Source organism: Pleurodeles waltl, chromosome 3_1, assembly GCF_031143425.1.
Source record: "Pleurodeles waltl isolate 20211129_DDA chromosome 3_1, aPleWal1.hap1.20221129, whole genome shotgun sequence".
Lineage (NCBI taxonomy): Eukaryota > Metazoa > Chordata > Amphibia > Caudata > Salamandridae > Pleurodeles > Pleurodeles waltl.
Genome location: NC_090440.1, coordinates 705,867,906 through 705,987,537, shown reverse-complemented (window position 1 = coordinate 705,987,537; position 119,632 = coordinate 705,867,906). Strand labels below are relative to the sequence as shown.

General features: G+C 45.7%; 1 protein-coding gene and 1 long non-coding RNA gene across 2 annotated transcripts; one reads left to right on the top strand and one right to left on the bottom strand.

Moving 5' to 3' along the window:
* Window positions 1-12,547: 12,547 nt before the first annotated feature.
* On the bottom strand, window positions 12,548-93,931 carry LOC138284529 (uncharacterized). Its single transcript, XR_011201412.1, has 5 exons — window positions 93,858-93,931; window positions 52,468-52,838; window positions 46,184-46,445; window positions 14,295-14,437; window positions 12,548-12,605 (listed from the first exon to the last, which is right to left on the bottom strand). It is a non-coding gene; the product is annotated as an uncharacterized lncRNA (long non-coding RNA).
* LOC138284528 (uncharacterized) lies at window positions 81,674-87,062 on the top strand. The gene is made up of 2 exons (XM_069223405.1): window positions 81,674-83,676; window positions 86,654-87,062. The coding sequence occupies exons 1-2, from the start codon at window positions 82,338-82,340 to the stop codon at window positions 86,686-86,688; spliced, it is 1,374 nt and encodes a 457-aa protein (XP_069079506.1). The 5' UTR covers window positions 81,674-82,337; the 3' UTR covers window positions 86,689-87,062.
* Window positions 93,932-119,632: the final 25,701 nt, after the last annotated feature.

Below are 119,632 nucleotides of genomic sequence, written 5' to 3'. Positions count from 1 at the left end.
CTTAAAGTACTCTAGTGCGCGTCACTGTGCTTAGTGGGGAGAAGGGGTGGGGAATAGTGCAGTGAAAGTGCTCAGTCACCAACAGATGCCCTGTTGTAACCACTCGTGCCCGTTTGGACTCCAAGTCTCGTCCACCACCTTCAAAATCCCTGCGATAGTCCCAATACTTGCCTCAAGCCATGACTCTTCTGGGTCGTGGCACTGGGGCCCTCAGTGTCCTTTTGGCTACTTGGACTGCTGGGGTAACAGGCCGTAAGATGGTCTCACTGAGCTTCCCTTCTTTCTGTGTCTTCTCGTCCAGGTGATGCCTGTGCCTCCTCTCGCGGATCCTCACTCCTCCAGCTTCCTCTCGTCTTGCGCTTTCTAGATGGCTCATCCTATTCTGCAGTCGTTCAGCATCCTTTCTTCTCGTGCTCTTACAGCGTTCCTCTCCTCAATGTGCATTCCTCATTTTCTTTGGATAGCAGCAGCATCCCGTGCGTGATGTCCTCACAGCAGTCTAGAGCACTGAGGTGCTCGACAGTGGGGTCTGGGGTGGCGGCCTTAACAGGAAGCACAGAACCCAGAGAGTCACACTTACAGTGACATCAAAGGAGGAAGGCCTGGCTTGAGTTACACTTCTATTTCTGCTGTCTCCAGCCACGTCATAAGGTTCAGGCATAGTTGGCCATCTTGAATGTTGCAATCTTAAGACTATTTGCAACTTAGCCCGCACCAGTGTTTCTGTGTGTCGGCACTCAGAGCGTTAAGGTGGCCATTTTCAACTAGTGAAAACAGGAGTTTTCACTTCAATGCGGAGTCAATTACTAAACTGCAATATCCTCTTGTACAGTTTCCGTCAAAGCAGCGATCGGAGCAGTATTCTTGGCTACAACATCGTGGTGTTGTATGGCAAAACCAAAAATGTAAAGTTTTTGAGTGAAAAAGGCGGTAAACAAGGACAGCGTGTGGTGTTCACTTTGTCTAATTAGTACTCTTTGGGAATCTATAATTTCCTGAACTGTCATTTAATGTTCATTTGATGTGGCATTTATTTAGGCTTTAAGTAAGGTATTGTAAAGTATAATTTCAAAGTATTGATTGGTGTTATCTTATCTACGAATTAGAGGCTTCTGGAGGAGCTGTTCAACAACCACGTCCTTTTTTTTGCCTGTCCAGGAAAACCTGTCCAAAAATGGGCACATTGGTGCAGAGGTTTTGAAAATTATTTGGTGCCCATCGATGCCACTAATTATGCACCTGCAAGAAACACTGTACTATTGTTCAATTGTTTAAGAGGTGAAGGTCAAAAAACATTCGACCATTTACTTGTTTTGCAAGCTCCTAGTGGTGATGATTCTGGTGATGCAAAGGTGTGTGCTGTCCGTTGCTCAGTGGTGTCAATCTCTGGCAAGATGTTGGCCCTGACAACATGTGCCCTGGTACAATGGTAGAAATCTACGGAATATGGTTGACAAACATGGTATGATGCTGTCAAACCAGAAATGTAAATCATTTTGAATCCATTACAGTTTAGACAGACTCAGAGAAGGGAAGAACCAGTATAAGTGAACGTCTGGCTTTGGGAAAAGTGTTGGACAAGGCAATACCTATGTAATTATAAATGCCTGTTTAATTGTTTAAGACCCTATAAAATTTAAGAACCTCACTCTACATCAAGAATTGTATGCATTATGCAGCATCCAGTAAAAAAATGATTAGAAACAGGATTAGTGGGATGCCGCATTACACAGTCCAATTTGCCACTGTTACCTCTTTGTATAACCGTATTATGCCATCATATCTACTGACCCCATATAGGGTTAGAACATATGCCTGGCAATAAATTATACTTCTCCGAATAATGTGTTGCACTTACCCCATGGTGCTGCTGATTCACCTTCAGCTTCTCTGCTGATATATGGTAGATCATCACCAAAATTTGCCACACAAGGTGAGTTATTGAACACCACACATTCTTTTGTATGCTACATCCAGCTGTAGAGATCCTTAAAGTATTTGTGACTGCGGCAGTACCTGTAAACCCATTTGCATTTTGCACTGCCTTTCTAGATCATCTTCTTTGTATGTACAGGCGTAGCTTGGCCAATACATCAGGGGGTCAGCTTCAGGATTTCCAACAATCACGCTGGCACATGGGGATCTACTTATCAAACTGTCCAGGGGCTGCTCCTCCGTTATGGCCAAGGAGCATTGCCCCTTCCCCCCACTAGCAGCAGCAGCTGCTAAACCTTTAATATAAAACGATAATAAACTACGCTTGTTATTATTTTATAGTAAAAAGGGCGTGGCCATGGGGCTGTGACAACCACGAAGTGACCGTCTCGGGCCGGCCAAACACAAATGCGCACTTGGCTCCCTCCAACCCAATGCTGGGTTGGAGACAGCAGGCAGAGATTCTCACTCTGCCTCTGAGTGCCCTTATTTGGGCACTCCATCTGGCCATTACGCTGCTTTCATGCTGCCGACAGCAAAAAGCAGCATTAGGATTGGGCGCAGGGCAGGCTGGGAGCCTGTGCCTGCAGTGGAGGACCGAGTGGATCAGAGCGGTGCGCCGTGGTGAAAATGGTATATTTTAAAAATTAATATATATTTTTTTTTGTCCCATAGCCCCCGCCACGCCGCCCCTTTTCCCTCCCAAAAGCCTCCCCTGAAACTGTCATGCAGTGCAGCAGACAAAAAAGCTGCGCTGTGTGTGAAGGAGCGAACAGGAGAGCTCCATATTTACAGAGATATGGCACTCTCCTACCCTCTCCCTATCACCACACACACACCTTTGCACCATAGTGCATGGGTGTCTGCGAAAGTCTAGCATAGGTTTTGTACAGGAAAGGTACCAATATAAAATACAATGCTTAGACTAACTTTATCACTTCTCCCACTCTGTTTGTGTCCTGTACAGTGCAGCACACATGCAAAGTCGGAAAAGAAAGGAGAAATAATGCGGATTGGTAGCGTACTAAGTGAGAGAAAACACATTATTTTGTGAAATAACCAACATTTTGTTAATTCCCTTCCCAAACAAAGAGGGAAAGAGTGTGTGTGTTGTTTTCTGTGTGTAAGTAAAAACTCCTGGTGAAATCCGACAGACACTACACCGTACCTGACTGAAAGCACCTGTGCCCAACTATTTATCACAAAATACATTTATTAGGAGGGGTGTAACATCCACTCCACCTCTCTCTGAAGCTAAACCCCTGTTTGCATGAGTACTTTCCTATACATGAAAGCATGGCCTTGTTCTCATCCTAAAGCGTATTTTCTTAAACATCCTAGCCTGCGTGTCTTAAGGTATTATAAAGCCTGGGTTTAAAAGAACGCACATGATGGTTGAAGTATTTGGCTGTAGTGTTACTCCGCGAAGCCAATGTTATGTTCAGTGTTCTCTAACATCAACTTATTTCTTTATAAGCTATCATAAGGTGTGATTTTCTTAAGAATGTACGTTTCTAATGATTGGCACCTCCACAAACAAATGATTTATGTCTTGACTACCTCAAATACAGTGTCATTCAAAATAATGCACGAATATCATGGTGGATGCAACAGCCACATACTGATGGGTTGATGTTGCTATCATAGAAAGGTGATATAATTGTTATTTCTTTGCATAAGCATGTTATATAAATTACACAATTTCTAAATCCGAATTTTCTAAATATATTCTTAGCTACACACGGTACTTTGGATGGGACATCTCTGTGTTAATATAATATTTATTTTATACTTAAAAATTATAATAACCCACAGAATTCCATATCATGCAGGTGTTAAACTTTTTTGTATTTCCTACTTCTGCCTAATATGCTATTCCTGACCTCCGCAGCTTTGGTGGATGTTATTAACAACCAAAATAAAAAAATACCTAGTTCGCGTCAGTATAACAAACACTTTTGATAATATAGACCCACATGCTCAACATATAATAATAACTTGGGACTCTTTAGGAGGTCTCCTATGGTAGCAGGTGGCAAGGCAACTGACCTTTTACTGTCAGCAGGATTTAAAATGTATATATGATCGAAGAGCACCAGTTAACGGTGGAGGACTGACGGACCAACTTCAAACAATTCCCTTCACCAATGGCGGTGCATGTCTCCTAGATGAGGAACGACCTTCACTGAAGGCGACATCCATGGCAGACGAATATGTCATCCTCCAGTCATTGAAAGCAATCATTGTGATAATGTTGAATGCCTGACATCATGGCATACATGACATCTGACAGAGAGAGCACCAGCCGCAATCTGCAACCGAATATCAATCAGGGACAAAGGGCATGTCTGCCATGATAAACATTAGCCACAATGACACACTATGGGCCATATGTACGAAAACATTTTCCCATAGATACAAAATGGGTAAAACCCTTTGCTACATCTGGCCCTATGTTAGTAAAGGAAGATGCAACATGGTGGATAGTGGACCGCAAAACCATGAATGACGCACATTATATAACACTGTTTTTCAACAGAAACTGCCTACATGTACGCTGTCCTCCATGGCTAGTCTGCCGATGAAGATGGGTAAAAACACAAAATTTATATTTTGAGATCCACAAACAAAATGCATGGAGGGAAATGCAGTGTGCTGTTCATTTTAAGTTGCTCTTGTACTATTATATATGGTGTTTAAAATTAAATTACTGGAGATCATTGACTGTTATCTCATCTTTTAACATAAACACTCCTATAGTTTGTATACGGACAGTGTGATGCAACTTAACATCTGAATCATTCAGGGCCTGAATTAGATCTTGGTGGTAATGGTTCTGCTGTTGGTTTTCCATCGAAAAACTCATCAGCCGCTTTGGCGCTCTGCCCGCTCTATTTAGATATTGGCGGTCCCATAGATGAGAGCCCAACCCGAGTCCAGTAGAGTCTGCCAGAAATCTCCATCCGCGTTGATGGCGCCATTGGATATAGTAGCTGGCAGCGGGACTCCAGCCATTTTTCTCACCAAGCCAATCAGAAAGTGCCTTCCCGCCAAGGCAACTGTGGTGGTGGTAAATCCACACCTGAGTTGGTGGGTTGGAAGTGAAATCAGATAAAAACCCACCTTTTTACCCATTTCCACTTTCGTTTTCAACTGGTCCCAGCAGGACGGGACCGACCGTTGCTGTTGCTGCTGCCACTGGACCATGGAGGAAACACACCCACATCATCACTGGACTCGAAGATAAGAATCCCTGATTATTTGTGAACGATGTTTGGTCACTTTACATTAGCTATGAACCAGTGTAGCAATATACATGTTGCAATAATATTTTGCAATACAACATGTGACATACATATGTCTGTAAAATATCTGTGTCAGACATTATTGTAAGCATATCTGCATATTAAAGAATCAATGACATACACAATTTCCATTTTGGTGTAAGTATTCATTACCTCATGAATGCCTGAACCAAAATAGAAAGAAAATAACAATAGTACACTATGTCAATGTGTGCCCTGTGAAATGGGACATGTAAGTGGAATATAGTGCTCCCAATTGTGAATGTGAGTAGGTACATGTATATCACTGGAACAACAATACCATTCCAATGACACAATGACTTGTACTGCAATACACAATGTGGGGTACACTGTGTGAAAGTTGGACTCAAGTCATCAGACATGTTCCCCTACACTCGTGTATTTGATTTTGGCAGTGTTTCTTACATGTGACAGTGAGAAATGTATGTATTGTACAATTTTCCCTGCCTCTGTTGCCCTTCACTTGTCTCTCGCCTATAGTCCAGGGGTGTCCTCCTCATAAAAGGGCATCAGTTGGGCACAAATCTGACACCTCACAGCTTTTACATTGGAGGGGTGGGAGTGGATTGGCTAGTTGAGGTGGAGGGAGCTGGAGTAGGTGATGTGGTTGGGACTGTATTTTTTACACTTGTATGTGGGTCTGATGTTTGTTGTGTATGCTTGGTTGTGTGTTGTTTTGCTTTGTGCAACATTCAGGTGAGTGATGTTGTTTTGTTGTGGTCATTGTTGTGATGTGTGTAGTTGTGCTACAATGTGAATGTGTTTGTGTAGATGAGTGTATCTTTGTGTTGGTATTTGTGGTTCTGTGGTATGTGGGTGTAGTATCAATAGTGTGTGTATATTGTGTTTAGGATATATGGCATTGTCTGTTTTCTGCATGTATATGATGTGTTGTGGTGGAATGGCAAACAATCACAGTGTGTATGTAGTGTGTTGTGTAGTGTGTTATGCATGTGAACACATATCGCTAAAGTACATGTGTGTGTGTGTAACTTGCCTCTTTAACATAGCCACTGCTATTGACCAATGTACATTGGCTCCTGCAATGGGTTCCCCTATCAGCAATTCGGCGCCAGCACAAATCCTGCAGAAGTGTGACATTTAAATATGGTCAACAGGAACTCGCCAGCCTGATGGCCAGGGAGTGCACTCCCATCGAGGCGGTCAGCGGCTCACCTGAAATATATCTAAAAACATCGGTCGGAACTCCATCGACTTGACAGAGTACTTGGGTCCACCGCCACAGCGGGAAGGCGTTAATCCTTTCGAGATATAAATCAGGCCCTCAGTCTTGAATTCACCAATTGATATAAAGACTTGCATGTCATAATAGTTTTACACTCCATTGTCAATGTCAAAACATGCATGTAAATTACACTGGATGGAAGTTTGTTTCCTAATTTTGGCAAAGCATACAGTGTTGTACTCCTAATTTTCCTCACACTGAAAAGTTTTATTTTGTTATGCTTTTCCTAACTGACCTCAATATTTTTCACTGACACATTCAGCATCACGTACATCAAAGACTTTGTAGGATACGTAGCAACTGAGTATACAGGCCAAGTCCAGATCTCAACACCCAGCAGGAAAGACACAAAAGTTCGCAAATATAGATTGAACTGCAACTCAGAATTTCAAAGTGGCATTTGCATCACAACAGCCATCATACGAATTTCAAAAATCATATCAGTGTTGCAATTTTGTACAACCAGTTCTTTCCAGGAAGCTGTTGCATAATCAAATGGCATGTCACAATCAACATTTTCTGCTGTCCTCTCTCCTCAATGTTTTGTTACAGCATATGTAGATGCACGTTTCCTACCTGTAAATTTGCCATCACTTAACATCTAGTTGGACCTTTATGCTTTGAGAGGAATTTCACCTGTGATTGGTACCATTGATTGCAACAGTACAGCAGTGCGTCCATCACATGACCATGAGCAGGCGTACAGCAGCTGGACACATTGGAAACACTTTCATTCTATCAATCTGCAGGTGGCATTAGCTGTTTCTGCACAATGTTCTCTGGATCCTCCCATGATTCAGTAATGCTTTGCAACAGCAGTGCACCACAACAGATGATAGCCCTTGTACCAAGGTGAGCCTAGCTTATTGCTCAGTTGATATATACCAATGTTTTTGATACAAATAATGGACGTTTTAAGTTGTATTTCAGCTGTTTTTTCACATGTTTGTTGTGTTTCAATTTCTCAGTAGATCCTAGTTATTGACAGCAGTAAGCATCCTAGATAAAGCAGGCAAGGCCCAGTACAATGAGTAATATTTCTGCACCAGGGGACCTCTTGAACAGACTTTTCATTGCTTCAGATGCCTTGAAAAGACCGGTGGTGCTTAATTATACTTTTCTAAGACGTCTACAAGATTGTTGAACTCTTCTGTATGTTTCACAACATTACGGTTTGAAAGAACATTCCACTCATTGTAGATGATTATTACCATTCACAACTCAATGGTGATCTTAGAGGCGGATGGCAGGAAGACAACAGCGGTAAGTAGATGAAACAAATGAGGTGTGAACTAATTGAAAAACATATTTGTTTTTAAGGTAGGTATATGCATATGAAGGATATAATTGGCTTAGATGCTGTAGTAACAGAACAGGACCAAAACTCCAAGTCTTCAAGGAATGCTTTCTATGTGTCATAATAGCCTTCTATGTGTACATATGTGTGGTGTATGTCTAACAAATATATACACCAGATGAGTTTGGTAGTTATTTCACACTTGCAAATAGCTGATTAGATTTCTTAGATGTAATGGAAGGTAATGTTAGGAATATTTAATGTTTATGTAACATGTCAGTGTTTTAGTCTTGTGATGTTATTGTCCATTTATATGCCTATTCGTCCTGTCATGTTAAGCATCACTACTAAGTCATGTGTGGTTCACTGGAACTTTCGACAGACACTGGAATTTATGATGGCAGCACTGCAAGGTGCCTACACCTTGACTGATTGATTATCATTGTATATGGATGAGAGATGCCAACTCCAAGTCATGTGCTAAATCCAAAGCTAAAGGGGTGCTGTAATTTGTAACCAATACATATGCAATGTATCTCTATTCATGGAACAGTGTCTTGATGTTATTTATTAATACAACATCCACAGGAAATTTGAGGAGTTCCTCTCTCTTCGCACATTACTGGTTGGACCTGTGCGCGGATTGTAGGTTTTTCTCAAATACTGGTTGCAGAGGAATGTAACAGTGTCATGATGTCTATAATTGATATGTTACTATTTTGTTACACAACAGAGATCCAGCCTAGGTCAACAACTGCATCACTTTCCAGAAACGTGCCAAAACCTCTGCTCATCTGGACTCCTACTAGTGCACACCCCACGTATATGGAGAACCAGGGCTGGCAGGTGGGCTTTCTCCTACAACTCTCTTAAAACCTGAAATGGCCTGCCACTGCACATCAGAGCCCCCTCTTCTATTTTCAGATTCCACAAGAAGTTGAAGACATAGCTCTTCGAATAGGCTCCACCATGTCAGCCCTAGTCCTGGCCATGGTGCACTATTGTAAGAACCAGAATAACCCCAGATGATTGAGCGCTCCTTAGCTACAACATGGCAAAAATTCAATAAGGGTATTCAGAGATAGGAATTTCTAAATTCTTACGTGGTAATAGCACCAGGTAGCACAAAGTGCCAATGAAAGTCAATGGTCGTGGTAGAACTGGATCTTGGTGCAACTTGAGGCTGACTGTGATGGAGCCCAGGTTGAATACCAAACCAGGTTAAAGTTTTTACCTTCTGACTTTAGTCCTTTAAGTCACAGGCCACTACAGGAGTATACTTCCAACCCTCCCCCTAGAACCTCAGGAAAGGCACTGAGAGACTCAGAGGGTGTCAGGCAGAGGCCAACAGGAGAGTCCAGACAAGGTCTGTTTGCCACTGGTCTGCTGAGCAGTTGCAGGAGAATATATCTTTTAGCTTGTTGTGTTCCTACTGTTTAAAGAGTGGAGGAGGTCAGCCTTATAACCCCAGGAGTCCCCTTTTCTGTCCTGGATACAAAAGGAAAGGTCTCAGGCAGCAGGCTCAGTCTTCGTTTGATCTTCTACACATATAAGTCAAGCCTGTTACAGTGAAAATAACTTTGAGGGCATTTTTACTTTAAGAACATGTTTAATATTAAACATTTACATGTCATACTTTTAAATACCATGCACCCTGTCTTTATGAGCAAACAGCTTGTTTATAGGTTAGGTGGCTTATAAATATTTCAAAGGAAAGTTTAGTCCTGTCAAAAGGGGTTATTTTGATAGGCCGAATATATATTTAAAACCTGCACTGCCAGGCTACTAATGGTAGGCCTTCAGTCATGTTTACATAGTCACAGTAGCATATGGCACAATGAGTACAGCAGTTCATATGTGACATTTAACTTCTAGGCCCTGGTTACACATTTTCTTAAGTCCATTGGTAAATTGAGTATGTTAGTCTGGAGTATACCAATTTTACATGTTAAAAGGAACAACACAAGCACTTTAACATTGGTTCGAAGGGTTAAAGTGCACAGAGTTCTATAGTAAGCAAACATAAGGTCCATCAAAATGCAAATAAATCAGGGAAACCCTGCAAAAAGGGCAAATTTTCAATATTTTTTAACATCCGTTCCAGCACCCTTGATCTCTGTCTCCTCAGCATATCTTGTGACAGCAGATTATGTAGGTCCCCGAGAAGCAGGACAATTATATATTTCCTGTCCTGTTTCTACAGATGTTGTGATGTGGCTGGATATTGGTCGGGCAGAGCAGTGGCCAAAGTAGTGGTTGTGGGAGTCAGTTCATGGCTAGTTGTCATTGTGCCAATGCTTGTGGTGGGGGGATGAGACAAGAATATAATTGATGTTGCTGTACTATTGACATTTGGTGGAGGGAATGGATGTGGGCAAGAGCAACCTGACTGGTGCTTTATTATCTGTTTCACTTTAGACCAGAGCAGGCATCCAATGTTCCTTCTGATGGAGTACACAGCAGTGAGGAGTGTATGTTGTCTTGCTTTCACACCTGCAATGGTAGAGTACAATGTTACATGTGAGTTGTCATGAAAGTACATGATCCCTTAAGTCATTTTTCATTGACATTATGGCATGGTGGCAACCATGACTACACATTGCTAATGTTTCACATATCTTCACATTCAGTAATTTTTACTTCTACGAGCATGTCACTTCATTCAAATACATTCAAACATGTGGGATTTATTTATAAGTAGATTATGTTTGACGATTTTCCGGAGATCTATACTTGATATAAAGCCATTGTGATTCAGTCTTGTAGTTTTGATAGTTTGTGGATAGTGTATTGGCCTAATGTACACCACAGTTTTTCAAACTTTCTCTTTGCACTTCTTTGTCATCGCATCACAGGAAACTGCGTTGTTTACCTGTGACCAAGATTTATGTTTAAATCTTTGGGCTTTGTTTCCAAAGTTGTTCACAACATATGTCCTACTTACCTCACTGACGAGTTGACCTGCTATCAGCCTCCACGCTCCTTGTGCTCATCATAACTACATCTTCTTGCAATTCCCCGCTTTCACTGGAGCTGTACTATTGGTCACTTAGGCCCTCATTATGGTCACGGCAGTTCAGACTGCCATGCCGGCGGCGGTAAATACGGCCATCGTCATGGTGGTCTGAACCACCATATTATGAACAAGTAAGGGCCACCACAGGCGGCCCTCCGCCACCGCCAGGCTACCGCCGACAGGCAGCCTGACGATAGCGGATATCATTATCCAACAGGATAATGAACCCTGTTTCCTCCAGCCTTTCTCTGGTGGGTTGCCCCACCAGCAAAAGGCTGGCGGAAGGGGTGCTCTGGGGCACCCATGCAGTGCCCCAGCACGCAGGTCGCTGCACCCGCCACACTGAGGCATGGAGCTGTCGGCAATGTCCCGGCCCTGCATTCTGCTGGGCCAGCGGGCGGAAACACTGTTTCCACCCGCCGCCCAGCAGAATGTTTGTAATTCGGCCGGCGGGGTCTCAAGGGGGCTGGCTGTCTATGAAAAGACCGCCAGCATGAACACGGCGGGGTTTCCCGCCATGTTCATAATGAGCCCCTTAATTTCTTACACTACAGCAAAATCATTGGACACCGGGACTGCTCCTAACTATAATCTATTCAAGAAAACGTTGAAACCTTTTCTGTTTGTTCAGCCTAATGCGATTTCTACAAGTCCTTCTTACATCACAGGGATGCAGGCAACAGTCACACTTACAGAAAAGAGAAAAGTCTGTTGTGTTGTATTATGGCATTAGAATTTGAGTACCTTTGTGACAGATCTGAGGTGTGGTTGGACTTGGCCCTCCCTGCAGGGTCAGTCCAAACCTTTTTGTCTTCACCCCTCCTGTTTTCCGAATTTCTTTTTGTTGGCATTAGGACTCTTTGCACTTTACCTGTGCTAACCAGTGCTAAAGTGCTTGTGCTCTCTCCTTTAAACATGGTGAAATTGGCTCACACCCAATTGCCACATTTAATTTACCTATAAGACCCTAATAAAGTAGTACTCTAGGGTCTGTAACTTAAATGCTATGAGTGGGCTGTGGTCAGGCGTCTCTGACTCATATAAAGGAGCCCTTATCTTTGCAGGCTGGCCACTTTAAAAAGGACTCTTCAAGTTTGAAAGAGGCAGGATTGAAGGTGTGGTTTGAGGTTCAGGACCAAGTAAAAGCAGCACTGGGGAATAAACTATGCCTGTTATCCTGGCGAGAAGAGGAGCTACAGCAGATTGGCATGGAAAACACGAAAGACGCTGGTGACCCGAAGTCTCTGAGATTGCCCGAGGCTGAAGATGAAGACATGAACCGAGAAAGAAGAACGACCCAGCCCAGAATTGAGGCAGGAGCGGCCAAGATGTTTGCGAGAGACGCCACAGCGGGAGAGGATCCCCAGGAGGAGTATGGCTCACAAAGGTGTGTCCCTGGGTACGGGGCTGGTGAGGACGGGTGGGCAATAAAAAAGGGAACTGAACTAGTGTAACCTGAACTCCTCTGTTTCATATGGGTGCTAAAACAACTGCGAGGGGCTTTACTTTTCAGCCTATTTGTTTTCTTCTTTTTCTTCCTTTGTAATCATTCTATAATTTTGAGGCTTTGTGACAAATAATTTTAGAAGCATCTAGAAGCTAGACACTGTAAGAGAGCATTGTAACCAAAGAAACCTGTGTGGTATACATATCATTGTACACTATAAGAAAAGAGCACGGTGAAGGTGGCGGTGCAGTCCTTACATACAAAGCAACAAATACACTTTCCTGCATATGTTTCCTTCTCTCAGAGAGACCAGCAGTGAATTGTCCTTCCACTGGGAGCTGAAACAAGAAGGAGAAGAAGATGAGTTATTCCCCAAAAATCGATTTGTCTTCATGCTATTTATTATAACTAAAACCATCTACACGTACATCCCTCGATCCTGACTTTTTGCCATAGCGGTAAGCTTACATAGGGATACAGCATTTATTGTGCCACCCACTTAAGTAACCCTTTAAAACTTGTCTTGGGCCTCCCATTGCAGCCTGTGTGCAGTTTTAAACTACCAGTTGGTCCTGGCAAAATAAAACTTTTGCCAAGTCTAAGCCTCCCTTTTTAATACATATGAGTCACCCCTATGGTGGGGTCTAAACTGCCCATAGGGCAGGGAGCATTCTATTTAAAAAGTAAGGCATGTTATGGTAGTGAAAAGCTCTCAAGTGTGATTAATTGAATAAGTGCTAACCTTTGATTGGGCACAGGTAGAAATGTTATTTTTGGTCCAAAAAGAATTGTAATTTAAAATGCTCTTTAATGGTAAAGTCTGATTTTAAGTCACAGTTACGAAAATGCCACTTTTAGAAAGCTGGTATTTTTTCTTGCCCTAACCATTTGGTGTAAATGCAGCCTGTGTCCTGGGTCTCATAACTGTGAATAGCTGGCTGTTGTCCTTTGTGTATTCCTCCCAGACAGTGGGACTGAGGGGGGTAGGTTTTGGCAGGATGGGTGGGGAGCGGTTCCCTGCCCCAATTACATTTCAAAAGGGCTGCCTCCAGCACACCCACACTTTACACAAGTCTTTTGCCACCCTAGATCTCTTCAGTTTACTCCTGGAACTGCGGAGGGCCCCAAGGGTCTTGTACTTAAGAGGACTGCCCTGCTGCGTGAGGCCTGCTTTGTACCTCAGAGGACTGTCCTGCTGCTACCAGAGGACTGCCCTGCTGCTTAAAGCCTGCTTTGTACCATCCAAGGATTGCCCGGCTGCTTGAAGCCTGCCTTGCTGCTAGATCCCATGACTACCTGTTCTGAGCTACAGGAACACAAAATGTCCCAACAACCTTGAAAGCTTGTAGTCTTTACTTCTGGGGACAATTGCATGTGTTTTTAAATGTATCATGATAGGCTGTGCACTTTATATTAATCTTATCTCTTCACCAGTGAAATCCCACACTTCTTCTTAAACAGTATGCGTTGATCCAAAGGCAAATCATCTAACAGAAAGAATGGAATCAATTGACCTGTTGAATCATGTGATTTAATTTTAAACACCGAGTCCTCATCTTGGGTTTCGAGGGCAACACTATCCGGTGTGCAATAAATCACACAGTTCATCTTACAAAGCAAGTAGCTGCCTAACAGATTGACAAGACTCAAATCACATAATCCTTTTTTCAGTGGCAGCTGGTGGATTTGAAAAGTGTTGGGGCGCAAATTTAAGATCAAAGTTGTATCCCACCACAAGCTCCCCACCCCCAAACCCTCTAATTAAGTGCCCTGATACATTACACAGATTTTTGGAACTTGACGGCTTTCACCCCCTCCAGGGTTTGATAAAAATTCCACAAATTGTAACTGTGTGTTTTGAACTTGTTGCTAATTTTATTTTAATGATGTGAAGAATGTGCACAGTGTAAAAATCACAATGCCACCAGGGCCCTTTTCATAGGGACAGGAATAAAGTATTAAAGGCTGACGGTGCAAAAAAAAAAGAGAGAGAAATAAGAATAAGATTGCAGAAAACATATACAAGCCTTTTTAGTATCAAAATACATTTGATACTATTTTTTCAGCTACAACTATCGCCATTACTTCCAGGATCTTGCTGACGTTGCGGTACTTCACATATGGTAGAATTAGAGAGAATGCCCGTTTAAAATATCAACCATAGCATTTCCTAAAAAAGAACAAGTATTAAGGCATTAAAACATAGATGTTGAAGTCGCCAGATCTCCAAGGTGCAATTTAACCCCATTTGCTGCCACTTAAAAATAATACCTTAACGCAAGAGGCTACCGATTGGACTTGGCATTTGCCACCAAGACTTGCAGCAATAAGCAGGGTCTAATATCTATATCAATAGTACTTGTTTTTCTTAGCGTGAGAAAATAGTTCCAGTGCACATCTGGCAATGCATGCCCCGGTAGCGAGGCTTGTGCCGGCTCATGCAGGGTCTGAGGCACCTTTCATCCTCCATACAGGCCATCCACATCAATTTTGAGTGCCTGCACAGACCAAGGTCCCACATGCCACTTGCAAGGAGTGAAACGGGATGAGGCCACTTCCAAATTGTCATTACAAACTGCTGTCAAGCTTAGAAAGAATTGTCGACCTGCAGATGTAATTAAATGCAAGAGCAAACAAGGAGAGTGCAGTCCTCAGCAAGAAAAGACCTACACAAAGTTACCACTTCCACCTCTTGAGAGAGTGCGCATATAAATATGCAAATCCTAGAATGCGCAGAGAAAAATATGTTTCCTTGAGGGTGAAAAACTACTGGGCCTGGTAGCAGAAAACAGCTGACTGAGCAGAGGGTTGAAGGCCATGCCAGCCAGCCTCTCAGGGACTCACCATATCCCTAATCCCCGCCCCCCTCCTCACCTCACCTCCCCCGCCAGCCGCTGCATGTTACCATAATCTTGTTCAGGAAGGAGAATGCTGGCAGGGAAAAGGAGCAGACACAGGAACTACACACTCAAGTACCAATAGAAAAACACTCAGCTCATACACGCATTCACCCATGGGCACACTTTCAAACATAAACACGTGCAGTCACACGTAGGCATGCACGCATATACACACATGCAGTCACACTCAAGCATACTCATATTGACTTGCATACAGGCAAACTCAAGCAACCACACGCTCGAACATACAACACGATGAACACCAACAACATGCACACCCACTCACCAACTCACACGTTTTCCACACAATACACTTATCACAAAGTTTGTGTAAAGAAAAACAATATTCTGGTAACTTGTGATTTAACTCTTGTAACAATAATATGCACAGCCTTGTAGGTTTTCTCGTGTATACATTTTTGCTTAACATGACTTATAATTGGAAACACGAAAATACCAAGTTTATATTCTTTAATCCACGTTATTTCATCGTTTCAAACCCCCAATCAATAAAAAGTGTTTGATCTTCAATCTTGGTCGGCGACAGCCAGAGACTGCCAGCAGTTCCCGCTGTAGCAGAGAAGATGGTCTAAGACTGCACTCAGGGCGAGCTTGGGAACCTGGCTAGGGCTAGGCTGCAAATCTGAGATATCAGCAAGAGCTGGAGGAGAGAATAGTCTTGTTCTATGTGTGATGATAATTAGAGAGTGAAATATGCTGTGCAGGGAAAAATAAAGCCATAAACGGCCGCCATGGGACTCTGAAGGCAGCGGACATTGGATATGGCATCGTAAAATGAGACTACAAATCCCATGGCTGTTACTTGGGAGAGAGTGACAACACCACGACTCGTTCATTGTGTGTAAAAGGCCACTTTATTGGAACAGGTGCCTCTGAACCCACCCCACCTGGGCCTTTGCCTTACAAAACTAAAACCTCACTAGACATCGAGTAACCTGTCCCCTGCCCCTCCCTCTCCCCTCCCCCGCCTTCCCCCCCTACTCTCGTTCTGTCTTTTCCTTCTCCTCTCCTTAATTTCCCCCATCCTACCCGCTTCTTTTGAACCTGCCCGCTAATGAGCAGTTTCCTGCCTGTCCATGTCTAATTAATGCTCCTTCCCCCTCTAATACCTAAATTGCCCTGCCAACTCCGTCCTCCACCTGAGCTTTTAATAGCTGCCCTGCAGCTGTCCCCGCCACCAGAAAAAGGCCCTGACATTTTCTGACCCCCTCCCCCCCAGGGCTCCCTTAACAACGCTTTCATCTGTTCCCTCAACTTCAGCAGGTACAGCTCCATCCCCACAAAGGAGAGTTGCACCCCATCATCCCTAAAGAATTCCGCATCCTCAAACCGTAAATCCACGTGCTCCAAAAAGGTCAAACCCCGCTCCACGCAAAAACCTTTCATTTCCTTATTTAGTTTGCGTCTGGCCCTCTCTATAGCCCCCGGCTTCCTTGCTCCTCTCCAAACCCAACGCGGGACAAAGGCAGTAAATATCACATGGCAGCCCCTCCACTTGTCCACCAGGATCTGTAGATCCCTCTTCATAACCTTCAAAAGGTTTAGACCTGTGGTTACCACCAGAACATTCTCCCCCATGTGAATACACAATAAGTCCGGACAATGCCCCTGCCCCATCGTGCTCTGCAAGCGAGGCAAAAGCTCATGTCATCTCATCCCCCCTTTACCGAACCAGCGGACTCGATAACGCGCTGGGTCAAAGCCCAGGTTGTCCCCTATAGCAGTCCTCCGGGTTTGACGCTGAGCCCATTTGATAAATGAGTGGCCGATCACCCAAATGGCAAGATACTCCGCTTCTGGCCCCAGGACCACACCTGAAAGAGAAAAAAGAAATGAACACACTTATAACACTCCCAAAAAACCTACCGTCCCTCAAAATCAAAACCTTGCACATACCGCCTAAAGCAATCTGATCTCCACTTCCCCAAAGCCATTAGTTCCTCTCTACCCCAACCCTTGTTCCCTGCTTCTGTTGCCACCCTGATCCGAAATGAATGCATACCAAACCGGGCGGCATCAAACCCAAGGTAAGCCAAACCCTTACGCAAAACCGCTAATAGTTGTGAAGCTGAAACCTGTTTGCCATCTGCGTGATGAAAAACCGGACCGACCGCGGACACTGACTCTTTACGCAACTGGCCCTCCAAGAACCCAGGGCAAATGTTCCTGACCGGATAGCGACGGAGAAAAAACGTAGCCCCCACGCGCTTCTGATCCATCTTTGATCGCCTAACGAACAAAGCCACCCCTTCCGCAACCGGCTGCACATCGCACCACTGAATCCCCGAGCGCCCCGACAGGCCCAGTAATTCAGAAACCTGCAACGCCCTGAAAAATAACCAAGACATCAAGGTCCTGAAAATAAGCGCCTCCCGCGCATCATGGCAAATATTTCCCAGAACCGGGAGCAACCGTTTTAACAACGCCAGGGATATTGGACGCCTCACACGCCCTGTAGCCCCCAATGCTTTTGCCCATCCTTCGAGGATCCTGTGCCCCAATTCCCCCGCAGAGGGAGGGTAGCCCCACAAAAGCTTACCCATAAACCCCAGAGCCGCTAACTTACCCGATATCGTAACTCTGGTTTGACCTTTCTCGATCAAAACCATAATAAACTGTACTACATCCTCCACGACCTCCTCATGCCTCACTCGGCGCCGTGCCCCGGACCCCAGGAACTCTTCCCATGCTGTTGCATTTGCCCGCCGTGTAGACAGTGCCAAAGAATTCAGAACCAGTCGTAGCATCCGGAATTGCCTACTCTCCACAGCGTGACGGGCATGCGAATCCTCTGCAGAGCCACGACCGTGGCTTATCCATGGAACCTCTCCCACTGAGAACGAGACAAAGCATCAGCAATGTCATTATTAATGCCCGGGACGTGTCTCGCTCTAAAAAATATATCATTCCGCAAGCATTGCAGCACAAAAACGTGCATTAACTGTAAAACCCGGGCTTCTCGCGCTGACTGGCGATTGACCATCTGTACCATCGCCAAGTTGTCAACTCGAAAAAGCACCCGCGAGTGCCGAAGCTCATTGCCCCACATGCACACCGCCACTATCAACGGGAAACGTTCCAAAAACGCAATACTGCAACTTCCATTCATTCGGCCATTCTTCCTTACCCCAGCGCCCCTCCCAATAAATCCCAAACCCCGTAGATCCCGCAGCGTCGGAGAAAAGCTGCACATCCCATTCACAGTCGCGCCAAACCTTCAAAGGGATTCCGTTGAAGGATTCCAAAAACGGGGCCCACATCTGCAAATCCTCGCATACCTTCAGCCGCATGTGATGATGTGGGAGTGCCTGACCCGATAACACAAGAGCAAGTCGTCTGCAAAACGTCCGTCCAGCTCTCACCACTCTACAGGCAAAATTCAAATGCCCCAATAGCACCTGAACGTCCCGCACCGTGACCTTACGCCTGGCCAACATGTCAGTGATTCTGCGCACCATGTCCGTTTTCTTGTCTGCTGGCAACCTGGCCATACCCGCCACCGTATCCAGCTCAATCCCCAAAAATGACAGCGCCGTACATGGCCCCACTGTCTTGTCGGGAGCCAAGGGCACACCGAGGCCTCCCATGATTTCCACCAACTGGCCCAGCACCGCCACACAAAGCGGGCTGGCCGCCGGCACCGCAAAGAAAAAGTCATCCAAATAATGCGTTACCCATTGGTGACCCGTTATTCTCTCAAAGATCCACTGCAATGCCGTACTGAAAGATTCGAAGAGCGCGCAAGAACTGGAGCACCCCATGGGCAGTGCCTTGTCAACATACCAGAGCCCTTAAAACTGAATGCCCAATAGCTCAAAATCCTCGGGATGGACGGGAAGCAGCCGAAAAGCAGACTTAATGTCGGTTTTCGCCATCAGAGCCCCTGGACCCAGCTGCTCCACCATGTTAACTGCCACATCCACCGATGAGTATGACACCTTGGTGAATGCCTCTGGGATGAAATCATTGACCGACGACCCTTCTGGCCGGGACAAGTGATGTATCAACCTGAATTGCCCCCTCTCCTTCTTGGGTACAACCCCAATAGGCGACACAATGAGGTTCCGCAGCGGCCAAACCAAAAAAGGGCCAGCCATGCGACCCTCCTGTACTTCTTTCGCTAACTTCTGCCAAACTAAATCCTCCTTACCGCGCACGGACCACAGGTTCTCCGCCCACCGCTGCACCCGTGGGCCCTCATAACCCAACCGAAAACCGTCCCGAAAACCACGTATAAGCAAGTCTGCGTCCAAAGGTCTGTCATAATCTGCCAAATACGACTCGAGTCGATCTATGTCAACCGGCGTATGAGCCCTTTCCTGTAACCCGCTGCCGCTGCCCATCTCTGCCCCCCTAGCTATTGGCCTGCCCTCCACCCTGGGCACCCCCGAGCTAGAGGTACTCTGCTGCCCACTACAGCTCGTGACTGGATGACGTCCTGCGCACTTCGAGCATTCATGGTGGAACATACAATATTCCCTGGTACACAAACCTTTATTGTAGTCCCAGCAGGCCCCGGTGTGGCCCAACCCTGTAGTGTTGGATCTCCCCGGGCTGGAGGCCCCGGACCGCACCCCTTGGGTGGGGCGCTCCCAAAAGGGCCAATAAATTATGGGCAATCCGCTAGCCGTAAAGACTGTCTTCCCGAATTTGGCCGGGCCCATAGTGTGCTGCCAAAGATCTAAATCAATCTCACCCCACTGCACCTCGGGATCCGCAGCCATGCGTGCCCTGAACTCCTCGTCGTACTGTCTCCACGCGTAACCCCCGTAATTAAGGTGAGCCTTCCGAATGATGTCCATATACTTGAACAAAGCCACCGCCCTCTCCGGAAACCGCTCACAGTAAACACTAGCAAAAATCAAGAAGGCAGCCGTCCAGTTTTCAATGTTCACCGGCACCTTTGGCCTCTTAGAAAGCTCCCATTCCTCCTCCTTGGAGCCCTCCTTTGCCCTTACCTCCCGGTGCAGCAATTCCAGTACATCCACATATTCCCCTTTCCAAATTTTCTCCTTCGTGATTGGCATCAAATGAGCCCCTAAAGGCTTTGCCGTGCCCATATAGGGCAACTTAACCCGCTTTGAGGCTGGCTCCCCTTCCTTTTCCTCCTTCGCGCCCTTCGCTGCCTGCCCCGCTCGCTGATCGTCGCTAACCGCCAGCCCGTAGCGAAGTCCATCCTTTTTCTGCACATCCTTTTCCGCCTCCCCGCTTGCCCCAACTTCGGTGGCCACCCCCGTGTCCTGCACATATACAGGGAGTTCAGAATTATTAGGCAAGTTGTATTTTTGAGGATTAATTTTATTATTGAACAACAACCATGTTCTCAATGAACCCAAAAAACTCATTAATATCAAAACTGAATATTTTTGGAAGTAGTTTTTAGTTTGTTTTTAGTTTTAGCTATGTTAGGGGGATATCTGTGTGTGCAGGTGACTATCACTGTGCATAATTATTAGGCAACTTAACAAAAAAAAATATATACCCATTTCAATTATTTATCATTACCAGTGAAACCAATATAACATCTCAACATTCACAAATATACATTTCTGACATTCAAAAACAAAACAAAAACAAATCAGTGACCAATATAGCCACCTTTCTTTGCAAGGACACTCAAAAGCCTGCCATCCATGGATTCTGTCAGTGTTTTGATCTGTTCACCATCAACATTGCGTGCAGCAGCAACCACAGCCTCCCAGACACTGTTCAGAGAGGTGTACTGTTTTCCCTCCTTGTAAATCTCACATTTGATGATGGACCACAAGTTCTCAATGGGGTTCAGATCAGGTGAACAAGGAGGCCATGTCATTAGATTTCCTTCTTTTATACCCTTTCTTGCCAGCCACGCTGTGGAGTACTTGGACGCGTGTGATGGAGCATTGTCCTGCATGAAAACCATGTTTTTCTTGAAGGATGCAGACTTCTTCCTGTACCACTGCTTGAAGAAGGTGTCTTCCAGGAACTGGCAGTAGGACTGGGAGTTGAGCTTGACTCCATCCTCAACCCGAAAAGGCCCCACAAGCTCATCTTTGATGATACCAGCCCAAATCAGTACTCCACCTCCACCTTGCTGGCGTCTGAGTCGGACTGGAGCTCTCTGCCCTTTACCAATCCAGCCACGGGCCCATCCATCTGGCCCATCAAGACTCACTCTCATTTCATCAGTCCATAAAACCTTAGAAAAATCAGTCTTGAGATATTTCTTGGCCCAGTCTTGACGTTTCAGCTTGTGTGTCTTGTTCAGTGGTGGTCGTCTTTCAGCCTTTCTTACCTTGGCCATGTCTCTGAGTATTGCACACCTTGTGCTTTTGGGCACTCCAGTGATGTTGCAGCTCTGAAATATGGCCAAACTGGTGGCAAGTGGCATCGTGGCAGCTGCACGCTTGACTTTTCTCAGTTCATGGGCAGTTATTTTGCGCCTTGGTTTTTCCACACGCTTCTTGCGACCCTGTTGACTATTTTGAATGAAACGTTTGATTGTTCGATGATCACGCTTCAGAAGCTTTGCAATTTTAAGAGTGCTGCATCCCTCTGCAAGATATCTCACTATTTTTGACTTTTCTGAGCCTGTCAAGTCCTTCTTTTGACCCATTTTGCCAAAGGAAAGGAAGTTGCCTAATAATTATGCACACCTGATATAGGGTGTTGATGTCATTAGACCACACCCCTTCTCATTACAGAGATGCACATCACCTAATATGCTTAATTGGTAGTAGGCTTTCGAGCCTATACAGCTTGGAGTAAGACAACATGCATAAAGAGGATGATGTGGTCAAAATACTAATTTGCCTAATAATTCTGCACTCCCTGTACACCCTTAACCAAGCGCACCGAATCTTCTCTCGCTTCCGAAGCCACCGAAATCATAGAGCATGTCGATTCCTTACCTGGAGAGAGCAACGGGGGCCGCTCCTGAACCGTCCGCGCCTCCTCTCCTGCTCGTTCCTTCCTACGGCCCCCTGGCCGCCCCATTAACTGCTTCTCCACCTGTAATGACTTATGGACAGGGTTAGCGTCCCCCCACCCTTTCCCGCGCTCCCACCATTCGGCCTCACTGCTGCTATTTACCAATTCCCCTCGCGTCAGACTCCTCCTCGCGCCACGCAAACACACCCGCGGAGCCACCCGTACCGCAGCCACCACACACTAGGCAACCTGCAGCCGCAAATCTACTCTTCTCCTGTATACCTGACGGGCCCGGACATTGCTCCTCCCGAGCAGCGGCGTAGGGGGGTGCAAAACCCACACTGCCACACCACCCAGAAGGAGCGTCCGCAGCCTCCCACCGTCCTCCTCGCCGTCCTTCAGATGTCATCCGGCCGGCCGCCCCAGGCCCCACCTTCACTTCTTCCCAGGGTGACCGAGCCGCACCCTGCTCGCCTGGGTACTCCTCCTCGAAATCCAACGTATCCTGCCAAAGAAGGTCCGGTGTGCCAGGGGTTGAAATTGACTCTTCCACTCCCTGCTCGAAAAAGCCACCCTCCCCTGACGGATACTCCTCAACACCCCCTGACTTGCTTCTATCCCCTTTTTCCCGCTTTGTCTGGGCCCCGTAAAACCGCCTGGGGGCCCCATGGGCCCTAACAGTCAAGGGTTCCTCGCCTCCCAACCACCCACCCTCCTCTGCCCCCGTCCCCCCTTCTCTTCGCTGCTGCTCCACTGCAGCATGGTAGGCCATTTGGTAGAAATGGGGACCTTTGGGTCCCTGGAGCCAGACTGCCTCGATACAAGCCCCTGGCCCAGGGGCGATGGTGAAATGCAGTCCCCACTGCCCTCCCTTTCCTCCCCCTCCCTGCTCCCAGCCATACCTTTGCTGACTGGGCCCTCGAGCCCAGTCAGGCCAGAGATTGACGCCTTTCCCTGCTGCTGCTTAAAGGCCGCCCCCGGGGCCTCAATCCTCCTCTTTCCAACTCTCGCAACCGGGAGGCGCGCCTCTCCCGATGCGGCGGGCCGCTCCACTGCTCCTACCCGGAGCCCGAGGGCGCCCCTCCCCAAGGGAAGCCCTCGGCACCCCAGTGCCCGCCTTCCGCTTCCTGGCCCTCCCTCTCCCTGCCCGACTGCAACCCCACTCTCTGGCCCGCCCGCTCCCCGGCCTACGCCTCTCACCTGGACCCCATGACCAGCGCGCAGAGGCAAACACGCCATAACCGCCGCTGCAACACCAGCCGAGGTCCTGCGCGCCGGGCGCCCGGGCGCGAATGCTTCCTCCCTCACCAGATCCATGCGGCCGGCCTGCCTAAGCAGCGCCAAGGCCACCTGAACTTTGCTCTCCTCAGCCATCCGAAACAGCACCGCCGCCAAAGAAAACACCGCAAACGTCGTCGCAGGCGATAATGTAGGTACGGGAGTGCAGCGCGCACCACCAACTGCCTCCTCTCACAATATATATATGCCTTTCTCCTACTTTATCCCTCTTCTCTCTCTATATATATATTTTTTTTTTCAACCCACCGCTATGCCATGTGACAAAAGAACCAGACCGAGCTGCAAAGCCCTGGCCACCAGGTCAACTTCTGTAAACTGGTGACTGTGGACACAAAATGTCAGTTTTTATTGTCAGCCCACCCACCCAAATTGGCACCCCGGACGCCCAACCGCGTCGCTGGTCGTACCACCTCTCCCAAAAAACCCGGGGGAGGGGAACACCTCGTTCCTCCTCCTCCCCCCCCCAGGGCCCCATATTGGAAGCTGTGCTCACCGTGCGCTATGTTGGGACAGTAATGTGAGCACCTGCACGGGCGGCCCCTGGCCCAACAACACTTTCTGGGGAATGTGGGATATCTGTGAGTGGCTGACCCACTTGGAGCCACGGTCGCTGTATGGACTGCTATATTTCTCCTGGGTGACTCTCACTAACGCTATTCACCTCTGCATTTTACACTTACCGCCGTCCAGTCCGTGGGAGAGAACACTCAAGATTGTCTCCAGGCGTGCATGAGAGATCACTAGCTCGGCCCTCCAGTCCCACCCTGAAGCTCTTGAGCCAATCTAGATGCTGCTCCCTTGCTGTAAACAGCATGAGAGCAGCATGAGGATTGGCTCGTTCAGGGGCTGCCAGCGCTCCTTTGGAACCTTGGGGGCTGTGAATGCAATCCCCCGGGCTCCTAGCATTGCACATAGGCGAGAGTCCAAGTGCGCATGTCAGGCTGGACAGAGCAAGGCACCCGTCCAACTTGACATGCACATTTTTTTACCCCAAGGAGGCCCAGCTGTGTTACATTCAACAGCAATTAAAGCTCCACCCCTGCACCCCCACCCACATCCAACTCCGCCCACCCTCAACTGATTCCATTCATACAAAACGGGAAATTTTCCCGAGGCCATGCCGTGCAGTGCTGAAGCTGATGAACAATGTAATTCTTAAAACATTTTATTAATATGGGGGGTGGGGGCAACACCCCCACGACCTAAGAAAGAAACAGCCACTGCCTTTTTTAACAGAGATATCTGCTGTCTCCTGGTTTACAATCTGATAATTACTGATACCTACTTCTTTTCCTGAGAGGAGTAGGTTTGGAATCTCTACATAATGAACTATAGAACTGTCAGCCCCCATATTTATGAAGAAAGAAATAGGGTGGCCATTGATTTAATCATCAATGTGCGGGTCACTTTGGTCTACCTTCAGGACTGCTCCAAGTAAACTGTCCTCCTCCCTCTCAGGCACCATTATTTGGAACTATTTTGGGGAGAAAACTTTGGAAAATCATTACTCAGGATCAATGGTTTCTGTTTTTACCGTGTATTGTATTGCATTGTGGCTCTCATGTTTTTCTGCAACACTGGAGCTACAGGGCATATTCATGTGAAACTGTCCTTGATTTTTCATATCCTGCACAGGAGCTGGTTAGGCTGGGGCTTATGACTGTGTCTGCACCTGATTCACATTCCGCTGCATCTTCAGAACAAAATTATTCTGGATTCCATCTGGATTCTGTCTAAAGTCCAGATTCAGTGGTCGATTGTACTACAGAAATGTCAAGCAGTGCTTTTCTTTTGGACATCAAAATCTGTATTAAATCTGGAACTATTCACAATCCCTCTCCCACATCCTTGCATCTACACCATCTCATTTCCATTTTTTCATCTTTAATTGAAGCTATCACATTTGTTCAAGCATTGTCAGACCACACAAAACCAAAATTAGAACCCATCAACTGATTCTTGCCATTTTTCTGAAATTGCTCCGTCTGGTAATCATCAACTTCTCCTTGATTTTTTCCTGCTCCACATCAAACCAGTCACTACTATACTTAGCATATTTTAGGATCGCATTTACACCTTCAGTTTGCCAGCACTTCACACTCTGTTGTACATGTGAACTGAGCTGAGGACGCAAATCTGTAACAAATGCAGATATGAAACCGCTAGCACCATCTTTCTTTGAATATTCAACTTCACTGTGTTTCTTAAAAATCTGCATACACCTCTCAATATAAGTATGCTTTGTCTCTTTTGGCTCTTGGGTAGATCTCAAAATCTTTAACTAGTTAGTTTCTTACTCCAGCACCTTCTTTTTCAAATGTTCTACCATTTCCTTGTTCTTGTCAGCAACCACCTCAGACAGAGCATTACTAGGTGCAAATCTGTCTGGTTGCTCAGTCCGCTGAGCAACAACAACCTTGTACAAATAACTAGAAAACAATCTCAAACAAAGTATTTAAACCAGTCCAAAACATTTTCAAAATCATTCCCAATCTATGAACCTCTTTGTACTACTTCTCCGGTTGTTCTCACCATTTTGGATGTTGTCTCACAAAAGAATTAATATCACCTCTCATCCAAGACACATGCACTTAATTCTCTTCATGCACTGCTCTGAAGGGAAATTCTGAAACTGCTTCTAACTCTGAATCACTGGTCTTCTTTCCTGTCTCTGGAGGTTGCTTTTTAGTAGTAACCTTCTTTCTCCAGCATCCTCTGTATTTCTTCAAATCACTCTATGTCTTTGTCTTCTTAACTAGATCCTTAATATGAGCTCTTAAGGTTATTAAATCTAATTCATCTGTTTCATAATTAGTTAAATCCAGTTTCTCTGCACATTTTTCATTCTACTAATGTGAACCTTGCATTCATCAGCCAGTTCCTCAAGCCTATCACACGGTTCCTTTGCACACCTTGCTGCTTCCCCAAATTCAGTTTTTAAAAGCCCAACATTAATACCTCTCTCTTTAGAAGACTCAGCAAGAACAGCAGCAGGTATGTCATTTGAAACCGGAGAGACATCCATAATATCACTACTACTGCTCGGCAAAGCTGTCATTGCATTTTCAGTTGAGCCCGGGTCAGGTTGATGCCGGGGCCCCAGATTTACTAGAGAGCTATCGAATCCTCAACACAATCTTCCCAAAATGTATGCAATCAAAGTTTGAGGGGGAAATTACTGATGCTCTTTTTTGAGCTAGGGTTTATATGCTTAAATGGCCGTTCTAAGGGGGACTTACAACAGCTCAGGTTTGTATGGGTGGGAACCAGCAGTGTCCAATTGATTATATATTCATTCAGGCACGGTTCTTTGATCTTGGTACGGAATTTAAGGTGTTAGGTATAAGGGTCAGTGATCCCTGGGGGTTAAATGTGGACATAGCTACAGCACCTATATCCAGGGAGCGTGTGATTGCGATGGTAGTAGATTTTCCAAAACGCCTGACAACGAGGATCGATTAAGTATACATGGACCATTTGAAGCAGTATCACATTATCCATGAAATGGACCATGGCAGAGCTACAGAGAAGTCAATCCAGGTATGGTATTCAAAAACCACTGCAGAGGTAGTTGACCGCTTGGTACCAGTTGTGAGGCGGTGTAATAAGAAAGCAAGAAAGGATCCATCTTATCAGACTTTTAAGCAGCAGTGGTTTGATGAGGATTGTGTATTTGCTAGAAACAAACTAAGAAAGGCAGGAAGGGTAAGGCGCTCCAAGAACTCCTTTAATGCAAATGAGGCCTATTAATGTAAAGAGATGGAGTATGAGGCCTTGGTTGAGTTAAAGTAGCAGACCTTAACCCAGTCGAACTGGGACCTTATGATTAGGACCGTATAGGAAAATGATATGAGGCAGTTCTGGAAGTTGTTTCAAAAAGGGTTGTGGTATTGAGTCTCAACCGGCAAGAAGTATGGTCCCAGAAACTGACTGAGTAACCTTTCTAAGCTAATGTATAGAGCTAGAGAGACTACAGCAAGGGAGAGCTGGCTAAACTTGGGGGAGGAAGTTTTGGAGCAGTAGTTAAACCAATACATAAAAAGGGTGAGAGGAATGTACCAGATAATTATCGTTTGATAAGCTTTCTGGATGTGGGTGCAAAATTGTACTCCAAGGTTATTTTAGCTCCCTGAAGAATTGGATAGAAGGCAACAGAACTGTACCAATGGAACAGGGGGGTTTAAACCCAGGCATTCAACAATAGATAATTTTTTTAGTTTATGGGCCTTGTGGCAGAATGCAAAGGAAACAACTGGGAGTTTATTCTGCCGTTTTGGTGATTCTAGCTCAGCTTTTGATTGGGTAGATGGGAGTGTTTTCTGGACTAAATTAAGGCAGCAGAAAATCTCCCCTGCAGGAATTGCACTCTGAAAATTAGGCCCAGTGGAACTTGACTTGGAAGGGGCCCTCTCAGGAAGAATACTTTTCGGAAATTGGTTAAGGCAGGGGTGTGTTTTGGCACCCATGTTGTTCTTCTTGTTCCTAGCTGACATTCCGGGGGCTTTGGGGGTGACCCTATCGTGCTCACCTAAAATAGGAGGTAGGCATGTGCTTTGCCTACTCTATGCAGATGATTTGGCAATTTTGGATCTGACCCAAGTAGGCTTATGGAGAAAGCTGCTTAGATTCAATCATTTTTATGAGGCTAACAAACTAAAGGTGAATTTGGAAAAAACAAAAATAATTCCCTTTGGGGAAAAGAGACAAATCATATAAATGGTTGTCAGATAATAGAAGGGTTGAGGTGCTATCATCCTATAAGTATCTCGTATGATGTTTACAAGGCAGGTGACCTGAGCCCGGCATAAAGAACTGGTGGAGATGGGAGCAGTGGCAACGATTGGAGGCCTAGGGGGTCATTCTGACCCTGGCGGTAAAATCCGCCAGGGCCAACGACCGCGGGAGCACCGCCAACAGGCTGGCGGTGCTCCCTTTGGCATTCTGACCGCGGCGGTACAGCCGCGGTCAGAAACGGAAAACCGGCGGTACACTGCCCTGGGGAATCCTCCATGGCGGCGCAGCTTGCTGCGCCGCCATGGGGATTCCGACCCCCATACCGCCATCCTGTTCCTGGCGGTTTTGACTGCCAGGAAGAGAATGGCGGTATGGGGTGTCGTGGGGCCCCTGGGGGCCCCTGCAGGGCCCCCCGTAACAGGGCCCCACAAAGATTTTCAGTGTCTGCCATGCAGACACTGAAAATCGCGACGGGTGCAACTGCACCCGTCGCACCCCTTCCACTCCGCTGGCTCCATTCGGAGCCGGCATCCTCATGGAAGGGTGTTTCCCTCTGGGCTGGCGGGCGGCCTTCTGGCGGTCGCCCCCCAGCCCAGCGTGAAAACCCAGAATACCCGCGGCGGTCTATTGACCGCGCAGCGATATTCTGGCGGGCCCAGCCCGGCCGGCGGCTACTGCCACCGGCCGGGGTCAGAATGACCCCCCTAGTCCTTTTTAAGAATGCCATCAGGGGCCCCTCCTGGTCTCCACTATTAAAAGCATATAAGTCAATGTTCCCAACTCAATGTCTTTGTGGGATAGAGGTATTATCTCTAAGCACGGAGGGAAGATTGGAGAAATGTGAGAATAAATGCTTGAAAAAATTGTTAGCCCTCCGAAATAGTGCGGGAGTCAGGTAACAAGACTGGGAGGGGATTTGCAGGCGTGGACATTTTTAGCTTATAAAGCAACTGCGATTTTGGGACAAACTTTGGTCCTCGGAGGGACAGAAGATATTGGCCTAATGTACTGCAGAGATAGGAAGGAATGAGTTAAGGTGGACGGTCCAGGTCAGAAAAAGTTCAGTAGCTAGTGTGGAGGCCCTAAAAATGGAGGATTTTATCATAATGGAGGCCTCCCATCTTTCGAAAGCTGAACTTAAAATGGCCTGTAGGATAGAGTCCAGATTGGCTGATATTCAGTATGTAGAGATTAGACCCTTTTGAATCTGGGGAAAATAGGAGGGCGTTTCTGTATACATCAGTGCTGCCCAATGCCCAGCTCTGCTTAGTCCTATTAAAATTCCGGTTAGCTTTAAACTTCTGTTATTTAAAGGCTGGAAAATTTGCAGCCCTCTCAGATGCAGAGATTAATGTGCACATGTGGATTGCGGTATAAATATGTAATGAGGCACTTGCACTTTTGCTGAATATGGAATTTTTAGATGTTGCATGCGCCCTGGCAACATTTTTGAAAACATGTTTGGATCAGTGATGTAAGAGGGTTGGTCAAGAGTGTTAGATATTTTAGGGCCGGGGGTGCTTGGGCAGAGTTGTTTTATGTATTAAGTGTCGGGCACCTAGGTTATAACCTGTATTAGAAGTATGAAAGGCTGGTGGTGGTGGTGTGGGGGGTGGGGGGCTCAATTAAATGATTTTATTTGTATGTGTGTTTTAAAGACAGTGTCTAAACATTAATAAAATTTACTACAGTTGGGCCACTTGCTGCTGCAGATACAACTGCAAATGCAGTAGTCACTCTCTGTGCTGGTACACTTGCACCATCTGCCATTGTGTCAGGCACTACAGAACTTTGCCCCTGCCTCGAGAATCAATCAGTATATGGAGATGTTGAATTTCACAAGATAATTCAAAAAGTTATCCTCCTCATTTGAGTCTTGTTCTTAGTCTGTTTCTCCCTGTCTCCTTCACCTGTTTTCTTTTAATCTGTTGTCTCCTTGACTATTGCAAGGAAAACGCGCACTACCTCCATCATATCCTCACTCCAGAATCTTTCCTAATGATCCCATTTGCCTTCTAACCACTCCTTACTCAAGTAAACCCTTCAGCTGCTTCTCAAAAATGTTCTCTATTTCTCTGTAGTCATCCTATCCCATTTGTTAAATGCCTCAAGTTGAGTAGGTCTAGGTAACCACTTTCTATCATTCGTTGTTTGTCTCATGAAATCTAATTTTTTAATGTTAAAGCTACCCTCCAAGGGAAACTGCAAGTCCTTGTCAAAAGAGGTATATTCATGTCATTTAGAAATCCAGGTATACATAGAAAAACAATGGCATCATTTCATATGCAGGCATACCATTTGAATGCATTTTCTATCCCTTTGTATTAGATATGCTAGAAGATCAAGGCTTTTTCAAAACAGCCCCCATCATGTTCACTCAAAATAATCCCAAAACCACACAAAATAAGCTAGTGAAAAAATCCAATGCCAGCGCAGCTATGCCAATGGTCAACCCATCACAGTACAGCTTGACAGCAACCAACCAATGACAGAGTGACTCTGTGGTGGCATCTCACCAATCCCAACACGACTCCTCAGCTGCTTAACCAATCACAGTCAACTTTTCAGTGAATAAGAAAACAACTGCACAGCCTTTCTTAATGAACCGCACACAAACATAATTAATCTTGTCTTCTCAACCTAAACAGAAAATCAGCTGGGTAAAATAAGCAAATGTCACAAACTACAGAAACAGGTTTAGCACCTTCGCAGCACTTGTCAATCTAAATTGACATTAGGCAGGCTCCTGTACAGTGGTAATCCCCCTCTGGCTAGTCCATTTACTCCTATGCACTAAAGCGCAAAAGACACCAACCTAAATTAGGCACACAAACTCCTAGAAATGAAACTCGTTAGTTCAGACAAATCCCTATTTGTGTGTATAACCAAACCAACTAATCATAATAACCAAAACCTTTTTTGATTCATTTCAGAAATAAGAATAATTTATCAACATTGCATTGACCAAACCAACAATTGACCTTAAAATGAGCATCAGAAAATCAAAAGCCTCACACACAACATTACAATTCACTACGAAGCACATATCTCAACACCTCATTAATACACCAAAATCATTCTCAATCACCACATTCATTCCACCCTATTCATATTTACAATGGAAATAAAGAAATAACATTCCACTTTACTGCTTGCCGCGAAACAGCAGACAGTGAGATGTGCTGGGGAGGGGGAGGGCAAGGGTGGAAAACATGGCTGCTTGGCCCAAATTGAGGTGTTGTTAACCACAGTCAGGAAAGAGCACTTCTTTCAGACATAGGAAATTTGTTTTAAAAGTAATAGTGCTATTTCAGTGTGTATAGGTATAATCAAATGTGAAACTCTGCTCGTTATTAATGATTTACAAAAATAAAAAATCCTCTACAGTAGCACTATAACATATATTAAATAAATAAATAATTAGTACATGTTATTAAAATTATCAGTGTCATTAGTCATACCAACAGACACACCTGCCATTCTACAGTGCATGCATAACTCTTAAATACAGGGGTTGAACAAAGTCATAAACGTGTCTCCAAATCATAGTTTCTCTTAAGCACTTGTGAAGTGATAGGCAGAGTGCCTTTGTTTTCTTCTGTTCCACTGGCATCTAGGTACTAGGCTCTAGACTGCCCCCAGCCAGAAGAAGTTTCCAAAAAAGGGGCCTGATGGCCCTTTAAGTGAAGCCAATGTGTTGGGCCCAACTCGATGAGAAAATAAGAAATACACCGGCCACATACAGGGTACCTCTCTAATCAGAAAGTATGCAAGATTTTGGCACTGCTGAATGTTTCCCAGTATTGGCAAATCACACCACAACAAATTTGGCATATTTCACTGGGGCTAGCCCAGATCCTGGATAGCGTTTAGAAATAGCTTCTAGACTCCCCCCACCTCCTCTCACCTCCTAATTTCCTACACTGTATTTTTAGACTCCTGATCCTAATCCGGTTAGTTCCCTTTACAAAAAATGGCAACAGAATGAGAGCCCTGGATACTCGAGCCCCTGAAGAACACAACTGAACTAGGCCTTTGACATCAACTTGGTTATTACAAGCTATGTTTGCTTCGCTTTTGATAAGTATGTGAATTAAAGGTTTTCATAGACTACTGGCAAAACAACAAACGTATTTGGAGACTTTACTATTTATAGTGGTTTCTAGAGACATGAAAAATGGAAGCTGCAAAAGGTAACTATTTTTTGCTTTTTCTATCACTTCAGCTCTAAAACCACCCCACTGTCACATCCTTGCTGTGTCTATGAAATCGCTAGCAAATAATAAATGTCACCTGACTCATTCTGTCTTCATTTGGTATAGCGTAGGTCACCCTGTAATGTGGTATCTTTCAGGGGAGAAGTGCAAGGGCTTCCTTAGTTGATCTTGACAGGGCATTTGCCTGGGTGGTGACTTAGACCTTCATCCAGGTGAAAAAGTGTGCATGTTGCACTACGCTAGCCTTCACACATAGCTAACTCCAGAGGCGGCCGGCAGTTTTAGGAGGGAGGGGGGTGGGCGGGAAGCACACTCACACTCATTCTTTCACACACACACACACACTCACATCCATTAACAACACTCATCAACATTCAAACATGCACGCATGCACCAAACATTCATTTGAAAAGATCACACACACACACACTTACCTTCAGCCTCGGAGGTCCCAGGAGGGTTGGGACTGCTGCCTTTCCTCACTGACTGACCTTAGGTCAGCCAATGAGGGAAGGCAGCAGTCCCAACTTCGTCACAAAGTGGGATGGGGTCAGTGAGACTGCTGATCCCACCCCACTCTGTGACGAGGTATCACTGATTGACACTAGCCTTGGGCGCTTCAGGGCTTAAACCTGAAACGCCCAGGTCGAAGTCAGTGGGTGACGCTTCCCTTGTCACCCGGGGGAGGGCCTCGAGGCACCTTTGCTGAGCCGAGGAGGTCACGCCCACAGGAGCTGTGACCTCTTCAGCCCAGCAAAGTTCAGCTTAGGCAGCCAGGAGTCTATGCAAATCGTGCAAGTCTGCTCCTGGCTGCCTGACCTGAACATGAAGAGTGTCTGTCAGGCTGACCTTTGTTCAGCCTGACCGGCACTCTTCATGAGGGGCAAAAGGTGGGGAGGCGTGGTCCCTCCACCCTAACGGATTGGCCGTGCCTTGCTAACTCGCTTCCAGGTCAAATAAATCCCAATAAGGGAATTTCAGTGAACACTGCTGGAATAGAGTAGAAACCAGAAGAGTTCCGGTTGTGCTAGCCATTAATGATCTGGAACCAGGGTCCTGGGATGACCTAGCCATGAATAAACTGGAACCGGGTTCCTGGGATGACCTAGTGAATTGTCCTAGTACAGTGCGTCACCACTGGGACACTTGCAGTGACGCATGCACATGTTCATTGTGAAGTGACACATGCACATATTTAGTGTATGTAGTGGCTAAGAAGCTTCCATGGATTGGCAACCTCATAAAACCAAATTAACCTGATTGGAACTTTTCTACTGTTTACACAGGCCTTCTGCAACAGTCACATTATATTAATGTGCCAAGTTACACAGAGTGTGGATCTCTGACCTACATAATAGTTGTAAAGCTCTGCGGCAGGCACATCCACCTTCTAAGCCATTGTATGATGATTCAAGCTTGAGACCAGAGATTGCACACAGACCTCTCTAGCAAGTGCATTAACCACCTTTGCTAGCTGGCCAGTTAAATACACTGACACTTTATGGGGAAGCATACATCTTTGCAGCTGTACAGCACTAAGCTATTTGAAAATGCCTGCTGTTTTAATCAATTAAACCAGTATTGCTCTACAAAGTTTGTGCTTGTTGTAAATTTCTTTGACAGAGTTTGTAGAAGATGACCCAACATGAAACCTCTCCTTTTCTGCCCTTTCTGAACCCTCAGTTTGTGCGTTCCCACTGTTACATTTGTTTCCATTGTCAGCACTGCAGCGAGCTAACAGGACCAGCGAGATATAGCAGCCCTGTTAGAGACAGAATCAATAAAACTTTTAAAAGATAAATGATCATGAACTGATGGAAGGAGAAGAGCTTGGGAGCACGATGTGATGTGACGCTTTCATGGCCTGTGGATAAATCAGTGATTTAATGTCAATTTAATTTATTGAGGGCACGTATACCCAAAGGTGTCTTGGCGCTTAACTGAAGCCAATGGACAATGCGCCCTGGAGGTTAGTGATTAACCTCTCAGATAGAGCGGTAGCGAGTTCTATAATTTGGACACGCTAGTTACAAAACTCCTGCCTCCCCAAGAAGAAAGCCTAAATCTGGGAATGGTAAAATTTTTGGCATTCGAAGATCTTAAAGTCCTCTGGAGAGAGTATAATTAAATTTGTTTTCCTCTGATAATAAGGTCCGCTACCATGTAGGGCCTTGAAAGTAATGCAGAGGGCTTTCAAAGTAACTTGTTGGCTGACCAGTAGTCAGTGAAGCTGTCTGAATCCCGGAGAGATTAACTGCAATTTTGGGATGCCCAGAAGCATTCGGACAGCCACGTTCTGAAGACTTTGCAGTTGTTGTTACATATTCAGGTAAAGAGCATTGCAATAGTCCATTTTTGAAAGAACCATAGATTTCACTACTGTTTTTTGAAGTTCAAGTGGAATGTAAGGCAGGAAGTTTTTCAGTGCCTCTAAAGTATGGAAGGCGGATTCATTGACTGCATTCACCTGAGTTCCAAAGGTTTGTTTATTGTCCAGTATCACTCCTAGATTGCAAACTTATGTTACTGGAATGGGCAGAGTTCCTAACTCCGGTGGCCACCAAGAAGGAGCCCAGACATAAGTTGAGTTACCAAACAAGGTGACCTCAGTTTTTTCTAAATTGAGTTTCAGGCAATTATTTGTCATCCACTCATTTACTACTCTTATACAATTGAGAAGTCTTAAGCCAATGTCTTGCTCATTGTTAGTGATAGAAACCACAATTTGCATGTCGTCAGTGTAAGAAGTGAGAGAAAATCCAAAAGTTCTAATGTGTTCAGCCAGTCCTAAGTCATATATGTGAAAAAGTGTGGGACCTAATGATGACCCTTGTGAAGCCCCACTGGGAAAAGAAAAGGAGTCTGAGGTAAATTAATCAAGTGTGACTGATTGCTTCCAGTCAAGAAGGAAGGAGCTTAATAAAGCAAGAGTGGGTCCGCCTACCCCGATGTTTCGCAGGCTATCAATCTGAAGATTATGGTGGACAGAGTCCAAAGCTGCTGTAAGATCTAGAAGTATATGAATGGCACTGCCTCTTGTATCAAGTGATTCTCTAGTCTCTTCAGTAGCCTTGATAAGGGTGGTTTCCATACTATAGTTACTACGGAAACCATATTGAGTGGTATCCAGAATATAATTTTCCATCATGAAGGTAGTTAATTGTTGATTCATGATTGTTTCAACAATTTTTGCTGGAAAAGGTAACTGCGAGATAGGTCTGCTATGATTGTGTGGGTTTTTCGTCTTGTTTTAAGAATAAAAGACAAAACATTGACCTTTGATGTAAAACAGGAAAGAAAGAGAGAGACAGAGATATATGTCTGGTGGCTGAATTTCAAAATGTGAAACCAGATAACCTGGAATCAGTATAGCTTCCTTCTTGTCCAAATTGTGTGATGCTAGGCAAACATTTTATTTCAAAGAACCTCCTTTTTATTTGTTATTACACATTAAAGCACTTTTAATTACTTGAGTTCAGGATGTGCACTGTACATGTTCCACTTATATTTGATTAAATAGACTATAATCTTGCTCCATATGTAATACGAATCTAGCACAATCTATCGCTCAATAGTGGTGGATTACTTCAAATATGGTGGATGGTGGACCACCACACCAATGGAGTTATATCCCCAAATGGAGGAAACAGCCAAAGACCACCAGTAGACCTCACTCTGCTATGGCGGATGGCTGACCTGACCAGCAATACTCTAAATATGGCACATGTTCAACTGTGGAATGATGGTTGTACCACCATGGGGGAGACATAGCAGCCCACCCACCAAACTCTAAATGTGATTGGAACAAAATCAGGGGGACAAGGAGAGTTACATGAGAAAACTGGCGCACCCATGGCAAGGGTTCTGGGAGCTAGAGCCTAGGACATAAATCCTGAGCAGCATATGCTGACAACAGGACAGACATACTGGGATAAAGACAGTGGAACATGGACAATAAGGCAAGTGAACTGAGATGCAAACCTTGTGTCAATCTCACACAGACATGGAGAGACACAGGTGCTAACATGGATAGTAGGAACTGGAGTCTAGGACAAGGAAAGGGGCCAGGAGTCCTCTGAAACATATATGTAACCTGTCAATAGGATTGGGGCATCAGCACTGCATCATAAGCACAGACATTGAAACAGCGTACTGGTACTGGGACATGGACCCCAAGACGCGCATCCTCAGACAAGAACCTAAGACACAAATCCTAGGCTCCTAGGAATAGAACAGAAAAACTGGGGCAAGGGCACTGGAGTGAGGAAATTAGGACAACAGAGCAAGGACACAGAGACAGGAACACTGACACTAGAAAAATGACAATGGGTTATGAGTGCTGGAACACAAACACATGGACAAAGATGGTGGTGAGAAGGCAGTGAGACAAGGGCACTGAAATAAGGGTAATGATAAAAGTACTGAAAGACAATGGGACTCTAGGAACGAGATAGACACTGGAGCAAGGCCACTTGGACAAGGACTCGGAGGTGAAGACATTGGTCACTGACAATGGGACACTGATGTATAAAGCCAGACAAGGATACCAGGGTATGTGCAACGGAAAAATATCAGTAGGTTAAGGGCAGATGTACAAAAACACTGGTGCACAGACACTGGGACAAGGGTGGCAAGGATAGTTGGAAATATACTGTAGATAAATTCCCCGAGAAGCTGACACTGACTCCAGAATACTGAGAACCAAGTACTGAGACATGGCCGCTCATGTAAAGAAACTGTTTAAAGGGCATTGGTGAAACAAAGAATCTGAGACATAAATCCTAGAAAGATAACACTGACGCTGAGGGTCTAATTCACCAAAGAAATATAACTCAATTCTAACAGGTTTCTCACCATTGGAGTACATTTACGCATTTTTGGGAGTTCTAAATAATTCCAGGCTTCATATTACACAACGTACCCTGGCAGCACAGTGGGTGTTTCACACGATTTTTGCACTGTAATATGTTGATAGTAAAAAAGGGGCCACAGACACTTGTGAGGTCCCTTCTTCAATTTTAATCATGATTTGAAGGGAGTGTTTCCTCAGTTACTTGGGAATGTGGCCCCACCTAGATGAGAGTATACCTTTGCCCTTGTGCCCATGCCATATTACAGAAGCGGGTAAAGAGTTAAAAGGTACAATCGGGGAGTGCCTTGATTGTGCACCACTTTTGAGGTGGCACACAAAGTACACCCTGACGGCTGCCTTTTGGGATGAATAGGGACCCTCGCAAAGAACACCCTGGATGATAGTGCCTAAATTGTACCCTCCTGTGGGCAGGGGCATAGCTTCACGAGGGGTGTTACATTCCCCAAATAAATGCATGCTTGGCTTCATAGTTGGGTCTGGGGGCCCTGAGTCAGCTCTGCTATGTCTTTGTTCATTTTTCGGGTTTCCCATTTCACTTAATTATAAATTGACCAGCTTAACTAGAAGATACTAAATCTTAACACACTCCTTGATTGTGCAAATATACTACTTTTTAGAATTTACAAATATTGGCAGTAGTAGGTTTGGAAAACTGTGCTAGTTTCATGTTTTCAAGTGTACTACTGAAAATCAAACACCCAAAAAGTGATGGGATGAATGTTTGCAGGTAGTCTAACCACTTGCAATCGCTAGGGGTAGTATACCAATCCATCATTTTTCACACACTGTGCCACTACAGATAGAGGTCCACATAATGCAGATCAGAACTGGCTCTGTTCATCATGGGAGCAGCAGGTCATCTCACCCTTCCATTTTGCATCCAAACACTTTTTTAGTTGGAAAATGTGATATGCATACACATCTCACTGACTAAGCTATGTCCCTGCCTGGCTGGGGGCCCTGACCACTCTTGAAGGGTGGGTCCAACTGCTGTGGAAGACCTAGCCACAGTTTCAAACTGCTGGGGTCTTTCACTGAAGCTCTCCCCATATAGACACAACTTATCAGTGTTTGCACTTGCCATGGAGAGAGTGCTTTTTCTTTTGTAATCGGGCACACTGTCCCGGTCAGGGCCAAGTGCTTCCACTTGTAGGTGCACTATGACAAAAACATGAATAGTGTGCCTGTTCAGTAATACAGGGTCCCATGGACAACTCCATGGAAGCTGCAAGAGTTGCTGCTTTCCACAAGCACTCACACGCTTGGTGTATGGCATAGCAAAAGTGCATTTGCGCATGTTAACTGCTACCACACGTTCACTGCATTCCTGCTGTGGAATGTTAACTTTTTGCTCTTCAGAGCAGATCTACAGCCATGTAGTATTTCACTGCAATGGTGTAATATTTCCTTTGAGTTTACCGATTTACTACTGAAAACACATATTTTGTAAATTGCAAAAGTGAATTTGCACGTAAAAATATGCCTATTTTCACACCTGTTTGCACTTATATGCTGAGATATGTATGGCTCTCTTGTTTCTGCCTGTGAGTGCAATTTGGACATCTTTGTGGGTTTGAGACCCTACTGGTGTGTCATTTAAAAATTTGTTAAAAACACTTAGGGCCTCATTACTACTTTGGCAGTCTTTTCGGGAGACTGCCGCAGTGGCGACTGCCAAGAAACCGCCATGCTGGCGGTAAACCGACCGCCGTATTAAGAGTCACACTCTGAAGACCGCCAGAGAACTGCCAAAAATCCGACACCGCCAGGACACAGGAGGACGGGAAAGAGGCGGTTCCACCACCAGCCCGACACAATTCCACCCTCCAGATTATGAGCCACAAATCACCACAGCGGTTCTTTCACTGTGATATACCATTGGCGGTGCGAACCGCCATGCTCAGAACCCACTGCCGTCGGATCACACCACCACATTGGACAGTTTGAATATCCCACACCTGACACACATACTCACACCAGACACACCTATTCACTGTACTATACAACACACCACCACACAACCCACAATCGTTTACTACAAAATTGATTTTCACATACACTGAGAGGAGGCAAATACACTTATATATCACCATTCCACCATAGGCACACATACATATCTCACTCAGCACACACCACACAACTGCACTACCAACACAAAACACAGATAACTATCACACACACACACCACAAGCGTCCATCACTCACAACGCACCACCCACAACCCATCAATCACCCTACACTGCACCCTTACACACACAACACCCACCCCCACCCTCAACACAACCACTACCTTGTCCCCACTAAAGCGCCCCTGGTTCACCGACGACTGAGGGTCATGGTGGATGAAATCGTCAGTGTAGAGCCACAACTGTTCAGAGCATAGGTCCAGCACACCTCAATAGCTAGGAAAATTGAGTTGTGGCAGTGAATAGTCAACATGGTAAACTCAGTAGGCAACCATCCACGCACCAGGGAGGAAATCAGGAAGAGGTGAACCAACTTTAGGGGGAAGGTGTGTTCCATGGCATCACAACACCAGATCGCCATGCACAAGACTGGCGGTGGCCCCCACCTACTCCCCCCACCGTTCACATCTTGGGAGGAGAAGGTCTTGACATTCTGCATCCAGAGGGCCTAACTGGAATACCTGGTGACCTGGACTCTGGTAAGTACCCACAACTACCATGGGACACAATTGTCATGTCCTGCATGCTTCCTCATCATCCAAATACTCCCAGTCCACTGTATGTTTCACTACACCTTCCACCTATACACCTAATGCCCCTCTCCTGCATGCCCCACCTCACCCAGCCCAGACGCTGATGACCTACCTGGCCCATCTGGGACACCTGGTCATTCTACGACTCCCTGCCTCAGCCTGCCCACATCAATCCCCCCCAACCCTGTGGCTTCCACCTCACAGCAAACCCTTTCATCAGCATCAGCAGGTGAACAAGAAGAGGCACAGGCGAGTGGGGATGCTGCAGGCCACAGGACCAGGAGTGCTGCTACCAGCAACAGCGAGATACCCAGTGGCACGGAGGATAAGCGGAGTGCCATGGGGGAAACCGTATCTTTCATGCCATCTTCGGAATCCTCCTCTAGTGGACATTCCCTGGTGGTGGTGGACCCTTCTGTGACCATCCCAGCACCATTTCAGTCTGCCACCCCCCTTACTAACACCGCCCTCCCTGTAGCTCCCCACCCAGTTGCCCGTGCCCGCTCACCCAAGAGGTTGGGCGTCTCCTTCACCACAGGCACCTCTGCCCCTGCCCCAGTCAGCCCTACTGCCCTCCGTGAGGAGGCTATTGACCCCTTGAGGTCGATCTCTGTGTGTCAGTCGAACATCGTGAATGCCATCCAGGGACGGGCAGCTCAAGTCCAGCAGAGCAATATATTCCTGGAGGGCATTCACTGTGCACTGGCTGGCCTACAGAGATCCTTTCAGGCTCTGGCCACCACACTGACTGCAGCCAGTCACCCTTTGTCTACCATCCCCCCTCAACCTACCTCTTCCCAATCCCAAACCTCTCGTCCCAAACCCAGCAAATGCACACAGACAGACAAGCATGCATCCACCTCAACATCCAAGGGTAGCACAGACAAACACAAGCACCACAAGACCCACCACCGGCATGCACACAAACAACACCCACCTGCAGACACACCAACATTCACTACCTGTACAGACTCCCCCATCACCCTTACCTTCACAGACACTACACCAGACACACCTGCAGCCATTACATCAACATTCACTGATTCAGCCACAACTCCTATCTTACCCACAGTCAGCACAATATCAGACCCACAGTCACCACATCCGCAGACACCACAACCACCGACACACCCACATGCAGCACATCTTCCATACCTACAAACACCACCCCAACAGAAATTCACCCATCCAGCTTAGCATCTCTCAGCACCTCCTCCCCCACTCCTCCCAAAAAACATAAACGCCCACTCTCACCCACCCAACAGACACTCAGTACCCACAAGCATTCCTCGCATGCACATGCACCCAAGACATCCACCAAGACACCTCCTACAACCACTCCCTCTACCTCCACTCCCAAACCTTTTTGCCATGATTGCCCATGTGTCTGAGAAGCATTTCCTCCCAGAGTTTTCCCTGTTCCCTACTCCTCTCCCACCCCGTGATTCGGCACAAACTTGAGGTCCCCAAATTCCCCCAATCTCCTCGCAGAGATTATAGTTATGAGAAAAGCAACTTCAGCAGGCAGCCATGAAAACGTAGCGGATTCTCCATAAAAATCTTTACTGAGTTTTCCAAATACACGTGAACAAATTAGCTGATGATCAAACATTTCGATATGCTTAATCACCCACATGCTTGAAGGTGCCCAGGTGGACCTGTGGGAAGCCCAAGAAACAGTGCAAAGGGAGAGCACCTAGTCCCACCACGCTGATGACTATGGGACCTTTGCAAACACAATTCAGTGCTGTAGCAGTACAAATCAACTCCCCGACGGGACTGGGTGGGGAAACGAGGTAATGTGGGAGATGGTCAGCAGTGCCTCGTAGGTCAGGGTAGAGAGGCACGGGTACAGCCCCAGATGTATTAGTGTGACGTCCCACGGCAAGAGGCATGGCCACATAATCATTCAATCAATCAAAGAGGTGTAGTGCGCTGAGTAGGGGGGTTAAAGCATAGGAATTCAAGTTTGGTTAAGTCATCAATCAATGGTTGCCACTGGCGAGTTAAGATTTCCCTGAATAGGAAAGAGCATGAGTAATATGTTCCATAGTGATCATCTGCCACAAACTGTGGAACCAGCTGGCCATCGGTGAGGCCTCAGGCGTCTTCCAGAATAATGCTATCAACTGTTTAGCTGCCCCTATCATGTGGTGAGTCAATGCCCAGTCAGCATGAGTCATGGCCTCTAGTGTTGATGGTTTCAGCCCCAAAATTACAGTGGCAGGGTCGCTCGCAAGGGATAACCCAACACGTCCCTGATATGACCTAAGATCTCCGAGGATGACCACCATTCACTGAGCATGACCACCAAATATGTATAAACGTATTCATGTCCCCATTACATCTCCAACAGGTCATGGGGGAGGAGAGAAACATGGGAGAGTCTATCAGGAATTAAGTGTTGGAATGATTACTTTCAAAGCTGACTCCTTGTGAGGTGGGCTCATATGCCTCTTTGGGGTCTTCGCCATAGGATATCCCACTGCTTATCCAAAATTGTCTGTCCCAGAGATTATTCAACCGTGCATGATACATGTGCATAGTGCGAGGTTTGGAGACCTCGATAGTGGTGTATGTCTTAGAAATCAGCCCCCTCGTGCCCTTAAATGACCTGACTAAGGATTCCAAAGGGGTGAGATTGTGGGTTAAGGCTGGGAAGTTTTCAGGATGGCGTGCCCAATGGAGTTGAGCAGTTTCCTGGTGAAGAAGTCTTTCTTGTTTTGCTCGAACATCTTAAAAGAGGACCCTGAAAGAGGTTGCTCAGGGTTTGAAAGTCCCCTTGTGTCCTGGTCACGAATGCTTTGGGGTCCAGAACCAGGATGAAGTCTGCATTGCACACAAATGGGGTATTGGGCAAGGAATGGTAGTAAAACCCCTCCTGATAGCTATGTTGTCCCATATGTCCAGCACTATTTTATGGGGTTGGCTAAGTATGCACTTCTAAGGTGACTGGTTTTAGACTCCTAGGCCAAGTTCCAGAGAGTTCTGCATGCCCCTCTCGGTCCATACGGAACCACACTTTTTCGCTTTCACAAACTACCCATTCCAACGTGTAGTGGGTTGGTGCTGCCCAGTAATATTCCACCAGGTTTGGGCAGGCGAGGCCTCCCCATGTGGCTAATGTCATCAGGAGGTTGTTAGGTATGCAGGGCTTTACCCCTCCCAAGAAGAGCTCAATTTGTTTTAGAGGATTCAGATTTTAGCCTTAGGGATGAGTGTGGCCAGAGTCTGAAATAGGTAGAGCACTCTGGTTAGCATGCTCATTCTGATCATATTTATGGGACCTAGCCATGATATATACAAGCATTCCATCATCTCAGGTCTTCAACAATTGCATGCCACAGAGACGGCCCGCATCCAGCCTTCAAGATGTGATGTGATATTGAGGCCTAGGTAGCGGATGGATCACTGGGCCCAGTGAAAGAGAGCCAGGGATTGCAAGGATGATATTAGTTTGTCCAGGGTGGTGATACTGAAGTCTTGTGATTTATCCAGATTAACTTTGAAACCCTAAACCTGCACAAAGACCTCAAGGAGGCTAACTACATTTGGCACTGATCCAAAGGGCTTTGTGAGGGTCAAGTGAAATTCAGTCATAAACTGGTGCACTTTATGGGAGGTACTCTAAAAGGGGAAGCCCAATATACTGAGGGCCTCCCAGATCTAGCTGGCCAGTGGTTTCCCCACTTGGGCAAAGAGAAGTGGGGATAGTGGGCAACCCTGGCTCTTTTCCTGCTCGCATTTAGGTGAAGAAAGGCAAGGAGGATAATAGACCGTCATGATCCTAGCGATCATCTATGGGCCCAGTGTGAGCCTGTGTAATACCTCTTACATAAAGTCCCAGGTCACATAGTCAAAAGCCTTCTCCCCATCAAGTGAGAGAAGGAGTGAGGGGATATTTTGTCTATGGGCTTTTTCCATCAGCTAAGCCAGGCAACAGACATTCTGCGCCTTGATGATTGCCAATGAAGTCGACCTGGGCTGAATTATTAAGGGATGGGAGAAGGGGTTACAGACGCTGCGCAAGGACCTTGGTGTAAAGCTTAGCATCTGTATTCAACTGTGTGATGGGGTGGTAGGAAGCACAGTTGGTGGGGTCTCTCCTAGTCATAGTGATGAGAACAATTTCACCCTCACATATGATGGGAGTCAGAGTCCCGGAGGGCCCATAGGAGTTCAACAGCTGTGTTAGATGATCTACAAAAAGCTGTAGGAACATTTTATAGAATGTGACAGAGTTGCTGTCAGGTCCTGGGGACTTTCCCACAGGCTTTGTTTGGAGTGCCTTCCGAATTTCTTCAGGTGAAATGGGGGCTTTGAGGCGTTTCCTATGAGATAGGCATTCAATCACAGTCACTTAATTACTGGTGTATGTTGGAGGGTTGATCATCACTCCCTCTGTACAGGGCTTTGTAGAAGTCTTGGAAAGCTTTATGTTTGTCAGGTTCTGTGATCGTCCAATTGCCATCTTAATGTCTGAGTTGGGCAATGTGCGTTTTGGCCCTTTGGAGGTGCAGTTTACATGCCAGAAGTGCCCACATCTTGCCCCATTTGTCATAAAAATGCAGCTTCAAGTAGAGCAGGGAGCACTCAGCCTGATTCATGCTGTGTGATCTGTGCTGGACATGCAGGATAGCTAGTTTCCTGCAGGTTGTCTTAGTAGTGTCTTGTTTATCTTGTTGTTCCAGCACCTGTATTTCAGTGGTGACAGTGTGTTCCAAGAGCCTTGATCCTCAGTCCCTGTCACTCTCTATTGTGACGAGGGAACCCCTGGTCGTGGCTTTGAAAGCAACCCATAGGATTTGTGGGGAGCAATCACGATGGGAGTTATTTTGAAAATATTCTTTGATAGCCTCAGCCACTCTATCCCTATCCACCGGGTCTCTCAGTATATTGGGTTGTAGCCACCACCTCATGAAATTGCCTGGTCAGCCTCAGTCTCCAGTTCATTGCATCATCACATGAGCTGGCCTGAAATAGAGATATTGGAGATATCCACCTGTCGCACTTGCTAGAGGATTGCATGGGTAATTAGGATATAGTTGATTCTTGGATAAGAGGCATGCACATCAGAGTAAAATAACAATCTCATGTGTCGGGAAAAATGTGTCACCAAACCTCCACTAGAACAAGCTCTGTGATTTCCTTTTCAAGGAGGGCCAACATAGCCCTTGTTTCCTGGTGCGAGTCATGATTTCTGTCCAAGAAAGGCTCCCAAACCAGGCTAAAGTCGCACCCCACTATGAAGTCTCTTACCAAATCTTTTAAATGGTCCTGTAGAAGGGAGCATAAGAAGGAATCTTGGGCAGTGTTAGGTGCATAAATGTTCAGGAGTGTCAAGGAGGAACCCACCCTCTGGATAGTAAGTTTAAGATAGCACATCTCCTTATCCTTAACCGTTGAATGTTGTTTAGGCACGATGTTGGATTTGCAGAGAAAGGTTACCCCTGCTGTATTTAGGGTGATGCATGCCAGACTGGTGTCTGGGGAGAATGTGCGTCTGCTTCAAGAATATTATGTCCATGTTGTGTTGGGATAAATATCTCCATATTTGTTTGCACTTTTTAGGGGAGTTGAGTCCCTGCACATCAAGAGACAGGAGTTTAGTTGGGCATATGTCCCCTGTCATTTGGCTGGGGATGAGAAGTCTTCAGAGGCCCACTTGGTTTTCGAGAAGTACCCCCATAACCTCCTACACCACCTGCAAGGGTAACAAATCACAACAAACAATGGCTAACATAGACAAACTAGACATCTCCTGTGTAGTTGTGAGGAAGGTGGTCATCACCAAAGTCCCCTCCAGAGGTGTAGCCCTCCTAAAACGAGGGCATCATATGGGGGGGAACATCCCTTAAGTAATCGTAACTTAGTCTGGACTGCACAGGGATGTCAAGTGTTAGCTCCTCGTCCATGCCCCACTTCACTACTTGTCCTGACAAGAAGTCCCACTCAGAAAAGGTATGCCACTGTCCGGGACAGTCGTTCAAAATGCTTGTGGCAAGGGTCTGGGTTGTGAAGGCTGAGAGGATTGGCCAGAGTCTGCGTTCATGTTCTAGAGATGGGCAATACATTCTGCTTTAGTTCTCTCAGGAAATCCCAGCATATCACCCCTGGGACTGGCAGTGGAGCCCACTGTTGGGTGCCACATGTATAATGCGGCGGGCCTTTTAAGGTGGAATGCATAGCCTGTTCATCATCAGCTTCCCTCTCCCCATAGTCCCCTGTGCTGGAATCCTCATACTCATCGCATTGCATTCTTCGAGCGCTCAGCATCCTCGTACGGCGGTTTCCTTCTTCGTCGAAGTAGGCGGTTTCCCGGCCTCTGTTCTCTGCATCCGTGGAATCCTGCAAAAGAAAAAACAAAGGCCATTATTTCAAGCAGGCAACTGACACATTGGTAACATTTACGAAGTGTTCCAAAAGACAAGAAAAAATGACTTAGCTTATAGGATCCTGTTGCACTGAATGGTGAAGTCAACCATTTTTTTTATTTATTATTTCATCTAAAGGAATGAAAAAGACATTTATTATTGTTTCCAGCAGCATTTGTGTAAATATAATCAAGGACTCATATTAGTTAGTTGTGAGTGTATGTACAGACTTTCTTATTGTAGAGCGACTCATAGGTAGATTAATAGAATGCTGTATGCTTGCGTTTGCAGGAAGATGAAAGATGAGTTAGCATAGGAACCTTTGATTTGAAACTTAATTCTGTAAAAGATTGATGTTTGATCATCTAGGCTTATTAAGGCCATGCACTTGAGTAGGTAGTAGTTTGAACTGTTATATATTTACATGTATCTTCAATTATTACCTGTGGAAGTAATTATCTTGAATTTATTCTAGAAGTATTACATAGCCATTTCAGCCTACAGAAACCAGCACCTAAAGAAAGGAACATTAGGTAAATAAAGCTTAAATTACTTAGAATTTGGGAAAAAGTTTTATTTGAGTATTTTAGTACTAGAGATTGTTTTTACATTTACAGAAACCTGAAAAGATGCCTGACATTGAACAAAGGAAGTCTGGTCTGGTCTTGGTCAAGATTCGCCCCTTCGTCCCGGAAGGTGAGGTGTGACTTCTACTGGAGTCCGCTAGATTCATAGGGAAGTCTGGAACCATCATTGTATCCATTTCACTCCTGCGGAAAGGAATAAGCCTGACACCCACTATGTGTCATTCACTGCAACAACCAGGCTGATGGTGCTATGTAGTTCACTTGTTGTCTGTGGGGGATTCCTCCATCGACAAGCCCAGCAGTGCTATGGCTTCTGCAAGGGTGCACATTGATTTGGTTTTCCCTTTCCATTAAAAGATTAGGCTGAATGGTGCCCCCTCCGATATTTCACTTTCTATACTCGGAGGTAATCCATGACTTGTTTAACGTCTCTGCTTTTTTTGAGTGTAGTGCTGGATAAGTCCTAAAAGAGCCATATGGTACAGCACCTGAAGACAAAGCCCACCTTCCCCGTGCAACGCACATTAGTGCTCCTTTGTCCTTAAAGAGGTGAACACGGATCAGGATGTCAGGCATGCTTTTGGCAGGTGATGAGCCATTGAGGTTCTGTAGGCATGATCAAGTCATATCGTGGGTGCATCAGTCTGGCCTCCTATAGCTTACAGGAAGTCACATGTAATGATGATGTTGTCACCTTCTGGCCCTTGGGGATGACCCTGATACCTATGTTGTTCCACCTGATCCTATTTTCCAGGTTCTCTTGCTTTGTCTGCAGATCCATGTATTGATCCTCCAGGGTGCAAATGTTCTGCCATAGCGTTTCCTGTTCCTCTGACTCAAAGTCCAAAGAGCTTTTGACATTGTCCACTCTATCACCCAGTTCCGCAACCTCTGTGGACTTCAATGATGCATGATTTGAGCTCTGCCTTTAAGGAGCTAATATTGGAGTGGATTTCACTGAGGAAGCCATCCATATATTCTTGTGTAATGGGAATTGAGGAGGGGCAGTTGGAAGCCCCCGAGGTTGAGGCATTCTGTTTGGAAGTTGCCCCCACTGTGTTCTGGCTCCACATATCACAGACTGAGCTAGCCTTCAATGACTTTCCATCAACCATGGTTTCATTGTGGTTGGTTGCAATAAATGACTGTGGAGTCAGAGGGGTGGTAGTCGAGTCACTGGGCGTACTAGAAAGCAAAGACCAGTCAGGGTATGCCATAGACCAGTGAGTCACGGTCACGTGAGGTGAGCCATTTACCCCCCTTTTTTGCAGTGTCCATTCACTTCAGGGGGTGTGATGCTGTGGCTTTGGTCACATTTCACACCTTCTTAGTTCCCAGGCGTTTTAAGTGCAGCTTCGCCGCAGCAGACCCCAGTATGGGCATGGGCAGCAGAGCACACTAATGGCATCTATGCCCCACAAGTTCCTAGGTGCAAGAGCAGGCTCCCCCAGTGTCCTTAAGGGCATTGCCTGCCCCCCTTTTCTCTCCCCACAGGCAAGTCCGACTTGCTGGCACCCACTGGGAAGTTATGCTGCTGACTTAGGGCATGTCTTCCAGGAGGATCTTGGCAAGCAAAGTATTATGGGTGAGGCGCCACACCCCTCAGCACCACAGGCCTGCAGCAACTGAGCGGGCTGTGTGCAAAGGTGTGTCACATGGTCCGCCAGTGTCCCGAGCTTGTAGAGGGTGCAAGCAGGGTGGGCCGTGGCCAGCTCTAAAGAAGTGGGTCCCCCCACTCTGCACAAATTTGAGGGGTTTGTTCCTTATCGGTCAGTCCCCTGCTGCAGGCTGGGATTCTCCCCAGGTTCAATGCTGTATAGGCCACTTCTCTGGTTTTTATGCGACAATCCTGGGGGGATCACAAAGTTTTTGGGTCAATCCCATGCCACTGCCTTTCGCCTCCGGGGGGACTTACGTCCTGTCAACATCTTCCTCAGTGCTCACTGCGACAGACAGCACAGTGCAAGGTGATGCAGTGCAGCGAGAGGAAGCACTGAGGAAGGCAGCCCAGTCCAGTTTATGGAAGAGCGGGCACTCCGTGCTCCATGAATTCTGGAGGACCCACACTGAGTCTTCCGATACTCCACCACGGGCAGAAATCCCATATTGCTTCCAGATCCTGGGATAGCCGTTGCCTAAGCAGTGCAGGTGGCAACCGAAGCAAGAACAAGGCCTTGGTCGTCCACTGACGAGGTGCCCCAGTTTTGGTCACGTTTTCCCTGGGTGCTGCTGTGGGATGTGCGTTCATTGCACATAGGTGCTGCATGGCAGAGCGTAGGTTCCATGGGAGCCACAGGGAGAGCACCCAAGATGACAGCTGCTGCATTCACCGGGCCATGTCTGTCTGTTGTAGTGTGGCCACCTCTGGCCACATCGCTCTCTTGATCACTTAGGGTAGCTCACCCCTGCCTAGGACCTCACAAGGCAAGCATCAGACACATAGTCATGCCCAGGACCTTCCCCAAGGTGCCCAGGACCTTCCACAAGGCAACCATCAGACACATAGTCACAAAATTGTAGCTGGCTAAGCAAAATACTATCTGTCCTAAGGTGGCAGTACAGTAACTCTTGCAGACAAAACTTCTATATCCGCATTTTGTCACAAGGGGTAATCAAGACCAAAACCATTGCCTACTATGGTAATCTGTGGGATTCCATGTAAAAAACATCTATCTGTAGGCTTAACATATGCTTTTCTCAATATATATGTCAGATCTATTACTTTTATCATAACATTTCATAATAAACAGATCAGTTCTCTAGCCAAGTTCATTAGCTTACCACCATAACCAATTCAGTCACGCTGTATGGAGTATAAACTTTGTCACAAGCCAAAAAAATGCAATACAAGCAATCTTTAAAGTTGAAGCACACAAATGTGGCTCAATCAACTCCAACTGCATTACAGTGTCATGTGTGTGCCCCTGAAAGTTCAAGCTCAGGCAGCTATAATGCTGCTGGCTTAGGCAGCAGGATTAAGGAACAAAATAATCAGAGCTAGGTGGAGGGAAAGTACTTTTTTATGTGGAACCACACAACTTCTGTCCAATCCAGTACCACTGCCTTTCAACATATGGGTGGCACCAGAGGCCCTCACTGTAGTACTCCCAAGAGCTATTTTTTAGGGTGATCACATTACGTCTGACAATAGCTATGCTGTCAAGTCAGGTCTAAAAGGGGGACATTCTTTGTTGTCGCCAAGCCTTGCTTAGGGTGCTTTCCCTTTTTAGGGCAGATCACCCCATGGGTCAAGTACAGGTTTCTTGTTTTCTTTCTTGCTAGGGCAGAGGTATTAGCATTTTGTATTTTAATTATTTATTTTTGGCACCTATATACCATGCCTTACTGCATGCTTTCAGAGCGCTATAGGCCAGATGTATCAAGGTTCGCATTTGCGAATACCAAATAGCGATTTATACCGAATCTCTAACTGGGATTCGCAAAATGCAATGTAACAACACCATCGCAGAATGTTTTGCGATTTCTTAAAATTCGCAATCACAAATAGTAAGTAGCAAATAGCGATTCAGTAAAATAGCAAATCAGTATTTGGAAATCGCAAATTGTGATTTTTGTATTCTAGAGCAGCTTGATGACATCACAATCAGGAAGTGAGTCAGTGCATGCTGTTTCCAGAAGCCTGAGCCACAGGAGCAGGCAGAGAGACCCAGCACCAGGGAGGCACTCAGGATAGTCAGCCAGGACCAGAAAAAACTACGGCCACTGACTGGAATGGGAAGGACAAAGGAGAAAGTGTAAACTGAAATTCAGTAAGCAGGAATTGGAGGTGCTCACAGAAGACGTGGTCAAGAACCATGACCAGTTATTTGGCAAACACTCACTACAGGACCCAGAAAGTGAGAAGAGAAAAATGTGGACTGACCTCCAGACCAAAATGTGCGCGCTAGGTGTTTCACAGTGTTCCATCAAGGGGATATGCAAGCACTGGTACGACTTGCGATCACGTGCCAAAGAGAGGGCAGCAAGCAGGCTGAAGGAGGCAAGGAGCACTGGAGGAGGACCACCCACCCAGACACCGTCCACCCCCATGGAAGACATGGTGGAGTCAACACTGTTGCCTGAAGCAGTTAGTTTTGTCACTGACACCTCAGGCACAACCGGCACCATCAAAGGTAAGGACAGTAATGATTTGAATCACCATATGTGCATGTACAAATGCCCCTTAGAAAATTGCAATGGCACTATGCACAGTGATAAGTAGCCCATACCACATATTCCATTCAACACAACAGTGCCTTATGGGAGTGGTAGTCCATACACCAAAAGTGCATCTACTACATAAATAGCAAGATGGTGTAAAACCAAGCAGAGAAACAATTAGAGACACTATGCCAGGGGAAATGTTTATCATGAAAGTGACTGTGAGATTACAAACCCAAGGTGAACATCATGAATGACATGCTGCACATTGTTGTTGCAGATGTTCCGGGCCCTAACGCAGCCGAAAGTGGAAAGGGGGGAGTGACGAAAGTCAGCCACAGTCAGATTCAACCACTAGTGAGTCCATCGTACAAGCACCAACTAGACGCAGGGCAAGAGTGCTACCCCTCCCTGAGTTTACCCTGGACTCTGATGAATTGCAGGAAGAAGTACATACACCACCTCCAGAGGTTAGAGGCACCAAAAGACAGCAAGCAGTCCCTGTTCCTGCGTCAGTCTACTCCCCTCAGGAGGCGTTGAGAAGAAGGAAGACAACGCACAGAGGAAGGTGAGGGCCCATCACTGCTTGGTGGCCTTGAGGCATCCATTTGAAAGTGCAATGCAATGTAAACACATGAGATAAATGCACAGGCAGTTAGTGTCTATTGATCACAACATGGGATCAATGCACAGGCAGTTGGTGTCTCTCAATAACAACATGTGCAAGCTGCATGAGGGACAGCAAGCTACAGCAGAACACATAAGGGCGATGACAAATGCCATAAGGGAACTCTGCACTGTAATGCAACAGGAGAATGTCACCCACCGTAGGCACCATCACCAATTAATGAGCAGGTTGGATGGGTTCAGCAGATCTGTCAATCGGCTCACTACCACAACTGCTTTGGTGTCAGGATGTGCTATGGGCATGCAAGTGGTGATGGCACATTGCAGTCGGGACGTTGCACGAGCATTGGTGCAAGTCACCAATGTATTGGAGACAATGCAGACAGCCCACAGTGCTACAAACAGCAAACTGGGTGGTGGGGATAGTGAGGAGCTCTCTAGCCTCAGCAGTGTCCCAGCCCCTGTGATGGATCCTAGGCGTCGCAGTTTCAGACACAGTACTGTCTCTGAACTCACAACAGGAGGTGCCACCGAGACCACTCAGCGTTCAAGTGGAGTGCGTAGACGTAAAAAGTAATGTGGAGAATATACATGGGACTTGCATATCATGTAGCAATGCATTGATACTATGATGTCAATAGTGTCACACTGTAACTGGTACCTGATTGTGTATTTTGTATACCTATGTCCTATTCACACATACATTACCTTAAGTCAAGGCAATAAATGTGATACCTACAGCAATAAATGAAAGGAGACGTGGTGTTGTCATTACTCACATCAGAAATAGTTACGTGTAATCTCAGCATGTCTTTGTCTGCCCTTTGGTTCTGTCTGCTGGGTGAAGGGGTGGCAAGGGGTTGTCATCCTCATTGGAGTCTGGCTCTGTGGGTTTCATTGGTATGCCTCTTGTTGTTGCGATGTTGTGTAACATTGCACATGTGGCCACAATTTTGCAGGTGGTTTCTCGACTGTATTGCAGTGCGCCCCACGCTTGTGCAGGCATCGTAAACGACTCTTTAGCAGGCTGATAGTCCTCTCAAGCGTGCTACGTGTCCTCCTGTGGGCTGCATTGTGTCTCTTTCACTTGGCGTGGCAGGATTGAGATAGGGTGTTAAGATGAAGGACCGCACTCCATATGCACTGTCTCCTAGAATGACAGGAGAGTAAAATGAGTTATTGTTATCTGTGACATCACATAGATGTTATACGCCATTGTTCACTGTTTCATTGCCAAGTAGGTATCCCTCGCCAAACTCCCCAGCAAGAAGTCTTGTGTGTATTCCACTGAGCCTGAAGATGTATGAATTATGTGTGCTACCTGGGTATCTGGCCACAAGATCCGTTATTGTGTTGGAGGCATTGCATATGACCTGGATATTCATGGAATGTGTACTCTTCCTATTCCTAGACCGGCCATCTTTTCAGCCGACCTTCCCCCTGGGGGGTCGAAACTCACTAGGCACCAGAGATTATGTTATAATTATGTTTTAGGGCAGTGACCCTTTGGGCGAGGGTCGCTGCCCTGGGGCAAGATTTTTTTTAATGTTTCGGCCCCCCTCCTGGGGCTAGATCAGCCATGTTTTTGGCTGATCTGGCCCCCGGGGGGGTCGAAACCCACTAGGCGCCAGGGATCTGTGTGTGTTTTTTTTGTGGGGGTCGGCCCCTTGGGCAAGGGTCACCCCCTAAAGGAGACACATAACTCTTGGCGATTTCTGCCCCCCTTCGGGGGCAGATCGGCCTATTAGTTGTAGGCCCAGCTGCCCCTAAGGGGGGGGGGGGGGGCAGAAGACACAAAGACACCAGGGATTTTTTTTGTTTTTTTTTTTTGTGTGGGGGTGGCGACCCCTTGGGCAAGGGTCATTACCCATGGGGGCACATTATTGTTGGCCATTTCTGCCCCCCTTGGGGGCAGATCTGCCTATTTTTGTAAGGCCCATCTGCCCCCATGGGGGGCAGAATGCCCACTAGACACCAGGGAAGATTTTTTTTTAATAAAGAGGGTGGGTATGGCCATACACACACCCCAAATAAATGGGGACAAAGTTGTTTTGCCCTCCAGTGGGCAGATGGGGAAATTACTCCTGATCCACTCCCCGGGGGAGGCAGAAAGCCTACTAGATGCCAGGGAATTTAAAAAAATAGTGGGGTGGTGGCTACCAACCAGTATGGGCATGGTTATGCCTCCACCCCAACTAAAGGGGGTAACAGTCTTTCAGCTCTCCCCCAACACACTAAATGATTTTATCCAAACAGCAAACAAGAGGACATTTGATAATTTGGGGTTTTGATTTTACATTTGGGCCATGAGAGCTTGGCTAGCTCTCAAAATCGTCCCACTTGGAATGGTGAGGGCTGCACTTTTTGGGCTTTCGGGCGCTGCCCTCTAGAAAAATCTACGAGACCTAGACACATCTGAAAACTAAACAGCTGGGTGAGTCCAGGGTGGTGTGCTTTACATGCACCCACACCATTTTCTTACCCACAATGCCCTGCAAACCTCCAACTTTGCTTGAAATCACACATTTTCCCTACATTTTTTTATGGAATCCTCTGGAATCTACAGGAATCCACAAAATTCCTACCACCCAGCACTGAAGCATCTATACTGATAAAAGTTCAGCCCCACTTCTCAGCCTGAAAATGTTTTTTTCCGAACTGTCCTTTTGGACCCCCTTGGGTTTCCCCTCAATTTTGACATGTTTTTGGCTCTTCCCTGTCACAGGCACTTGGCCCACCTACACAAGTGAGGTATCATTTTTATTAAGAGACTGAGGGGAATGTAGGGTGGTAGGAAATTTGTGCGAGTGCGGTGATCCCTCACAGAAAAGTGGGAAAATTTTGATTTTTTGTAAGCTAAATTGGGTGTCTAGTTTTCAGAAATGTCTGGGTTTGTTAGGTTTCCCTAGATGGCTGCTGAGCCCAGGACCAAAAACACAGGTGCCCCCCTGCAAAAACAGTTAGTTTTGTAATTGATCATTTTGATGTGTTCACATAGTGTTTTGGGGCATTTCCTGTCTCGGGCATAAGGCCACTGCTTCTCAACACCTTATCTTGTGCCCATTTTGGAAATACAAAGGTTTCCTTGATACCTATTTTTCACTCTTTATATTTCACCAAATGAATTGCTGTATACCCGATATACAATGAAATCCCATTGCAAGGTGCAGCTCATTTATTGGCTCTGGATACCAAGGGTTCTTGATGAACATACAAGCCCTATATATCCCCACAACCAGAAGAGTCCAACAGACGTAATGGTATATTGCTTTGAAAAATCTGCCATAGATGGAAAAAGTTATAGAAGAAAACGTGGACAGAAATGACTCTTTTTTCACCTCAATTTCAATATTTTTTTATTTTAGCTGTTACTTTCTGTAGGAAAGCCTAAAAGGATCTACACAAGTGACCCTTTGCCGAATTCAGAATTTTGTCTACTTTTTAGAAATGTTTTGCTTTCTGGGATCCAGCATTGGTTTCACACCCATTTCTGTCACGAATTGGAAGGAGGCTGAAAGCACAAAAAATAGTAAAAATGGGGTATGCCCCAGTAAAATGCCAAAATTGTGTTGAAAAGTGTGGTTTTGTGATTCAGGTCTGGCTGTTCCTGAAAGCTGGGAAGATGGTGATTGTAGAACTACAAACCCTTTGTTGATGCCATTTTCAGGGGAAAAAACACATGCTTTCTTCTGCAGCACTTTTTTCCCATTGTTGAGAAAAAAAACTAAATGTTAGTTATGTTTTGGCTAATTTCTCGGTCTCCTCTAGGGGAACCCACAAACTCTGTGTACCTTTAGAATTCATAGGATGTTGGGATAAAAAAGGATGCACATTTGGCGTGGTAGCTTATGTGGACAAAAAGTTATGCGGGATTAAGTGTGAGCTGCCCCAAATAGCCAAAAAAGGCTCGGCACAGGAGGGGGAAAGGCCTGGCAGCGAGGGGGTTATAATAACATTTGAATAAATCGTACCAGCGTGATAAGGCCACCCCTATTGGCTTTGCTAATATTTATTCATTTTTGTTTTTGCAGCTTTCGATGTGTTTAATTCTATACGTTGTTGAATATGTGTGCTGGGTTATCATTGATAACAATGACATTGGAAGATAAACCTTTGTGTTATAATATTTTGCTGACTTGTATGTTTCCTGGTTAGGAGTGCTACATTTGTTTTGTTTCTGTCTTTCTTTCTTTCCTCCGTGTTTTATTACTGCAGCTCACCCTAAAAGAAACATTGAACTGTCTTTCTGTGCATTTTTATTTGCTCTGCTTCCTCTTGGAACAGAATCGTATCAGCAACTCGGAACAGTGTGGCGGTTATGTTAAAGCAATGCATGACATTTTTAAAGCGTAAACGTCTCTAGAGTAAAAATAAACTGTGTATGATTAACCACGAGTTTCAGAGCCTGTAGCGTAAAGTATCGGTATCAGCGAGAAAACAACTCAAGGTTTCTGAAGCTGTTTTTGTCCTGCAGCCTGGCGCCCTCTGCTGTTTGATTATATGAACAGCGATATAAGAAAGAATAGTTTCTTTAATAGGTCACACCATCACGGGCTGCAGAACAAAACAACTTTAGAAACCTTCACCTACCTATATTCATCCAGCTGATCCTGTAAGACCCAATTCGCGAATGCGCCTGCACAAGTAAGTTGAAATCGCAGGAGCAAATGGCTGAACTGCCGGCTGCAAATTCACCTTTGAAATCACAAAACTTGAATTTGCGTTATGAAGGCCTTTACAAATGCATAATATTACCCCATAATGTAAATTCGGACTGACAGGTGCCGGTGGGGGGCGGAGGGGGGGGGCTCAGAATGGGAGTTCCAGGTCAGGGATACCGTGGAAAGATTGTGCACGCCCAAAATATTACTTGTTGGGAATTCCCAGCAATGTGGAAGTATCGTGGGAAGTGATTCTAAAAGTGACAGCACAGGAAGGGACATCACAGCAACACAATCTATCCAGGAGAACAGACAGACAAAACACGGCGCGGCTGTGGGTTCACTGGAGCTCATTATTGGATGGCAAGGGATGGTCCTGGCATCTGATGGCAGCTGGTTACAAATGGAGGCAAGACATAAGTAAGCAGGATTATCAGCGGATAAGCATCATTACCAGCACATTCCTGACATCCTCTCAGAGATACTGTGTGGAGCGAGAAGTGAATACCAGGAGACTTCACCACTACCTGAGAGGAAATAGAATACTTCAGTCCAGCAGGCGCCGAACAGAGAGGTAGAGAGGAGTGTGGAGGAATGACCAAGGAGGGAAGCCTTCCAAAAGCACAGAAGGGAAATACCTGGCCAAGGGAACCGAATGAGGGAAATCAAAACAAAATATAGGGAAATCAGGAGGCTGGGTGCGAACGAAAGCAGGAAAACTTAGCAAGGCATTTGCCAGACAAAGATCAACTGTAGAAATCCTGCTTTTGTAGTAGCTGGTCTATCCTAACTTTAACCCAGACATAGTACAATCCCACCCAGAAATAGCCTGACAGGGTGCCATATGCACTAGTGTGCTGCAGTGCCTCTCAGTATTCTCCAAGCTCGCCTTCTCCATAGCTGCCACCTCCCCATAACCATGATCTAACCCACTGTCGGGCATGCTGGTTCCGTTGATCCTTGCGAGGCGAGGGGTACATTGCATGTGGCAGATACCAGGTGGACATCAAGTGCAGTTGGGTAACTTTAATTTTGGAGGGGGGCATCCCCTGTTATTATAGCATATGTTTATTGAAATATGTTAGTCCAAACCAGTGCTGTAGCATCTTTATTGCCTGCTGTCTTCTAGCTGCTCAAACGTGTATAGCAACCCAAAGGTGAAAGAAATCAAGCAGTGTGATACCTTTCCTGATTTTAAGGGGCACAATACTTTTCCTAATTTTAAGTTGGTGCAGTGTCCCCTATATGAAGCAGATGGAATTGCAGTTGCGTGTGTGCTGCCAGTTTTGACGAGAGTGGAAAAAGAGGACTGTCTGTCAGTCAGCTGAATTTCCAGTGGATGGATCGTCTGCGTGCGTGTTAGCAGGGTAAGGCAGCAGCTGGTAAGGCTACTGAGTTAATCCTTTAGGTGGCTCCATGGAGGCTACGAGGCAGATTAAGGATTAAGGGTGCAGGGTGATGAAATGTTTCTTTACATAGTCAGGTGAAACACAAGCTACGGGGAATGGTCAATGGACCTGAGATGTAATAAACAGATATAGTAGTCTACACAGCGCTGCCATTTGTTGGCAGCAGGAGGGAGATTCAGTGGTCCAGGAAACCCACGAGTTTGTTTTTTGCTGTGCCATAATTATCCCTGACAACTAACTACATGTCACATTTAATTTGTATAACGCGGTACTGGATCAATGTCTCTTGCCAGTGCAGGAGGAAGGCTTGCTTGCATATTACCAGTCCTGGCATAAGTGGAAAAATCACTGATGTGCCCCGGTTGAAATGGAGTCCTAAGGACCCATCCTCAGAAGAAATAGCTTCTCATAGAATTGTTGAGAGATTAAGGCTTGGATCTCACCCGTATATACCAGAATGTCATCTGCTTCTGAGAAGACAGCTGTGGCCGCCATCTTCAGGCGTCTGTGGTGAAGCGCAGACAATATAGCAGAGAGGTTGTGTGATGTGGATTGCACAGGACTAAAGGTCACCTGGTAAAGGAGGACATTAACATGCATTAGTGAGAGGAGTCTACTGGCAATGATCTTTCCTAAAATTGTATTTTCTGTCTGGAGTGACTAACAATAACAGGCTACATGATTAGAAACAAGAAAGGATCAAATAACGCAACATTCAGTACACTGGGCAAGAAGGGGTAACCGGGCCTCAGCCAGGGTGTTTGCCTCTGAAGTTCCGGGCCCATCCTAATATGGCTCTGCAAACTGGGCCAAGTAGAACCGCTTCAGCACTTTCCTCTCAGTGGTAGGGATGGCGAAGAGTTACATGCTCCTCAAAGAGATCATGTGGAGGTGCTTCAAACTCGGGACTCAACAACCACCCAGCAGCACAGTGTTGAACGTCCACCCCTGTGCTTGTCATTATTAAATGCAAAGTACTTGAATGCACACAGAACACGTAATTGTGCACGTTACAGTACACCGAGGTTTGGGAATTCCCCTCCCCTCCACTCTCTCCCTATCTCGTGGCTCAGGCCTGTCTGTGGGCAAGTGTGGGTGTCAGGCGCAGGTCCAGTGCTACACCCTTTCTGGAGTTTGTGCGCTCGCTTACTTTTGAATAATCCCAACAGTTTGTTTATCCCACCACTGCGGAGCTTCATTGAAGTACCACGTTCAGAAGGGACCCGCAGCACATATCTGGCCCTCTCCCCACCATCCCTTCTGGACACGTGCGAGCTGCGGATGCCCTGGCACTTGGAACAGTTCACTGGGAGCTGCAGGGGAAGCAGCCTCCCAGAGCCTGTACAGGATCCAGCGTCACTGCAGGTTTCTGGCTGGTTCAAGCGCACTTCTCAGCTTTAGGTAAGTTGAATGATGAGCCACTGGGTCAGACTTTACAGGACCGGCTCGAGGCATTCTACTGTGTGTGGCATGAACCTGCTTCAGGTCCCACTGCCGGGTGAGCAGCCCAGTTCTCTTGGGCACACTCCAGGCTATTGCAGGAGCAGGGTCTGCTCAAGCACAGCTTCAGAACCTCATAGCAGTACGCTACACTAAGGTACACCTTCAGGCTCGTATTCTGCCCAAGCACAACTTCAGGACAGGGGCACAGAGCAGGGCCACTCAGACGCAACTTGAAGATCTCAGCAGCACAGCTCCGGGACACAACTGCAGGACAGTCCTGTGGAGCGTGGTGCTCACCAGGAGAGCCAGTGCTCCAATCTGTGAGCACGCAGACTGCTCTCCTGGGTCTCTCGGCGAATGGATCCTCAGCTCTGGGGCATCTGGCTCACCCCAGGCAATCACACCTCCTGCATGGTTGGCACACTCCCTCGCATTAGGCACATTAGCTTCCAGGTGCTTCAGTACAGGGAGACTCTCCTCCTTTCCATTCACATTGCAGGTGCTGTCCTCTCACCCTGGGGGCTGGTTGTAAGACAAAGACCAGCTCTGGTTACACAGCAGTCCTCGGAGTACTCTGTGGTGCACTCCATCCCTTGGTCAAAGAGACCTTGTAATTAGAACAACAATTGGGTCAGCAGCTCCCACTTTTTTCAGTCAAAACAGAAAGGGGATGTGGATTATCTGTCAATACTTTCAGAATCAGTTTGGATTGGTTCTTCTTTCATGCGCTTTCTACAGGATGTTCTCCAGTCACCCCCTTTGCACAGCGTGATGCTAACCACAGCAAAGTAGTCTCCAGCCCGGCTACACAGGCACAAAGAGGTGTGAGCTTTCTGCACCTGGCTATCAACAGCCTCACTGAATAGTGATGAGGAAAAGGACTACCCCGAAGGGATCTTCACACTCTGAACAACTGAACAACAGAGACTGCAGTCCCATCCTTCACCCTCACCATCTGCCGAATGGCAGTGCTGAGGAACAGTAATAAGAAGGCCCTCCTAGCAAAGGGACCTAATCACATTTCTAAAAGGACCACAGTCACCCCTTTCCCTACTTCAGTGTTTTGATCTCACCCCTCCAGCTTCAGGAATGTCATTAATACACACTGTCTGACAAACTCACCTCATCTTGTGCATGTGGGAAGGCCAGGTGCTTCCGTAATGGAACTCACATGCCTCCATTACTCTGGTTCACTCATACACACAGTGCATTCACTAAAACGGTTACTCACATGCTCCTATGCATAAAATGCACTCGCATGTTAGAGTAAGGTCTGGGTCACCACATATGTAGGAAGATGGCTCTCTATATGGTGCACTGAAAAGAAGTACACTTTGCAGAGAGTCCAATGGATCCCCAGTTGGTTTGCAGAGGCAAAAGTAGATAGGACTAATGCTCTATTTTGTGGTAGTGTGGGCGAGCAGTTAGGCTTATCAGAGGCTAGTACTAAGCATTTGTTGCACTCACAGAGGCAATAAATGAGACACACACTCAAAGAATAAATCCGAGACCAAATTAGAAACATAACACTTCTCTTTATATATGTTTTAACGCCCAGTTCTTCAATGCTAACCCATGGAGAAAAACAATGTTCAACAAACTCAGGGTTAATAACAATTTATGAGGCCAATCTCAGAGAGTTAAGGTAAGTACTGGGCGCTGATCAACGCCACACCAGCAGGTCACTCCGGGCAGCAATGGGGTGGCCGGGTACAGGGGTGCAGTAAGGCGTTGGGTGCTCAAAGGTTTTCAATGGGAGTTGGTCCTCGGGACAAATAGGCTGCAGGCTCTGGCTAGGAAGCCAGTCGGGTGCAACAAGCCGATAGGTTGTAGACTTGGGGTGCTCGGGGACATAGGTGCACCTTTGGTCCTTTTCTCCAGGGCCTAGTGGAGACGGATGCATGGGGGGCCTTAGGCTTCAGGTTTCTTCACCCAGGAGTACTAGCGGTCTGGGGGTCCTGAATGTTGAGGTTGCAGGAATTGTCAGGGAGTCCAGCGGGGCGGACCCAGGTGGACTTGAGCTCAGAGGAGCTATGGGACGTCGTTGGCACCAGTGATCCAACTCAGGTGGGATCAGGGGCGACGGGTGCAGTTGTTGCTGGAGGTGTTGGGTTTTCTCTCACCACAAGGCCACTGGAGAGGGGGCCTGTGTGCAGATGCTGCAGTCAACTTGGGGGAGTCAAAGAGGGGTGAAACCTGAGTGGACTCAGGCTCTGGACACGTGGGGAACCTTGCTGGCACTGTTGGTTGGCTTCACCTCGGGTCATAGACATTGGGTGCAGAGGTCACTTCAGGTGTCAGGTCTTTGCTGTTCTGGAGGCTGCAGAGTCCTTTCTTGAGACTTTGTTGCAAAGCAGAGCAGCTGCTCACGGGAGTCTTGAGGTTTATGGAAGGCAGGCAGTCCTCCTGGGTTTCTTTGAGGCTCAGCTTCAGGACGGCTCGTCTTTTTGGGCAGAGTCCATCGAAGTCAGCAGGTAGGCCGGTGGGGCTGGTACCAAGTCAGCTGCTTCTTCTTTTCCTCTTCTGCAGGTGCAACTCTTCTTTGTCCTTTGCTTCTTAGGTCACCAGGATCTGAGTTCTAGTGTTCAGGGGTGCCCCCTAAATACTCAAGTTAAGGGTGTTACAGGGAGTGCCAGGTAGTGGCCAATGGGCTGCCCACCTTTAGGGTGACTACACCCTTTTTATGACCACTTCTGCTGGGGAGTGGTCATAACCCTAACCCTAATGACCTAATTCCTTTCAAACAAAAGGGAGGAATTTAAAAAGTAGTGTACACTTCAGCTCATCCACCTTAGGGGTGGGACTGGCATTAAGTGGGCACACCTCCTAATCTACCTAGTTTTCCCTCCTGTGCTGCCAAAAGTGGGGTCAGGGCAGGGGGGTCAGTTATCCCCACCATCTGGAGAGACCTGGGTCACATTACAAAAGTGGCTAGGTCTTTGAAGCTTCCCCCTGGAATGTCCATCCTGCCAGGGTGAGATGATAACACTCCTGCTTAGTGCAGGCTCTTGTCTCTGGCCATTGAGAGCCCTGGTTCTCACCTTGGGGGCCATAAATGCGTCTTTTGTGGCTGAACTGATCAGGACCAGTCAATCAACCCACTAGTAGCTGGTAGGTCTTCAGGGGGCACCTCTAAGGTGCCCTTTGGGTGCAGTTATTCATAAATCCCTCACTGGCATCAGTGAGGGTATATTAATCTGAGATGTCTGATACCAAATATCCCTATATTCAGAGAAGCCATCATGTAACCAGGAAACTTGTAGTGACCAGTGCCCAGCACTTGCATTTAAAATTGCTTCCCTGGTGTCTTACTATATCTACGAATTGACAAAGATATAGCAGGGGCATATCTGCTCATGTAGATATGTCCTCACATGTAATATAATGCACCCTGCCTTAGGGCTGTAAGGTCTGCTAGAGGGGTAACTTTCAGATACTGCCTGCAGTGTTGAGGAGACATGGCACACAGGCTGTGTGCCATGTCGTGTTTTCACTTTTGTCATCACCAAGACACGCAGCCTGCAATGGCAGCCTGTCATGTGGTTGGTGAGGGGTCAGTTTGGGTGTACAATTCATGCTGCAGCCTTTAGGGGCTCTCCTTAGTACCCCAGGCCCTAGGTGTGAAGAGTACCATTTACTAGGGACTTACAGTGGGTGCTAAAGTTTTTGCCAATTGGGAAAAAGTACTGTGCAGTTTTGGGGGTAAAGGGATCTGGTACTGGGGTCCTGGTTAGCAGGAACCCAGTGCACTTTCAGTGGAAATTACACCAGAAACCAGGCAAAAGGTTTGTGTTTGGGGGGGGCATGTCTAAAGAGGCACTTTCCTACAACATAGAAGTTCAACTTTATACAAGTGGGTCAGTAGACGTCCACTCCACTGACACAGATGAAAAGATCTGGTCACCACTGTAGATTCAAGAAACATGATATGCTTCCACCACTGCTGTACATGGAACATCCTTGACAAGGACTTTAAAACAAATGAGAATATGCTTTGTGCATTCCTCCAGGTCCAGGCCCTCACTCATGTCAGGAGATAGGCGTATGTTTAGTATACAACTTTGATCAGGGTAAGTATGGGGCCAAAATCAAAAACCTCGATACCAGATACTCATACTTGAGCAGCGGAACACGGCTGTACACCATGGAGGCAACATTCCTATCTCAACACCCCATCATATGTTCTAAGGCCCTTATGAATTCTATAATTGATATGGGTTGCATATGTGGTACCATGTCCTGTAAACAAACTAAAATTACTTTCTGTAGGTGAGCCGATATACCTTCCTTGGATCCCGTGGATATTGATGACTATAATTTTGCATGGAACTCTGGCAGAATATCTAGAACGCCTTCTGTGCCAAAGTACCACTCTCCACCCTCGCTGTCTATACTCACTATATTGTTTGAAACCTAAGGTTGTAATAATCTAGGAAGAGTCTTACCTGGGCACTCCCCTCGCTTATATATCCTTGCCTTTAACTTTGCGATCAGCTGTAGCCCTGAAATTTAGAAGTATCACATTACGTTCCCAAAGGGTTTACTCATTCCCAGATGCTGCATATTGGCCCTCCAAGTCCTGAATGTTACTTTCAAGCTAATTATTTAGCCCAGAATACATTTTAGCACCCCAACAGGTTTGGCAATATAAATTACTTTAATGTATGCTTTTTAAGGACATTCAGACTATACTGTGGCTAGGGGCTGAACACACATGGAGTTGGAATTGCTCAAGGATGGCAGCTTTAACTTTGGGCTTAAACACTGTATCCCACATAGCCTGTTACACAAAATGTTTGCCACAGACAGCGTAGTAACCACTTGGGAACAGTTAGAATGGCAAAAGGTCGACCACATCTGTTTGCAGAAATCACAAGTGATCAACTACTTGTCAGTTTCACATCATGTTATCAATTGAGGACTAGAAATTGATGTCCTTAGTTTTCAGGAATCTGATGCTAGATAGGTACCAGTTCATTCTGCTCCACTACATATATTAAATGTCTCTGGCATCTGCAAAGAGGAGCCTTGGAACCGCTTTGGACCTGCCCTGAAGAGAGTCCGCTATTCTGTTGAGGTCGCCCGCTCAGAGAAATGTGCGCTTACTTACCTGCTGTTCTGAAAACCCATGCAGGGTTGGCATGACCTTAACAGGTGACTATATTGATTTAAAAAGGGACTGACCTCTGGCACTTCAGAACCATCACTGATTGTAGGGTTGCTATCTTATAACTCAGGGAGCTATAGGGGAGAGCTGAACACTCTAACCAGCACTTGAGGCATCAACATGTACTGCCTTAATTTTTTCAGGATGTAATTTCAGACTACTCATGACTAAGTAAAGTAATTCTGAGCAACATCTAACAGCACATTGTTTCCTTGTATAATACATATTTTGAATATTAAACAATGAAAAACACAACAAACATAACCATATACCAAGAAATGCTGGAGATTAACTCATCCCCTGAAAAAGTCTTCATTCAACAGGGTTTACTCTAAATCCTCTTCATGCTACTAATGGGGGATTCTCCACTACATTATCAGTCATTAACCTCCCAACATTTGTCTTGACTCAATTCTCTTATCTGAACAGTCTGCACAGGATCCACACATCACCCGAATCTACAACTACCACATTCTTCTGCACTGGTTTGCCCTCAAAGGGACTAAAGTATCTTGCTCTGCCCTTCAGAAACATACCTTGCTTCTTGACCATAACTAATTCTCATACAAACCATCTCAATGTTTTGACTCATAGGCGATCAACATGCTATACTTTATACTTGTCCTAATATATTTTCATGCTTATTTTATCTAGATACCTCCAGACATCTCTTCTTTCACACTTCAGCCACACTGGCTTAAGTTTTGACCTAGTCAACTGACCTCTTAATCCAGCAAATGAGGAGAATCCACTCACACAATTTGATATGGTGCAATGCACACTAATTGTCTCTCTCAGTACACCTTTACGTCGGGCACTCTTATTCACAGCACTCTTGCACAGTTTTTGTTACCAAACAATTAATCCACTTTGTCAAACCATTGGCTTGAAGTGCATATAAGGTAGTATTATGGTACTTTATGGCTAGATCATCCCAAAATGTTCTAATTTGATTTGAGCAACATCACAAAAAAAATAAAATGATGGACGGAGTGTTGAAACTTTTCAAACACTCACCCCCAGTCACAGATCTGGGTTTAATCCATCGTTATTTTGCTCGCCACGTCACCCCAGTTTGGATCCAGCCATATGCAAATCAGTCTTGACCCTGTTCACCATGGGAACTGTCCAGCCCGAACTGCTAGGCCAAGTCCTCCCTGGACAGGAAACAAGCATCCTGGGACCGGTTTCAGGGTATCACCCTTTATCAGCCAGGCTAGCTTGAATCCAGTGGCGCAGTGAGCAAGAAACCAACATCTGGGCATACCCTGGCCACTTAGGGCGCACAAAGCAACATCACAAAACAAAATAAAATGATGGACGGAGTGTGGAAACTTTTCAAACACTCACCCCCAGTCACAGATCTGGGATCCATTGTTATTTTGCTCGCAACGTCACCCCAGTTTGGATCCAGCCAAATGCAAATCAGTCTTGACCCTGTTCCCCATGGGAACAGTCCAGCCCGAACTGCTAGGCCAGGTCCTCCCTGGACAGGAAACAAGCATCCTGGGACCGGCTTCAGGGTATCACCCTTCATGAGCCAGGCTAGCTTGAATCCAGTGGCGCAGCAAGCAAGGGACCAACAGAACAGACATACTGTTAAAAGGCAACTCAATCAGATTGTTCTGAAAAGCCAGGTGTTTACATTTTTCCAGACTGATATCTCAGTTGTTTCCTGCCTAGGAGAGAAAGGGAATTACACACCTTGGAGGCTAGGAAACTGAAGGAGCATCCTCCGATGCATGCCCTTTTAACAATGGGAATACAGGCTAGAGAAGCCTCTGCTGATTTTAAGTTCCTTTTGGGGGAAGTAGGATTTGACAGGAGGATGCAGGTCTCGAGGGCCTTTATTGTTAAGAATTCTATAACGGTAACAGATGGCTTTAAAAGAAAGCCTTTTCTTTAAAGGCAGCCAGTGCAATTTCATAAGAACAAGATCTGTAGGAGAACGTCTTGGCAGATTTAACGACAAGCGAGCTGCTGCATTCTGCACATGCTGGAGTCTCATCAGTCAACTCTGAGAGACTCCCAAGTACAGAATATTACAGTAGTCCAGCCTGGGCATAACCAGGGCCTGGACTACTCTCTTGCTTACTGCTTCTGGGAGTAGCCTGAGGATCTTTTTAAAAGTTTTAAGATCCCGAAACACTGTCCTGCCAATATTGTGGTTTGACTATCAAACAAGAGCCTTGAATCAAACCAAATACTGAGGTTCTTAACTCTTGTCTTAGGGACGGGTAGAGGCCAGAGCGAATCAGGCTACCAAGCAGAGGACCAGTATGAGGGCTGCTTGCCCAGGGTAAGGACCTCAGTTTTCCCAGCATTCAACTTAAGGCAACTGAGGTTCATCCACTCATCCACCTCCAACAAGCAAGATCTCAGCCGAAGTGCCATGCTGGCTACATTCTACGACAAGGTGATAGTCAGCTGCATACCATCAGCGTACAATACAATACTAAAACTGTAGCACTCAATGATATCAGCCATGGGGTGCATATAAAGATTGAATTAAGTGGGGCTCAGAGAGAAGCTCTGAGGCCCCACCTGCTGCAGCAGAACAAGCTTAGATGAAAAAGGTTTTTGTGTCACCTGAAAGTTGCGGTTCTGCAGAAAAAGAGGCAGGCCACCTCAAAGCCTTGTCCTCAATTCCACAGCTCCACAGACGTTCGAGTAAAAGGCTGTGGGAAACGATGTCAAAGGCTGTGCTGAGGTCAAACATTAGCCATGCTGTGTAATCTCCTCTATCACTAGCTTGACAAATGGACTCAGAGGCTAGCAATAGCACCGACTCAGTACTACAATGGGTACGAAAGCCCAATTAAGTCCTATGGAAAAGTTATCTCTCCTCTATGAAAGTCGAAAGCTGTTGATTCATTTTTTTCTCTGCCACCTTAGAGACAAAGGGGAGCAGCGAGATGGGCCTAAAGTTTTCTGGCTTAGTGAGATCTAATAGCGGCTTTTTTAGAAGTAGCACTATGATGGCATGTTTCCAACACTGTGGGACCCAACCTGTCTTAAAGGAACTATTAAGTAGGTCACATAACACAGGTGCTATTGCATCCATCCCTCACTCTAAAATAGCAGGAGAAGCAGAGTTGATTTTACAGCTGTCAGTAAAGGCAGAATTCCTCAGTTGTTGTAGGTTTAAAGATAGAAAGCCTTGCACTATCTGCTGGAGATTAAAACCACACTTTAAGGTAGTTGTCTTCAAACATTGTTTGGCCAAGCCCCCCCAGCAACATTCGTTTAGGGGTTGGGCCCCCCTACCACCACCTAAAGAAAGCTTCTGGACGCTGGTACTCTGCATCATTGACAGCCATTCCCACCTGCATACCCCAAGTCATATCTAGTTACGTTTGGCAAATAATAAACATAAAAAGAGTGTTTAGCAAGCTGAAGATTTGTGAGTGCCTGTGGTTATATGACAGAGGGTTATTACACATTTCCAAAACAATTTGCCCAAAAATATACAGTGTTGCTTTATTTTCTACATAAAACATAATTTCACTCGCTATAGATAAAAACACTTTCACAACTAATGTGACAGGTGTGCCTGTTTTTCCCCACAGAGACGTCAATCTGTGGATGTATCCCTGCTACTGCCATCTTAAGGTTGTGCTCCACTTCCAGTCTTGAACGATACTTTGTTTTCAATGCCCTAAGAGCTGAGAACCCAGTCTCGCATAAATATGATGAGCTGAATGGCAGGAGAGTTTTGACAGCAATTTCTGTCAAAGTTGAGTGTTCTGCAGGCATTTTTAACCAAAACTCCCCCAGTGAGAGTTTGCTGAATTGCAACTGCAGTGCACAGTCACTCGGGAGCCCAATTAGTTCTTCTTGCATGTTAGAGATGCGGCGGCAAACTGTTGTATCTGAGATGGGTATCATTTTTAAACTCTCTACTGCTTTTTCACTAAGCATTGTCTTAGCCACATCAAGAATTGCTGGCAGAATCACTCTTTCTCCATCTGTAAAAGGTTTTTTGTTTTTGGCTATGTGGTATGCCACTTGGTATGAAGCTTTCAAGGCATTTGCTGGGGTGAAAGCCACATTTTTCCCAGGTTTTTCTGTTGTGTCATCTTGTGCAACTTCCTGGCAAAAAAATCTCTACTATTCCAGTGATGCCTTAGTTTGGTTGGTTTCAATTTGTCGCTAGCTAAGGTGACACCACAAAAAACACACTCTGGCCTAACTTCTCCAGTAACAACGATACAGGCAAAACCGAAGTCTAAGTTGGAGGCACCATACTTCCTCATTTTTGCAGCTTTTTTCTCGCCATCCGTTTCAGCCTTTCGTTTTAGAACCCTACCATATTTTGGCAGCAGGAAATGATCCATGTCAAAAGTGTGCGCCACCTAAGATACAAAATTGGGAACCTACATGTTAATAAAAGCAAGCATTTGCTGTTTTCAAACATACAGCTGCAATTGGACAGCTGCATGAGGTTGAATAGATTTTTAAACTTTGCAGTTTCCAAAAAAGTCTTCTCAAAAATGTCTTTCTATTATAAACAAAATATGGATAAAAGCATAGTTCAGTCCAGATGATTCAAGATATACATGGGTCCTCCCGACATGCTGCAGCATGTCCATGCAGTTACCACTAACAAGGCTGCATAGTTATCTTTTTAAAGATTAGAAAGGATGTACATAAGCATTGTCCCTCATTTATTACTCAAAAATTAAAAAAAAAAAAAATGCGTACTCCCACTAATGATCCTGCTACTCGAATAGAAGTCGTCTGTCTAGCATTCAAGTGTTTTATTCCCCTTCCAATGAAGAAAAAAAGTTTAAGGAATGATACGTGTATGTTTTCAATATGTCTTGTGTGAGACATAATAAAAGACCCCTCCCCCAAAAATCACATTCTTAATGATAGGTAAGGGAGTGAATGACATGCCTAGAAATAACCCGCTGCGTGGTCCAACAGGCAAATAAAATATGTGATCATATCTTATGAGTTTGTATCCCTGAACTCCGATAAGAGATGGAATGAACTGTAAGTGAATACTTTGGATCCTGGCAAATGAAAGCACCAAAGTGATTTCAGGCAGGATTCTTATGCCCTGGCTGTCTAGAAAACAGAAATAGACAGACGGCCGTCACATACCTCGCTGGTGAATCTGAAGAGTTTCAAAAACATATCTATACTACATTGCTGAAGTTTAATTTACACCACAAGAAGGTGCGTGTATGCTTTGCCTGCTGTAACCAAGTGGGTTGTGGTGGGTGCAAGGGCGGCCCAGGACATCTGATCCAAGAGGGCTCAGGTAGAAATAGCACAATGGGCAGTTTTTTAATCCCCTTCACAACTTCCATATCTCATGTGAGGTGCAAAAAAAAGCCTGAAGCATGACCAGTATTTTGGTGCCTTTGTGAGCCTTGTGGTACAGCATCAGGATATAGAAAGCAAAAATATATATTTTTTAAAAAAACAGTCATGCACCTAAAATAAGACAAACCGTAGTAATAACAGTATCTAGCTAATTATTTATACCAAATCTGCACTTAATAATTAGAATCTAAAATGATTCAATTCTGAAAATATGCAAATGAATGAAACATTACGAAGGTCTAGTTGCCTTCTGAGTGTCTCAGTCACTCCTGTTCTTCCCTTCACACCACTTTCCTCAGTAGTGTCTCACCCTTTTAGACATTTTTGCCCCTTTCATACCCACACCTTTCTAACATACTCCATCTGTACCTCTCAACCCTCATCTTTTTTCACTTCAGCACCTTCTCTTTGATCTCTCCTCCATGCCGCTCCTTGACTTCATGCACTCTCCTGTAAGCACTGAGTCTTCTTTAACTTTCACCTTGTTATTTTTGTCAATATTTCAATAGCTGTGTATTGTCTTAAATGACTTGCACATGGAATCACAATTATATTTGGCACACACGACTAATGGGCTGTGTGCTCTGCAGTGAGGCCAAGAATTGGATGAGCATGTATTCTGAATACTTTTATGACACTGACAGGTACTGTGAAAAACTTGCACTTCCCAGAATGTCAACTCCAGAGCTCTCATCTTGGGTCCATTATGAACACCATCCACAACCGCAACTCATAAGACACCTAGAGGCGACTCGGTTCACAGTATGTAAATAATACGTCACATGAGAAAAATTACAATGAAACATCCTATAAAAATCAAGCATTCACCCTGAGGAATTGTGGCCTGCAAAGTCAAGAAAGGTCAATAAATTACAAGGCAGCACAGATACTCAATCACCAACCACATCAGAAATGATTTGATGGGAAACCTTTATTGAAAAGTGCCACACGGCCAGTGCCTGTATCCACATGGCTAAAAGTTAGGGACGTAGCAGACAGTGGTGTGGGGTGGAGAGTCATACGGTAGAGGGTTGTGGAGTAGAGTGGAGTGGAATTGAGTGTCAGCATGGAGCCATGTATAGTGGAGTGGCATAATGGTGTGTTGGAGACATGCAGAAATATGTATCATGCATTTTACCGGTCGCAAACGGGCCGATTCTGTTCGACCAATAAAATGCATTTTGGTATGAATGAATTCCAATTTCCGATTCGGTAACATGTTACTGAATTGCAATTTGGAATTGCGAAAACATACTGAGTTGATATTAGGAAGGGGCATGTTCAGGACATCCCTTCCTAATAACGAATTGCAGCGGTATACAAGAATGTATTGAATGAAATGTGGTCACAAAACAGTTGCATTTTACCACCTAGTTCAAGTAGGTGGTAACCCATTCACAAATGGGAAGGGAACCTCCTTTTACTTTAAGGAAAACGGGCTGCATTTGTTTTAAAAATAGCTTTACTTAAAACCAATGACAGACATGGCGGTCTGCTGACCCCAGCAGGCCATCATCCCTGTGATTTTTGCATTTCCTAATGGGTCGCAAATTGCAACCTACCTCATTAATGTTAATGAGGTAGGGCGATTTGCAACCCATTAGGAAACGCTAAATGAAACTCATGGAGTTTTATGCTTTAGAAAAGCGAATACCTAATTGTGATTCACAGAGAATCGCAATTAGGTCATCGCTATTTGGAATAATGATCAGTCTGGCCCATGGTGTCAACAAGGTTTACAGCCTCAGTGGGCTTGTCTGTATACATGAGGATTTACCATGGGGGAAAGAAATTCACCTTTTCATCAACTAACTGGAGCACTTCACATCACAGACACATACAGAAACAATGAACCAAACATGTGTAAATCAGTCTGTGGAAAGTGTTGACAAAGGGGACTACAAGGTGTAGAATTCACATGTCACCTATGCTGGTAGACATTTTTTAACAGTGCTTGGTCAGGGAGGAAGCAGAAACTCAGGATTCAGAATGTAACACAGTGGTTTGGGTTGATTTTACTACAAATAATGTATTTCTACCCAAACAAATCCTTTTTACCAAAATTAGAATAATCAAAGACAGGGAAAAATCATAACTTTCCAACCTGTACCATGCAGTTTGCACGCAGCTGTTTGATGGCAGTTCATAGCTCACTGTGCTAGATTATGAATGAACTGCACAGTAACAAAAGGAGCTCTGTGACAAGAGCAGTATCCCACTGAGCACTGCAAATAAAATACTGCTCTGTGATCTGCATATACACGTTCTTTGCAGCATGAGTCAAAACTGCCACTTGAGAAAACCCCATCTCTTTCCAGCAGGTACCTTAATCACCACATATTGGCACCTTTATTGTTGCCTGAAAGCGACTGGATATGTGAGGAACTCTGCAATGCTTTCAAACCTTCTGCACTGCTACAAAAACGCCCCATAACAAAAGCACCCCCACCCCACCCTTCCAGGGGAGGGCTTGATGCCCAGTATGGCCTTGGATGAATCCCTTGCAATTTAAAATGGCTCCTTGATAAGCACTACAATATTGTGCAGGAAGGCCAGTGAAATACTTTGGATGATGCAGATTTGCAACCACAGCCCAGTCAACCCACCCCTCTTAAGCTGACATTAAATCCCTCTTAAGTGAATAGTTGGAGCACGCATGATCTTTACAAAAGCTGTTAAGGCTTACCTGCAAAAAATGTCTGTCTTTCGTCCTGGGAACCAGCAAGGCAGTGAAGGAAAGAAGCAATGTTGTTGGCAGGTGCTAGGAGGCAAAGGGCAGGACCCCGGAGGCAAAGGGCAGGACCCACGAGGTGAAAGGCAGCAAGCAGGATCCAAACAGCAGCAAACAGGAGGTGAAAGGCAGAAGTGGAGAAATGCCACTAAATCACATCCTGGAGCTTTATGAAGCCAAAATGTGCTGCATTTCCATCTCCCTCAGTGCTGCTGTCCTGTGATTTGTGAAACGTCATAGTTCATGGTGCAGGCTTATGATTGGCTGCTATGCTGGTATCCTCCAATCAGAGAGCTCCATTACAAATGGCTGTGGAAAGGAAAGAAACGTACTGTCGACGTCAGAAAGTACACAACGGATGGTGAAGCATTCAGGTGAAGTGCGTGCCCCCCTAGAAATGATGCCACCCCCCCCGGGGTGGCACACCCCACAGTTTGAAGACCTGTGCTTTAAGGTATGGTGCATCTTTAACTGTCTCAGGAAAAGTCAGGTAGACGGAAGCAACTCTTTCAGAGAAGAACTGAGCAATGATGTTACAATGATCCTCTGACGGCGGAGTAGATGCTGAAACTCGATCAAGAGAGGATAGTGATTTCACTATCGAAGAGAGTTTGCAAGAAGAGTTCTGAACCGCCTCAATTTTACCAGCATAAAATTACTGTGAGTGACCCTAATATGCCTATGGTATTCCTTCAAGGCCACTTGATAATTGGCCTTGTCAGTAGGGTTGAAGTTTCTACACCAGATGCGTTCTAAGTGTTTACTCATTTTTTTCAGGACAAGTAACTCATCACTAAACCATTCTGCCGAAGATGAAGTAGGCAACATTGTGGTCAGAGAGATCTGAAGGCTAAAGCGAAATGGTCTAACCACAGAAGAGGGAAAGGAAGATCGACACCTCAGTTAGGTAAGTTCAAAAAAGTAGGATCCAGTGTGTGTCCCAACCTATGAGTAGAGGCATTAACCAGTTGAACTAACTGAAGAGCTTCTAAATCTGCAACCAATGTGGCTACTGCTGGACACACAGTGTCCTCAAAATTGAGATTAGGATCTCCAACAAATGTAAAGGACGCAGGATGTAGATGGCAAAGTATCCGCTAAAGAGACTATGAAATTCGAGGCCGGGCCCAGTAAGTGATATATCAGAAACCGAGCTAAGGTAAGATTGCTGGACAGTACAAGGGAGAAGAAAGCTGCCTCACTTCCTGCAATTTTTACCTCCAAGAGAGTGCCGAGGATGGACTGTTTAAAAACAAAGGCAATCTTGCCCTGCCTTTGCAAAGGCCTGTCTAGCCTAACAATTGCGTTGGGGCACAACTGTAAGAATATCAGGCACCGAACTTGTCATGATAAGAAGATTGCATCTGGCAAATGATCAGTGAAGAAGTCATACATCTCTAATTTGTGCTGGACTAGAAAGCGCCAGTTAATAGAGTAAAAACGTGCCACATGAGGGAGTTGTAAAGTCTTGCTCGCTATAGTATTATGTGTCACTGAAGTCAGGGGTGCAAACCTACACTTCCAGCAGCACGGATTCACTTGCAATAAATACAGTAAATTGTAGCAGTCATTTGAAGTGGTGGGGGCCAGTTTCAGTAGCTCCAAAGAAGTGTATCGTATGGGGGCTAACCCCAAATGAACAGGAGGCCTGGCCCCTGGCACCGCCTGGGCATGGACGAGTGCAGACGGGCTTGCCTTAGGCGAGCCGCGCAGCTAGCCTGGCTAAATAGCCTGCCTCTGAAAGGGGCATGGCTATGGCATGTCAAGCGCTGAAAACCAGAGGTGGTGGGCCGAAGAAACTCAAACTGGAGTCCACCAGCTTCTCTCCCTCCCGGAAGGCTTCCCTACCAGGTAGAAGTTACTGGCAAAAAAAAAGTATAACCAAAACAAAAATTAGAAAAATCAACACTTAAACATATTAAACTCAATAGCGTAGCCGACTTAAGATGGCTCCCAGAAAGAGTAGAGCCAGACAACTCCGAGCGCACTAGAGCACTATGTAAGGAAATAAAAAGTGTCTCCCAAGGCAACACTTTAGCAGCAAGTCAAGCTCTCCTCACAGGAACTCAAACCAGGTATTTTATTGCCAACAGTTAATACAACCATTCAAATTAAATCCATGAGCCTCTTGCACCACTGGTATAAAGTCCGGAAATAGAACAGGTAGGTTGTAGAGTGCTGATAGAATTCTTTAAAAATACATAGAGTGCATGATCCAACCCTTAATTTTGGGAGGCTGGCCTTTCCCCATCTCATCGTGACCCTCCTCTTTGCCAATATCATTTGTATCAGCTGTGTATCTTCTCACTGGTGCAGGAACCTCTTTAACACATTGTAGGAAGTTGGCTCTGTATATACTATCTCAAAGTGAGAGATAGCGTGCACAGCGTCCAAGGGTTCCCCTCAGAGGTTGATAGTGGCAAAATAAGATAATACTAATGCTCTATTTTGTGGTAGTGTGGTCGAGCAGTAGGCTTATCAGAGGGTAGTGTTAAGCATTTGTTGTACACACACAGGCAATAAATTAGGATCACGCATGCAAAGACTTAACGCCAGGCCAATAGGTTTTATATAGAAAAATATATTTTCTTAATTTATTTTAGAACCACAAGATTCAAGATTTGAGGTAAGTACATAAAATGCAAGGTACTTCACACAGGTAAGTAGAGAACGTTGATTTAAAACAGTAGTACACACAGTTTTGGTTAAAATAGCAAATAGCTATTTTAAAAGTGGACAGTGAAAAAATCAACAGTTCCTGGGGGAGGTAAGTTTGGCTAGTTTTTGCACGTAAGTAAAGCACTTACACAGTCAGTCTCCTGGGCATAGGCAGCCCACCGTTAGGGGTTTAAGGCAACCCCAAAGCCACTGCACCAGCAACACAGGGCCGGTCAGGTGCAGAGGTCAAAAGAGGGCCCAAAACACATAGGCGCCTATGAAGAACAGGGGTGCTCTGGTTCCAGTCTGCTAGCAGGTAAGTACCTGCATCCTCAGGGAGCAGACCAGGGGGGGGTTTGTAGAGCACTGGGGGGGACACACACAAGCACACAAAACACACCCTCAGCGGCACAGGGGCGGCCGGGTGCAGTATGCAAAGTAGGCATTGGGTTTGCTATAGAAAGCAATGGAGGGACCCGGGGGTCACTTAGGCGATGCAGGCAGTGCACAGGAGGGATTCTCGGGCCAGCCACTAATTGGGCTAGGATGAGGGCCGCCTGCTGGTCACTCCTGCACTGGTAGGTGGTTCCTCTCGGTCCTGGGGGCTGCAGTTGCAGTGCTTGGTCCAGGCGTTGGGTTCCTTTGTTACCAGGCAGTCGCTGTCAGGGGGTGCCTCTGGATCCTCTATGCAGGCATCGCTGTGGGGGTGCAGGGAGGTCGACTCAGGGTGTCCAGGTCGTTGGAGTCGCCTGGGAGTGCTCTCTGCAGTTTTGGTTGTCCTGGACTCGTGCTGGGGGTGTCGGGTGCAGAGTGTGAAGACTCACACTTCTGGTGGGAAGTGAGAGTCTCTTTAAAAGTTGTTTCAAAGTTGCAAAGTTGTTGCAGTTTCTGAACAGCACCGCTGTTCTCTGGAGTTTCTTAGCTCTTTAGGTACAGGGCAGTCCTCTGAGTCCTCAGAGGTCGCTGGTCCCGCTGGGTGCGTCACTGTGCAGGTTCTTTGAGTCTGGAGACAGGCCAGTAGAGCTGGGGCCAAGTCAGTTGGTGTCTCCGTCGTCTCTGTAGGGCTTTCAAGTCAGCAGCCCTTCTTTTTTCTTCAGGTTGAAGGAATCTGGTTTCCTGGGCTCAGGGTTGCCCCTAAATACTGAATTTAGGGATGTGTTTAGGTCAGGGGGGTAGTAGCCAATGGCTACTGTCCTTGAGGGTGGCTACACCCTCGTTGTGCTCCTTCCAGAGGGGAGGGGGGCACATCCCAATTCCTATTGGGGGAATCCTCCAAACTCAAGATGGAGGATTTCTAAAAGCAGGGGTCACCTCAGCTCAGGGCATCTTAGGGGCTGTCCTGACTGGTAGATGACTCCTCCTTGTTTTTCTCATTGTCTCCTCCAGCCTTTCCGCCAAAAGCGGGGGCTAGAGGGGCAGGCATCTTAACCAGCTGGGATGCCCTGGGGTGCTGTAACAAAAGGCATGAACTTTTGAGGCTCACCACCAGGTGTTTCAGTTCCTGCAGGGGGAGGTGAGAAGCACCTACACCCACTACAGGCTTTGTTCCTGGCCACAGAGTGACAAAGGCACTTGCCCCATGTGGCCAGAAACTTGTCTGGTTGTAGCAGGCTGGCAGAAACTGGTCAGCCTAGCACTAGGAGTTGGACTGGTATTCAGGGGGCATCTCTAAGATGCCCAATGGGTGTATTTTACAATAAATCCCACACTGGCATCAGTGTGCATTTATTGTGCTAAGAGGTTTGATACCAAACTTCCCAGATTTCAGTGTAGCCATTATGGAACTGTGGAGTTCGTAATTGACAGACTCTCAGACCATATACTGTTTATGGCTACCCTGCACTTACAATGTCTAAGGTTTTGCTTAGACACTGTAGGGGCATAGTGCTCATGCAACTATGCCCTCACCTGTGGGATAGTATACCCTGCCTTAGGACTGTAATACCTGCTAGGTGACTTACCTATGCCACAAGCAGCAAGAGGTGGGCATGGCACCCTGAGGGGAGTGCCATGTCGACTTAGTCATTTTCTCCCCACCAGCACGCACAAGCTGTGAGGCAGTGTGCATGTGCTGAGTGAGTGGTCCCCAGGGTGGCATAATATATGCTGCAGCCCTTAGAGACCTCCCCTGGCCACAGGGCCCTTTGTACCAGGGGTACCATTTACAAGGGACTTATCAGTGTGCCAGGGCTGCACCAATTGTGGGAACAAAGATACAGTTTGTGGAAAGAACACTGGTGCTGGGGCCTGGTTAGCAGGATCCCAGCACACTTTCAATCATAACTGGCATCAACAAAAGGGAAAAAGTCAGGGAGTAACCATGCCAAGTAAGGCATTTCCATACACACATCCTAGGAGCGCCAAGTCCTAGGGTCAAGTGATGTGGGGGAACATTTTTCCCAATTTCCACAAAGATGTTGCAGCCCAATGCTAGATGCATCATGTCGGCCCCTGCAAAGAGTAATCTACCGCAAGAGTCATCAGCCAGCAGAGTATCCGAGTGTAATCTGGTCGGGTTGTAATAGAATCTTTGTAGAAACGTGTATGACTCTATGGCTGCTGTTCAACGACATATGCTTAATTTGCATGCAGCAAAGTTTCTGATGATCATTTGTTACCTCGAATCCTACATCTGAACTCCATTTCATTCGAATATTTGTGGCTCTCTGAACAATCGTGGCTATCATATCTTCACATAGGTATCAGATAATGTGGTTCTTTAGAGGATTCTGGTATTGTTGTCCTAGATGCACTCTGAAGTCTTTTATAGGTATTCACCCAGTGGTGTTAGTGCTATGTTGTTCCCTCATATGTGCTCTCAGGTTATAAGTGGTCCTTCAGAGAACAAGTCCCTCATTTTAACAATGTTCAGATTATATAATTGCTTACTTATTTGTGGTTCCAATAGGATTGTTAACCTAAGCTCTTACCTGCACGTCTTGCCTGGATGGATACTGTAAATTAATTTTCTGTTGTTTTATCAGAAAGTACAAGGTGAATCATGTGCATCCGACTGGGTTCAGAGCAGTGCTCATGGCCAGTGTAGGAAAGTGCCCGTTTTGACAAAGTCCCCCCCCGCTTTTTGCCACTGGTACTGAGGCTTTTCGACTGAAGGTGCACTGGGTTCCAAATAACCAGGACCCCAGTGCCAGTGTTCTTTCCGTGAAAAAAGGTAAACTGATCTAATTGTGTACAGTTGGCACACAGGTTAACACACCTGTAAGTCCCTAACAAATGGTATCACTTGTAGGTAGGGCATGGATACTAAAGAGTCTCATAAAGGGCTCCAGCATGTATTATGCCACCCTAATGGACCACCCTACAAATTGCATGCAGACTGCCATTGCAGGCTGCGTGGCATGAGCAGATATATTCCAGTGATGTCTTGTTCGATTACTAGATACTACAAGTGAACAGGGAAGCCATCTTAAGGTATGTACTGGGCACTGGTCATTACAAGTTACCCAGCTACATAATGGCTTCACTGAAACCTATGGTGTTTGGTATCAATCACCTTGACTTAATAATTCAATACTGATGCCAGTATTTGATTTATTATGACATGCACCCAGAGGGCACCTTAGAGGCGCCTCCTGCAAACCTGCTAGTCCTCTATTGTGCTGGATGACTGGTATCGACCAGCCTGCCACCACATATGAATTTCTGACCCCCCTGGAGGTGACAGCCCATGCTCTCAGAGACCAGAAACAATGCCTGCTCCAGATGAAGGTGTTATCACTTCCTCCCGCAGGATGGCTAGTGAATCTGCATACCAAGGCCAGGGACTTCAAAGTCCCTGCCACCTCTGAGCCCAGCTTTCCCCAGAAATAGGCCGTGCCACCCCTTACTTTGAGGCTCATTTAGCACCAGGACAGGTGGGAAATTAGCTATGCAGGTAGGCGTGTTGCAGTACTAGACACCCCCCTAAGTTGGGCTGCCTGATGTGCTCCACGAAGGAAGCGTTTCACCATCTTATTTTTGGTGCAACAGTAACACTGGGACAGTGTTATGCCCACTCCCCACAGAAAGTGGTCATATAGGGGGTGTAGTGGCCCCAGAGGTAAGTAGCCCATTGGCTACTACCCTACACCCCCCTAAGTACCCCTGCATTGAGTATTTAGGTGGCCCCTGACACCAGGAACTCACATTTGACTAACTAAAGAAGAAGAAGGACAAAGAAAAGCTGACCAACGCAATAACTGTGGGCTGGCTAAGGACTTTGGCGCCAAACCCTGCCTACCTGCTCCAGTCTCAACACCTGAAAAGACACAGCTTGTCCTGCAGCTGTGCATCCTCCAAAAGCCTGGGAGGCCTTCCAGCACTTGGCCAACCAACCATCATCTCCCTTGGAGTGAAGGAGCCACTCCATGCACCAGCAGGCACCAACCACAACTGTTGATTCCTCGTTTTGCTGACAATCTGGGGCACCTTGGGAGCATCTTGCCAGAAAGACGATCCCTATTATCCAGGAGTGCAGCCCCGTCAACCCATCCAGTCTTCAAAACACTGAGCCTGCCTGGAGCCTGCCTTCACCAAATACCTGGGGTAGCGACGTCAGTCACGAGAACAAAGGCTTGTTTGCCTTCAGCCGGAACCACACCACTGCAAACAATTACATGCACATCGAGGGACTTCAAAAGAGGTGAGCTCCTTCCCAGAAATTGTTCTGCCGTGTTTCTTTCCCCTCTTCTGTAAGTACCCAAAAACCATGAGAGCCTCTTACTCGCTGACCTACTGGACAAAACACCTATGCACCAAGCCCGGGGCCATTGAAACCTATAGTGTCTGTGCAGAGCCGAGACCCTTAAGGACTGAGCCCCTTCCCCCATGGGTTCAGCCGGACTGATGGCCCAGTCCCCACCTGCAGCACTTTTCTTCCAGGTACTGCTCCATTGACTTCAATGCTTCACGTCCAAGGCTACCACTGCTAGGAGCACTTCTGCACCCAGACACACCAGGACAGGTAACCCGAACTGCTGGTGGTTCTAGACTAGAGACCTTTGCCTTACCTTAAGTCCAGAAGAACAGTCCTGTACGTCAATTGCAAGTGCCCCTGTGCAGTGTATGTTTTCTCTATAGGATAACATTATCGCTTTCAAGGCTCATGCCTCACATTTTACAGCTGTATTTTCTATATTTCTTTAAATCGCTAACTTAAAAAGTACTTACTGCGCTCTTGGTGTCTAAACTAATATAAAAAGTTGTACTATTTTTAGGTTAAGCACGCAATCACTTTGACCTGTTGTAAGTATTGTGGGCTTTTAACCATATCCAACTCACACCCATCACTTTTATTCATTCGTGGGCTTGCCTTTCAAAAATCACTTGATGTCATTAGTAAATGATTTATGTTTGTCCCCCCTTGGGGTGGTTTTGTTACCGATTGGCAGATTTACCCTGTTACATGGATTATTGCACTAATGCCGATATACTTCAGTGTGGCGAACTACTTTTTTATTTTGTCTGTGCTCCGTGGCTGCCATGGTGCTCACAGCACTCACAGTGCAAACTCGATCGGCGGTATTGGATCACAGCTCACATTGTTTACACTGTTACCTAATAAGAGTCCTTTCATTTTTGCCTTTGGCTGTTATTCGCGTGATCTGTAGGTTACCAGATTACCTTCATAGGCAGATCGGAAAGCATTTTCTTTTCAGGTCCTAAGGTGTGTTGAAAGCACTGTCGCCCGTCATGCCCAGGCAAGCTGTCGGCGGGTCTCACTATGTCCAGTGTGGGAAATGAGGTCTCTTTGGAGTCATAAGCAGTGTGGAGAGAGAGTGGACAAACCAAAGCGTCACCAGAACACAAGGCAGAGACCTCAAGTGATTTCATAGTCGAGATTTGACTGGGAGGCAGAAATACAAAGCTGTTCTCTCCCCAGAAAGAACATTAATTGCCAGAGTTATTTTGATATTTTTTACATTATATGCACTCTGATCTGCTTAGTACCATTCTATGCAGCAGGCATATTAACCCTCTGCACCACCTTAAAATTACTCCAAGCTTCCACTATACAAAACCATGTTCTCTCTCCGGAAAGAACATTAATCACAAGAGTTATTTTGACAATTTTACATTATATGCACTTTGTAAATTGTCTAGTACACGTTCTTTGCAGCAGGCACATTAACCCTCTGCACTATCTTATAAGGACTCCAAGCTTCCACTAGACAAAAATATGTTCTCTATCCAGAAAGAACATAAATTGTCAGAGTTTTTTTACATTTTTATATTATAGGCACTTTGTGATTTGCCTAGCACACGATCTTTGCAGCAGCCACATTAACCCTCTGCGCTACCTTATGATGACTCAAAGCTTCCACTAGACAAAAGTATGTTCTCTCTCCAGAAAGAACATTAATCACCAGAGTTATTTTGACATTTTTACATTAGATGCACTCTAAACAGAAAAACGTCACAAAAGGGAAAAAACAGCTGTAACATTGAGCTGAAGGGGCAGGGAGTGGCTGGACATAGAATGTATGGGTCCGCTATAGCTTTAAAATTTTATGACAAGACCGGAGGCTCCTATTATGCTTTCTTTTCCTGCTTTATTTCAAACAGCAGCCAAGAAGAAAAGCACGAATCCCAGGGGATTGCAAACAAGCAACCAATGGGATAACAGAAACTAAGATCATCAACCAATCAATGCAGAGCATCACATAAGGTATACCTATCCTGACTGCAGGCAGCCCTCTTTTCTTGCTGCTCGCAGTCAAGATAAGTATACCCTTCATTGCTCCTTATATCACCTGTTATTTCCTTGTATTTATATTATATTATATGTTCATTTATTATCGTGTTAAAACTCTTGTTGTATCGTTTCTTGTGAATATTTGTAATACTTGGTAGTTTGACACTTCAACACGTCTTTTTTCTCGAATTCCGTTTGTCAGAGGCGCATCGCCGCGAACGTTCTATCCTGAACGCCGGCTGACGCGACCTCTACTCTGACAGCTGGCTTCAGTCCAACACATTCCTTTCACCACAGAGGCTGGGTGAAAGCTCTGCCATTCTTTGTTCCGGTTCTAAAACAGGAGTTAAAAGCTTGAAGGCTTTTATTGATTTTGCAATTAGCCTGCTTGTATAAACAAAAGCAGCTGAGACTGTTCACGGAAAGCCGGCAGTAATTCTTCTCAAGAGTTCCTTGCATATTTGTTCGGTGAGTCACAGGTCATTAACCTGAAAGCTTGTGTTTTCAAATTTAACCCTTTTAAACACCGTTTTTTCTCTCTTTGTCATAGCTATGGATTTTTCAGACTACTTTAATTCTAATGAAGACTCTCAAGAAGACTTCTCCTATAATTTAAATAGCTTCATTCAATCCTCTGTCAAGAAAGCAGTTTCTGCTTCTATGGACAAAATTTCTAAACAAATTCAGTCCACTATGTCCTCATGTCTATCTCAATCGCAAATGGCCCATTCTGCGGGGGAAAGCAGAAAGCGCAAAGCCCCGGAGGCTTCTCAAAGTCAGTCTAATGACTCGTCTGCGCTTATGGTTGGTGAGTCAAACTCACACGGGATAGAGGACGAAGTCCCTCAAAGGCCTCCCAGTTTGGAGGGGAATACAAATTTGGGTCAAAAATGTAAAAGTAAGTCAAAAAATGTCCCCAAGACCCAAAAAATTGTGATTGAGGATATTAAAGATACCGATGACGATGCTGACTCTATTGTCTCCTCGTCAGACATTGAGGACGATAATTACTCTAATTTTTGGATCGGACCTCTTCCTAAAAAATCAAAATTAGCTTCATCTAGCCAATCCCATCCCCCCCTCTTAGATTCTGACGGCAACCCCATGTTTGATCCTGGACTAATCCACCATCCTAATTCGACAGAATGGGTTCCCTCCGATCATGTAGCAAAATATATTTTAGCTAAATTGCGACTTCCTCTAGACAAACAAGTTCGTTCAAGACTACGAGCTGAATGTCCCAGACCTTCCCTCCCACTACACATTACCGATACCCCTGCCATAGACCCGTCCCTCCTAACATTCTTCTCCAACTTTGGCAAGGACCCACGCAAAGGGGTGGACAGAGCATGGGCTCTATGTCAAGATAAAGTACTGGATCTGGTCGGGCCGTTATCCCGCATTTTTGATCTAGCTGAATCAGCTAGAGCCAATGATGAGTCTATCGACCCAGAAGAACTCTCTCTCTGGACTCAGAGAGCTTTTTGCTTGCTGGGTAATGCCAACTCAGCCATGACGCATGAACGCCGTAAAGGTCTGCTGCTTAAGCTTGACCCTAAACTTGCAAATTTGGCGTCTAAAGATCCAGGAGCCAAAGCCGATGGCTTACTGTTCGGGGACAATTTCATAAAGGAACTAAGCAAATATGTTACCACTTTTGCTTCAATTAACAAAGCCCAACAATCACTTAAAAAGGTTTTTAATTCTCGGGTTTTTGTCAGGGCCGGTAGAGGCAGAAGCCGCTCCACCGGCCGCCCTTCCAGAAACCAAGGCTTCAGAGGTTCATTTGCTTACCAGCAACAACAGCAACAAGACTTTCGTCCCCAGTTCTACCCCCAGCGCTCCAGAGGATACAGAGGGAGGAACCAACGCAGATCCTACAACAATTCAGGTAAACCTTCCTTCTGGCCATCCTTCTGTAGGGGGTCGTCTAAAATTGTTTCTCCACAAATGGATAGAGATTACCTCAGATCCCTGGGTACTCAACACAATCAAAGGTTATTTAATAGAATTTTACGAGAGTCCCTATCAAAACTTTCCGCTGCCCCCTCTCAAATTTTCAAAAGAAATGTCAGACCTAATCTCTGCAGAAATACAAGAGCTTCTTCAAAAACAAGCTATTCAACCGGCATTTCCCCTTCCTTCAGGCTTCATAAGCCCACTGTTTTTAGTAATAAGAAAAAACAAGAAAATCAGACCAGTCATCAATCTCAGACAACTCAATCACTTTGTTGTATACAGACACTTCAAGATGGAAACCATTCTCCAGCTCCGAGATTCCCTACTTCTCAACGACTGGATGGTCCGTCTAGATCTCCAAGACGCATACCTAACAGTTCCAGTTCACTACTCTCACAGAAAGTTCCTTCAATTTCAATGGAATCTCAATACCTATCAATTTACTTGTCTTCCCTTCGGTCTCTCTTCAGCTCCTTGGTGTTTCACAAAGCTAATGAAACCTATAGTAGCTCTTCTTCGATCTCAAGGTTTCAGATTAATAATATACTTAGACGATATTCTTCTAATGCATCAAGACATTTCTATTCTGAAGTCCCAACTCGCTTACACCATCTCCCTTCTTTCAGACCTAGGCTTTCTAGTAAACCAGCAGAAGTTAATATTTACCCCTTCACAAAAGATGGAATTCTTAGGATTCCTGATCAATTCCCCTCAAGGTCTCCTTCAACTCCCGATCTCAAAAATAAAACACATCAAATCCGAGATAACCCTATCTTTACAGCAGACTTCTCTCTCCCTCAGGTCTCTTGCAAGAATTGTAGGTCTTCTTTCTTCTTCAATTCAAGCAATCTTTCCAGGCCCTCTTCACTATCGGGCTCTTCAGAGATTAAAAATTCGTCATCTTCGCAAAGGTCTTGCTTATTCAGATTTCATCCCCCTCGATCTAGAATCCCGTACAGAACTCCAATGGTGGCTGGATCACCTCGAAGCCTGGAACGGCAGGACCATCTTTGCCTCAGTCCCAGATCTTGTGTTAGAATCCGATGCAAGCCTAACAGGTTGGGGCGCAAGGTGTGGTCACATATCGACTGGAGGCACATGGTCTCGACAGGAGTCTTCATTGCACATCAATTATTTAGAGATGCTTGCAGGCTCCTTTGCAATAAGGACTTTCACCAAAAACAAAGTCTCTTGTTCCGTACTCCTTCGTATGGACAATCTTACAGCGGTAAGATATATAAATCACCTTGGCGGTACCAAATCCAAACCACTAGCAGAACTGGCAAAAAGTTTTTGGGATTTCTGCCTTCACAGAAAAATTTCAGTTCAAGCGGAATACTTACCAGGTTCTCTCAACTCAGTCGCAGATTGGTTTTCTCGTCATCTTTCAGACTACAGCGACTGGAAACTTCACTCTTCAGTCTTCAACTCTATCCATCACAAGTGGGGTCCCTTTCACACAGACCTGTTTGCATCCCGTCTGAACACTCAGCTACCTCGTTTCTTCAGCTGGAGACCAGACCCTCATGCGTTAGCGACCGATGCCTTTCTCCAACAGTGGCATTCCGCAACGCACTATGCATTCCCTCCGTTCATAATGATAAACAGAGTCCTCAATCATCTCCGACGACAAAAAGCCACTATAGTCTTAATAGTTCCGTTCTGGCAAGCTCAAGTATGGTTTCCCACTCTCCTGGAGTTAGCCGTCGACTTTCCCGTCCTGCTATCCTCCTTTCCCTCACTACTTCTCAATCCTCAAGGTCTTCCCCACGATCTCATTGTCAACAAAACCCTGTTTCTATCCGCTTGGAAAGTCTCAGGTCTTCATCGTCTTATCCAGGAATTTCACTCGAAGCTTCAGCTTATATCAACAGCTCCTGGGCTCCCGGCACTTCCAAAGCATACAAGTCAGCGTGGTCTATCTGGTCTAGCTGGTGTTTGGGAAAATCATGCGATCCCTTTTCAACAGATCTAACTTTAATAGCTAACTTCCTGGCCTCTCAGGCTAGCGCAGGCAAATCTTACAGAACCATTAATCTTTATAGATCAGCATTGTCGCTACATCTTCCTCTTATAAACGGAAAACCAGTAGGAGAACATCCTATGATTTGTCGTTTATTAAGAGGAGTGAAATTTTCCAATCCACCAATTCCCAAATACTCCACCATATGGGACGTCAACCTAGTCCTTCAAATGTTTATCTCTTGGCAAGATAATGAATCCTTATCTCTGAAAATGCTTTCAGCCAAATTAACAATGTTACTGTGTCTTGTCTCTATAAAACGTTTGTCAGATGTAAGAGCCTTAGATATCTCGGCTCGTCAATTCACTCCGTCTGGTATTCTATTCAATGTGTCCCGTCGTACTAAAACCAATATTACCTCTGTGTTTTATCCCTTTTTTCCAAATCAACCAAAACTCTGTGTAGGAAACTGTTTAAAAGTTTATGAACAAAAAACGGCCGATCTTAGAACATCTTCTGCTTCCCAACTTTTAATCTCCTTTAGGAAACCTTATAAACCGGTTTCTTCTCCTACCTTGGCTCGTTGGGTCAAATGGGTAATGTCACTAGCGGGCATTGATACTTCAAAATTTGGCGCCCATTCTGCTAGAGGTGCCATGGCATCAAAAGCCTTTTGGGCTGGCTCAAGATTGGAGGATATTCTAAGATCGGCAGATTGGTCTAATGATTCTACCTTTCGTACATTTTATTGTAAACCTGTTAATTCAGCAACTTCTATTGTAATTGACATGCTTTAAACAAGCATAATAGGAGCCTCCGGTCTTGTCATAAAATGTAGATTTTCCAAGTAGTTTATGATGGAAAGTCTTAATTTTATTAAAGACACGGAGGCGAGTATTATCCCACCACTTATTGTACTAATCTTGTTATCTCCCTCCCTTTCTAGCCAATACCAACACTTCAGCATCCTCCTCAACTTAAGTCAGCGGATGCCTTTCCTTCACGAGGATCTCATTCACCACGTCTTTCACGAAGCTCGGATCTGTACACCCAGCATCTGGTTAAACCATACATTGTTCCTAATTTGGACAGAATTCAAGACTTTTTTGCTCTAATTCTAGCAATATGTTTGATCTGTTGTATAGTACCTTTGTTTAAATCTGTTTCTTGACTGTCTCGCAAACGAAAAGAGGGCTGCCTGCAGTCAGGATAGGTATACCTTATGTGATGCTCTGCATTGATTGGTTGATGATCTTAGTTTCTGTTATCCCATTGGTTGCTTGTTTGCAATCCCCTGGGATTCGTGCTTTTCTTCTTGGCTGCTGTTTGAAATAAAGCAGGAAAAGAAAGCATAATACTCGCCTCCGTGTCTTTAATAAAATTAAGACTTTCCATCATAAACTACTTGGAAAATCTACATTATGTTGCGTCAGTATTTAGTGCTTTTACATTTATATGCACCAGCTGTGTTACTACATAGTGCTTTAAAGCTATTTTCTGCTTTGAAGATGTTCGTTTTTTTGGGCCTCCAGGAATAAGGAGTTATTTGTTTGAGCGCAATATTACAACTTTACTGAACTCCTTAATAAATACCTTTGAAATTGGAGCACTGCTGCCACTTCCAAACCCTATGCAGGCAGCCAACCCCATCTCATGAGCTGTAGCTGCAGTCCGTGATGAAAACAGTCAGGTAAGGTGCTGAAATCCTGGCTTTGTTGTGTTTTTACTATGTTTCTCTACTATTCAAGAGGGCCTTCCAACTGTAATATCGTAAAGTTGGAAACCAGCCCTTGGAGTAGTATTCGTAGAGTTGCCCAGTTCCTTGGTTTGATGCGTGATTCACTCATTTCATTTATGTTTCTGCTTTGCATTCTGGGACTTGTAGCTTTATTTTTATAATGTGATACAAGCCGCGGATACAAAGCAGGAACCTGACTAGATGAACTACACATTCTTGAGTCTGTGAAACTTGAGCTGTGTGTGCATATATTTATAAAACTAACCTAGACGACAGCTTACACTTGATTATTCTGTACAAAGGTCAATATATTATAATTAATATTTCGGTTCAAGACTGAGGATCATAACTATCATGTGGGATGGTTCTACTCAAGTGTGTGAAAAAATATGTGTGTTTTGTTTGACTCCCCAGACTCCATTAAAGGGACAGTGATCCAGTAAGCACGCATTTTAGGAGTACAATTATTTATTCATTGCCCCACAGGCAATGTCGCCTGTACTAACTGCCCAGTAAATATGTTTTGCACCTGGGAGTAGTTTGTGTTTTAAGGGTCTTGTTTAAAAAAATATTCCAGTAGGCCTAATAGCCCTTTAGATAGATGCAGGGCCACTGGAATTATGTGGCAGAAAGGACCAAAATATGCAGCAGGGTTGACCAATTAATGTTGCAAAAAACGTCCATTATGCATTTACAATGCCAATAGCTCCAGCTCAAGTAAATGTGAGACTCTAAATCGGTCTCAGGTTTCTTCTTGAGTGTGTGTCTCATTTATTGTCTCTCTGTGTTCAACAAATGCTTAGCACTACCCTTTGATAAGCCTAAACTGCTCACCCACACTACCACAAAAGAGATCATTTAGGGGTATTACTTTACCCTCTGTCAGCTAATAAGTGTTGCCTGTACTATCTACATAGTGTACCCCTACATTGGTACACTGCATAGATAGCCACTTTCCTACAGCCAGGAGCTGCACTGCTCGCTACAGCACGGAGAGTGACAATGCCTCTGCACTACAGCCAGGCGCGGCAGATCTCTGGGGCTGTGTCCAATAGTGGGCAAACTGTGCTTGTGCGATGTGGAAGTAAAGTTCAAAATCTGGGTAGTCAGGCAGTCCTGCTTTCAAGGATGAATGAGAGCATCCCATCTCAGTCTCGATTGCTTTCATACCCAAGCGAGGTCCGTTGAGAAATCAGGCCACTTCACTAATGATTAGACTTTTAATCGTGAGAAAAACACTCTGTTTGCCCTAGCTGGGATGTTTAGGCAGAGATATAACATTATGGAAAGGACTAACATTTTCAATATGTCGACTCAACTTGCTGGGAACAGTGGGGGTGTATCCAGCTTTCAACATTTCCCTTGAGTTTTATATTAGTACCCCACAACTGTCACGCATGACTATTGCCTAATGCTGGTTCAGCTTATTTCCCAAATATCTTACTGATTGATCAGTCCTTTGCCATGGACATTCTAGACGGCAGCAAATCATCTTCTTCGTCAATGGGAATATCGGGGGCTTGTTCCAATTGGGTTTTAGTCGCGTGATTCCACTGAATTTCAGAATATACCCAGTGACAGAGGAAATAATAATTCTGGATGCTCGTATATAAAAGACAATATAGAAGAGAATCTGAGTCCGGGGTGTGAATTGTTCTCACAAAGGGCACAAGTTAGCGGTTTGAAATCCTATGAATATACAAGTGGTGACGTGAACACCTCTGCCTGACCCCTCTGTTCCCACTGACTGAGCTAGAAACATGCCCATTTACCTTGATCCCTGATCTAGACTAGTTATCTACTGCAGGAATATTTCGCCTAGAGTAGACCAAGCCGTCAGTGTATTTTTAACTTCACAACTGCCCCAATTTGCAACTATGGACCACTTTTATTTATTTAGCTATATAATTACCTAATTGGGGCCATATTTTTTTGGTGCCTAAGTCTATATTCTGTTCCAGTCTGACCCTAGCAAAGAGCAGCACAGCCCTTGTGTCAATGGGCCCAGATGTTTGGGAATTTGTGGGTATGGTTAATGCTGAATTGGCACAAATTAATAGGAATGGGCATCAACATACTGTACCCAGCGACATCTCAGAATACCAGCCCTCCTTCCATCCAAGATGTACAGCCAGCAGCAACCATTGACTGGGAGTGAAGGATTCTATACCCAGATCAGTGTAATCCCCATACCAGCGCAGTCCCCAACTCTGTTGGGTAATCAGACTCCTTCACTCAACTCTCTGGGCATATGTGCATCAGTGACAGCAATCCAGGGTGGGCTGACGGGCAACCACACAGGCTGGCATCCAGACCCCAAGGAAGCCCTGCAGCTTGATCTTATCAGCAATACCTGGGTGCGTGTCCCACTGCACCATCCAGGAAACAGGCCTGAGCTTCTTCAGAATGCCATGCAGTGAGGCTGGCAGCTCCAGGACTCAGTCTTGACTCACCTCTTCCAAACGAATGCAACAAGCAGGGCCTACACCAGCTGAATACATTAGCAGCCAGGCAAACTCAATGCTGCCTGCATTATCACTAGAGCCTGCCAATGTTATACCTCTGCAGGCCAGGCTGCCCGGTAGGGAGGAGACCTGCATCCTCTTCGACCTCTCTCATCCCCATCCTCAAATCTGACACAATCACCAATGGGCTCAGGAAGTCAAGTTACAAGCAGATTATCAGGGGTGTAGCTTCACATGGACTGTTTGGGGTGTTAACACCCCAGCCCACCCACAAAAAATGCTTCATAGTTGGGTCTGAGTACCCTGAGTCGTGCCTACTATGTCTGTGTTGGTTTTTAGGGTTCTCCTGCGTGAGCATGCGCTAGTGCCTGTGCTCTCGCTTGTGAGACTCTTGTGTTCTGTAATTGGCTTGGAACCAGCCCATGATTGCTATAATTTGGCTGCAGCGTTTTCACTCTTCTTTGCCGCTTTCTAATTGGGCAGCGCTTGCCTATGCATCACTTCCTTTTCTCTTAGTGAGCATGGACCAAGCACAGATTAATTTAAGTGTAATTAGTGTTGCTCCCCTGCAGATCTGATTCAGGTACTATTGTAAGAGTGGAGAGCTGTACACGGACAGCAGTGAAGTTACACAAGGTCAGTGATGTTTTTTTGTTGGTGGGGGAGACTAAGGGCCTGATTTAGAACTTGGCGGACGGGTTACTCCGTCACGATGGTGATAAATATCCCACCCACCGAAATCTAAATCCCGTTGTGACGGAATAACCTGTCCACCAAGTTCTAAATCAGGCCCTAAGTGATTTGTCCAGAATGACAGGATATTCAGGTGACACTGATACTCAAACCTGGTTCCCCAGTTCCAAAGTCGGCAGTTCTGATCTAAGCCACATCCTCACCCTATAGGGGTTACAGTTTTTTAACTTTCTATTTAGTTCTACTTTATTATGTTGATTCTAAAATCCAGATATTCTTTTAAAATCTTTGTATCATATTAAGATGCTCCATTACACGATTCCATGAACTAAGCAAATTATGGTATAAATCTAAATGGGGACATGTTCATCACATTCGAAGTGGTAATTTGAAGAGATTTCAATTTTGTGTCGGCAGCACCACCTTGTGGCTATTTTAAACATCCTAAAAATGTTCATTAATAGGGAGAGAACGGAAACAATATAACCTTTCATTCTAAACGGAACTGTTAACATCCACAACAAACAAGCTGACTTTCTCCACTTATTATTTTAAAGACCAGATACCTTTCTAGAGCATAAAGTTATCAATGTTTTTTTAGCATAGCAACTATTTTACAGGCTTCTCCGAGGTGAACTCCTAAAGATGGGGGATAAAACTATGACACAGTCAATCCTTGCCGTGTCATAGCTCTTGTTTTTACCTTTCCCCCACCCCCCATCCAGTTTCTTCAACCGTCCTGTTTGTTCTGACCTCTCCCATCCATGTTTCTTGTCTCCCTCCCACTTCCAGAAGTTAAAAAACATGATCGGAAGCAGCCAGCGCTGGCTATTCCTAGAACTTTTTAGGTCTCGGCTCTAGACATCGCATATGCGCTGTCTCAAAGAGAGACATGATGTTTAAGCTTTGTGGGTTTCAGCCCACCCATAAGCTTCTTATTTGCTGGCTCTATCGTAGCTCTTAATCTTACTCCTCATTTGTAGTGGCGTGCATGTGTCCTGCCTCTTCCTGTCCTGACCCCTCCACCGAGAGCGGGATCAATTACTAACATTCCTGTACCCCTCCCCTTTTAGATAGTGTTTAGGGACTAGTTTTTATGGGCGAGCACAAAGTGCCCCGTCCATTCTGTAATCTCTCTTTGGGCTTAAGACCATGCCCACGTCACTCACTTACATTGGTTCGTGGGCTTGCCTTTTAAAATCCTCGTCCTTTCATTTGTGAAAGGCATGCATACTTCATGCCTTTTCCGGTGTTTAGCCCACCTGCACAGCACCGGTAAAGTACCAAAAAGCATAGAGGCTCAATGTTTTCAGCCTGGAGTCCGGATTACTTTATCTGTTTATTTTGCACGCAGCGCAATTGCGCTACATTTTACATAGCGCTATCGCGCTGCTTTTTTTTTTGTTGCTTTACAACGCTAATAGCTCTAACTCGAACAAATGCAAGACCCATTGCATTGAAAATGCTTGTTTTAGTTTGTGTTCAGCACTTAACACAAGCGCTTGTGCATTCAGCCACTCTGCAACACATTTTTTGTTTGTTTTCAACGCTTAACACAAGCGCTTCTGTTTTCAGCTGGTCTGTGTTCCGATGCGCATTCTTATAATTGTTGTCCACACTTAACACGATTGTTGTATATTTTTGATAACATTTTAGTTTTATTTGATATCTTCTCTTACTAAAGATCCTCTCCTTCTGAGGGTTGCAGCTATTTTTGCGGGGTGGTCATGAGTTTAAAGGGTGATTTCTGTTATTTTGCGCAAGGGGGGGTGTTCCTAGATGGGCATGGCTGTCACGCTGCAGCCTCCTGGGGCCAGCCGGCTGTAGGGATTGTAGTTCCACAAGACGGATTCAGGCAAGTGTAGGCCCACTGCGGCCATGCTTTCCACAGCGCACAAAGCAGCGTGCTGGGAGCTGCTCCCAGAAAGAGGAGGGATGTAGAGTCCAGCTGGACTCGTTCTAGTGTTTCTGCCAGCCACTCTGCTGAGGGCTGGTCTTACATGTGTACCCTGCCAATAAAAAGGGCCGGGCGCACGTGCCTGGGGCCAGTTAGTAATACCCTACCACTGTGTCTGCGTCATGTTACTTCCCAGCATGAGGGCCTAAGGCCCCATACTACATTGGCGACGAGTGGGTACTGCAACCCTACGTGGCTGCAGACAGCTCCACTTCTAGGTTGGTAGTGGAGGGAAGTATAGCCTCTGTCTAAGGCACCCCCCACGTCTCCTCCGGCGAGCATGAAGATCACCAGTGTGCCAGGACAGTGACCCGGTTCAGAGACAGGCGCCCGCCGCAAGCCCAGAAAGGACAAGGGGAATGGAAGCACTAGTGCCGGCACTCCACCAGGCACGAGGTGAGCCCGGGGGTACGAAAATTGCCTCCCCTGCACCCAAGCAAAATTATTGGTATGGCCTTGGAAGGCCGTGAAACTGCCCGCAGCGTGAATGAAGGCTGCTGCGGCCACGCTTTAATGAAATGGTGCGAGCTTGCACCAAGACATAAGGAAAAAGGACCCAGGGCCGTTTTCCCCCTTTTTCCTTTTCTTTAGAAAAAAATGGTGCGGAAAGAAAATGTGGCGAAAGAAAAAATGCGGCCGTGACGGCCGCCCCTACCCCCACCTTCGAGAAGGGAGCGCGGCCTGCAGCCGCGCACCAGAAAATAGTAGTGCCGCGAGGTGAGGTGCCTCCAGGCACTAAAAAGAGATAAAGCGCTCCACAGCGTGTGCCCTGCTGCTGCGGCCGCGTACTGAAAATTATGCTGGCCGGCACCAAACTTGAAGAAGAAAATGCCCAGAGCCGCCCCCCAGCTGCCGTGTGAACCAACTTGAAATACATGGTGCTGACACGCACCAAGCACAATACAATTGCCAAGGGCCGCCCCCCCTCCGTTATGAAAAAACAAGGAAAACGCGTAGAAGGAAGCATCGGTGCAGACACACACCAAAAACAATTTGAAATGCAGGTGCAGGCACGCACCAAAACAAGTTGAAGTACATGGTGCATACATGCACCAAAGCAGATAAATGGTGGTGCACAGCCTCCCCCACAAACTTCAAAATTTGTGGAAGTAAGTGGAGAGGTGCTGACACGCACCTGGAATATAATCCAACTGCCCGGAGCCCCCACCCCACCTCACTCAATTTAATACCATCTGCCTGCTACTTGCCTCTTCAAACGAGGCTGAGCAGGAAAATTTACATTTTACAAGGAAAAAAAGAAGACAGAAAAGTGCTAGAAAACGAAAAAGACACTTACCTGCAGCTTCTGCAGCTCCCCTCCAGAGCCCCCTCCAGCCTGGATCCTCTCCGGTGTCTGTCTCCAACAAACGAGGCACAAGAGGAAGAAAGAGTGTCTTTCAAGCATGAAAGAAGTGCACTACTGACATCCAGTGGCCAAAGATGGCACTGCACCCTATTTCTGTTTTAAAGGAAAACAAGCTTGGATGAAAGCAAGTTTACAGCAGCACCTTCAGAAAGTGACTGCTCCACACCAAGAGTACGCCCGTGGACAGAAACGGCGCAGAAGACGAAAACGTCGAGGAAGAAGGAAGCTACGCGGGCGATGCTGCAAAAGGGAAGGAGAAGACTGCAGCTGTCCCAGAAACGGTGGGGAATGGACGTAAGTGCCACGTGAGGTACGAAGAGAGCGCGCATGGTCTGCGCAGCCCCTAGTGGCCGTCCGCCGCCACCGCCGAAAGAACGCCACATGCCCCAGCAGTGATGGACATCACCGCAGGACAAGAAAGGGACATGCCAGGCGTTACCACAGGACGCCCAGAGAAAAAAAAAAGAGACTATGTCACGTACGCGGGGTGCATAGAGAGCTGCCCCAGAGAATGTGACGACATGGGTAAAAGTCCGTGAAGATGGAGAGAGTACCCGAGAGCGTGACGTAATGCACGGGACAAGAGGCCATGTCAGCTGGCCGCACAATGACGGAAGATGGCCACCGTTGGCCCATCAGTGAGCAGGTCATCTGAATTGACCGACCCTGCCAGAGCAGATGGCAGGAGTGAGCGCTGCAACAGCGCAGCCTCGAGGCGCAAGAGTGGCGCCATCGAGTGAATAGAAGAAGGAAGAGAGCGGGGACCCTCATGCCACAGAGAGGTCCACCAAGAGGATCTGGGAGTGGACCAGACCAGGAGAGGTCTGCCTGAAGAGCAGATCATGTCCTACCCACAGGACTCAGCCTGTGAGAGGCTGCGATCGAGCAAGATGCACCAGAGGAGGTGCAGTGATAGGCCCATGTGATGCAGCATGCGACCTGTGGCACGACACCACATCAAGGACGAAGATGCACCAGCGAAGGTGCAGTGATAGGTCCGTGTGAAGCAGCATGCGACCTGTGGTACAACACCACGTCAAGGACAAAGAGGAAGATGTACCGGCAGAGGTGCAGCGCAAGGTCCATGTGCCGCAACATGCGACCTGTGGCACAACGCCACACCAGGGAGAAGAGAGAGTGGCACAATGCCAACAAGAAATGAGGAGAGGAGTGTGACAGACCGGTCATACCACAGATCAACTCCATCACAGGTGTGCAAGGGGAAGGAAGTAGAGTGACACAACTGAGGACTCGTGCAAGCAGATGAGAAGGTACCCATCAATACAAGACAGTCACCGGGGTGAGCAGACGTCACTGAAGACAGCGATGTGGGTGGTCCCCCACGCTTCGCAGTGCGACCGTCCTGTCACCTGTTACCCTGCTGCTTGGCTGCGATGGCATCCCTGACGCCGACTGCACAGGCCACACAAGACCCGCCAGTGGCCACTACGTCCATCAAGTGGTCCTTCCGCCGACGAAGCCACCGCCACCTGTTTGATCTGCAAAAGGATGAAAAACATCATCATCATCATCATCATGAGGTGCATTGCCCAATCATCGAAGGAGCACAGCACCACCTGAGTGGAGACAGTCAGCAACAAGAACCGATGTTGACAAGGCATGCCTGGCAACGTAGAAACTTATAATCTGAACACCTGCCATGAGCCCCGTGAACCAGACACCTGCCGGTGAGAGCAGACCAGATCATTTAGACCATCCACCCTTGGGGTTGCACAAGACTTGGACGTGGCCCTGTTGGGAGTTCAGAGAGACTCCTTTGGCGTGGTCTACGTTGGCCCGCACAGCCCACGCAGTCCCGCCGCAATCCAGGGACAAGAGCCTCCAACGAATTCCTGTGAGAGCGGAATCTCGCTGAGAGAGAATGCTTCTGAGACAGCTCCACGTCAGGCATCCCGAAGCACGGAGGTCTCATATCGAGAGACTGGTCACCTGAAGACTTTGCACTATTGGCCAGAGCACCTGAATCCAGAGGGCTCGAGCAAGCGGACCCTGCATCAACCACCCTTGTGGCTCCATGCGAGACTCGGATGTGGTCCTGTAGGCTGTTCCTCTGAGATGTCTTTGCTGGGCCTGAGGTAGGCAAGCACAGTCCACACAGTCCCGTGGAAGCCCACGAAAGGGCCTCGAGGAGACTCCTGCTTGATGGAGGTCTGGCACGAGAGGGAAGACTGCCGCTGCTCTGCCGCGGGACTCACAGGTGCCCCAGGCCGTCACGTCATCTGCAGTCTTAGGAGGTAGACAATCTCCAGAGTCAGAATGCCATCCAGAACTGTGTACAGTGGACTCCCCACTGCTCCAGATGCACCCGCATCAGAAACTGTAAATAGACTTTGACCACATGAGCCCAGGCAGGACCGGATCGACAATATCAAGCGAACTGTGAGGTCGTGGACAAGCAACTGAAGTATCTGGACTTCATCCACACAGTGTTCGTGCCCAGCTGTACCTGGTTAAATTATGGACTCGTGCTGAGGTGTCCGGGTGCTCCCAGCTGCACCATGTCCACTGCATTTCTGCAGTCTGCCTTTTCGAGGCTGAGAGACTGATTGTGGTGCTTTGTTATTGTTTCTTTTACAGATTGGACTTTTGTTTGGTTCCTCAATAGGCGACATATACTTCTTGTGATTCCTGCATAACCTTGCGCCTTCACACGGGCTGCAATGAATTGAGCCTGTCACCGGGGGTCTCCCTCCGTTTGCTGTAGTTCTTTATTTATGTTCATCCAGGACACCCCACAGCTACACCCACTAGGTATTGGGGGAGGTTTAGCCCCTCAATCACCCGACGATGTAATCAATAGCAATACACAACTAATAAAGCCTTTTTAATAGTTCACTAATTAACCCTTTCTGCTCCTCAAAGCTCCTTTTGATCGTTTGGAGACATAGCCTCGCCCCACCATCTCTCCTGGTTAAAGAAAATAAACAGCGGTGGGCTCAGGTGCAGAGGCTCAACAGTGCCCAGCCTCAGCTTATAGTCCTCACCCCACCCCCTCCCCATGCAACATGTTATCACTCACAATGAGGTGTGAGGCATCTCAGGAAACCAGGTTGCTGTAAAATATCTGACTGAGCAGGGCAGTCGCATTGCAGAGATAAACATTTTTCTAGCTTACGCGTCAAAATTTTTCAATTCTATTAAGGACACGGAGGCGAGGATTATGCTATCTCCTTCTTTACTGTTCCAAATACAGCAGCCAATCAAAACAATAAACTACATTTCCCATGATACATATGTCATATATCACATGCTCCAATCAATGCTCAGGCCCTTTGTCCACAAAAGCCTTGGCCTTCCATGTCACTTCCTCTTTCTTTGTCCAGATCCGAAACGTTGAACAGAAACAAAACTTAACTGCAACAGGACTTCCTCTCCACTGGAACCAAGTCTTACATCTGAAACGGACAACTGGTCCAAAACGATTTTCTCCGAAGGATTACATCGAAACTTCAAGAGTTCTGATCAGAACCTAAAAGAAATAATAACTATAAGTAATATCAAAGTACCTAGTATGATAAACATAATTTTAAGTCCATACATATATCATAGGGTGGGATAAAATAAAATCTTGACATGAATATCATTATAGTAGTACATTATTTTAAATTTATACAATATTATTGAAAGGGAGGGATAATCCTCGCCTCCGTGTCCTTAATAGAATTGAAAATTCTTGATGTGTAAGCTAGCACATTTTTTATTCTATTTCAGGACCGGAGGCTCCGATTATGCTCATTTAAAGCTGGTTAATAACAACCGGAGCCACATTAACTACAGGCTTGTGATAGAATTTTCAAAACGTAGACTCTGAAGACCAATCAGCTGCCTTCATAATATCCTCTAGACGCGAACCTAATGCATAAGATTTGGATGCCATAGCTCCTCTAACCGAATGTGCTCCAAATTGGTTGGTATCTATTCCAGCCTCTTTCATTATCCATCTAATCCATCGAGATAGTGTGGCAGATGAGACTGGTTTGAATGGTTTTTGTAAAGCTATAAGTAATTGCCCACTAGGATCTTGACGGAATTCATCTGTTACTGTTTCATACTCTTTTAAACATTGAACTACACAGAGTTTTGAATTGTCCAAAACCATTGGGTATGTTACTGACCTGGTATTAGTCTTTGTCCGTCTGGTTATATTGAATGTAACTCCATCCGGAGTGTAAACTCTCCCAGCTAAGTCTAGAGCTTTGACATCTGATACGCATTTACAGGATATTAAACATAATAACATTGTCAGTTTGGCCGAAATCTGTTTTCGCGACAGGAATCTGTTTGAAGGCCAGGAATCTAAAAACCTTAATATAATGTTCACATCCCATAATACTGAATATTTGGTTTGAGGGGGGTTAGATAGACAAATACTTCTAAGCAATTGATATATAAGAGGATGTTCACCGATAGGCTTACCTTCTAAATGAATGTGTCCAGCTGAAATAGCTGATCTAAAATTATTGATAGTACTGTAGGCTAATCCTGAGCCTGCTAGTTCCGCTAAAAAGTTGACTATCAATTCAATACTTGATTCCACGGGATTAATATCCCGTCCAACACACCAACAATTCAATTTTCGCCATGCGGATGCATATTTTTTATGCATGCCTGATGCCCAAGTTGTTTGATGAAATCATCAGCTTGTTGCGAAATTCCAGGGGAATTCCATCTTGTCCTGAAACCTTCCAGGCCATCAGTGTCAATTTCCCTGACATGATCATTGGATGTTGATGGTTCTCTGAGTGCAATAGAAGATTCGGACGAGGAGGAATGAGAAGAGGGGGAGCGCAAGCTAATTGCAGTGCAAGTGGGAACCAAGGTTGGGCTCTCCACAATGGGGTCACCAGAATAATCTCCGCTTTTTGACGCCTTATCTGAGCTAGAACTCAGGAGATCAGTAGAAAGGGAGGGAAAGCATATCCCCGAAACTTTGACCAATCCTGCAGGAAGGCATCCGTCGCCAGAGCCAGAGGGTCTGGTCTCCAACTGAAGAACCTCGGAATCTGAGTATTGATTCGCGATGCAAACAGATCCACTTCGCATGGCCCCCATATCTTGGCCATCTGCAGAAAAATTATCGGATCCCATCTCCAATCGCTGGAGTCCAGTAGGAATCTGGAGTTCCAGTGTGCTATAGTGTTCTGGTCTCCTGGGAGGTATTCCGCCAAGATCGTTAACCGATGACTGAGGCAGTAATGCCAGAATTCTTTGGCTATCTCCGCCAAGATTCTGGATTTCGTCACCCCTAACTTGTTGACGTAGCTTACTCCAGAAATGTTGTCCATCCTTAAAAGGATGCAACAATCCGTCTTCTGAGGAGAAAGACTCCTTATGGCAAATGATCCCGCTAAAAGCTCTAGGCAATTGATGTGTAGAGTCTGTTCCCAAGTCAACCAGCGGCCCCCGGTTACTAATGAACTGCAGCGAGCTCCCCATCCCCAACGGCTGGCGTCGGATGCGATCACTACATCCGGGGGAGAACCGAAAATCACCCTGCCATTCCAAGCTTCCATATGTTGGAGCCACCAACTAATTTCTGTCTTCACCTCGTTGGACAGGGGAATCATTTCTGAGTAACTCAACCCTTGTTGTAAGTGTCTGATCTTGAGTCTCTGTAATGCCCGATAGTGTAGGGGGGCTGGGAAGATTGCCTGAATCGATGAGGCAAGAAGCCCCACTATTTTGGCAATGTTCCTCAAAGAAATCATCTGGTTGGATAGAGCAGATCTCAATTCCCTCTTGATATTTCGAATCTTTTGGGAAGGCAGAATCAGAAGGGATTGGAGAGAATCGATCTTGAATCCCACGAAGTCTATCACTTGAGAGGGGGTCAATAATGACTTCTGTACATTGATCAAGAACCCCAGATCTTGTAGAATACTGATGGTCCATTCTAGGTGAGATAAGAGAGTTAGAGGGTTCTGTGACATCAACAAGATGTTGTCGAGGTAAATTATCAATCTGACTCCCTTGGTTCTCAGCCATTCCATCACCGGTCTCAATAGTTTTGTGAAGCACCAGGGGGCTGATGTTAGGCCAAAGGGAAGCGCATTGAACTCTTGACAATGACCATTCCATGGAAACTGTAGGAACCTCCTGTAAGGGGTGTAAATTGGGACCGAGAGGTAAGCATCCTTCAGGTCTAATCGTACCACCCAATCTCCCTTTACTAGGATATCTCGTAACATGTGGATCCCTTCCATCTTGAAATGTCTGTATAATATCCAGTAATTGAAATCCTTTAGATTCAATACCAGATGATGGCCTCCACCTTTTTTGTCGATGACAAAAATGGGACCAAGAAATCCGGGGACGAAAAACTCACTGCTCCTTTGTGGATTAAGGAATGAACCTCTAAGTCTATGAAAGTCTGCTCTGCGAGGGAAAAATAAATTTATTTTGGGGGAGTGAGTTCAACCGGGGTCCCTATGAATTCTAGGTGAAAGCCTGATATAGTCTGAAGGACCCAGGGGTCCCCTGTAATCTGTTTCCGGTTGTCTGTGAACAAACCCACTCTGCCCCCGAGACGTAGTTGAGAGTATGGAATAATTCTCACCTGTATAATTGGATTCTTGGATAGCTCCTTGCTGACCTCTGTGGTTTCCTCTCCTGTATCTGGAGCGGCCTCCTCTATATCGTGTGGGGTAGAAGGTGTTGCCAGTCTGGTCGGTATGCCACTTACCTCTCCTTCTTGGGTATTGGTATGGAGGAATTTGAAAGGATCCTTGGCCGGGCATACGTCCTCCGAAACGTCCAGCCCTGGCATAAAGGTTTTGCTTAAACACTTTTTTGAGTGACAATTGTGCTTTGTCAAGTGATAAGAATGTAGAGCAAAATTTGGCTAACTCCTTAATAAAAGATTAACCGAAAAGGAGACCGTCTGCTGAGGGGCCTGCTTCTGAAGTGGCTAGGTCGATCAGTTTAGGATCAATCCTCATGAGGACTGATTTGCGTAGTTCTGAAGAAATTGTACAATTTGCGTTGCCCAAAAGGCACAGAGATCTCTGGGCCCAGCTAATCAGGACATCCTTGGCCACAGGTTCTCCTGACTATGGCAAGAAAAGCCATGTCTAAGATTTTTGTTAGTGGTCCAGTGACATCAAATAATTTGTCTTGGCATATACGCCAAGATCTGTCTAAACCTTTCTTGGGATCTTTGCCTAATTTTTTCATAAATGTGACCATCGTAGGGTCAATGTCAGGAGTGTCTGTAACTTTCCCCTCTATATCTGGTCTACGGCATTCAGCTCTGAGGCATGAGCGCACTTCTTTATCGAAACTCCTTCTAATATTGTTGTGCAGATATAGTGCTACTTCTGGGGACGGAATCCAATTGGAGGCCCTAGGGTGCACAATTTCTGAGGGGTCAAAGTCCAGCACTCTAGGTGCGGGCGTCTGTTTTTTAGCTCTTTTAATAGGGAGAGAATTCTCCAGGGCATCAGTGTCACTGGAGTTGGAGTCAGAATCTGAAGAGGACTGCGAGGATAACATATCCTTATTAGAACTATAGTTGTGCTCAGCCAAGCGTTTTTTACGCAGTTTATTAAATGCGTCTGTATGTAAATTAGTCGTTGGCTCTTCATTGTCTTCCAAGTTTTTGAATTTTGATTTGCATTTTACTCCCTTTTCGTTTAGAGGGGGAGGCTGTTCGTTAATCCAACCCTGGTTCTTAGCGTAATCAAAGAGTTGTCCTGAAAATGGACCTAGAGCTCTTACCAGGGCGTCATTTACTGATTGCTGGACCCTATTGTCGAGGGCCTCTACCAGATTCACTTCTAGCTGATTACCCAGCTCTTCAGGGTAGTACCCTGCATCATCCTCGCTCCACTGAGCCATTAGCAATTATTAATGAGGTAATCTGGAGTTCAGTAATAGGGGGAGTGCAGAAAGAACCCCTGACAGGTAGTATTAGCCCAATAAGGTGTGGAGGGAGCAAACCTGTCACCAGCACTCTAGGCAGAGCCTTATAATATTATTTCAACCCAAGTTCTCTGTAAACTGGGCGTCAGGGAGCCAAAAGAAATGCAGGGACACAGGTTGGGGCTGTCAGACGCTCCGCACGTCTGCTATCGAGTCGATCCAGCACTTCAAAGTGAAGGAGCGGCTCGAAGCGAAATGGAAAGGAGACTACATCGGGGTGTGTAGTGTGGCTCCCGCTCCACAGGAGCTGAAATCAGTTTCACCACGAAGGTGAAAAGCGGTCGCGTGGCGCACTGTAATTAAATTAATCAAGCGTGCGAAGTCGCGCTACAAAAACATTCTATAATTAGTATTTCACAATCATATAAGCATAAAGTCATTGAAGAAAAAACAAAATGTCACTTATCTGCTGCGGAGCAGCAAAGAAAGAGGAAGTGACATGGAAGGTCAAGGCTTTTATGGACAAAGGGCATGAGCATTGATTGGAGCATGTGATATATGACATATGTATCATGGGAAATGTAGTTTATTGTTTTTCTTTACTTTGACTGGCTGCTGTATTTGGAACAGCAAAGAAGGAGATAGCATAATCGGAGCCTCCGGTCCTGAAATAGAATTGCAGTTCTCAAAGGGCTGGCTTGGAATTTACAGTTTGTGGTAGGGTGACCACCTGGCATTGAGGCAAATTCTGGACAGGACTGTAACAAATGCAGGACAAAGGGTCAAAATTTAGGACAAAAATTCAGGACAAAGGGTCAAAATTCAGGACAAAAGTTCAAGAACAAACGTCAGTTTTACAGACATACGCAAGAGAGGCCATGCCTCACTATGTTGTCAGTGCATTTATTTACTCTTTTTTAACATAGCTGTATTTATTCACTGTGGTCTTTTTGTGATTGCCTCCTGGTATGCTACATTCAGGTGTCACATTACGTCCTTGTTCAGTAGTAAATTAATGCCCTTCAGTACTGCGGCAAGGCCATCACCCCTACCCAAATCTACCCGATCTTTCCTGAAGAGAAAGTAACAGCAACATTTTTATTTTGTTTCTGAACATTTTAGAACCCCTGGCAAACAGTTTGGGAAACATTAAGGTAATTAACCTTATGCTAGTTTAAACAAATTGAACAAAAACATCTGGCTTACCCAAACCGCCCATGGACTTTCAACCTATTTTTTTTTTAAAGAGGCAGGGCAGATGGTGTGGGCGACAGACTAACACCTAATGTCAGGGTGTGATGTACCCATAACTTGTCTGTAGTCTCACTGCACTAGAGTGTACGTCTGGGACTCTACATTTAGCTCAGAAATGCAAGCCCGACCTACCAATCAAAGATAATAAAAGAGGAGGATGAAATCGAGAGCAAATGGGAGATCCACGGCAAGTAATTCAAAGGGTTCTTGCTAAAAACTGGATAAATAAAGAAGAGAAAAACAAGGTGGAACAATTCCTAAAATCAGACAAGATGGGTCCACCAAGACTATTCTAAGGTACTGGGTACCTGGGGAGTTGCCTCTGCTCACAGGAGTAAAACAGAAGGGGCACTGTCAAGTGGTTGAACAAGCAACACCCATCCACCTTGGCAAACTCTTCTGGTGCAATGGTCCGCTGTTAGTGCTTTTGAAGGGTGAGCAGGGGCCAGACCCCTTGCAAGGTTGTGCAAGGCAATTGCCCGCTTTGTCAATGTCTTTATATGGTTTTGAAATGGAGCAAAAGCCAAACTAGAGATCTGGTTTATCCCTAAGTGTCAAGTACACATAGAATCTTCAAAATATTTGGGATGTAAATTGCACAAACAAAATTTACAAATTTTTAAATTTAATTAGTGTTTCTTTAACATATGGCACTGTTTTTGCCTTTATATACAATTAGATCTCAGATTGAACTGGGAACCAGTTACCTTTTGATACCTAATGATTAATATCTACCATTCTTACACTGATTTCCAGGATGAAAATCTTGGCAGAGCGAACGGTCCCTCCAAGCCCAGTTTGCTTTTTGGTCTTCTCTTCTGCTTTCTGTAGAGGCCATGTGGCACTAGTGAAGATGGTGTGCTACCCTAGAGATAGTATTATTTTGCAAACCTTCCCCTGCTCCTCCTTCATTCCTTTTTCAGACAGGCCACACATCTGATTTGGTCACTGCAGCACCATCGGGAGCTCTTTCCACTCTAAAGCTAACTGTGACTGCAGGTGGATTAGGTCTTCTGGACTTAGAATGCTATTATTCAGCTGCACAGGTCCAATGGGTGACTTGCTGGCTTTCTGCCCACCTCCCTGCATGAGATGGGGTTTACCAGTAAAGACTTTTAAGAAAGGCTTAATGCACTGCTCATTGTTTCTTACTGACCATTCTACGGATCACCATCCGGGGTTATCATGCATGGCTTTCTCTTGCCTTGCCAGAACCTGTAAACTCACTGACACCAAGAAACCCTATGCTCCTGCACTACCTTTGCTAAGCCTTCCCACTTGCACAGAATGACTGTGCTCAGAGCAACTCCATCAGTGGCATGCTGCAGGTGTCTTAAAAATTGGGACTTTGTTTCTGAACAGTGAACTACTAAATTTCCAAACTCTTGTGGCAGACTACCATCTTCGCCCCAGTCAACTCCTTACTTACAACCACCTTAAATAATCATTAAATGCCCTATTTCATGTCTGCCACCTAGCACTAACCCTACAAGAGGTGTGCCAGAAGCTCTACACCATAGGAACTGGTGGCAAACTGATAGAATGGGTGTACAGACCTTTCCTGCAACATGGAAACCACTCCAGGTCTTCTGGTCATACTACGTGGGTGATTGATACGGCCAAACCTCTGCAAGATGTGGACAGGACTGAAATACTGGACTTTCCCCACAAAGTATCCCACGGCTGTCACTTTAAGTACATTCATAGTGCTTTCTTGTGAATGCATTCTGCCCGTTGCTTGCCATTGGCCTTGTGGTTTGTAACTCACAATTTGTTGCTTTCAATTTGCTGGCTTTATTTGTTTTAGGCTATGCAGCTTGAATTCGTCCCTTCCCTTGCCAAAACCTTATTTACAGAATCCTGCTGAGTGCTCCCCTTCTGTAAACAGTCCTGTAAATCTTGTTCTTATCTTATCATATTTGCTGTCCATTTAAAGAACAAAGTCAAATGTCAGGCTCTGTCTTCAGTGGGAACTTAGTGTTTGCTTTCCTTTCTCTGGCTTCAAAGTGAGAGGATTTATGCGACAATCTTGCTGGATACTGGGGTTAGGAAAGAGTTTTTTCTATCACATGACAACATTTAAATAAACTTCAGAATATATCAGATTCAGAAGTACAAATCAAGCACATTTTTGTTAATTCTGAACTGTGCTGGAAACAAATACCTTTACATGATTAAAACAAATCATTGCATTAGGTGATGCAATTTCCACACATCATCGTCTGTGCACAGTAAAGTTTGATTTGAAAAACTGTATATCTGTGCAAATGTGATGGTCATTTCAATAAAAAATGTGTTGTCTGTAATGGCAGTATGTTAGCACACCATCCATACTGCACTCCACTCTGCTCCGCACCACTCCACGCCACTGCACCCTACTCTGTATCACTCTACTTTACTCCACACCACTGCACTCTTCTCCATTCGGAACCACTCCACATTATGCCACTGCACTCTATGCTACTTCACTCTATGCCTCTATACTCTGTACCACTCTACCATATGCCACTGCACTTTACGCCTCTCTACACCACTGCGCTCTGCTCGTCTGCACGCCATACCACTCCAGTCTAGGCAACACCAATCTAATCCGCACAACTCCACTCTCTGCCACTCTCAACACTGAACTGTACGCCACTGCACTTTAAGCTAATACACTCTGTGCTTATGCACTTTACTCTGTAACACTCAACTCTATGCCCCTGCACTCTACATCAATACACTGTACATCACTATAATCTACTCTGACCTCTGCACTCTATGCCATGGCACTCTACACTACTTTAATCTATGCCATCACACTCTATGCCACTTTATGCAACTCCATTCTACCCTGCACCTCTCCCCTCTAAGCCACCTCACTCTACTGTGAAATAATCTACTTTATGCCACTGCACTCTGTGCCACTGCATTCTACGCCACTGCACTCTACCCTGCACCTCTACTCTATGCCACTGCACTCTACTGTGAAACAATCTATTCTACGCCACTGTACTCTATACCACTCTGACCACTGCACTCTAGTTCAATGCACTCTACACCACTGCAAGCTGACACTCTGCAACACTGCACTGGCCGCCACTATACTCTACGCCACTCTGCTCTGTACTACTGCACTCTGCACCAATATACTCTATTCCACTGAATTCTATGCCACTCTACTCTGCCCAATGCCACTCTATGCAACTGCACTCTACAACAGTGCACTCTAAACAACTGCACTGTATACCACTGCCCTTTACTCTGCACCACTGTATTCTATGCCACTGTTCTCTGTACCACTCTACACCACTGTACTGACACTCTACTCTGCAACTCTGACTTCTACACCACTCTACTCTATGCCACTGCACTCTAGGCACTATACTCTACTCTACACCACTCTACAATACTCCACTCTGCACCACTCTACACCACTGCACTCTATGCCACATGAGTCTACTCTGCACTCTATGACACTGCACCACTCTGCATTACTGCACTCTCTGCTACTCTATTGTATGCCACACTACTCCACTGCACTCTATGTAACTCTACCCCATGCCACTCTATGCCACTGCACTCTGTGCTAATGCACTCTAAACAACTGCACTATACACCACTGCCCTCTACTCTGTACCACTGTACTCTACACCACTGCTCTCTGTGCCACTCTACTCCACTCCACATCACTGCACTGACACTCTACTCTGCAGCGTTGCACTCTCCACCACTGTACTATACACCAATGTACTATGTACTACTGCATTATATGCCACTGCACTCTATGCCACTCGACTCTGCATCACTCCACTCTACAGCTCTTTGCTCTACTCTGCACCACTCTGCACTACGCCACTGCACTCCCTGCAACGTCAGTCTACTCTGCAATCTATGCCACTGCACCACTCTACACTACTTCTCTCTCGGCTACTCCATTGTATGCCACTCTACTCCACTGCACTCTATGCCACTGCACTCTGTCCCACGCCACTCCATGCCACTGCACTCTAAACCACTGCACTCTACGCTAACGCACTTTAAACAACTGTACTGTACCCCACTGCACTGTACTTTGCACCACTGGGCTCTACGCCACTGCTCCTATGCTACTCTACTCCACTCCACACCACTATGCCACTAACTTTAAGCCATGCTGAACACCAGATACTCTGGTGTACAACATGGCTAATGGCTAAAACACATTAGCAAAGCCAATAACTCTTTCGTAGATGAAACCTATTGGCTTTGCCAATGTTTGTTAGTGCTATTAGGTACCGAGGTACCTGAAAGAACTGTGGAAAATACAATTACATCATAAAAAAAGGCTGCTACAAAATGCGCAATTACATTTCGGTTAAATAAAAAAAAAGTGCTTCTCAAATACAGATTTGAATAATATACAGTTTATACCTAGTACTAAAAAATGTTATAACACTTCATTAAAACCACACACTCCACAGCTCACCTTGGAACACCATTACAATACCTTTCTGAAAGAAATATCTTTGCCACCAGAAAACTTCAAGTGACTCCTTTTAGTAAAGTCAATGCAGGTTTTCAAGCCCCTTTGTATTTGCAGATTTACCGTTTGGGCACATTTGTATGTCTTTAAGGGCCCCCTGTCAAGAAGGTCCGATTCTTATCTGTCTGCCCCTCCCTCAGAGCACAGGAGACTCCCTGCCTTCCAGCCCAGCTGGGAAAACTGATCTGCCCATAATTTCGCCCTGCCATCTTTTGTCCTTTAGGTGAAAGGCTAAAATTACGGAGAAATGCTGTTGGTTAAGGATTTCATCACGGAAAACAGACGGCAGGGCGAAATTACAGACAGTCCGTGAAATTTACGGACGGGTGGTCACCCTAGTTTGTGGGTGTAAGTCTTGGGCATCCTTCCCCCATTCCTGACTTCAGTGCTTTTTGTCATAGCCAGTGTTATCTCTGGAGGGTGCCCGTTTCTGAAAGTTTAATGTGTGTCTTTTAATTCGGTGAGGCGTTTGCTGGCGTCACTGGAGTTTTTAGCCCAAGCACTGAGTGGTGTTCAGGTCTGCCCTGGACCACGAGCGCAGACAGCACAAAGGGGATTTATTTATGGGCGGGGATGGGTGGGGTGTAGAAGGTAATTATCACCCAGCAGAAGATACCAACTGGCATGACACTGAGCACATTACTTTTACTGTCTCAGGGCATGATCCGCATTTAAGCCCAGTGTTCCTGCAGCATGTGTTCTACGTAAACTTTGACGTACCTTTTACCCAGGTGAAAGTACTTGGCATTTTCCATGTGTTCTTCAGTTGAATGTTGCAAGTAGGGTGAATGCAGCCAACAAGCCTGTCTGAATGTCTGAGCGCTCACGGCTACTTAGCATCTTTTTTAAACTTTAGGTGTGTATTAATTCATGTATACAATCGCCACCTGTTGTTCATCTCCAGAGACCCAAGGAAGACTGGTAGATTTACTGATTCAGTCTTAACACGGTTCTCAGCCAGGCCACAGCATGAATAATACACCCTAGCTGTCAGATGACCCCATGTCAGACGCGATACAGTGAGCAAGTTCTGGCTTTTCAACCTGCATCACTTTTCATATTTTGAGCGCATCACAAAATTGGTAAACATGGAGCTACAAGTCCCAGAATGCAAGGTCTAAAAACCCAAGACTCTCTGTGCCACTGCTGACATGGGTCCACTTGGTGGCTACCGCATTTGGCCCCTTCAGATGCATATTCACATGCACATCTAATTAGGGGATGAGGGATGTTTTTTCTGTATTTCTAAAATTACCATAACCTTATATAAACATGTTGGTGAAGAAGCGTAATATTGCATTCTTACAGTGAGGTCAAATTTTTGTTTTTATATGTTATTTTTAAATGCCTTCCTTCAAGAAGGATCAGCATTGTTTTTTTGTTTTTTTTTAGTGATTACATGAACATGCCTTGGGTGCCCTGGACGAGCTGGTCTCGCCCTTGGCCACGGTTGTCATGTGCTGAGGATGTGACCAGCTCGTCCTGCGCCCGGCCCATGGGGGTAATGCTCCCCCTGTAGGCCTCCCATCCCCCTCCCATGGGCAGGGATGGAAGAGGAATTGCTTCCACTTACAACCCCCCCCCACCCCCCTACCCCCGTGACGTCTGATGACGTCAGCGAGCAATTGCGCGCTGACCTCATCAGAGGCTGCCCCCATTGCGCTGGAAACTGAGCTTCCAGCACGGTCAGAAAAGAAATGCTTTGCATTTCTCTTCCGACCTCCCACCAGGGCGGTGGAGGCAGTCAGAGGCATGAAAGGAAAGGAAAGGCCTTTCCTTTTATGTCTCTTTGAGCATTTCTACAGCCCATGAAGCGATCCGGCTGCAGAAATGCCCACTAGACACCAGGTATGTTTGTTTTATTTATTTATGTATAAGGGGAGCAGCCCCTTTGGCAACGGCCGCTTCCCAAGGGGGGGCATTTTTTTATTAATCCTTTTCCGCCCCAGCTGGGGGCAGATCGGCCTATTTTAATTAGGCTGATCTGCCCCCGGGGAGGCAGAAACCTCTAGATGCCAGGCATTATTTACTTTTTTTTTTTTTTACAGGAGGGGAGACCCCTTAGGCAAGGGTCGCACCCCTGGATGGCAAATTGTTTTTAGGCCATTTCTACCCCCACTGGGGGCAGATCGGCCTATTTTTATTAGGTCAAACCACCAGATACCAGGGATTTATTTTTCTTTTACAGATGGGGAGCGACCCCTTAGCCAAGAGTTGCTCCTATGGGGGGCAAATTTATATTAAGCCATTTCTTGCCCCCCTGGGGGCAGATCGGCCTATTTCTATTAGGGGGGCAGAAACTACTTAGGCACCAGGGCTTGGTGTGTGTGTTTTGTTTTGGGCGGCAGCCCCCTGGGCAAAGGTCACTCCCCATGCGGGCACATTACTGTCTTTGTAAGGCCTTTTGTAACACCCATCTGCCCCCAAGGGGGACAGAAAGCCCACAAAAAAAAAGAGGGTGGGGGAATGGCCATACCCCCTCCCGAAATAAATGGGGACAAAGTTGTTCTGCCCACCAGTGGGCAGATGGGGCAATTACCCCCAATCACTCGTCGGGGGGCAGAAATCCTACTAGATGCTAGGGAATTCTAAAATAAAGAGAAAATAGTGGGGTGGTGGCTACCAACCAGTATGGGCATGGTTTTTCCCCCACCCCAACTGAATGGGGTAATAGTCTTTCAGCTCTCCCGCACACTAAAACATCTTATCCTATGGCAAGCAAGAGGACATTTAATTATTTTGGGTTTTGGCTTTACCTTTGGGCCATGAGAGCTTGTCTAACTCTCAAAATCGTCCCACTTGGAATGATGAGGGCTGCATTTTTTGGACTTAGGGACGCTGTTATGTAGACAAATCTATGAGACCTAGACACATTTGAAAACTAAACATCTGGATGAGTCCAGGGTGGGGTGCCTCACATGCACCCTGCACCATTTTCCTACCCACAGTGCCCTGCAAACCTCCAACTTTTGCTTGAAATCACACATTTTCCCCACATTTTTGTGATGCAACCTTCTGGAATATGCAGGAATCCACAAAATTCCTACCACCCAGCATTGTTGCATCTATACCGATAAAACTTCTGCCCCACTTGTCAGCCTAAAGATGTTTTTTTCCAAACTGCCCTTTTGGACCTGCTTTGTTTCCCCCTCAATTCTGACATGTTTTTGTCTCTTCTCTGTCACAGGCACTTGGCCCACCTACACAAGTGAGGTATCATTTTTATCGGGAGACTGAGGGGAATGTTGGGTGGTAGGAAATTTGTGCCAGTGCGGTGAGCCCACACAGAAATGTGGGAACAATGTGATTTTTTAGCTACATTTGATGTTTGCTGAGGATTCTGGGTAAGAAAAAACTGGGGGATCCACGCAAGTCGCACCTCTCTGAACTCCCTTGGGTGTCTAGTATTCAGAAACGTCTGGATTTGGTAGGTTTCCTAAGATGGCTGCAGAGCCCAGGACCAAAAACGGAGGTGCTCCCTACCCCCGCAAAAATATATATAAATGTTTCATAATTTTGATGTGTCCACATAGTGTTTTGGGACATTTCCTGTCATGCACACTAGATGTACTCACACAAGTGAGGTACCATTGTTATCCGGAGATCTGGGGAAATGCTGGGTGGAAGGATGTTTGTGAGTCCCCTCAGATTCCAAACTTTCTATAACCGAAATGTGAGGAAAAGTGTTTTTCTTTGCCAAATTTTGAGGTTTGCAAAGGATTCTGGGTAACAGAACCTGGTGAGAGTGCCACAAGTTACCCCCTCCTGGGTTCCCCTAGCAGTCAAGTTTTCAGAAATGTCCAGATTTGCTAGGTTTTCGTAGCTTTTGGATGAGCTTAAGGCCAAAATCCACAGCTAGGCACTTTGCAAAAAACAGGTCAGTTTTGGAGTGTCAATGTTGTGTTTTGGGGCATTTCCTGTCGCGGGCACTAGACCTACCCACACAAGTGAGGTACCATTTTTATCGGGAGACTTGGAGGAATGCTGGCTGGAAGGAAATTTGTGGCTCCTCTCAGAATCCCGAACTTTCTATCACTGAAATGTGAGGAAAAAGTTTTTTTTTTGCCAAATGTTGAGGTTTGCAAAGGATTCTAGGTAACAGAACCTGTTGAGAGCACCACAAGTTACCACATCCTGGGTTCCCCTCGGTGTCTAGTTTTGAAAAATGCACAGGTTTGGTACGTTTTCCTAGATGCAGGCTGAGTTAGAGACCAAAATCCACAGGTAGGCACTTTCCAAAAAACAGTTCAGTTGTGAATGTAAAAATGTGATGTGTCCATGTTGCGTTTTGGAGCATTTCCTGTCGCGGGCAGTAGACCTACCAACAAAAGTGAGGTACTATTTTTATCAGGAGACTTGGAAGAATGCTGGGAGGAAGGACATTTGTGGCTCCTCTGAGATTCCAGAACTTTCTATCACTGAAATGTGTGGAAAAAGTGTTTTTTTTTGGCCAAATGTTGAGGTTTGCAAAGGATTCTAGGTAACAGAACCTGTTGAGAGCACCACAAGTCACCCCATTCTGTATTCCCCTAGGTGTCTAGTTTTTAAAAGTGCATAGGTTTGCTAGGTTTCCCTAGGCTGAGCTAGAGGCCAAAATCCACAGCTAAGCACTTTCCAAAAAACACCTTAGATTTCAATGTAAAAAAATGATGTGTGTACATGTTGTGTTTCCTGTCGCGGGCATTAGGCCTACCCAAAGAAGTGAGGTACCATTTTTATCGTGAGACTTGAGGAACACGAAATCGAAAAACAAGTGTTATTGCCCCTTGTCTTTCTCTACATTTTTACCTTCCAATGTATGACAGTGTGTAAAAAAGACATCTATTTGAGAAATGCCCTGTAATTCACATGATAGTATTGGGACCACAAAATTCAGAGATGTGCAAATAACCACTGCTTCTCAACACCTTATCTTGTGCCCATTTTGGAAATACAAAGGTTTCCTTGATATATATTTCTCTCTCTTTATATTTCATCAAATAAAGTGCTGTATACCCGGTATACAATGAAAACCCATTGCAAGGTGCAACTCGTTTATTGGCTCTGGGTACCTACGGTTCTTGATTAACCGACAAGCCCTATATATCCCCACAACCAGAAAAGTCCAGCAGACATAACGGTATATTGTTTTAAAAATCTGCCATAGCTGGAAAAAGTTATAGAAGAAAACATGGACAGAAATGGCTCTTTTATTCACCTCAATTTCAATATTTTTTTTATTTTAGCTGTTACTTTCTGTAGGAAAACCTTGACGGATCTATACGAATGACCCCATACTGAATTCAGAATTTTTTCTACCTTTCAGAAATGTTTAGGTTTCTGGGATCCAGCATTGGTTTCGCACCCATTTCTGTCACTAACTGGAAGGCGCTTGAAAGCACAAAAAATAGTAAAAATGGGGTATGTCCCAGTAAAATGCCAAAATGTGGTTTTCTGATGCAAGTATGCCTGTTCCTGAAAGCTGGGAAGATGGTGATTTTAGCACCGCAAACCATTTGTTGGTGTCATTTTCAGGGGAAAAAACACAAGCTTCTTCTGCATCCCTTTTTCCCATTTAAAAAAAAGAAAAAAAAAATCATTTTGGCTGTCTTTAAGCTTTTCTTGGTCTCCTCCAGGGGAACCCACAAACTCTGTGTACCTCTAGAATCCCTAGGATGTTGGAAAAAAAGGGTGCAAATCTGACGTGGGCAAAAAGTTGAGAGCCTAAGCTCGAACTGCCCCAAATAGCCAAGAAATAGGCCTGCCACCTGAGGGGGGGAAGGCCTGGCAGCGAAGAGGTTAAGGCGCTTTCAAAGTAAACCCTCATTGAGCAATACAATTTATCAAGGTCTATAGCTCACTAAACCTGTCCTCGAGGTGCAATGCCTTGTACTGCACTGGGCATCTGTTCTATCAACAGTGCATCCTTATACTGACCCACGCTGTGTTACGCTTGAAGTGGGGAGCAAGAATGACACGCTATAAACATCTGATAGACTGATATTTGAAAAGATGGGTGGAAACTGCATTACATTTTTACATTTGGTGGTATGCATGTTATTATTTGACAGTGTATGAGCTTTGTAGAAACTAAGTTTTTCATAGCAGTGCCATATGAACCTGAAGAGATAATCTCCTCTATTGCAACAGCCACCATTTTAGGTGTGAGGAGTTCAGCCAGCCCCACTTCGATTCTTTGCATCTTGATACCTGTAGGTTTACTTTTAAATGATCCGTTTGTAGTCTTGGTGGCCTTTTGTCAGCGATACAAAGCTATCCGAGTGGCCCTGTTATTTCCATTGGCTATGTTAATGCATTCTGTATATCAAGAAAACCAGCCCAAGGACCGTACACAAATGCATTAACATTGTTAACCCTTACAGCTCTCAGATTACTGAGACCTATTGAATTTGTCAATGCCTGTTGAACTCTCCTATTACCCCCCCACCCCCTCATCCGGTCCCATGTTACCCTCTGCCAACCGATTGCCAAAGCCAATAGCTTGCCCATAGCCGAGACCTATTGGCTTTGCCAATGCTTGTTCTTGTTGTTTTCATTTCACTGAGCTGGTTTAACTAATTCGTTTTTTGGATCAGAAAATAAATTATATAGTGTCCGGCTTAACAAAAAAGTTGTAAATCTGCCACCATAGAAGAATTTCTTGAAAGGTGCAAATTTACTGCATTTTGGACTTCCCAAACATTGGTCGTAGGTTTGGCAAGCTGAGCCAGTCTCAGGTTTCCAGGAGTACTGCTAGCAATCAAACATCCAAAGGTGATGAGGTAAATGTTTATACCTTGGGCAATAGCTCAGGGTAGCAATTCAATCCATTGCTTTTCACCCACTATGCCATTACAGACAAAGGCCTACATTACGTAGATCAGAAATGGCTCTCTTCATCATGGGAACAGTCCATCCTGAACCTTGTTCATCTCACCCCTCCATTCTCTGGCCTACCATTTATGTAGTTGGGAAGTTTGGGATTCACTCCCTGAATCTCACTGATTAAGCTAAGCCACTGCAGATTATGCCAGCTATACTTACTAAACATCAGTTGTCTTGGTGTTATGTTATGTTATGTTGATTTGTACAGCCCACTAATCACCCAAGAGTGTTGCCAGGTGCTTTGAAAGGTGTATAGGGGAATGGTCCCAGAGGTGCTTATACAAAGAGCCAGGGCTTCTGCTTCATACAGAACTCAAGAAGAGAAAAGGAGACTCTGATGTGTTGGGAGATGTTTTTCCATGTCTTGGGTGTGATGTAAGAGAATGAGTGACCTCCAGTTTTGCATTTGCAGATGAGGGGAGTATGCGAGTAACAGTGAGGCAGAGCATAGGTGTCTGGTGGGTTGGTCAAAGTGTATGTAGCTGTTCAGGTATTCTGGTCCTGTGTTGTGTATGGCTTTGCAAGTGTGTGGGAGCTTAGATTGGCTGTGCTTGTGAATGGAGAGCCAGTAAAGCTTCTGGAGGTGCGGTGTGAAGTGGGTGAGGCATGGGAGGTTGAGTATGAGTCTTGCAGCAGTACTCTTGATGGTCTGGAGTCTGTGTAGGAGTTGTTTGAAGATTCCAGCATAGAGAGTGTTGCCATAGTCCAGCATGCTGCTGATTGCTTGATGGTCCATCTCATGTTCTGAGACAACCATTTGCAGCTATTTTGCAACATGCATAGAATGTGGATGCAGGAGGTGCACATTGGGTTGACTTGGGCAGTCATGTCAAGCTTGTCATCTAGGATGATATCTTGCATGGTCTATGTGTTTTGGTCCTAGCTCCCATGGCCACCAGGTGGAGCTCCATGGGGAGGTTTTGTTGCCAAAGGCCAGTACTTCCGTCTTGTCCGAGTTCAGGCAGTTGGTTTGCATCCAGCCTCAATCATGGCCATGCAGTTGGTGAAGTTGGTTCTGGTGATGGCTGTCTTGTCTGCCAGAGAGAGGATGAATTGGGTGTCATTGACGTAAGAGATGACAGAGATTTTGGCAAACTATGTCATTTATCTGCTGAAAAGTGAGGAGCTGTGGGAGGATCCCTATTGGACTCTGCTAATCAGTCTCTTGGTCTCTGATGTGAAGGGTGGCAGCCTGACTGTTTGGGTTCTTCCTGTGAGTAAGGAAGAGATTAATTTGAAAGCAGATCCTTTTATGCCAATCTCGTGGAGTCTTCTGATGAGGATGTTCTAGGAGACAGTGTTGAAGGCCGCTGAGAGGTCGAGCAGGATGGGGGCTGCTGTTTCTACTTGGTCCAGGTTGATTCAAATGTGGTTAGCCCCTACAGTGAGTGATAATTCAGTGATTTGGTTGTTTCTGAATACTGATTGAGTGTTGTCTAGAAGATGGTGAAGTTCAAGGTGGGTTCTGAGTTGTTTATTGATAGCCTTCTCAAACACTTTGGCTGGATAGGGGAGCAGGGAGATGGGTCGAAATGTACTCAGTTGATTTGGGTCAGCTGTGGGCTTCTTGATGATGGCGTTGATTAATGCAAGTGTCTATCCGTGAAAGTGGCAGACGTGATGGAGATGTTGATGATGTGTGTCAGGGTGGTGCTGATTAGTGTTGTTCCCAGACTGTAGATGTGGTGAGGGCATGGATCCATTGAGGCCTCTGATTGGATAGTCTGCATGATTGCTGCTGTCGTTTTTGGTGACGGTTGTCAATACCGTCAGGTGGCTGTCTTGGTTGGAGGTGGGTAGCTTAGCAATGACTTCTCTAGTGTCAGGTTGGTGTGCGAAGTTTCTGATGTTTGTGATTTTACTGTGGAAGAAGTTGGAAAACTTGTCACATAGTTGTTGGTAGGCAGCGATGTTGATGATAGAGGCTGAGGGCGAGGTGAATTTCTCGACGATCAAGATCTCCATGCAGCTGTTGGAGCTTCCTTGATGTGATCCATTTGTGTTTTTTTCTTGGTATTTCTTATTTGCTGGTGATAGTGTCTGAATGCAGCCTTGTAGGTTGTTCTGTTAGTAATGCCATGGCTGGCTCTCTATTTTCTTTCTGTTTACAGTGTCATTTGGTATCTCGGAGGTCATCTGTGTATTAGCTGGACTGATTGTTTGATCACAAAAGGATGATGGACAGAGTATTGAAACTTTTCAAACACTCACACCCAGTCACAGATCTGGATTAAATCCATCTTTTTTTTGCTCACCATGCCACCCTAAATTGGACCCAGCGATATGCAAATCAGTATTGACCCTGCTACCCATGGGAACAGTCCAGCCCAAACTGCTAGGCCAGGTTCTCCCTGGACTGGAAACAAACATCCTGGGACCGGTTCTAGGTATCACCCCTCATCAGCCAGGCTAGCTTGATTGTTTGATCTACAGTGCTTACTGGGTTTGATGGGTGTGAGGGAGTCCGTGCAGTTCTTGATCTAGTTGTTGAAGCTGTTGATGTCCTTGTCAAGGGTGTCTGTGGGGCTATGTTGATAGGTAGGGAGGGCGCTGAGCAATGGTGGCTGGGGACAATTGAAAGTGGTTTGGCGTAAAAGTCAGGGATGAGTTTTAAGTAGCGACCAATCACTTCATTTTTGTTTACTTTCACCTTGTCATAATTTAGAAAACTGTGTACCCCCATGATGGGGGTCCCTTCGCTTCCATTTGCATAAAATCACAATTTCAACTGAAATACATGACCACTGTCCTGTACATTCTGCAGAGGGGTTCATGACTGGATGGCCATGTATTCTGAACACCTTTTATACCCACTGACCGACCCTGTGAGAAATTAACATTGCCTTCAACACCCACCACTATTGAATGTCACCACCCACCACTGCAAGCATGTCCTGTGAACTACCAATTCCCCTCCACTTGTACACAAAAAGTGAAACAAATGAAAAACAATTGCTCTGCAAAAAAAACCTTTATATTCTGCAAACACAGATAGCTGCCACAGGGAGAGGCACCTTATCAAAGATGGCCCCTGTACATGTCAAGTAGTGAGAATAAAGAAAGGGGCAGACAACCATCTTTAGAAATGAAATAGAGGTGGTGGTGAGGTATGATGTTAGGACAACCGGTATTGATCCATGGTGCCTAGCACAATTGCTTCGATTTTGAGGTTGGTGCTATTCCAAGCATAACTTTCCTCACCCATGCTCTTCACATTGTAGTTCTGTAGAGACCATGTGGACTTGGTGCAGTTGGCATTACACATAAAGAGGTTCAAAGACCTGACCTTGTCTTTGACCTTGAATCTACCACTACTGCCGATCCTTCAATTTCCTTCAGTGGTCTGATCAAACAGCAGTTCCGCTCAACTTGACTCTGGCTCGCAGAGTATGGTTTATAAGAGGGGGCTAGCTGTGGGGCGTGCTCTAATCCTGGATTCCCCACGCATGCAAATTGTGTGACCTTGCTCATGTTACTGGCTATCCCTGATGATTCAGACGTCCGACGCTCCTACAACGAGAACGCTTGTAAACTGGCTAAAGTGGTATGTAACTCAACCACTGCCAATGCCAATAGCTTTGACTTTTGTAGCTTGCAGTCAGCATTAGTAAAACTCACTGAACAAGGACCATAAAAGCAAATGGCAGGTGTAATGGAAGGAATGGCATACACCTCTGACCCTGGTGATGTCACAGGAACACCTCTGACCTAAGGGTTGATTCACGTTCGGTCTTTGCCTTATGGAAACTGATGATCGTTGAAAGTTGAGCGGAAATATGTGCGTCAAACTGCAGCAAGCAAAGCCAGCAAGGTGAAGCTACCTAAGGAGGTATGAACTTGTTTTCACCTACAGAAAATAGCGGCAATGTTGCATTTTACACTACACTATGGTTTCTACATCGGCCTCTTAGTGTCCTTTCCTTGAGGGTATCTGATCCCTGCTGGGTCTGCCGATCTATGCAGCATAACTAATCGGAAGCCTCCACGTCACACTTACGTGCTTGATAAGTTTAAAGCCCGCTCTCAAAGCCCTCATTTAATATTTTAATCAGCGCATGTACTGCCAAAAGTACACTTCCCGCAGGCATTCCAGTAACCTTAGAGAGAATTATATTAATTTCCTAATCTTGAATTGTTTTTTGATTGACGATATTAAAACTAAATACCAGGTGACTTTTCTTTTCCCAGGGACGAGGAAAAATGGGATCATGACAGGTTGAAGATTAATAGGTAGTCATCACAACCTACAGACAATTACATGAATAAGTGCCACAAGTCTGCGTCTTGATGCATACTGAAAGAGGAGGATACTCAGAGCCACTTAGGCACACCTGTCGACAGCCCACATGGCCACCATCTTAGTTTAGCTGTGGCAGACTATTACCCTCATCAATGTGTTTGTATACATGCACTAAAAATTGATTGTACCCTTTCAGTTCCCCTCTCAGACTCCGCTCACCCTTGCTTTCAACCCTTTTGTTAGAGGGCTAGTGCAATCTGCAAGTTCAGAGGTGCCAAGTGTTGCCTAGGGGCAGATCCTCGGGATGGGGTGGGGGGCTGAGGCAAGGAGATTACAGGAGGTGCAGGCGCCCATTACTATGGAGCTTGGCCTTATCTTGGCCGCAGGCCTCAAGAGCTTTGTTCATGCCCCATCAAAGTTCTGCCATGTGTGAATGATTAGAAGAGAGGCTCCCACGCCAGTTTCACTGTGACAGTAGAGAGCCGCTGTGACTGCCACGGACACCAGACCCCACTCAAAAGCAGTGCACCATGGAGGCCTACTCCCGCCTGTATGACTTGATGCAGCCCCTTCTCTACCAAGAGATCCCCGACGGCCACCTGAGCTATGAACAGGAGCCGAGGGTCAGCGAAGGGCCAGCCTTCGACAGCATGGTGCTGAGCTGCCCCGACGGGCTGTCAGGTGCACTCTGAAGGGCTGAGGTAGCGCAGGGTAGCAGCACTCACCTCGACAAAGAAGAAGATGTCCATCAGGGGTCAGCCTGGGAGTTGTCCTCCTCCCACAAGTTGTTATTGCCAGGTACCTGGCTCTGCCTGCAATCTGCATTGATCCACTTACTCAGAGTCAAGCAACAGCAGTCTATCACACAAGGGGTTGTCTGACGTAATCTTGCCTTGGGCAAAATTCTCCACCTGCATAATCACTACAAATCATAGTTTTAGTTTTCACTCACCATGGAGCTGT

Coding starts and splice junctions, on each gene's coding strand:
- LOC138284528 (XM_069223405.1), top strand. CDS start 82,338: ATGGATTTTTCAGACTACTTTAATTCTAATGAAGACTCTCAAGAAGAC. Junction 83,677..86,653: donor CAGATCCTACAACAATTCAG/GTAAACCTTCCT, acceptor CTCCCTTTCTAG/CCAATACCAACACTTCAGCA.